This window comes from Salvelinus namaycush, chromosome 15 (genome assembly GCF_016432855.1).
Source record: "Salvelinus namaycush isolate Seneca chromosome 15, SaNama_1.0, whole genome shotgun sequence".
Lineage (NCBI taxonomy): Eukaryota > Metazoa > Chordata > Actinopteri > Salmoniformes > Salmonidae > Salvelinus > Salvelinus namaycush.
The window spans coordinates 37,978,020-38,087,048 of NC_052321.1; the positions used below are offsets into that span (position 1 = coordinate 37,978,020).

The following is a 109,029-nucleotide window of genomic DNA, read 5'->3' on the forward strand; positions in this document are numbered from 1 at the left end:
AGTCTGTGTGTTCCTGCTGGTCGGTTTATTGGCCTGCTGATTGGATCAGTGGATTACCAGAAGATATGAGCTCAATTATCTCCATAGAGGTGTTTCTTACAAACCCCACACATACAGCCCATGTAGCCTACTGCCCCATACCCATGTACTGCTGATGGAATGTGCTGAAATCATCTGTGAGGGTTTGAAATTAGAATTATATAAACTGACATGCCTGACACCTAATCCAGTGGGCAATGCTGGTTGAAATGACATATTTATGAGTTTACCCAGCTGTTCCTCCCTGTAAAAGTCCCTCTATTCCTCTGCCCCCTGAGTCCATTGTCTCTCCATGGTGGTACTAGCAGCATTTAAATGTTGCCTTGGACTGGCTCGTGTTGATCCTGTCCTTTTCGTTGTCTCTGCTGGACAGCCCTCTGTCAATCCGCAGCATGTTCTCCATTAGGAAGGCTCCTGCCTCGTCAACATTGGGATTGTCCTGAAAGTCAGACATAGGGGAACATGGTACAAGGAACACTTTTAAATGTAAGAATGGTGAAATGCAACCTATTTTGGTCAGTCAGAGTCAGTATCAGGCTTGTTGCAGTTTTTCATTCAATCACAACAGAGTCATTCCACCTTAAAAAGCACAAGAAAAAGGATTTCGACACCCACCATCTAATTTGATCTCTGAGAAATTAAGCTAATTGATTGCACCTAAACTGGCCATTTTAAATTATAGGATTCATATAATCTTCAACAAATATAGTACCTAACATCCGATTTGGACCATCATTCTTGCTAACAATGAGTAAGACATGAGGATTCCAATGAAATGATCAAAAGCCACCCACGGACCTCCCACACCCCACGCCAATCCCACCCCAACAACCAGTATACAGTATCAGTTCTCTATGTTTGACAAGTAGTATGGAGCTGCGGCTTGGAGTATTGCTTCTTCAATCTATGTAATGCATTGCCAGTGAATCTGGTGATGTTTTTTCCCCCCTGTTCTGAGAAATTAGCCATTGAAGTCACTTGCATTATAGTGTGAAAGTACAACGTTTTGCCGACTAGATGCTACTGTTCCTGCTACTGCCACCGTTCCTGCTACTGCCACCAAACACTTTTATCCATGTTGCTGGTCTCTTGTGTTTATTAAATGGACAATAACATTTTCTTCGCAACTTTGGGTAGAAAGCCATTAGCGTTTGCACATGATGAAAATAGATTGTATGGTCAACCTCACAAGGAAACGGACCCTCTGTGTGTGGTTAATTCCCTTCAAAAAAGGGGCAAATTAGCTACTGTTAGACCATTTCTGGTGAACAAGCAAAAAATGAGGCTACAGCAGTTCTAATGGTTTCAATGTAATGGTCTCTAATGGTCTTCAATGGTAAAAGTCCCAAACACACACTATATAGTGTTTTGCAATTGTAATGGTATTGGGTTGGGTTTAAGGGTAAATGACACTAATCACACTACAATATAATTGTATTGAAAAACATACAGTATGACTGCCATGGGGCGGCAGGTAGCCTAGCGGTTAAGAGTGTTGGGCCAGTAACCGAAATGGCGCTGGTTCTAGTCCGAGAGCCAGCAAGGTGGGAAAATCTGCTGTTCTGCCCTTGAGCAAGGCAGTTAAACCCCACCAACAACTGCTCTCTGAACGCTGATGACACACCTCTTTGATTCAGAGGGTTTGGGTTAAATGCGGAAGACATATTTTGGTTGAATGCATTCAGTTGTGCAACTGACTAGGTTTCCCTTTCCCAATGGTTCATCATTTTATTATTGTCACAACATTTTAGTCACTAGCCCATATCTCCATAAAAGTTTGGGCTGGTAGGAAAAGTCTTCATATGAGAATTGCAACATACGCATAGCCCTCAGAGAGCTGCCATTTGTTGGACTAATCAAGGAGAGTTGGTTTGAAGCATTAGGTTACTAAGAGAAGGACAAGCTGAATTGCTTTCATGGAGGACTGGCCACACAATTTATTTTTATCATGAGCAAACGCTATTGGGTTTTCTATCCAAAGTTGCAAAGAAAATGTTGTGATTCATTAAATAAAACAGCAAAATTGATAAAAGGGTGTGGCGGCAGCAGCAGAAACAGTGGCATCTAGTGGGCAAAACCTGGTACTTTCACATTCATTTTTAGTAAATAATGCAAGCGACCAATGGCTAATTTCTTTAAACAGAGGGGAAAAGCCATCACCAGATTCACAGGGAATACATAGCAAATGGTGAAGAAGCAATACTCCAAGCCGCAGCTCCATACTACTTGTCAAACATAGAGAACTGATACTGTATACAAGTTGTTGGGGTGGGGTGTTTGATTTGATTGGCGTGGGGTGTGGGGGGGGTCCATGGGTGGCTTTTTACCATTTTATTTTATTCCTCAAGTCTTACTCAATGATAGAAAGAAGTATGGTCCAACTCGGATGTTATGTTAGGTACTATATTTGTTAAATATTATGTGAATCCTATCAATTAAAAGGGCCGATTTGGGTTCAAATTCAATTTAAACAAAATAATGTTTCAGGAATGCAAATCTTATCTGTTTTTGTAACTACAGAAACTATTTCACAACAATCTGAGATGGTGGGTGCCATGGCTTACTGAAATGAAATGACCCAATATCCACTAGTCTTTATGAGTACATTGTTATTGTGTTAAAGTCCAAAAATGTACATCACATGACTTCCTTCTTTGACTGATATCTTTCTGACTTCCTCACCTTTGCTGACGTCTCAAACCAACCCAGGAAGCCTTTCTCTTTTACAGTAGTTGTCCATGAGGGAAGACAGCTCCTTGTTTCCCTCTGTCTGGTCACACTTGTTGGCTAACAGGACAGCAGGGACAGGGCTTCCACAGGCCAGTCTCACTTTGCTATCTAGGTCATGCTTCCACTGTGAGGCAGCCTCTAATGTCTCCATCTTAGTCGTGTCAAAGACCACAAACGCCCCCGTGTCCTCCTTGTAGTATACTCTGGACATAGTGTGTCCCTATGGGTCTTGGCCAAAAGTAGTGCACTATAAAGGGAATAGGGCGCCTGTTGGCACACAACCATAGTTGTCATCTGCTTTGCTTTCTTAAATCCTCCTTAACTTTGATTGGAAAGCTGTTCACTTACATAAATGTTAATCTGGGGCTATGGAAAAAGTACAACTTAAAAAGCTAAATGTTGTCTACTATCCATGGAGATAACATAGTAAGGAAAAAGCTGTAACCCCAAATCAAATAACAAAAGCAGAGAACCACAGAACTGTGATGGTCATCATATTGTCAACCCCACTCCATATTGTCAACCCCACATAGATCATCAAGATCTCATTTCAGTCCACTTTTTTTATGCCCAATTCTACACTTCCCTATATAGGAATATTGAAATGGTTATTGTTAATAGAGTCAACTTTTCTTTAGTTTTGAGTTAGTTGGATAATCGTATTTCTATTTCTAGGCTGTAAAGTTTTGAGTGAGAAAAACATGATTGTGCTAGCTGAAAACATCTGTCCATCCATAGTATATCGGAAGCCTTCTCTTTATTATTTCACGTGTGTGTGTGTGTGTGCCCAACATATTTGGCTTACCTGCAATGTCCCAAAGCTGAAGTCTCACCACTGTTTTATTGTCCCATTCGATTGTTTTCAACGCGAAGTCCACTCCAATCGATGCCGTGTACTCCTCCTTGAACCGCATGTTAACGTACCGCGTGATAAAGCTCGTTTTTCCAAACACCCCTCTCTCCAATTACCAAAACTTCAAACAAGCACTCTGTGCAAACCGATACTGAACCCCCCCGCCATGTTCAAATATCAACAGCAACATCAGGTTTGTTGTAGGCTAGCGATATAGACCAGAGAGTGGTAGCCTACACTTTCATTTTGCCGCAGGTGACCAAGGTATAGACAGCCACCACGAATGAATGACTCAGTACACGTGCAAAAAAAAGTATTTTATTTATTCTAACAAAACATATATCTTCAATGATGTGAACGACAATGACTGTTTGCACTACTGTGTTTGATACATGTTTAAAACAGAAAGCATTATTTGACTCTATGAAGGCATATCTATCAAATAGCCTATTCATGTTCCTAGCCATTGTTTATTACATTATATATAGTGAGATCATAACAATTGGTAAAAGTAAGAATTATACTGTACAAACCAACAGTCACTATAAGCAACACACGTATAAATTGTAAAATAAACGTAGTAATTCCTTTTAGTAAAACTAATCTGAATCGTTACCAAAATAGGATGCATACTACTACATACTGTACATTCACAAAAGTAACAAATTACATTTTTGGCAGTCATATTATAATAGACACTGTTGCAAGTATGGATTTAGAGGAGTGTTTATAAAATATACAGACTTGCAATAGAAATTAGAGACATTTTAAAATGTTTTTTCTGTAAATGGAAGCAATCCGGATACATGGCAGTTGAATCCTTCTGGTTTTCTTTGCTACATTCTTACAGTAGTTAGTTATTTTATCTGTATAATATATTCATTCTGAAGTTATCCGATGAAGAAAGTGACTGTGACAATCTCTGTGCTTTTTTTCTGAATAATACATACTTGTTTTGAGCAAAACAACAAAACACATTCATCTAGAATATTTTGACATTATAAGGTTATAACTGTATTAGAAAACATGGGCCTACACAGTGCATACATTATTTATAGACATGTTTGTGAACTACAGGTTGGATAGTCTATTATGATAAACAATCTACTTTCAAGCGGCGGAAGTTTGCCTTAGAGAAAACAAGCAACTAACACAACCATTATTGTAATACCTGATGATGGTCAAATTGACACTGCATTGTACCCTTAATAACTGCTACTTACATGACTTCAATAAGCTACACGAAGAAGACTACAATAGCTTCAATAAGCTACATGAAGAAGACTATCTTAGCTTTTTGCTTTCCTAATAAGACACTGAGCAAGTTCAAAGCTGTTCATCTCTTGCATAAACATGGAAATACATTTTGCAACAGGTTCAATCTTTTCTTCGTGATATTTATGATACAACAATAAGACCTTTTTAAAAGTGTGTCCTGTGCTTTTTTTTGCTCACTTTCATCCCTGTAAACACACACTTTTGCTCATAGATTTCATGAGTCAACCAATATAGTCCAGTCAATCACTCAATAACGTATTCAAGACATTTTGACCATTTCTTACTGGTCATTAAATGGAACACAAATAATATGCTACAAGTCATCAGCTACAAAATGGCTCTATATTATTCTACCATATCTACAGTACTCGTTCACAGCGTTGAGGAGTTTTGTGTGTAGTCCTTCAGAATGACGGAGGCATAGTTTGGAGGGGTGCACAATATGGACTCGGACACGGGTGAGGCGTTATGAAAGGGGCTCCCCATGCTCGCTGTATCACGAAATGGGGAGGGGGGCATCAGGGCCATAGAATTCTCCATTGCTAATTTGAGCTGAACGAGGTCGTCGTCCTCTTCTTCGTGAATCAGGGCATTGTCATACATGTATCCATGAAGGAGGCCAAACTGCTCGTTCTCCACCTCTACATCCTCCTCAATCTCCTCCTCCATCTCCAGGTGGGAGGTGTGTTCCTCGTCGTCGAGGGAGCCAAGGTTTAGTTGCAGGGGCAAGACTGCATGCTGCTGGATGAGATGAGCCTGGTGGTACACAGGCCTGCCATGACTGCTCCCAGACCTGCCCCCAAAACCCTCACCACCACCAACAGGGCTGGGCGGAATGATCATGTCCATATCATTGAGCTCAGGGATGATGAAATCACTGTTGTACTTGCCCACCACCTCCTGTAGCTGTAGGTGGTCCATGATGACTCTCTGCTGGGGGATCACTCTGCTCTGTGGCAGGTGCAGGGGCATGTGCTCAACGGGAGGGTAATATTCAACCACCTCCTCGTCCACCTCTTTCATCGGCCCACCGGTGGTGGGCATTATCTGCCCATGGGCCATCATGTGGGGACTAAGGGGAGGGTTGTATCTGACTAGGTCGCTCTCGTCCTCCTCAGCTACATTGTACAGAGTCTTGGTGCTGAGGTCAGAGAACTCCATGGCCATGCTGCTGCCTGTGTTATGGTAGGTGTTAGTTAAGGGTCTGATGACGGCCATCTGATTGGAGCATCCTGTTTCCTGTCTCTTCACGTGCACAGACAGTCTGTGCCAATTGTGCTCCCCTTTTGGAGGATGATGTCTTGCACCTGGTTCAGACCATGACACAGACTTTCCATTAGAACTATGAACAGAATAAAGATGGCTGTTAGCTATTTCATAGGGACTAAGAAAGGTGGAGACAACAACTGTGTTTCTGGTTGATGTAATAACATATTTAAAAAGGAAAGTTAAAATCTCTAACAGATCAATTCTATGTTGATGGGGACTTTACAAAATGCATATTTTTGGTTTGAATTACTGAGGATTGTATATTTATTTATATATTCAGATGAACGTATTTCCAATATACTATACATCCTAATTCTGTGGTACAGTGTATCCTGATAGTGATCCTTCAGTACTCATGGGTATGCTGGTTTTAATTATATTCAGCAACAGATCAACGGTGGTTGTTAATTGAACATTGACCTGGATCTGGCATAATATCCTGTAACACTCTCTCTGTGTCCCAAATGGCACCATATTCAATACATAGTGCACTATTTTTGGCCCAGGTCAAAAGTAGAGAACTAGCCTATAAGGTTGCCATTTGGTACGCAGACTCTGCCCTCTGAGCGTGAATTACTGTAAAGCAAAATCAGCATCCCAGTGGTACCTCAGGAGCAGGGCCCGTATTCACAAAGCGTCTCAGAGTAGGAGAGATGATCTAGGATCAGATCCCCCTGTCCATCTTATCTTATTCATTATGCTCTAAAAGGCTAAACTGATTCTATATCAGCAGTCCTACTTTGAGACTCTTTGAATACAGGCCCAGGAATGACTCTTTCCATCAACTCACTTCTCAGAGTTCTTCTTCCGTTTGAACATGTCGAGCAGGCTGTTGCTCCGGCAAGCGATATTGCCGTCGCCGACGTGCATGCGCACTACATCTGAGGTGGTGAACGCGCTGCGCACATTCCGCTCCGGCTTGGCGAGGATGATATAGATCTTTGGCGAGAACATACAGCCCAATGCCACAGTAACACTCAGGCTCACTGAGAACGATGTGGTGATGATCTTATAGTTAGAGCCAAAGTAGATGGGCACAAACGCCAGCCAGATTATACATGTTGTATACATAGTGAAGGCGATGTACTTGGCTTCGTTGAAGTTAGCCGGAACGTTGCGCGTCTTGAAGGCGTAGTAGGTACAGCTCATGATGAGCAGGCCGTTGTAGCCCAGTGGCGCTACCATGCCCACCGTGCTTGTGTTGCAGATCAGGAAGACCTCCCTGATGCTGGGGTAAGACTTGACGGGCATAGGCGGCTCCAGGATGATCAGAGTAACCTCCAGGGTGAGCTGGACACTGACTAGGAGGCCGGCGATCACCAGCTGATTATACAAAATAAGAAGAACACACAGGTTTTATATGCTGCTTTTTTTCAAGGACACAAAGACATACCAAAGACAAAACAATAGGTGCGTCTGAAATGGCATCCTATTCCTTATAGTGCACTACTTTTGACCAGAGCCCTATGCAGGCCCTGGTCAAAAGTAGTGCACTATATAGGGAATTGGGTGCCATTTGGGAGGCATCCAATGTCCAAACCAAACAGATGAAAACAAGAACAAAGAGGAATCTAAATAAGTCTATATAATCACCTGGGCCCAGGCGCTCATAAACCGCGGCTTCCTGGTACAGATCTTCTTCTTGCTGCCAGCCAGGATGCGTGCGATGCGGTTGGTCTTGGTGACTAATGCTGAGTAGCACATGGTGGCTGAGAGGCCCACCAGGAGGCGCTGCAGGTAGCAGGAGGCCACGGTGGGCCGGGCGATCAGGGTGAAGGGGCAGATGTAGCCCAGGAAGATCCCGGCCAGGATGATGTAGCAGAGCTCGCGGCTGGAGGACTTGACCACAGGCGTGTCTCGGTACAGGACGAAGATGAAGGTGACAAAGGAGGTGACCAGGATGCCCAGGCAGGCAAACACCACCTGGACGATGGACTCTGGGTTCCCCCACTCCAGGTACCGCAAGGTGATGGGCTCGCAACCTGGGGAGAAGACACAGATAAAGAGAATAAGCGTGAGACCTTTCTCTGAAGATATTTCATTTGAAACAAAGCACAAAGGCTCTTACTGTATGCAATAGGCTAACTGATTGATGGATTGATTGATTGATTTAACCTAGGTCCCAGACAGTGTATGTCTGACTTGACACTTCTTAATTCCAAATTGACAAAACTACCCAAAATCACATAGGATTAAATAAACTTATAGTGGATAAAAATGTCATTCTGCACAGTTGAATATTATTAATTAAATATGGGTAGCCTATAGCATTTTTCTTTCTCCTAATCAACCATCTGAGAGCCTGTGTAATCGCTGCCTCCAGTTGGAAAACACACCAAGTATTAAAGTAGGTTTTCAGCTCAACTATAAATAAACCCCTTCTCTACTTAGGGAGGGCCAGTGCACAGCACAGCTAGCCATGGGGAGGGAGAGGCAAGCTGTAGTACAAAGCATAGCCATTGGAGGCGAGGGGGAATGACAGGACTGCAGCAGGAGTCAGTAAATCACTGCAGCATAACACTGGTCCAAGCATCCAACATCACCACAGTATCCATCCACTGACCAATATTTCACTGACCAATTTTATATTAAAGGGATACTTCAGGGTTTTGGAAATGACGCCCTTTATCCTTTTCCCCAGAGTCAGATGAACTTGTGGATACCGGTTTTATGTCGCTGTGTCCAGTATGAAGGAAGTTAGAAGTAGTTTCGTAAGGCAATGCTAACTAGCGTTAGCACAATTACTGGAAGTCTATGGGTATCTACTAGCATGCTAGCAGATACCCGATTCCTGTAGTCTACAGGAATCGGGTATCTGCTAGCATGCTAGTAGATACCCATAGACTTCCAGTAATTGTACCCATAGACTTCCAGTCATTGCGCTAATGCTAGATAGGATTGGCTTGCGAAACTACCTCTAACTTCCTTCATACTGGACCCGGAGACATAAAAATGGTATCCACGAGTTCATCTGACTCTGGGGAATTAGATAAAGAGCCTCAATGCCAAAATCATGAAGTATCCCTTTAACGTCAAACAGCAAAAACTAAATAATCACACAAGGTCATTAAGTAGTTTGTGTTATGGTTGTTAAAATAATTGCTATCTAAACAAAATGTTCACTTTCACAAGGTTGATGACAATTATTTTTGGTTAGTATCATTGTTTCATGTCTAATGCTTCTGACGTGAAAGGTAGACATTTAAATTAATTTAAAGGAGAGCATCTTATCTTTGAAGAGCTTGAAAGCCATAAGCAGTAGCAATAAGAAAGGTAGGGCTGTCTGATGCATGTTGAATATGATTAATGGTTCTCTGGTGTCATGGGGTGCACCTTTGAAAATAGGAAAGCGGTATAGGCCAGATGGGTGAAATAGTGCTGTTACCAACAACCATGGATGAATAAACTCTGCTGAGCACAAATTAAGTGTTGTGCTGCGAAGGCTTTGAGGAACTGAACTTCAAAATCAGACTGTAATACCCCTGTGGGAATAGTGCCTCCCCTGTGAATAAGATATCTGCTCTGAGCTCTTATTAAAGGGATATTTAAAGGGATACATCAGGATTTTGTCGATTTCTCCAGAGTGAGATGAACTCGTGTATAGCATTTTTATGTCTCTGCATGCAGTTTGAAGGAAGTTGCTATCTAGTGCTAACGCAATTTCCAGCTAGCGTTAGCACAATGACCAGATACCCATGAACTTCCAGTTAGATGCCCAAAAACTTCCAGTCATTGCACTAATGCTAGTTAGCAATTGCGTAGCAACTTCCTTCAAACTGCACGCAGAGATATAAAAATGTTATCCACAAGTTCATCTGATTCTGGGAAAGCAGATAGAGGGCCTTATTGCCAAAATCCCGAAGTATCCCCCTGAACAGAAAGGTTGAGTGCATCACATGAGCAAGGAAGTAAATGTAAATATTGACTTTAAATTGACAATATACTTTGGGCCTACTGTAATGTCATGTAATAATATACATGGATGTAATAGTATAAGATAACATATGGCTAAAAATCCTCTGATGTATTGTAACCAGGTGTACAGTGCATTCGGAAAGTATTCACACCCCTTTACTTTTTCCACATTTTGTTACGTTACAGCCTTATTCTAAAATGGATTAAACAGTGCCTTAGACCACTGCACCACTCGGGAGGCCCCTCCCATTCTTCTCTGCAGATCCTCTCAAGCTGTGTCAGGTTGGATGGAGAGTGTCGCTGCACAGCTTTTTTCAGGTCTGTCCAGAGATGTTTGATCGGGTTCAAGTCCGTGCTCTGGCTGGGCCACTCAAGGACATTCAGAGACTTGTCCCGAAGCCATTCCTGCATTGTCTTGCCTGTGTGCTTAGAGTCGTTGTCTTGTTGGAAGGTGAACCTTCACCCCAGTCTGAGGTCCTGAGGACTTTGGAGCAGATTTTCATCAAGGATCTCTCGGTACTATGCTCAGTTCATCTTTCCCTCGATCCTGACTAGTCTCCCAGTCCCTGCCGCTGAAAAACATCCCCACAGCATGATGCTGCCACCACCATGCTTCACCGTAGGGATGGTGCCAGCTTTCCTCCAGACATGATGCTTGGCATTCAGGCCAAAGATTTCATTCTTGGTTTCATCAGACCAGAGAATCTTGTTTCTCATGGTCTGAGAGTCCTTTAGGTGCCTTTTGGTAAAGTCCAATTGGACTGTCATTTTACTGAGGAGTGGCTTCCGTCTGGCCACTCCAACATAACGGCCTGATTGGTGGAGTGCTCCAGAGATTGTGTCACACCCTGATCTGTTTCACCTGTCTTGTGATTGTCTCCACCCCCTCCACGTGTCACTTATTATCCCTGGTGTACAGTCGTGGCCAAAAGTTTTGAGAATGACACAAATATTAATTTTCACAAAGTCTGTTGCCTCAGTTTGTATGATGGCAATTTCCATATACTCCAGAATGTTATGAAGAGTGATCGGAGGCAGGGTAGCCTAGTGGTTAGAGCGTTAATAACCGAAAGGTTGTAAGTTCAAATCCCTGAGCTGACAAGGTACAAATCTGTCATTCTGCCCCTGAACAGGCAGTTAAACCCACTGTTCCTAGGCTGTCATTGAAAATAAGAATTTGTTCTTAACTGACTTGCCTAGTTAAATAAATAAAAATTCATTGCAAAGTCCCTCTTTGCCATGCAAATGAACTGAATCCCCCAAAAACATTTCCACTGCTTTTCAGCCCTGCCACAAAATAACCAGCTGACCTCATGTCAGTGATTCTCTCGTTAACACAAGGTGAGTGTTGATGAGGACAAGGCTGGAGATCACTCTGTCATGCTGATTGAGTTCGAATAACAGACTGGAAGCTTCAAAAGGAGGGTGGTGCTTGGAATCATTGATATTCCTCTGTCAAACATGGTTACCTGCAAAGAAACACGTGCCGTCATCATTGCTTAGCACAAAAAGGGTTGCTGCCAGTAAGATTGCACCTAAATCAACCATTTATCGGATCATCAAGAACTTCAAGGAGAGGGGTTCAATTGTTGTGAAGAAGGCTTCAGGGCACCCAAGAAAGTCCAGCAAGCGCCAGGACCGTCTCCTAAAGTTGATTCAGCTGCGGGATTGGGGCACCACCAGCTTGCGCAGGCAGGTGTGAGTGCATCTACACGCACAGTGAGGCGAAGACTTTTGGAGGATGGCCTGGTGTCAAGAAGGGCAGCAAAGAAGCCACTTCTCTCCAGGAAAAACATCAGGGACAGACTGATATTCTGCAAAAGGTACAGGGATAGGACTGCTGAGGACTGAGGTAAAGTCATTTTCTCTGATGAATCCCCTTACCAATTTTTTGGGGCATCCGGAAAAAAGCTTGTCCAGAGAAGACAAGATGAGCGCTACCATCAGTCCTGTGTCATGCCAAAAGTAAAGCATTCTGAGACATTCATGTGTGGGGTTGCTTCTCAGCCAAGGGAGTGGGCTCACTCACAATTTTGCCTAAGAACACAGCCATGAATAAAGAATGGTACCAACACATCCTCCGAGAACAACTTCTCCAATTTGGTGACAAACAATGCCTTTTCCAGCATGATGGAGCACCTTGCCATAAGGCAAAAGCGATAACTAATTGGCTCGGGGAACAAAACATCGATATTTTGGGTCCATGGCCAGGAAACTCCCCAGACCTTAATCCCATTGAGAACTTGTGGTCAATCCTCAAGAGGCGGGTGGACAAACAAAAACCCACAAGTTCTGACAAACTCCAAGCATTGATTATGCAAGAATGGGCTGCCATCAGTCAGGATGTGGCCCAGAAGTTAATTGACAGCATGCCAGGGCGAATTGCAGAGGTCTTGAAAAAGAAGGGTCAACACTGTAAATATTGACTCTTTCCATCAACTTAATGTAATTGTCAATAAAAGCCTTTGACACTTATGAAATGCTTGTAATTATACTTCAGTATTCCATAGTAACATCTGACAAAAATATCTAAAGGCACTGAAGCAGCAAACTTTGTGAAAATTAATATTTGTGTCATTTTCAAAACTTTTGGCCACGACTATATATATCCCTGTGTTTCCTGTCTCTCTGTGCCAGTTCATCTTGCATGTTTTTCAAGTCAACCAGCGGTTTTCCCGTATTCCTGTTTCTATTCTCTTTTGCTAGTCCTCCCGGTTTTTGACCCTTGCCTGTTTTCTGGATTCCGTACCCGCCTGCCTGACCATTCTGCCTGCCCTGACCTCGAGCCTGCCTGCCACTCTGTACCTCCTGGACTCTGAACTGGTTTTGACCTTTTGCCTGTCCATTCTCTTGCCTACCCCTTTTGGATTGTTTAATAAATATCAAGACTCAACCATCTGCCTCCTGTGTCTGCATCTGGGTCTCGCCTTGTGCTCTTATAGATGGTTGTCCTTCTGGAAGGTTCTCCCATCGCCATAGAGGAACTCTGGAGCTCTGTCAGTGACCATCGGGTTCTTGGTCACCTCCCTGACCAAGGCCCTTCTCCCCTGATGGCTCAGTTTGGCCGGGAGGCCACCTCTAAGAAGAGTCTTGGTGGTTCCAAACTTAATCCATTTAAGAATTATGGATGCCACTGTGTTCTTGGGGACCTTTAATGCTGCAGAAATGTTTTGCTACCCTTTCCCAGATGTGTGCCTCGACATACTCCTGTCTCGGAGCTATACGGACAATTCCTTCAACCTCATGGCTTGGTTTTTGCTCTGACATGCACTGTCAAGCATGGGACCTTATATAGACAGGCGTGTGCCTTTCCAAATCATGTCCAATGAATTGAATTTACCACAGGTGGACTCCAATAAAGTTGTAAAAACATCTCAAGGATGATCAATGGAAACAATATGCACCTGAGCTGTAACATAACAAAATGTGGGAAAAGTAAAGGGGTCTGAATACTTTCCGGAATGCACTCTCTTTTATCCTTCATTAGCTTTGTGTATATGTTGATGTAGGCACCTCTACAAAGACACAAAAAGCTAAAAGCAAACACCATACACTCCTAAATAACCCAACAACTCGATGGTACTGTTTTGGACCCATTTATGCACAATTCTGTAGATATGAAAGAGGGAAAGGAAGGGCACCGTACTATACCTTCCAGTTCAGGGTCCGGCCACCAGCCCAGGTCGCAAGCCTTACAAGTGAACTCATCCTGAACAATCTCGTTGTCTTTACAGGCTGTACAGATCCAGCAACAGCTCACCTCTCCCTTCCTGATCACCTGTTTCGATCAAACACATAGACAGGATGAGATTACACTGTTGGAGTCTCTCAACTCACTCAATTTACCCATACAGCCGGTCACAGTTCTCTCCCTAGTCCCTACTTAAGGCCCTTGGCCTTAACCCTTAATTTGCAGATATGCAGCATCTGAATAAGTATAATCAGCGTAGTGGTGGGGTGTCCACCATATTGCTTACACCTTACAGATCTGCAAAATGGAAGGTTTTGCAGATTGCTAAGGTGTAAATTGGGCTAACACGAGTTATGGAAAGGGAAGGAGGATGAGATTGCTTTCGCAATGGCATGCAGATTTATTTTAATTAAAAAATCAAGCACCAGTGGGCGTTCTAGTGTTAATGAAAGTCAATGGATAAATAAATAATATCGTTCAGTAGCATCAGACCAGCTGGACTGTTGACACCTACCTTGATCTCTCCCTTGGAGCAGGGCTCGCTGCAGACGGAGAGGACCATGTCACTGTGGTTCATCTGCATCATGTAGTCATCAATGCTGAGCTGACCCTCGTGCCAAGAACCCACATTGATGTAGTCGAACGCACCAGGCTCCACATACTGTAGGTTCATGATTTCATACCTAAGAGTGGAGGGAAAGTTGCTCTGAAACTTGTATCTGATTCAAGTGTATGGAGACTTGTTTTCATAGTGAAAGAGAAAGCAACAGATTATATTATATTCATCCATGGGCAGGGGACTTTGGTATTCATAGATATTGATATTTGTTATGTTTCAGGAGGATTGGTTATCTTCTGGGCACGTCTTCCTAATCATTTGGAAACAGTATTGTCACTGTCAGGGGATTTTTGTTGAGTACTAAGAGTAGATGCTGTAGTTGTCAGATTCACACCGCAGTCATCTCGCTCAGGAAACCATCATCTTAACCCTTAGTTTAAGAGGAAATTCCCTCTTGGGCTGAGGGTGACACTGGTTTTATGTCTGGTGGCAGGGCTATCTCATCATGAGACCCTGACTCTACATCGCCTGGGCTACACCTACCTGCCAGGTGTGTCCCCATTCTCATCAAACCACACATCTTCTCCAGACACCCCAGTGAAGGAGGTCCTCATGAGGAACTCTAGCAGCTGGCTTCCATCAATGGGGTCCATGGCTTCACATAGTCCCACATGGCCGGGGCAGAGGTGGCTGTGCATGTCATGGAGACCCTGAGCCATGGCGTAGATAGCATTGATGACGAATCCCATCTTACTGTCCTGGACATAGTTGTCCTCTAGACTTTCGTAACCTGCCGAATACAGTTAAAACATGAAAGGAAGATTAGGGATGCATTGTTTCCTCAAAGTAATATATATATTTTTTAAGTACTTCATGTTTCAGTTCTGTAAGCATTATACAAGGATTATACAATGTTATGCAATACAAAGTGAAATAGATAGTCATAGCTGAATATGAAATATATATTTTTTTTATTGTCAAACATCTTTTGCAGCGTAATATAGACTGAAATATTACAAAGGAATGATAGGGTGTCCAAAGACACCTGCTTATTGTTCTTATTGGGTTTTGTGCATCAGAAGGACACACTGTGCTGTTCTGCTCTGTGTCTGGGAGCATCAAAGGGCAGGCATCATTATGTTATGGCGTCAAAGAAATGCTCGTTACCATGGAGTCACCAACCATTTTGTATTCGCAACTCGCAATTCAATTATGTATAAATAATGTGGTAATAGTATCATTAATTGACAGAGGAAGAAAACCTATTATTCTAATTTATTCCTTCCTCCCTCGATCCAGTTGCATCCCTGTTTGCCAGAAATATAGGTCTTGTGATTAAACCGGTTCGACACATTGTGCAGTATGTTAAAAAAAGATAGAGACAGTAGAGTAACACTTTGATGATTTGCCTACAATTTGAAGAGAACAATATAGAACTAGGTCCAGGGACACCCTATCGATTAACAAGCGTGAAGCAAGCTAGAAGCAATATAAGAAGCACATACTGTAGCTGATCTCGGTCTTATACTAATCGCAATATTAAAGGGCAACAATGCCACTTTTCAACCTGATATTCATCATCTCCAGCACCAAACCAGTGTCTACATAATATGTGAATACAGCGAGCTTCTATGATCTGTGGTTAAAAAGATAAGAAGAAAGGCTCCTGAAAAATGCGGATCTGTGACATCACACGGTAGGATTAAAAGTAAGCAAAAGTGTGATTTTCAAAAGCTGCAGCAAGTTTCTAGCCAGAGGGAGGGTGTGTTCTTGCTCCCCACGTCACCGTGAATCTCATAGTTTGTTTTAACTTTTGCTTATGTCACCGTGTAGAACGTTTTAACGTTCTGTTTTTTTTCCGACAAAATGTAGAAATGCGCAGTTTTCACATATGTAGACACTGGTTTGGTGCTGGAGATAATGAATATGAGGTTGAAAAGTGGTGGAGTTGCCCTTTAATAATAGTATCCGGTACAGAAAGAATCAACAATTTGATTCGTATCAATTTGTGAATCAAACGGTTCGGGCACAATGATTGCTCAGTTTTCAGATGTGTTTGTTTGTAGCCAGGCTTGTTTTTTAATGTTTTATGTATCAACTTACTGAATGTTACAAGTACAAACAAACACACCAACAATCGATTGGATAGGGTTGTGGATAGGGGTATGAAGAGTGAGAGTTATACACTGAGTGTACAAAACAAGAAGAACAAGAACACCTTCCTAATATTGAGTTGCACCTGCTTTTGCCCTCAGAGCAGCCTCAATTCGTCGGGGCATGGACTCTACAAGGTGTTGAAAGCGTTCTACAGGGATGCTGGCCCATGTTGACTCCAATGCTTCCCACAGCTCCATCAAGTTGGCTGGATGTTCTTTGGGTGGTGTCCATTCTAACCTCATGGTGTCTTAACGTATTGGGCCAAGGTCCATATAGGAACATGCAGCTTGAGGTTCTACAAGGCAGACCAGCCAGTTCGCATCTCATCTAATGCTTTCAAATGTTATTGGGCTTATGTTTTATACAGGCAATCTCAAAACCAGGAGGATGTGAGAATACACAGCGTGTGAGGGAAACCAGTTGTTGTGCTCTCACTGCAATGCATAAAATCCCCCCAATAGCTTTTATATAGTAGGGGTCAACAGATATACATTGATAGCGTTGAATTTCAGGGTTGATATGCCTCTGGTTTGGTATCTATGCAGCTTAGGAAAAACCATCTTAACCATAAAGGTTAATGACTTCCCATCAAACAAATCACAGAGTTTTCTATTGATGATACACTATATCAGTCGACCTCTATGTATATTGCCAGAGTGATGTGCTTTAAGAGTTCATTCGGAAAAATACACACTCACCATTTTGGAGCTCTATACAAAGAAACGACAGAACAGCAGACTATGACTATCTCTGATTATCACAAATTATCAATATCCTTGTTATAAATAGTGCAGAGCGTAAGAGAAACTTAGTGCTTGATTTATTAATGAGGAGGTGGATATACATTAAAAAATATAAAACTAGTCTTTGAAAAGGAGATGTAAAAGAGAAACGTAAATTCATGCTAAATATTAAAAAAATATATATATATATACACTGTATACTGTTGCATGCATTGTTTTATATTTACCTTTCACTTGAATCAAAATATATTTTTTGAAAACATCAGTAATTTCTATAGAATTCATCACTGGATTTGCTAAACAATGGTAACCAACTTGTAAGTTAAGTTTGAAAACGCACAGTACCAGTCAAAAGTTTGGACACACATACTCATTCAAGGGTTTTTCTTTATTTATACTATTTTCTACATTGTAGAATAATACTGAAGACATCAAAACTATGAAATAACACATATGAAATCATGTAGTAACCAAAAAAGTGTCCCGTCCTCAGGACGGTTGAGCTAACGTAGGCTAATGCGATTAGCATGAGCTTGTAAGCAACAAGAAAATTTCCCAGGACATAGACATATCTGATATTGTCAGAAAGCTTAAATTCTTGTTAATCTAACTTCACTGTCCAACTTACAGTAGCTATTGCAGTGAAAGAATACCATGCTATTGTTTGAGGAGAATGCACAATTTTGAACATGAAAAGTTATTAATAAACAAATTAGGCACATTTGGGCAGTCTTGATACAACATTTTGAACAGAAATGCAATGGTTCATTGGATCAGTCTAAAACTTATCACATACACTGCTGCCATCTAGTGGCCAAAATCTAAATTGCACCTGGGCTGGAATAATACATTATGGCCTTTCTCTTGCATTTCAAAGATGATGGACAAAAAAAATACAAAAGAACGGTTGTTTTTTTCTTTGTATTATCTTTTACCAGATCTATTGTGTTATATTCTCCTACATTCCTTTCACATTTCCACAAACTTCAAAGTGTTTACTTTCAAATGGTACCAAGAATATGCATATCCTTGCTTCAGGGCCTGAGCTACAGGCAGTTAGATTTGGGTATGTCATTTTAGGCAGAAATTGAAAAAAAGGGGTGGATCCTTAAGAGGCTTTAGCAAGGCACACCTGTTAATTGAAATGCATTCCAGTTGACTACCTCATGAAGCTGGTTGAGAGAATGCCAAGAGTGTACAAAGCTGTCATTTAGGCAAAGGGTGGCTACTTTTAAGAATCTCAAATATAAAATACATTTTGGGGCTCCCGAGTGGCGCAGTGGTCTAAGGCACTGCATCTCAGTGTAAGAGGTGTTACTACAGACCCTGGTTCGATCCCAGGCTGTATCATAACACTTTTTTGGTTACGACATGATTCCATATGTGTTATTTCATAGTTTTGATCTTTTCACTATTATTCTACAATGTAGAAAATAGTACAAATAAAGACAAACTTGAATGAGTAGGTGTGTCCAAACTTTTGACTGGTACTGCATATAGTTCAAAAGGAATAGAAAAGTGCAAGGTGGGGAAAAAAACGTTTTGAAGACATGCTTTTTGAGCATTGTTTCAAGTGATCAATATAGCTTTAGCTAACCAATTCATCTGATTATTCACTTTTTTTTTTTTTTCCAATGTGCCTTTTAAATTCAATTTACCTAGATCATCTTTGGTTGGCCAGGAGAATGTTTTAGAAATAAAATAAAACAAAAACAAAACATTATTGTATGGCTAGATGCACAGAAACTATTTATTTGCTCCAGTTTCATGAAACTTCTAGCCATTTGAGACAAACATACCATGTAAACATCTAAAAATCGAATGTAATTATAGTTGAGACACCATAAACTATACCATATGCTAGTTTACATTGTAAGTCAGCAACCCTTCTGAAGAAACCATTATCATTCTCTATCATATATTTTTCTCCCCATATCTACCTGAGCAGTTTTTCCTGTAGTTCATGTTCTCCAGTGGGTGCCCTGGGATGCGGCACTGGAACCTGTGCTGCCAGAACTCAGGGAACCATGGGTTCCTGGTGTTGGTGTTGAGGCGGAGCTTCAGGAAATAGTCATCGAAGGACGTGACCTCCTCCGAATGCAGCTTCACAGTGATACCGCCCACAGCCTCCTGTTCATAACCCTCAACCACCTCATCTCTGTCTGCCCAGCCATCACTGTGGGGAGAGACACAGTAACATTAATGTTAGGACTACTCCTTACCACCCCAAAACGGGTGGTGTTTCAGAGCATTTCAATGGTCCCCTGAAACAGATGTTGAGAAAGTTTTTAGATGACTCTGGTAGGGACTGGGACAAAATGGTTACATGTTCTTTTGTTTGTCTACATCATATAGATGCCAGACAAGTTGGACAGCCTGAGGGAGGAGATGGCAAGACAGCATCTTCAAGAGTCACAACAAAAGCATAAGGTATGGCGCGACAAAAATGCAAGAGAAAGTGAAATGAAGTCCGAGCAGAAGGTGTTACTACTTCTACCTTCTGATTCAAGTAAACTGCTTGCCAAGTGGCAGGGGCCCTGAACAATGGTCAGGAAGACAGAGTCCATGTAACCTGTGAGATTCTCTTTCCAGGAAAGCTTCTTCTCAACCAGAGAATATCAGAAATAAAGTTGATGAATATATTCTCTGTGTTGCGTGTACTCATTTCATAGCTTAGGGAGGAGTAATGTGCGTGTGCTCCATGATACATTAACATCACAGCAACCTCATCATAGCCTCCTGCTCATAACCCTCCACCACCCCATCTCTGTTTGCCCAGACATCACTATAGGGGACATAACATTTCATCAGTAACACAATACATAGAAATACACACCTTGCCACTTGCCAGGAGAGTATGCTAATCATATTATATTTTTGTGTAGCACACAAAATTATACAATTGACTAATGAATGCCCTCCTCCCTCCTCCAGCATGGCAACATCACCAATATCAAGCCATCTGTTTCACAGCACTACACACACACTACGCTCCAAGAACCTGCTGCTCTGACGTCAGCACATTGAAGTCATCATTCAAAGCATGGTATGAACAACAAAAACACTCAACCAGGCCATACCACCTCCATGTAGGATACTGGGTATAATTGTTGCATTGTCTAACCTTTACATAGAAGGAACCCTGTAGCTTATATACCCAAATCAAAGACAATGGCAAATGTAATGTCAGCGTTGAACAAAAAAGACCTCTGCTATTTAGAGAAGGCCTCTTGTTTCTTACAGGAATCACATACACATATATTGGGTTGCAAAACATGTGTGCTCTTGTCACGTTCCTGACCTGTTTTCTGTTGTTTTTGAACTTTGTTTAGTTGGTCAGGACGTGAGCTGGGTGGGTAATCTATGTTATGTGTTTCTATGTTGGGTTAAATGTGTTGCCTGATATGGTTCTCAATTAGGGGCAGGTGTTTGACGTTTCCTCTGATTGAGAACCATATTAAGGTAGGCTGTTCTCACTGTTTGTTTGTGGGTGATTGTTCCTGTGTCTGTGTCTGTTTGCACCACACGGGACTGTTTCGTTTGTTCGTTCGTTTGGCTAGTCTTTCCTGTTCGTGCGTTCTTCGTGTCTATGTAAGTTCTCAAGTTCAGGTCTGTCTACGTCGTTTTGTTGTTTTGTTTCTATTCAAGTGTTCTTCGTATGTTCGTCTTTGCTTTAATAAATATTCATTATGTCTACATACCTCGCTGCGTGTTGGTCCGATCCATGCTCCTCCTCGTCCGAGGAGGAGGAATATGACGAAAGTTACAGCTCTATACTGTACTATAAGTAACGTTGTATTTTACAAACTACCGTACTGTATGTTGGGTAAAAGCATCTGCAACAGTAAGTGGATACATACTGGATGAATGAGGTCCACGCTGCAAATAAGCCTTTCCTCTCATCCTCCACACAGCCCAGGATAGATGGATGGTCATCCCCAGCCTCCTCTATCATAGATGGACCCAACGCAATGGGCTGGCTGTGTTCACTTACTGCACTGCTCTACAAAACAGTCTTTTTTCAGTCGCTAGTCTCCTTGACCCAGAAAGAAACAGCCGCACCAATCCTGTGTCCTATTTATCACCCACGAAGACGTCACAAGCTGCATAACTCAACTGCAGAGAGTTTAAAGCTTTATAGATTTGTGTTTTATCATCGGTGTTTCATACTGTATCCTCACTATCACCATATAACAGTGTTACATCACTTACTTTGTTTGTGTAACGGCGTTCCTCCTCCTCTTCATCCGAAGAGGAGGAGCAGGGATTGAACCAAAATGCAGCTTCTTGAGTTGACATGATTTATTTAAAGAAAAGACGAAAACACGAACTTACTTGATAATAAACGAAATAACAAAACTAATGTAGACAAACCTGAACATACGAACTTACAAAAACACTAAGAACGCACAACAGGAAAAATGACTACATAAAACGATGAATGAACGAAACAGTCCCGTATGGTGCAACAAACACAGACACGGGAGACAACCACCCACAAACAAACAGTGTGAAAACACCTACCTTAATATGACTCTCAATCAGAGGAAATGAAAAACACCTGCCTCTAATTGAGAGCCATATTAGGTCACCCTTTAAACCAACATAGAAACAGAAAACATAGACTGCCCACCCAAACTCACGTCCTGACCAACTAACACATACAAAACTAACAGAAAACAGGTCAGGAACGTGACATAACCCCCCCCTTAAGGTGCGAACTCCGGGCGCACCAGCACAAAGTCTAGGGGAGGGTCAGGGTGGGCATCTGACCACGGTGGTGGCTCAGGCTCTGGGCGAGGTCCCCACCCCACCATAGTCAATCCCAGCTTACGTCTCTCCCTCAGAATGACCACCCTCTTACTCCACCCACCTAATATACCGGGTAACATCAAAATAAGGGACAGCTCCGGGACAAGGTAGCTCAGGACAGATAGGTAGTTCAGGATAGAGAGGTAGCTCAGGATAGAGAGGTAGCTCAGGATAGAGAGGTAGCTCAGGATAGAGGGGCAACTCCGGACTGAAGGGCAGCTCCGGACAGAGAGACAGCTCTGGACTGAGGGGCAGTTCTGGATACATGGCAGCTCTGGACTGAGGGACAGCTCATGGCTGGCTGACGACTCTGGACGCTCATGGCTCGCTGACGGCTCTGGCAGATCCTGTCTGGTTGGCGGCTCTGGCAGATCCAGACTGACGAATGGCTCTAGCGGCTCCTGACTGACTAACGGCTCTGACGGCTCGGGACAGACGGGCGGCTCTAATGGCTCGGGACAGACGGATGGCTCAGACGGCGCTGGGGAGACGGATGGCTCAGATGGCGCTGAGGAGACGGATGGCTCAGATGGCGCTGCGGAGACGGATGGCTCAGACTGATCCTGTCTGGCGGAAGGCTTTGGCTGCTCCTGTCTGGCGGAAGGCTCTAGCGGCTCCTGTCTGGCGGAAGGCTCTAGCGGCTCCAGTCTGGCGGAAGGCTCTGTAGGCTCATGGCAGACGGGCGGCTTTGAAGGCTCAATACAGACGGGCAGTTCATGCGGCGCTTGGCAGACGGACAGTTCAGGCGCCGTTGGGCAGACGGCAGACTCTGGCCGGCTGAGACGCACTGTAGGCCTGGTGCGTGGTGCCGGAACTGGAGGCACCGGACTGGAGACACGCACTTCAAGCCTAGTGCGGGGAGCAGGGACAGGGCACACTGGACTCTCAAAGCGTACTATTTGCCTGGTGCGTGGTACCGGCACTGGTGGCACCGGGCTGAGGGCACGCACATCAGGACGAGTACGGGGAGAAGGAACAGTGTGTACAGGGCTCTGGAGACGCACAGGTGGCTTAGTGCGTGGTGCCGGAACTGGAGGCACTGGGCTGGAGACACGCACCATAGGAAGAGTGCGTGGAGGAGGAACAGGGCTCTGAAAACGCACTGGAAGCCTGGTGCGTGATGTAGGCACTGGTGGTACTGGGCTGGGGCGGGGAGGTAGCGCCGGTAATACCGGACCGTGCAAGCATACTGGCTCCCTTGAGCATTGAGCCTGCCCAACCTTACCTGGTTGAATGCTCCCCGTCGCCCGACCAGTGCGGGGAGGTGGAATAACCCGCACCGGGCTATGTAGGCGAACCGGGGACACCATGCGTAAGGCTGGTGCCATGTAAGCCGGCCCGAGGAGACGCACTGGAGACCAGACGCGTTGAGCCGGCATCATGGCACCTGGCTCAATGCCCAATCTAGCCCTACCAGTGCGGGGAGGTGGAATAACCCGCACCGGGCTATGAACACGTACAGGAGACACCGTGCGCTCTACTGCGTAACACGGTGTCTGCCCGTACTCCCGCTCTCCACGGTTAGCCTGGGAAGTGGGCGCAGGTCTCCTACCTGCCCTCGGCCCACTACCTCTTAGCCCCCCCCCCAATACATTTTTGGGGTCTCTTCTCGGGCTTCCAGCCACGTCTCCTTGCTGCCTCCTCATACCACCGCTCTTGGGCTCTCGCTGCCTCCATCTCCTCACGAGCGCGGCGATATTCCCCAATGTGAGCCCAGTGTCCTTTTCCCTCCAATACTTCCTCCCAAGTCCATGAGTCCTGATTTCTTGGCCGCTGCTCAAACTTGCGCTGCTTGGTTCTGGATTGGTGGGTGGTTCTGTAACGGCGTTCCTCCTCCTCTTCATCCGAAGAGGAGGAGCAGGGATTGAACCAAAATGCAGCTTCTTGAGTTGACATGATTTATTTAAAGAAAAGACGAAAACACGAACTTACTTGATAATAAACAAAATAACAAAACGAATGTAGACAAACCTGAACATACGAACTTACAAAAACACTAAGAACGCACAACAGGAAAAATGACTACATAAAACGATGAACGAACGAAACAGTCCCGTATGGTGCAACAAACACAGACACGGGAGACAACCACCCACAAACAAACAGTGTGAAAACACCTACCTTAATATGACTCTCAATCAGAGGAAATGAAAAACACCTGCCTCTAATTGAGAGCCATATTAGGTCACCCTTTAAACCAACATAGAAACAGAAAACATAGACTGCCCACCCAAACTCACGTCCTGACCAACTAACACATACAAAACTAACAGAAAACAGGTCAGGAACGTGACAGTTTGTATGTACAATATGTTTCTGTCTTTTGATGAGGAATTGTCCAAACTGTTATCCAGGGTTAGCCTGCATGGTCCAACTGTATTGTTATTGTGTGAAAGGAAACAATAAAACCTACAATTGAAAAAAGACCAGGCTAATTCGGGACAGTTGTAGCTGCTGCTGGAGCTTCACTACTCCTGCAGGTCTTCATGCTAGTGTCATGACGTTGGCCTGGGGGTAGGTTTATGACAGTCATAAATACCTCTTTCCCCCTTTTTCTCTCTCCCTACTATAACTGATGTGACATAAGAAAACCCATTGGTTAACATAGAGATTCTGGGAACATCAGAAGTTGGGGGGGGAATGAACTATATTCTGGTAATCCGACCAACTGAACATATGCGGTGGTACTTAAGGTATATTATGTCAGTTCGGTTGCCCTCTGACACATTCTCATCAATGATAGAATGACATAAACTCTACTGTGGAAAGTCTAAACGTCAGAGGTATCGGATTCACATGGAATTGTTGTTTAATTCAAATGTTTGAATATGAAATTATTTGTGAAGAGATTAAATGTAATTTTAGCTTCCAAATGAGAGATTTGGGTTTTCATAAGCTTGGCTTCTGCTCAACCAGGGGCCCGCCCCTGTGAAGAGACATGGGTTATAAACTTTTCAGACACACCCCTCTCCCTCCACTATAAAAGCCATTGACAAAAATATAACTTCCTGTTCCGGGTACATTTAGGATGACGATCCGATGTCAGAATGGTTCAGATAATAACTACAGAACTAAGCCAACATCAGCATGGACTTTGGTTGTAAATGGTATGAACTTTGAACTCGTATTCACTACAGAAGTGATACCTCCTAGCCGTTGAGTTAGCAACAGCTGCTACAAACGTAGGTTAGGAAGACAGTCAGAGTATCCCGTCTACTACACACGACGTTACTCCAACGTATCCAGTGACCACCAGAGACATTCTTCAAAGGACAGAGGACTCGGGTTGGCGATACGGTCTTCCATCTACCACCAACCTACTGAAGCGCAGCTCAGAGTAAATATTTATTGCATTTTCCTTTTTCAAATGGGCGGTAATTTAGAATGCATAAGATACTGTATTTACGATAGCACAGCTCGCCTATGTTCCAGTCTCCCGCTCTTTCACTAAAATCCCGCCCCTTCCCTTTGTGTAACAAGCTGTCATATCTGTTCCGCCCGCTAGTGACGTTTGCCTTTATGACGGCAATTTGTGATCAAGTTATGATTTAATTGTTTATGTGTGATTCTGTGTGATTAGTTAGGTATTTAGTAAATAAATAATTAAACCCAATTTTGTATTGCTGATTCAACTTGTTAGCCAGGATTCTTGCAGATAACCAAGGATTTACCACTTTCAGATGAGACTGAATAAAATGACGATTAATGTGACTGCTATGGATGTAAAATATTACTAAATCTTTAAGAGTTTATTCGGAAGATAACAGCTCTATAAATATTATTTCGTGGTGTCCCTCTCTAGTAAATTATATTTATATGATTAGTTCAATCAGGTAATATTAATTACGGAGAAATTATTTTATAGAATAGCATGTCATAGCAATTAATCTGGCATAGCCAAAGACACGACACTAGCTAGCTCCATCACTGCATAGCTACAGTCTTACTACAGTGAGGGAATGTCTACAATCTGATCTGTGCTTTGATGCTCAGTAGTCCTCACCACTGAGCTCTGTGCTGGAGGTGCTGTCCCATATTACCCTAGTCTCCCACTGAGTCTGTGATCTGACAGGGGGAGAGAGAAGAGCTGTCCCATATTACCCAAGCCTCCCCAGTTTGCCTGGTCTCTGACAGAGGAGAAAGAGAAAGATAGAGAGCGGTAGAAATAGATAGAGAGAGAGCTGTCTAACCATGCATTATTCATGAGAATGAGTGTGATTAAAAGCTTCTTTCTGTTTTCAGAAGGACCTCCAATACTGCTAGAATAATGATTATTATTGTGTTCAAGTATAAACTGAGTAAACCATAGGGGGCCTTGGTATGATATATCAAAGGGAGAAACAGCACCATATTACTTAGGACAACCCTCAATGGTCATGGCAATAATTTCGCTATACTATATGATAATAATGAGGTCAATCACTCCACAAAATGGAGTAAGGTAAGAACAGCAAATTTGCCATTCTATGTTCAGATTAATCTGATCTGGGGCCTAATGAATCATGTGTTTTAAAGTAGGAGTGCTGATCTAGGATCAGGTCCCCCTGTCCATGTCATCTTATTAATTGTGATCTAAACTGATCCTAAATCAACACTCTTACTTTGAGATGCTTGATACATGAGGCACCAGTTTGATATCTCACTTTGACTCATTGCTAAGACTGATTATGAACATATAAAATGATCTAACTTTACCTCCCGATGAGAAGGAACTCCCCTGCCACCCCAAGTCGTCTCATAGCCATGAGCAGTCCACGGACCGTCATGCCCTCGCAGAAGCAGACGACCACCCGGGCCTTGGGCAGGCGTTCTCTCAGCTTCCTCAGCAGCCTGTCAAAGTGCTTCTCCCCAGCGTTGCTGTAGATCTTGTCTGAATGGGCGATACACAGCCCCTCCTGAGAGGCCAGCTCCTTAAAAGCTTCCATGCCACTTTCTCCATAATTACCTGGGAAAATAAACAGTATTAACAAACAAAAAAAACAACACTATATCATGATCTTTAAAGGTAAATATATATTTTAACACAATATTATTTAAAAGGTCAATACAATATTCTACATTCTGAAGAAGTTTAAGACATTTTGAATTATAACTCCACCTGTAAGTATTGCCAACAAGCCAAACACAACAGCACTGCAACCTATAACTAGTGACTGCATTTCAAACTTTCAGTCTGTATGTCATGTCACTGTAACTCATGTCACTTGTATTATTTAATAAAAACACATATCATTCTACTCATCGGTCTGGTAAGTAACGAAGGTGCAACAGAACAGAAATGTAGTTGGGTTTTAATGAGTTCATCAACAACTCTCTGCCTGAGTCCTCTGAGTCCCTTCACTGCTGGTAGATCAAAGGTCGCATCACAAATGGCACCCTATTCCCTTTATAGTGCACTACTTTTGACCAGGACCCATAGGGCTCTGTTCAAAAGTAGTGCACTATACAGGGAGGGAATATGATACCATAGGACGCAACCTGTGACTATGCACAGCAGGCAGGCAGCTATAAACCGTATATCATTCAGATATCTCATCGTCGGGGCATGGAATCTTAATTATTGTATAATAATCTATCCTACTGCCTGGCTCTTATTACTGTACTGCAGAACAGAACTGTAGCTACTAAAGCAGAGAATTGTCTTGTTTTCTCAGTCTCATATGCTGTAGTTGTTCAATACTATAAAGGTGGAAAACATTTAAAAAATATAGATTTCTTATTTATTTCCAGTAGTTTATAACATTGAAGTGAATTAATCGAATGAATCATCTTGACTGAATTACATCATGTTGCAGAGAGTTTGTGGATAAGGACAGCATATATATTTCTATCTAACCTCTTAAATGCAGTCATTAACCAACAGTCGTCTCACCAGGATACTTTCTGACAGCTGGATACCTGGTGGATTACCTGCCATCACCTCCCCAGTAAGATTTAGTAGGACAGACATTTCTGGAAAACTTGGTTCACGAAATCCTCCAAAGATTCAATTCATATAACTCAAGAATTTTGTGGAGTTGAGGTAGTGACTAGTGAGTTGTGGTAGTATGTTGCACACATTCATTTCTAAACAGAGGACAGAAGCAAGTTGTAAGTATGCTATTGCCATGTTAAACCAACAAAACAAAATTATATCTTTGGGAACATCAACACAAATCATTGCAAGGGATGCCGTCATGTAAAAGCTTCTATTGTAGTACCTTTATGTGGGAGATGAAGTACACTCTTAGAAAAAAGGGTCATCAGCTGTCCCCATAGGAGAACCCTTTGACTAACCATTTTGGTTCCAGGTAGAACCCTTTTGGGTTCATCAAAGGGTTCTCGTATGGGGACAGCCGACGAACCCTTTTAGGTTATAGATACCACCTTTTTTTCTAAGACTGTAGTCATGATTGCTATTTGATCTGCTTCAACGATGTAAAACTGGATTATAATGGAAGCTAAAAAATTCTAGCCTCTTGGGTGCTGCCATAGAGTTACATTAGAAGTGTCCATCCAAAAGGCTCAAGGTCATTGGCCACAGATAAAATTACGTCAAATCACATATCTACAGTAGCTTCTACAGTAGCTATGTCAACATCATACTTTCAAAATCTTAGCTAGCAGTCATCATCATGAATCAAGTCGACAATCTACTGGCAAATCCTTTTAATCCTTGACATATGAAGAGAAATAATGAAGAGAAATTATAGATAAAACGTACCGGTGCTCATCGGCCATTGGACATAAACATTACACAACAAGTTGGGAATCGCAAATTCAACAATGAGTGGTTTGGAAGGAATCAGTGTTGCTAACTGCAAGCAAATCAATTATTAGCCTGCTATTCAGTGGAGTACCTGTGTGGTCCCAAGTCTAAGATTAAGGGTCTCTTTTCCTAGTTCATATTTTATAAACATTCAACATTGGCCATGCTGTCAATGAAGCATGATTTGTGCCACATTCAAAACAACTGTTAACTCGGAACTACAAAATCTGACATTAGTGAGTTCAAGACAACTGGGAACTCGGGAAAAACGAGCAACGACTGGGAAAATGTGTTTTGAATTTTCATCCAACTCGGAATTGTAAATTCGGAACTCGGGCCTCTTTCTAGAGCGGTGACCTGAAGAACACTGACGTCACCATGATTCAACCTTTTTTTTTCTTAGAGTTCCCAGTCGTCTTGAAAGCCCCATCAATCCAGAGAATGCCAGACTTTGATGACAAAGTTTGATGACAAAATTTACCCACGAAAGACCAATTGTCAGTAGAAACCACATTTGTTGAAGCAAGTCAGCCATATCGGCTATGTTATTTTAAAAGGCAGTAAATGAGGCTGAATGAACTGTTTCGCTGCCAGACAAGGCTCCGCTGATAGCCAGGTGTAGCAGTGGTAAGGTGTTAGGACTGCTGTTGGAACTCTGCTGTTGGGACAGCTTTATGTAGGCCCTAACAGTTTGTGGGCACCGTTTGTCACCGTTATAGTACACTGAATGTATTGTTTAGTGTTGTGTAGTGGCTTTGCTTGCATGCATCCCACATTATTTATTTTTGTGCCCCACCAAGATCTACATGCTAAAATTGCCACTGAGATAGAATATTCCGTCCTCCCTAACCAACAACTGAATCCAAACATTGCCCTCTCTTCACTGGTCTGACACTTCTCTCCACACCCAAATAAGCCCTTCAAAAGCTTCTGGCTAGACCAGGGTTAATGAACTTTAAAGTGCTTGGAGCAACCATAGAATTTGACCATGAAAAAATGGCTTCTTCCTACAGAGGCTTCAACGTCTATTTCACGTTTGTTCAAATGTAATTTCATTGAAATGACGTGGAAACAATGTTGATTCAACCAGTGTGTGCCCAGAAGGTTGTACCTTTTTCCTGAACTGTAGGCCTAAGTTAGAGGGATGAGGAAGGCCTGAATGAACAAGCACAGGCTATAAGCTTTGGTGGATGATGTTGAACCCCCCCCCCCTCCTTTTTGAGCTAAATCCATTAGGATTATGAATTATGAAAAATCATAATCAATTGTACAATAACACATATCTGACATGAGAGTATCCGCAGTTCTGCCAATTATTTAAATCCCCAACACAACTTAATCAAATTGTGTTTGAGTAGATATTGAAGGCAAAAATACCAACATGCAATTACTTTTGTAAAAAAACAACATACAATAGGTCTATAGACAGTGACTTACCCTCTGTATGGACTGCTGATACATATGTCCAGTTATAACGTTTCACAATGTCCAGGATGGCTCTGGCTTGGAGAGTATCAGAGGGCACAACCCTAAGGAAATACTTGAAGAGCGTTTTGTCACTCAGGTCTATGCTGGTCGCAGAATATGCTATCTGGGGGATATTGAACAGCTGCAGGAGGTTCTGAACTTGAATAGCCACTGAGCTTGACCCAGGTCCGATAACTCCTGCTATGGGTCTCTTGGTGGCGGGTGGCTGACTCGCAGGCATCCCTTCAATGCACCACTGTCTGGAGGTACCATCCTTGTTGTCATCATCCCGGATCGAGATGAGAGAGTCTCTAATGAACTCAATACTCTGCTCCAGAGCCACTGAGGAGTGCCAGCAGGAGTCCCTGATCTCGCACCCCAGAGTGATGTTGGGTAGAAGATCCGGGTCGGAGTTGATTCGGTCCAAGGTGTGGAACATCGCTTCTACTCGTTGGATTCCGTACTGTTCCCGAACCTCACCGCATTTCCTCTCCGCTACCTGCTCTGTTGACGGTTGGTGGTGGACCGAGAACAGGGCACCAATTATAACGTCCCCATCCATTCTGGCCACCAAGCGGGACGAACCAGCTTTAGGAACCACTGACCTCTCAAATATGTTACTGGGGGAGACGAATGCGTCATACAGTAAAATAGGGAAATACAAAAACCTAACGGCATTCAAGAACATCATATTCCACATGGTGTAAACGGTCTTGGTGATAGAATCATGTCCGCTTTGCCATTGGGAAGAGCTGTGGGTCCAAGTTTAATTGAAGATCCATCATCTCCTTACCAGACCTCTTTCACTGGTTTCTTTTCTGCAGATGAGATACAGATATTAATTCAACTTTCCTTTAGAAACAAATGATGATAAACAGCTGTCCGTTGCCAATCTATCTTTGGCAACTCTTTATACCCTTTGAAACGCTACATAACTTCTCAATTAACCAAAGGAAAATATCCCACTGGGCACAGACGTCAATTCAACGTCTATTTCACGTTGGTTCAATGTAATTTAATTGAAATAAAGTGGGAAAATCAGTGTGTGCCCAGTGGGAGAGCTATAAATACAGAAGCGAACTTGACATTCAATCATGAATAATCAAAGTAATAATAGCCTAGCCTACAGTAATTTATAAGTATATAATGACATTGAATGCCTCTGATAACTTGTACAGCAAAAACAGCTCGCCGGAGGCTGATTAAAAGTTGATTGGTTTGATGGTTGGTTTGCATGGCTGGTTTCAGCACCTAGTCATTGGACAGCACTCAGCGCTAATTTGCCTGTTGAGTTTGCAGTAATTTACCCACACTGAGATTGTTTTAGGCTACATACATTTCTGCTAAAAATGCTGCTAAAATTACGCATTGAAATTATGAATCAGATCTCATATAATTTACTACACCTTGAGGCCTATGTACAGTACCAGTCAAAAGTTTGGACACACCTACTCATTCAAGGGTTTTTCTTTACTTTTACTATTTTCTACATTGTAGAATAATAGTGAAGACATCAAAACTATGAAATAACAAGTATGGAATCATGTAGTAACCAAAAAAGTGTTAAACAAATGTTTTACAGATTTTTTTACCTTTATTTCACTAGGCAAGTCAGTTAAGAACAAATTCTTATTTTACAATGATGGCCTACCACGACCAAACCATCCCCTAACCCGGACGACGCTGGGCCAATTGTGCGCCGCCCTTTTGGACTCCCGATCACGCCCGGTTGTGATACAGCCTGGGATCGAACCAGGGTCTGTAGTGACACCTCTAGCACTGAGATGCAGTGCCTTAGACCGCTGCGTCACTCGGGAGCCCCAAAATATATTTTAGATTTTAGATTCTTCAAACTAGGAACCCTTTTGCTTGATGACAGCTCTGCACACTCTTGGCATTCTCTCAACCAGATTCACCTGGAATGCCTTTCCAACAGTCTTGAAGGAGTTCCCACATATGCAGAGCACTTGGTGGCTGCTTTTCTTTCACTCTGTGGTCCAACTCATCCCAAACCATCTCAATTGGGTTGAGTTCGGGTGATTGTGGAGGCCAGGTCATCTGATGCAGCACTCCATCACTCTCCTTCTTGGTCAAATAGCCCTTACACAGCCTGGGTGTGTGTTGTGTCATTGTCGTGTTGAAAAACAAATGATAGTCCCACTAAGCGCAAACCAGATGGGATGGCGTATTGCTGCAGAATGCTGTGGTAGCCATGCTGGTTAAGTGTGCCTTGAATTCTAAATAAATCACTGACAGTGTCACCAGCAGCGTCACCAGCAAAGCACCCCCACACCATCACATCCCTTCCTCCATGTTTCACGGTGGGAACCACACACGCAGAGATCATCCGTTCACCTATTCTACGTCTCACAAAGACACGGCGGTTGGAACCAAAAATCTCAAATTTGGACTCATCAGACCAAAGGACAGATTTCCACTGGTCTAATGTCCATTCCTCGTGTTTCTTGGCACAAGCAAGTCTCTTCTTCTTATTGGTATCCTTTAGTAGTGGTTTCTTTGCAGCAATTCAACCATGAAGGCCTGATTCACACAGTCTCCTCTGAACAGTTAATGTTGAGATGTGTTTACTTCAACTCTGTGAAGCATTTATTTGAGCTGCAATTTCTGAGGCTGGTAACTCTAATTAACTTATCCTCTGCATCAGAGGTTACTCTGGGTCTTCCTTTCCTGTGGCGGTCCTCATGAGAGCCAGTTTCATCATAGCGCTTGATGGTTTTTGCAACTGCACTTGAAGAAACTTTCAAAGTTCTTGAAATTTTCCGCATTGCCTGACCTTCATGTCTTAAAGTAATGATGGACTGTCATTTATATTTGCTTATTTGAGCTGTTGTTGCCATAATATGGACTTGCTCTTTTATAAAATAGGGCTATCTTCTGTATACCCCCCCCCCCCCTACCTTTTCACAACACAACTGATTGGCTCAAATGCATTAAGAAGGAAAGAAATTCCACAAATTCACTTTTAACAAGGCACACCTGTTAATTGAAATGTATTCCAGGTGACTACCTCATGAAACTGGTTGAGAGAATGCCAAGAGTGTGCAAAGCTGTCATCAAGGAAAACGTTGGCTACTTTGAAGAATCTCAAATATAAAATATATTTTCATTTGTTTAACACTTTTTTGGTTACTACATAATTCCATATGTGTTATTTCATAGTTTTGATGTCTTCACTATTATTCTACAATGTAGAAAATAGTCAAAATATAAAATAAAAAAAACTGGAATGAGTAGGTGTGTACAAAGCTTTGACTGGTACTGTATACAACCTATTGAGATTTTCAAAGTCTAACGAACATTCAAATTGACAATCACTTACAAACGGTTTAGGTAAAATAGGCTATTTCACAGTTTTTCATTGATTAAAATGTTTCAGACATTTGTGAATGAAATGCCATTAATATAGGGTGAAGTCCGCATTAGTGGGGCATCAGGTGTAGTGGGACATTTGTGTTTGAGAGTACTGTACTATGGTCATTTTGCAAACCAATCACAACAAATGTTATTTTGGGGTTGCTACTGCATGTGTTCTGTGTTGGTTAGTGTGACATCACATCATTGATGGACATACCCATCATTGATGGTCAGGTTTAGAAGGGGTGACCCGTTGAAATAGATGAAAAACCGCTGTACTATGAAACCTTGCACTAGAATGACAAGGCTGTCATTCTGTCAATTATAATTTAACAATCTAGCATTTTGGTGTTAAAATTAATAGTTATTGATAGCGTTTTGAAATGTAATAAACATTCATGTAACCAGCTTGAATATTTGATTCAATCTGATTTATAGTACTGTCCCATATCTAATGAAGGAAATGACAGACAGGGAACTTTTCAGCTATAAAAATGCACAACATAAACCTTTAATCAATTTAAATATAATTTCCTTCATTAGATATTCTAAAGTACATTGAAATATGTTGTTGTAGTTGTTCATAACGTCTCAAAATCAAGTCTAGACGCTATATAGCACATAAACATCATGGGATGACAGTGAAAGGAATTAAAGGGAAATAACGAGGGTGGTATGGAAAGAAATGAAGAGCAATGACATGTAAGAAATGTAGGCTAGAAAATAACCTCAATTTATGAAAGGGGACAGCATTTAGGGAATAATAGATTCAGGATCAATTAAAAGCTGAACAGCTCCTTTAGATAGATTTTCACCAAGAGCTTGGAATGTCCCCAAATCAATTTCCCAATAGCATTGAGAGGGTCTAATAGAAGATTATTGACAAAATAAAAAGTAAAAAAAACAGAGTGTGTTATCTATATGCCTCTACAAAGTCTTATTGATGGTTTCATAACAAGTGCCAGGTGAAGTGGGACACTAATGTATTTCTAATGAGTAAATAGTGTCCCACTTCAACGACTTAAATGTCCCACTAAAACTAGGAAAAGTAGGGGTCTGATGTTATTTTAGGGGTATTAGCATCCACTGAATAATACATGATCAACTTGCTTCATCATCAAAATGTAAATAAGACCTTAATTAATTGAAATAAACATACATTGAGTAGGGGTAGACTTATTTTGATTGTGTACATAGCCATCTACCAAAAAGTGGCCCACTCATGCATATATCACCCTAACTAAACAAAATGCTACCATCATTGATATTCACATGAAGAGCAGTCTCCTCCATTCATGTTACGTTGCACCTTTTGAAATCCTTAGCATAAAACACCTTAAATATCATAACATTAGAGTGCGGACATACCTGCACCTTCTGCCTCGGGAACATTGCGTACCTCCTCGTCTCCTGAACCTCCCAGTTTGGAGCCCAAGTTAAGCCTTTGCCGCGCCAATACAGGGTTTCTCTTTTTGCCCCCCCCCCCCCCCCCCCCTCTCTCTCGCTCTCTCTCCCTCTTTTTTTTTTAAATGCAGCATGGGTGCCCCCCTTCTATTCCTCTTGATCATTGCATGCATCTTTAAAACCGGGTCACATAAACTGCATTGTATGTCCCCGATAAAAGACAGTATGCAGAGAGAGATAGACATAGCTAAGCTACATTAAACAGTTAATTGCATGTACAAGCTTGCTTTATTTATTTTTCAAAATAAAGGTATGATCATGTCAGTATGAAATTAGGCTATAGGATTCTGCAGCTATTGGCTAATAGTAGTAGGCTAGGCTAGGCTAGTCAGTGGTATAAGCTGACATGTAACATATCTAAATAGACAACAGCATCTATTTGTTTGGCGGCGCATCCAATGGCTGCGCATCCAAGTTAAGCTTCCCCTAAAGTAAATTGAATTGAACTTGCCATAATGATATACTTACTGCTGTCTATACAAAAATAAATTAAATCATTTAAAACACCACACCAGTGTGCATGATTTAGCCACAGAGGATAAATAGCTTCTTTAAAAAATATATATGTTGGTTGATTGCTTTAAATCCCAGCGCAGCGCATAACCTAAACTCAGGAATCGCGCAATTTGGGCAGCGCGTGTAGCAAATATCAAATAGCTGATTGTTCATTTACAGCTGTCAGTGTAAAGCATCTACAACCCTAAACCTAACACAATATTTCAAAATTAAATTGCGGGGAAAAGCACAAACGAGAGGAGACAAAAACAAATCTCTAACCTGTTTGTCTTTAGTTAAACTAACAACATTCCCAACTCCCAAAGGAGCCTATTATATTGGCACTATAGCAGAGAGCGTCGATGAGTGCATATTCACTGTCTTTATCATTGGGTGAGTCCGTGCCACTGGTAGTTTTTTTTAGGACAATCATTTCCTCCTCTTGGCTAGATGGACGTCATGGTCTCCCCTTTTCATGGGCCTCGATTAGATGGTTGCATTCAAGACAATGTCGTTTTTATTGATCTCAGCTTTTGATCTCAGCATTTTTGTGATATTAAAGATTCGGACATGGAGAGTAAAGTGTCGTAGATTTGCATGAAATGTGTTTGTAAAAGGCAAAAATGTTCTCGCATCACACATTTTTTTTGAAAATCGGGGGCTGAGCTCTGGACCTGTGCAAAGAAAGGAGTGGGAAATCAGAACGGACTTTTTCGCGAACAGTTATTTAGCCTATATTATTAGCCTAATGTATGACTATGCAATATACTCATCACATTATAGGAATAGTAGGCTATTTTACATCAGTCTGCACATGCGACGATAGATGCATGCAATGCTTTATCATTAAGGTGAAAAATATAGCTTCCCCAAACGTTAAAGTGACGCGCCCCCTATGGTTTGACAGAATTCTTATAATTTTGTGAGACGTGACTGGGGCAAATTGAAGGCAACTAGAAAGAGAGCGAAAGCCCTATTTTATTTACTCTTTGCAGACAGAAAGCAATGCTGCAACCTAGTGGTTGTGGCCCGACGGTTCTGGTTCAACCTTGTTGTGACGCTACCTCACTTCCGTCCTGTACTATGAAAACATGGCGCACCGCAGCGGCGGAGGAGCTGGCTGTTCAAGAAGACAGTAAAGTCCATTCTTGACTGATTTTGATAAACCAGACCAGTCTATTATTTCGTCTGCAGGGACCAGGAACAGAGACGACGCTTTGTGAGAAATAAAAAGTAAATGTTCAATGTTTGTTAGAGCCAGACAGTAGACAGATTTGCTATCAAAGCCAGACAACAATCACAATGCACCTAGAAGCGGCACTGTGGTGTTGCCTACTCGTTACATTGTAGCAAAATGTTGCAGTATGGGATTTCTACATTGCAGAGGCATTGTTGACACTTAGTAGTTCGATAATCAATCAGTGAGCAGTTGTCATAATGTGAAGACAATTAGCAAGTTTACACCAAGGATTTAGAACGTCAGGATAACGGAATTGCTCAACCACGACGTTTTATGGTAATCTGGAATAGACTTCAATGGTATAAGTAGATCCGACAGGTGTTTGTTTTTTTAACCATGCGTGTCCATAACGTGGGTTTTTGCTTTGATTAACTAACCTCTAATAACTTTCATTTTGTGGTTCTTCATAACTCAGTTCCCTCCAAAAAATTATGCAAACTTTAATCTGGGCATGCTTTACTCATCATAAGCATTACAGCAGTGAGTGACTTTCCTGACATCCTATGCTCTCCTAGGTTGCCATCATGAGCAACAGAAGGAAGCGTGCCCCGCCGGTGAGGGTAGATGAGGAGGCCAAGAAGAAGCTGAACTGGAACATGCATGAGGACCGCAGGATTGAGACTCTACTCCAAGAAGAGGAAGACCAGATTCCAACCAGCTCATTTCTGTCCACCGGCCACCACATCCCAACTGCTTCCCTTCTCTTCACCGGCGACCAGATTTCAACCAGTTCCCTTCTTTCAACCACCCACCACATCCCAACCGGTTCTCTTCTCTTGAGCGTCCAGGAGGACTGTGAGGCAAGCTGCTCCAGCTCAGGAGCTCTGTTGTCAGACCTAGGACTAGGAGATGACCCCCAGCTCCCTGCTTCCTCCTCCACAGACACCTCCTCCTCCACCTTCCTCTCCCTCACTGTGCTTCCTCTTTCTGACCTGGCTCACATCTGGAAGTCTCTGATCGGGGAGTTCAGCCTCCGTCCTCCCCCTCTGTGGGTTAATCCCCCGGGCTGTGACCAGAGGGCCTTCACCCTTCGTAGGACAGGAGATCAGTTGTACCTCAGTTTGACCAGCAGCAGCGAAGAGAGTAGTACTAGTACAGGAGGACTGGAGATGAGGCCTCTGGATAGGACCTGCCCAGTGGAGTGTTTCCTGGCTGGAGGGATAGTATTGGAGGAGCTGGACTGGCTGCAGAAGAGAAGAGCTGTGCAGCTGTGTCATCAGCCAGGAGAGGATGAAATTAAGGTGTGCAGTTTCACTTTATATACTATGTGATCACTTGGAGAGTAGTGTCAATATTACATTTTTTTCAGTTCACAAGCGCTTCAATGAAATGTGTAGTTTATTCAGCATGGTGGCTGATGTAGTCACCCATCGATTGTGTTCGGCCATTACGGTTATGAATATGGAATGAATTATTAAATTGCCTTTTATTTTGCTGTTTACATTTCTGAAGAAGTGCAGTGGTGTTTTTTCTCTTGTGTTTGTTGGCCTTCCCGCGGCAGGTGGGGATATATGTACTGGAATCGGGATTGGGAAAGCCTGAATTCCTCAGCGAGGGAAACGGACGGATTAGAAAGGCAAATCAACTGATACAGAAGTTAATGGAGTTTTACTATGACTTTATCATCCCCGGTGAGTAACTTGTACCTCTTCTTCTTCTTCTTCCTCCTCTCTCTCCTCCTGGGTCGTTCCACCAATCCAATGCCTTTTGAGAAGTGTAACTTGGACCGATATTTTTTTTTATTTCACCTCATTTTAACATTCTGTCATAAATAGCACATGTTAAACTTAACATTTACATTACATTTTACAACATTACAACTTAAAAAAAAAAAAACATGTTTTCCCATCTCGAGGTTAAATTTATTTTAAAAAATGACTATAGTAAATGTCTATTAGGTGCCAAATAAAGTACTGTAACGGGGTTGATCATTTCTTCTTAAATCCACCATAAAACCCCCTGTGAAAGGGGGAATGGAAGCTTGTTGTGTGCGACAGGGAGTGGCAATTGAATGCAAAAAAAACCCACATTTCTAGCCTGTCTATCTATGGTTAACAAGGTTTTTGTCCACCACAAAACACCAGAAAAAAAGAGTAGAACCAGCTCAACTATGATTTGACTATTAAAATATTTAACAAGGAATAGTTTCACCATATTAAAATGAGAGTTCAGTTCACGAAACAGGGTTGACCTTTAAATGAGGGACAGATGTAAATGAATTACTAATCACATTAAATAAATCATCTTCAGAAATTGTCAAGGCAACAAAATAACTAGGGCTTTACAACAATGGTGAAAACTTGGATGCATTTTGAGGTTAAGTGGGTTCAAATCCAGAGAGTGCCACGGAGGGGAGTCATAGAGGGTGCACGGAGAGGCGTGTACAAATGCTGGATTTTGGCGGCAGGTAGCCTAGCGGTTAAGAGCGTTGGGCCAGTAACCGAAAGTTCGAATCCCTGAGCCGACTATGTGAAAAATCTGTCTGTGCCCTTGAGCAAGGCACTTAACCCTAATTGCTCCCGTAAGTCGCTCTGGATGAGAGCGTCTGCTAAATGAATCAATTGTAAAAAATAAAATAACAAAAATGGCACTTTAGCTAGTCTTTATTCAGAATAAAAATCTGATTTATTGAATTCTCCATGTGGTCTATATTAAAGGGCACTTCATTTAATATAACAGGCTTTTAAAATTCAATATTGTTGCACAATTTCTACTTAATCAAATGGAATCAAAACGTACTCATTTCGTGGAACAACCCTCCTTTACTTCTCCTCAATTGACCCATGACACTCTGTGTACCATTTCTCTGGTACCATGTTAGAAGTGGTGTCGACCGAGGAGGAGGAGTGTGACACTGACTTGGAGAGGCAGAACGTGGAGGAGCTGTATGATTACGTCAGACACCTCCACCAGAGAGAGAACCAGGACGTGAGCATAGATGTACAGCACAAGGCTCTTATCCCAGTCCTCAGGCCATACCAGAGTCAGGCTGTTAACTGGATGCTGAGGAGAGAGAAGTACAGGAGCAGTAGCTCTTCTCAAGGTAAACATTCTCCCTGCAGGCAAAACAGGTTGAAATGAATCCATTTTGCCTGCCAGGTTGTACATTATGGAACTAATTCCATTGGAAAGTATTTTTTATTATTTTGATTATCCTGGACAACAGTAACAATATGTAATTTCCCCTTCCCAGAACAATCTCTAAATTTCCTATGGAGGGAGCTTGTCACATTGTGTGGGAAGAAGCTATTCTACAATCCATATACAGGCGGGTATGACCTTATCTACAAATATCTTCATTATCAGACACTGGCAGATAACACAAATCATAAACATAAAGAAATATAATCAATCAGCCTCTGAACTGTGTTTAATACATTGTTATTACATGGATATCACTTTTTATTACAGTTTATGTTGTCAATGTCATGACCCTATCTCCCTGTTGCGGCCTGATAGTTATTACAGTGTTTTCACTGTTTTTAAATACATACCAACATACATGGACCATTTCCTGTCTATTGCTCTAATTCTCCTTCCTCCCTGCAGCCTGATTCGTGAGTTCCCCCTGGCCGGGGTGGAGTGGCCTGGGGGGATCCTGGCTGATGAGATGGGTCTGGGGAAGACTGTGGAGGTCCTGGCTCTTATACTGAACAACAGCAGACAGGGCCTGAAGCAGGAGGCCCTCACCCTGCCTCTGGTGAGAACCATGTTATGATGGAGGGGGTGGCTGCCGTCTTATCGGCTCTTAACCAGCCATGCTATTTTGTTTGTTTTTTCGCGTTGTTCGTAACTTGTTTTGTACATAATGTTGCTGCTACCGTCTCTTATGACCGAAAGGAGCTTCTGGACATCAGAACTGCGATTACTCACCTCAGATTAGACAAAGAGTTTTTCTTCAATGAGTCTGAGGGGAGGGATATACTACAGACACCTGACCAGGCCCAGATCCCCGTCATTCGCTGGAGAAGGAAACTGAGATTTCGCAGAAAAAGACCAGGGTGCCTAGTGAGGATCAGGCGGCGAGTGGCTAATCTGCCTTTGCCTTCCGTCCTGCTAGCTAACGTTCAATCTCTGGGAAATAAATGGGACGAACTGAAAGCACGTATATCCGACCAACGGGACATTAAAAACAGTAATATCTTAAGTTTCACAGAGTCGTGGCAGGACGACAACATTAAGAACATACAGCTGGCGGGTTATACACTATCGGCAGGACAGAACAGCAGCCTCTGGTAAGACACGTATGTAAACAACAGCTGGTGCACAATATCTAAGGAAGTCTTATGGCTTTGTGCTTGAGTAACTCATGATAAGCTGTAGACCACACTATTTACCTAGAGAGTTTTCATCTGTATTTTTCGTAGCTGTCTACATACCACCACAGACCGATGCTGGCACTAAAACCGCACTCAATGAGCTGTATACCGCCATAAGCAAACAAGAAAACGCTCATCCAGAGGCGGCGCTCCTAGTGGCCGGGGACTTTAATGTAGGGAAACTTAAATCAGTTTTACCTAATTTCTATCAGCATGTTAAATGTGCAACCAGAGGGAAAAAAATTCTAGACCACCTTTACTCCAAACACAGAGATGCATACAAAACTTTCCCTCATTTGGCAAATCTGACCATAATGCTATCCTCCTGATTCCTGCTTTCAAGCAAAAATTCAAGCAGGAAGCACCAGTGACTCGGTCTATAAAAATTGGTCAGATGAAGCAGATGCTAAACTACAGGACTGTTTTGCTAGCACAGACTGGAATATGTTCCGGGATTCTTCCGATGGCATTGAGGAGTACACCACATCAGTCACTGGCTTTATCAATAAGTACATCGAGGATGTCGTCCCAACAGTGACTGTATGTACATACCCCAACTAGAAGCCATGGATTACAGGCAACATTCGCACTGGGCTAAAGGGTAGAGCTGCCGCTTTCAAGGAGCGGGACTCTAACCCGGAAGCTTATAAGAAATCCCGCTATGCCCTCCGACGAACCATCAAACAGGCAAAGGGTCAATACAGGAATAAGATCGAATCGTACTACACCGGTTCCGACGCTCGTTGGATGTGGCAGGGCTTGCAACTATTACAGACTACAAAGGGAAGCACAGCCGAGAGCCTACCAGATGAGCTAAATAACTTCTATGCTCGCTTCGAGGCAAGTAACACTGAAGCATGCATGAGAGCATCAGCTGTTCCGGACAACTGTGTGATCACGCTCTCCGCAGCCGATGTAAGAGCTTTAAACAGGTCAACATTCACCTAGCCGCAGGGCCAGACGAATTACCAGGACTTGTACTCAGAGCATGCGCTGACCAACTGGCAAGTGTCTTCACTGACATTTTCAACCTCTCCCTATCTGAGTCTGTAATACCAACATGTTTCAAGCAGACCACCATAGTCCTTGTGCCCAAGAACACTAAGGCAACCTGCCTAAATGATTACCGACCCGTGGCTCTCACGTCTGTAGCCATGAAATGCTTGAAAGGCTGGTCATGGCTCACATCAACACCATTATCCCAGAAACCCTAGACCCACTCCAATTTGCATACTGCACCAACAGATCCACAGACGATGCAATCTCTATTGCACTCCACACTCCCCTTTCACACCTGGACAAAAGGAACACCTATGTGAGAATGACTACAGCTCAGCGTTCAACACCATAGTGCCCTCAAAGCTCAACACTAAGCTAAGGACCCTGGGACTAAACACCTCTCTCTGCAACTGGATCCTGGACTTCCTGACATCCGCCACGCTGATCCTCAACACGGGGGCCCCTCAGGGGTGCGTGCTCAGTCCCTTCCTGTTCTCCCTATTCACTCATGACTGCACAGCCAGGCACGACTCCAACACCATCATTAAAGTTTGCTGATGACACAACAATGGTAGGCCTGATCACCGACAACGATGAGACGGTCTATAGGGAGGCGGTCAGAGACCTGGCTGTGTGGTGCAAGGACAACAAGCTCTCCCTCAACGTGATCAAGACAAAGGAGCTGGTTGTGGACTACAAGAAAAGGAGGACCGAGCACACCCCCATTCTCATCGACGGGGCTGTAGTGGAGCAGGTTGAGAGCTTCAAGTTCCTTGGCGTCCACATCACCAACAAACTAACATGGTCCAAGCACACCAAGACAGTCGTGAAGAGAACACGAAAAAAAACAAGCTTCTTGCCATCCAGGACCTGTATACCAGGCGGTGTCAGAGGAAGGCCCTAAAAATTGTCAAAGACTCCAGCCACCCTAGTCATAGACTGCTCTCTCTGCTACCGCACGGCAAGCGGCACCGGAGCGCCAAGTCTTGGTCCAAGAGGCTTCTAAACATCTTCTACCCCCGAGCCATAAGACTCCGGAAAAGCTAATCAAATGGCTACCCAGACTATTTGCATTACCCCCCCCCCCCCCCCCCCCCCTTCTACGCTGCTGCTACTCTGTTATTATCTATGCATAGTCACTTTAATAACTCTATGTACATATTACCTCTACACCGGTGCCCCCGCACATTGACTCTGTACCGGTACCCCCTGTATATAGCCCCGCTATTGTTATTTACTGCTGCTCTTTAATATTTGTTATTCTGATCTCTTACTTTTTTAGGGGGGGGGGGTTATTTTCTTAAAACTGCATTGTTGGTGAAGGGCTTGTAAGTAAGCATTTCACTGTAAGGTCTCTACTACACCTGTTGTATTCGGCGCATGTGACAAATAAGAGGGCATCAAATGGCACTTTGACTTTCTCTCCTGTTTTGACTTTATTGGCACATCAGAGATGGGGGGGGAAAAATCAAAGATATTCCCATTGATTGATGAACGCATAGGGTTGTCTCTCTTGTGATTTTCAGGGAAAGTCTGTGAATTATTTTGTACCACCTCCGCGACCAGAAGAAGAGGAGATGCATATAATTCACTGCAAGTCAGAGGCTCAACATAAAGTGAAAATATCCTACCCAAGTAAGTCACTGATGATGTTGGCTACATCCTTTCAAATTAGCGTTTTTGATGTGTTTTTTTTTACAACCTGTTGTGTGTTATCTCTGTGCAGCTGTGCGTGTGATGCTGCTCACGGCAATAAAAGAGATGAGGGTTGGTAAAGGAGCGTCGGTCAACGCCATCTTTGCGTACATTCGCACCACATACCGGTACGACCTCTTGAAGAACCGTAACCACATCAAGAGGGCCCTGGGCAAGCTGCTGGACGAGGAACTAGTAGAGAGAGTCAAAGGTCGCGGTCTGGCCGGATCCTTTAAACTGGGGAAGAAGTACAAGGAAACCAAGAAGAAGACCACCACGGCCAAATCTGTACGTATTGGAGTCCTTGCAGAAATACATATAGTCTTCTCAGTTACACTATCTTCCATAAGATACTGAGAATTTGATTATAATTGTGAAATACCCTCACTGTGTAAGCCTCAAATGAGTTTTTCTGTTCTTCTAATGGCATGCACTGCGTTCAGATTACTGCTGTTAAACCCATTGATGGCCTTTGATGGTGTTTGGTTTGGTTTTGCAGCAGAGTCCCTCCGGAGACAGTGGGCCCAGGAGAACTTCACTAAGGCGAGCAGGGAAGAAGGGGAAGACCTCTTATAAAGACCCCGATACCCCAGACCTGTCTCCTTCAGAGGATATTAGCCAGAGCTGCCTGTCCCCTGACTGTCCTGTTTCTGTAGAGGACAGTAAAGATGAACAGCAGGAGGGACGCCTTGAGAAAGAGCGACGCAGCGACACGCTAAGCACCTCACAGGATCTGTCACCTGTTGCGAAGGCAGACCGTCCTGAGGAGGACGACAAAGAGACTCTCCACAACTTCCAGGAACAGGAGATGGAGAGAGTGGATCAAGTGGAAGATGCCCTCGAAGAGAGTAAGCAGCAACCAGGTCCACATGTCACTCCGGAAATGCCGCCGGCCACCCGGGTGTCGTTCACCCCCTTCAACACCCCAGACTATCGCTTTGAGTGTATCTGTGGCGAGCTGGGTCTCATCGACTACAAGGCCCGGGTGCAGTGTCTCAACTGCCAGCTGTGGCAGCATGCAGAGTGTGTGAACTACAAGGAGGAAAGCCTAGACACCACACCGTTCTACTGTCCTCACTGCCTGGTGGCCATGACACCTGTCCCTACAGGAGCTACCCTCATCATCTCCCCTTCGTCCATCTGTCATCAGTGGGTTGAGGAGATCAACAAACACATCAGCTCCTCATCACTACGAGTACTGGTAAGGACTTCTATAAGTCTGCACTAAACGGTTATATTGCAGTTGAACTTTTACAAATAGTTTGGAATCTTAATTGTTAGCTTATATTCGTTTATAAATCTGTAATTAAACAGTTATATAACTTGATGGAAAGTGCTGCCAACACTGCTGTTTGTAGTAGCTGACATTGACCTGAGGTTGGTCCACCCATCCTGCGTTGGTCCATCCTTCCATTCATCCTTCCATCCTCCCTCCATCCCTCCCACCGTCCCCAGGTGTACCAGGGGGTGAAGAAGCATGGTTTCATCCAGCCTCACATGCTGGCTGAGCAGGATGTGGTCATCACCACCTATGACGTGCTGCGCTCGGAGCTCAACTACGTCGACATCCCCCACAGCAACAGTAAGGACGGCCGGCGCTTTCGCAACCAGAAGCGATACATGGCTGTTCCCAGCCCCCTAGTGGCCGTGGAGTGGTGGCGCATCTGTCTGGACGAGGCCCAGATGGTGGAATGCACCACTGCCAAGGTGAGATGCCTGGAAGGAGAATAGTAATTATGGGCGGGGGTTAGCCTCAAGGTTGGAGAGACTGGTCGGAAACTGGAGTGCTCTTCAGATGCCGTAAATGTTATAGCAACAAGCAAGATGGTATTCCTACCATTTTCGTCAATTACCCTTGGGCTTTTAGCATCTATGCTATTGTTTCCATTGTTACAGATTGTTCATTGTTGTTTTTCTTCATCAGGCGGCAGAAATGGCTCTGCGTCTCTCGTCAGTCAACCGCTGGTGTGTCAGTGGAACTCCTGTACAGAGAGGCCTGGAAGGTTAACTCTTAAATTCAAATTTATAATTCATTGATACCTACAGTAGTTTTCAATGCTTCCCCGGTCTTCACATGACTGATCTGTCTCTGTTCTGTCCAGATCCGTCTTGCCTTGTCCTGTTCTTAACCCTAACCTGACAGACTGCTTTGTTCCGAACAGATCTGTATGGTCTGGTTCTGTTCTTGGGGGTCGACCCCTACTGGGTCAAGTACTGGTGGGACCAGCTGCTCTACCGACCCTATCGCCGCGGAAACACAGAGCCACTCTACAACCTGATTGGTCAGCTGCTGTGGCGATCGGCCAAGAAAGATGTCATTGATCAGGTAGGTTGGATAATAACACATTTTGTATGACACAAATGTCTTCGTAACATATCAAGTACCTAGTCAGGTTGTTATTGTGAAATAGAATGTGTTTCTCATAGCTTACCTGGTTTAATGAGGTAAAGTAAGTTTTGCCTTTTTAGATTCACAAGTATGACTTTTCAGATTCTGTTCATCTGTTTTCCAGATTCAGATTCCCCCTCAGACAGAAGAGGTCCACTGGCTGCAGTTCTCTCCAGTGGAGGGTCACTTCTACCACCGGCAGCATGAGGTGTGTTCCCAGGACGCCCTGGTTAAGCTGAGGAAGATCCAGGACTGGAGCCTGAAGCTGGGCAGCCTGGACAGACGCACGGTCAACACCATCCTGTACCCCCTGCTCAGACTCCGTCAAGCCTGCTGCCACCCACAGGCTGTCAGGGGAGAGTTCCTGCCCTTCCAGAAGAGGTAAAGTTTTAAAGATATAAAAAAAAATATCTCATCGAGAAGATGTATAGGTATGATGAGCTTGACAGACGAGCCTGACACTGTTACTGTTCTAGTAGAGAAAAAAAGATTTGCACTTGAAATTGAAGTGTGTTCTAACTAAGTGTTAGTGCAGTTTTTTTTTTTTACCTTACTTTACTGTGTTACAAGGCCCCATTCACTGTGTAAAGCAGGATGGGGCTGGGTGGCCAATAGAAAGGCTATTGTCTGGTCATGCTGTCTTTGGCGACTGAATTGTTCTTTCTGATGTATCAGTTGGTTCACACAGAGCCCAAATTACTAGCTGGTAATTGGATGGCGTCACACATAGAGATAAATAGTATCTATGGCCTCACGTTTGTTTGTTGGTTGATAGCTAAAGCCCTACAGTTTGTCTGGGTCTCTGGAGCGATGCTGTTTTGTTTGGTCCTGTTTGCCAGTTGGTGAGGTCTTACCTACAATGTGTTTCAGTGGCGCTGTTTGGTTTTGTTGGCCAATAAAGGATGCCTAAAGTGGGTTTCAGTCTCTGGTGCTGCGGTTTGGTTTTGTGTAGATTGCAATGACGTTCGTGACTAACGGATCCTGTGACCTAATGCCCCTAAAACAGCACCATGACGATGGAGGAGCTGCTCAAGTCCCTGCAGAAGAAATGTCGAGTGGAATGTGAAGAGGTTCACAGACAATTGGTGTGCGCCCTCAACGGCCTGGCAGGCATCCACATCATCAGAGGTAGACAACAAAACTCCTCCTCGCTACCTCTCCAGTCGTTCTGTCTCCTCATCTCTTTCCCATGGGAAACTGACCTGGGAGACTGTGACATCATTGATCTGTGCTTGTCCCTATAAGAAGGAGCATCCTTTATCTTATTGCTGTGCGTGGTAGTGTAGCATGACTTATGAAAGTGCTGTATAACACAGAGCGGTGTAGCTTTAACGAGGGCTGTTGTTGTCGGCATTGCCACCTGTAGATGAGTTTGGTGAGGCAGTGGAAATGTACAGAGAAGTCCTGAGGTCTTCAGAGGAACACAAAGGACGACTGAAGACGGATTCACTGCAGGTATGCACTACAATCACGCAGCCGACGTCTAAAGGCCCATTCTAGACTATCAAAACCTATTCACCATCACATTTGCTACCTTTCTGCTCATATTAACTCTCTCTTTTGTATGTGGCATCTGCTAGATGCTGATTAGCAACAGAAGGAAACCCTTCTGAAGTCCTGAATGTTTCCATTTCATCTTTTTGTTTCTGTGTTTTTATGAACAGAGGCTTCACGCCACACACAACCTAATGGAGCTGCTCAACGCAAAGCACCCTGGGATACCGCCCACTCTGAGAGACGACCGGCTGAAAGAGGAGGTGAAACACCTGCTGCTGATGGTTGTCATGTGTTTGGTTCCTCCCTGACCCCGATCTCCGCTTTGTGTTCCTATGATGTGGCCAAAGAAATCTAAATGTCTTTCACTTTCCTAGGATTCGGCCTACCTGTGTACTATCATATGTCTTTCCAATTCTACAATTGTGCGCGAATGCTCATATAATATGTATATCTGTCCCTCTGTTCTGTGTGATATCTAAAAAAAAGTCAGAGCAGCTGAGGCAGCACTACATGACCAAACACAACGCCGAGGTGTCTGAGGCCTACCAGAATCTACAGCCTGTATTGCAGAACATCAAGGAGCTCAAACGCAAAGTAAGAGACCCTCTTGTGCACAGTGCCATTTGATTGTTTTGACCAATTTAAGCAGCGTTTGAAGTGGAGGTGGGGGATTTTAACCAGTAGATTTGTAGTGGTTCTGTAGTGGGGAGGGGGTTGAATCTGCTCTTTCCATTTCCAGCTGTGTCGGTCTCCAGAATCAAATCGAATAGCTAGCTAGTGTACGCAAGATTTGGTTCTGGGTTCCAAGATTAAGAGCGCCTTAACCTAAACATTACCCAACTGTTGCATTATCCTATATGCACACGTGTCTGTGTATGTATTCGCCCCCTGTATGACTGTCTCTTCTCATTACTGTTCTCTATGCCAGGTCAATCTACGATCCCCCTGGTGGCTGGATGTGGTACAGCGGGCCATACAGCACAACGTCGATGACGACCTGGTTTCCCGCATCCAGAACGAACTGACCTGCAGCTACAAACAGCAGGCCAACAAGTTCTCCATGGCTGACAAGTATTTGGATTTGAATTTACTATATTTATAGCAATAAATTGATATTTCCTGTGTTAGTTTTGGCATCTACAGTATTTTAGATGTAGTTTTAGTCTTAAAATACCTTTTATTCCCTTCGCTAGTTGTAGTTATTATCAGTCGACTAAAACTGGACAATTTTAGTCTAGTTTTAGTCACAACCGTTTTAGTCACATAATAGTCAGTGCATTTTATTATATTAAATAATGACTATTTAGGCTACCTCTAACTTCTATCATGTGCACATTCAGATAGCCTTGTCCAGCTAGGATGAATGTCCCCTCGTATACCTTGGCTGGCAACATTCGTTATTTACAGTCATTATTTACATACATTTTCTACGGTTTTTCACAAGAGCTTCATAATAAAAGTAGTAATAAACTAAGAAAATCTGTTAATCACAGGCAGCAACCTAACAGGAGTTATTCATTAAGGCCTCTAGGGCTCTCTGTTTGTAAGGCATGGATATCATATATTTTCTCAATCACCGCCTCTCTTAAGTGGCTGTACAACTTCTAAGCCCTGGAGCCTCAGTTCGCAACTCGGCACACGTCTTGTCCGACCGCATTAGTGTCAGGCTACAGGGGACTTCTTGTCACCAATTCTGATGTTGCTCTTATGCTCTGTAATATGAATTTTCATTTTTTTGTTCGATTTTCCAACATGATAATAGCCACATGGGCACTTCAGTAAATAGACGCACATTTCGTTCTCCAGGAAATTCTACCCCTGACTTACGTTTTCTTTCCCGTATGAGGATGAAGGAAGAAATTACCCTTGATCATCGCATTACGGTCACACAATTATGACATGGAAAATTGCCTGAGGGGAGGATAGATCAAACATTCTGAGAGGGTACATATTCATCTGCTCTTACCGGTCTCTCCCTTAGGTTTCTAGCACGTTTAAAAGCGAATCGAGGGATATTCTGAAAAGCCTGGCCCACAGAGGTGTCCGTAGACAGGACATGCCAATGCTTTTATATTTTATTTATTTAATTTATTTGTATTTAACCCCCTTTTTCTCCCCAATTTCGATCTTGTCTCATCGCTGCAACTTCCCAACATGTTCGGGAGGCAAAGGTCGAGTCATGCGTGCTCCGAAACATGACCCGCCAAACCGCGCTTCTTAACACCATCCCGCTTAACACGGAAGCCAGCTGCTCCGATGTGCCGGGGGAAACACTGTTCAACTGATGACCGAAGTCAGCCTGCAGGCGCCCGGCCCGCCACACGGAGTCGCTAGAGCACTATGAGCCAAGTAAAGCCCCCCCTGGCCAAACCCGGACGACGCTGGGCCAATTGTGCGCCGCCCTGTGGGACTCCAAATCATGGACGGTTGTGACACCGCCTGGGATTGAACCCGGGTCTGTTGTGACGCCTCTAAGCCTTAGACCGCTGTGCCACTCGGGAGGCCCATACCAATGTTTTTTAATAGAATATTTAACAGCCTGAGAGATGGAGGAATAAGTAGACACAAATGCAGTAGGTTGATCATTAGAAAGGGCAGGTTTAGGCGTCAGTAAGCTGTCCTGTGTAACATTGAGTACTTAAACAAAATTTTCCAACAACTGCTTATCATAACCCTTAGAGGCAAACCGATCACATAAAGTGGCGGCTTGTTTTTCAAGTTCATCGTCAGTATTACATATTCTTCAGCTGGCTATAAGGTAGACTACATCTAAAAGTAGACAGATGGTAACTTGAATAATGCAGGAAATTGTTTATTTCAGTATTCTGGCGATACACAATGGTCTGAAGTCCATTGTCTTTGTGAATCAGTACATCAAAAAAATAAACAGTTTCTTCACTGGATTCCAGAGTGAATTTCATAGTAGGCAAACTGGAATTCATGTACAGTCTGAACTCATATGTCCCACTCCAAATGAAATATACACATCATCAATATAACGGAACCAATATTTCAAAAGGGGGAAAAACAATTACCATTAAAAACAAAGTCTTCTTCACGCTTCCCTATGAACAAATGTGCGTAATTCGGTATGAGTCGGGACCCCATCGCAGTGCCCTGTGACTGAATGTAGAAATCGTCGTTTTTGAGCCAGTTCACATAAAAAGTCAGTAGGGGGCACCTGTTCGTCTCTCTTGTACATGAAATAACTAATAGTCTTCTGTTTTTTATCCAACCGCCCCAATTTACACACACATCCACACATCCGGCTGGAGAAGAGGGCAGCCTATTAGGGGGTTAAGTTCCTTGCTCAAGGGAACATCGGCGGTAGGTGGCACCTGAGACATTGATGCCAGCAACCCTCTGGTTGCCACCTCACTCCGGACAGATTTCTTCAGTAGTGGGATTCGAACAGGCAACCCTCCGGATGCTGGCCCGCTTCTCTAACCTCGAAGCTACCACCGCCCCTTTTTCTGAGTCAGCGATACCAAGGCATTATTGACTCAGACGTTGTGCATAGAATGTCTGAGTCAGCAATGCCTTGTATAGAGTTCAGTTAAGGAAGTCCGTCGTATCCTTTAAATATGAAGGTAACAGCCGGCTTGATGTGATAATCCTAACATGGAGACGAGGCTTCAGTGGCTGACTGAGTGTCAGCAGCAATGTGACGTCTGGGAACAGGTTCTTGGCGACTCTTGTGAATTTTTTGAATTGTATAAAATTGAGGTCAGAGAACGTGTTACTGTAACATAAAGTTAGACTCATTTTTTGTGGGATTGCTAATCGCATTGTTCAAAATAACTTGGAACTTGGAATTCACCCAAGAACTTGGCGGTAGGATCACAACTCAAGTCTCTGTTGCTTAATTGATTCAGTATTTCTCTTCTATATGATTCCTTTTTTTTTGAAGAACAGTTGCGCCCCCTTTATCTGCAGGTTTGATAACCACACTGTCGTCTTTGGAGAGGGAGCGTAAAAGCTTGCCGCTCACCAAGTGACAGGTTCTAATAAGCAATTCTGAACTTCATCAGGAACAAAAAGAGAGAGGACGCATGCTGGTCAACTAGACGACAAAAAGTATCTACAGAAGCATTCAGAGCAGGGGGTATGAAAGGGCTCTTAAACCGTGTCGTTGTCTTAGGACTGGTGACGAAGGCCCCTGTAGTCAGACACTTTAATGCGGTAAGACATGATGTGTGCCAACTGAGGTTCCAGGGCTTAGAAGTTGTACAGCCACTTAAGAGAATAACTAATAGAGAGAAAGTGCTGTTACAGAGAGGCATATTATATCCATGCCTTACAAACAGAGAGCCCTTAGAAGCCTTAATGAAGAAATCCTGTTAGGTTGCTGCCTGTGAGCAAAGGGCGATTTTTTTTTGTTTGTTTATTATTTTGATTTTGTGAAAACAATAGAACATTTATGTAAATAATAACTGTAAATAATGAATGTGAAAAAGAAGGAAGCTGTACTACAATGTGACGTCATCTACTATATAAATATGGGTGGATGTCTGTCGTTCTCCAAACGCTGACGAAGGCTCCGTTTTGTTTTGACCTGTGCTGCTAAAAAACAACACATGAACATTTCAGTGACTGCAGGTTTTTCCTTTCGTCCAGGGATATAGCCTTTTGATCCCAGCACCCAAAGCTGAGAGAACCATTTTCTCTTTTTAATATTGTAACCAATGTCAGACATAATTAACCATATAGGCTAAAAGGCAGGGGTCGCAACAGTGATTTTTTTTGGGGGGGGGTGATCGTGTCTCAATGTTATCAAGGTATGAAATTATGGTATTTGAAAAGAGCAATCTTTTTGGGGCTTGGTTGTGGTCAATTTCCAGTATACAAATTATTATTATTAATCCCCCCATCTAGTTGCCTATCCCTGCTATAAATCCTCAATCAGACCGCGCAACTCAAAGATGTCAATTCTGCCATGAGAGGATTGCATGAAATAGTCTCAACAGATGAAAAGGAGCTTCATGTCATATTAAATGTCCATTCGTCTCACGTGGAATTGTTATATACTATATATAATTTATTTAAAAATTTATAATTTTTTTTTTTTTTAGGGTATATCGTTATTGTCACAGTTTTAGTCCTTGTTGACAAGTATGTTTTCGTTGTAGTTATTGTTGACGAAATGAACACGGTTGGAATATATGCCACTTAGCAGACACTTACAGCGACTTACAGTACAGCTTTGGTATATGTAGGTGATCCCTGCAGGAATTCAACCCTATGACTCCTGTAGGTTCCGAGATGGGCGTGGCCTGCAGTTCCTGCTCAGCACTCAGATGGAGGATCTGACGAAGTCCCAGAAGTCTGTGCAGGATGCGGTGAAGAGGCTGGAAGGCACACCATCAGAGGCTGTCATAGAGGAGACTGTTCTCTGTCACCTCAGACCTGTCCGCCTGCCACTCAATAAGTAGGCCTCAAATGCAAAAAAAAAAAGTATATATTTTTTTAATAATACATGATAATTTGACTCTTGTATCTTTCCAGCTGTGTGTTTTGCAAAGCAGACGAGCTCTTCACTGATTATGAGTCCAAGCTCTTTTCACACACGTAAGTAAAAGAAACACAGATTTACAATAAATGTACAATAAATGAGCGAATCTGAACCAACCTCGTTGCTCTCCTATATCTCTATATCTCTGATATCTCCCCCTGTCAGGGTAAAGGGTCAGACGGCTATCTTTGAGGAGATGATTGAGGATGAGGAGGGGCTGGTGGACGACCGTCTCCCCACCACCAGTAGAGGGTTGTGGGCTGCCAGCGAGACAGAGCGGGCCCTGAAGGCCATTCTCTCCTTCTCCAAGGCCCGACGCATGGACCACGACCTGGTGGAAGAAGGAAATACCTTCATGGAGCTTTTTGAGAACTGGAAGAAAGAGTACAAGGTATCCTGGCTGACTTACTGTATGTTTGTGTACAGTACATTCGGAAAGTATTCAGACCCCTTGACTTTTTCAAAATATTGTTATGTGACAGCCTTACTCAACAACAATAAAATAATTCAACACTTTCCTCATCTATCTACACACAATACCCCTTAATGACAAAGCGAAAACAGGTTTTTAGAAATGTTTGCAAATATATTACAAATAAAAAAACAGATACATTATTTACATAAGTATTCAGACCCTTTGCTATGAGACTCCACATTAAGTTTCCATTGATCATCCTTGATGTTTCTACAACTTGATTGGAGTCCACCTGTGGTAAAGTCAAAGGAAAGGCACACACCTGTCTATGTAAGGTCCCACAGTTGACAGTGCATGTCAGAGCAAAAACCAAGCCATGAGGTTGAAGGAATTGTCCGTAGAGCTCAGAGACAGGATTGTGTCGATGCACCGATCTGGGGAAGGGTAGCAAAAAATGTCTGCAGCATTCAAGGTCCCCAAGAACACAGTGGCCTCCATCATTCTTAAATGGAAGAAGTTTGGAACCACCAAGACTCTTCCTAGAGCTGGCCACCCGGCCAAACTGAGCAATCGGGGGAGAAGGGCCTTGGTCAGGGAGGTGACCAAGACCCGATGGTCACTCTGACAGAGTTCCTCTGTGGTGATGGGAGAACCTTCCAGAAGGACAACCATCTCTGCAGCACTCCACCAATCAGGCCTTTATGGTAGAGTGGCCAGACGGAAGCCACTCCTCAGTAAAAGGCACATGACAGCCCGCTTGGAGTTTTCCAAAAGGCACCTAAAGGTCTCAGACCATGAGAAACAAGATTCTCTGGTCTGATGAAACCAAGATTGAACTCTTTGGCCTGAATGCCAAGCGTCACGTCTGGAGGAAACCTGACACCATCCCTACGGTGAAGCATGGTGGTGGCAGCATCATGCTGTGGGGATGTTTTTCAGCGTCAGGGACTGGGAGACTAGTCAGGATCGAGGGCGAGGGAAAGATGAACAGAGAAAAGTACAGAGAGATCCTTGATGAAAACCTGCTCCAGACCTCAGACTGGGGTGAAGGTTCACCTTCCAACAGGACAACAAGCCTAAGCACACGGCCAAGACAACGCAGGAGTGGCTTCGGGACAAGTCTCTGAATGTCCGTGAGGGGCCCAGCCAGAGCCCGGACCTGAAAATAGCTGTGCAGGAACGTTCCCCATCCAACCTGACAGAGCTTGAGAGGATCTGCAGAGAAGAATGGGAGAAACTTCTCAAATACAGGCGTGTAGCATCATACCCAAGAAGAATCGAGGCTGTAATTGCTGCCAAAGGTGCTTGAACAAAGTACTGATTAAAGGGTCTGAATACTTATGTAAATGTAATATTTCATTATAAAAAAAAATTATTTGCAAAAAGATTTAAACACCTGTTTTTGCTTTGTCGTTATGGGGTATTTTGTGTAGATTGATGACGGGAAAAAACTATTTCATAAATGTTTTAATAAGGCTGTAACTTAACAAAATGTGGAAGAAGTCAAGGGGTCTGAATAGTTTCTGAATGCACTATAGATTAGGTCTAGATAGTAATTGTGCTATTAAGAACAATTCAAGACTTTACTTCCACAGTTAGTGTCCTATATTTCCAGAAATGCGATTCAGGTTACCACATGACAAGTTAAAAAAAATATATATATACACTGCTCAAAAAAATAAAGGGAACACTAAAATAACACATCCTAGATCTGAATGAATGAACTATTCTTATTAAATACTTTTTTCTTTACATAGTTGAATGTGCTGACAACAAAATCACACCAAAATTATCAATGGAAATCAAATTGATCAACCCATGGAGGTCTGGATTTGGAGTCACACTCAAAATTAAAGTGGAAAACCACACTACAGGCTGATCCAACTTTGATGTAATGTCCTTAAAACAAGTCAAAATGAGGCTCAGTAGTGTGTGTGGCCTCCACGTGCCTGTATGACCTCCCTACAACGCCTGGGCATGCTCCTGATGAGGTGGCGGATGGTCTCCTGAGGGATCTCCTCCCAGACCTGGACTAAAGCATCCGCCAACTCCTGGACAGTCTGTGGTGCAACGTGGCGTTGGTGGATGGAGCGAGACATGATGTGCTCAATTGGATTCAGGTCTGGGGAACGGGCGGGCCAGTCCATAGCATCAATGCTATGGAACTGCTGACACACTCCAGCCACATGAGGTCTAGCATTGTCTTACATTAGGAGGAACCCAGGGCCAACCGCACCAGCATATGGTCTCACAAGGGGTCTGAGGATCTCATCTCGGTACCTAATGGCAGTCAGGCTACCTCTGGCGAGCCCATGGAGGGCTGTGCGGCCCCCCAAAGAAATGCCACCCCACACCATGACTGACCCACCGCCAAACCGGTCATGCTGGAGGATGTTGCAGGCAGCAGAACGTTCTCCACGGCGTCTCCAGACTGTCACGTCTGTCACATGTGCTCAGTGTGAACCTGCTTTCATCTGTGAAGAGCACAGGGCGCCAGTGGCGAATTTGCCAATCTTGGTGTTCTCTGGCAAATGCCAAACGTCCTGCACGGTGTTGGGCTGTAAGCACAACCCCCACCTGTGGACGTCGGGCCCTCATACCACCCTCATGGAGTCTGTTTCTGACCGTTTGAGCAGACACATGCACATTTGTGGCCTGCTGGAGGTCATTTTGCAGGGCTCTGGCAGTGCTCCTCCTGCTCCTTCTTGCACAAAGGCGGAGGTAGCGGTCCTGCTGCTGGGTTGTTGCCCTCCTACGGCCTCCTCCACGTCTCCTGATGTACTGGCCTGTCTCCTGGTAGCGCCTCCATGCTCTGGACACTACGCTGACAGACACAGCAAACCTTCTTGCCACAGCTCGCATTGATGTGCCATCCTGGATGAGCTGCACTACCTGAGCCACTTGTGTGGGTTGTAGACTCCGTCTCATGCTACCACTAGAGTGAAAGCACCGCCAGCATTCAAAAGTGACCAAAACATCAGCCAGGAAGCATAGGAACTGAGAAGTGGTCTGTGGTCACCACCTGCAGAACCACTCCTTTATTGGGGGTGTCTTGCTAATTGCCTATAATTTCCACCTGTTGTCTATTCCATTTGCACAACAGCATGTGAAATTTATTGTCAATCAGTGTTGCTTCCTAAGTGGACAGTTTGATTTCACAGAAGTGTGATTGACTTGGAGTTACATTGTGTTGTTTAAGTGTTCCCTTTATTTTTTTGAGCAGTGTATATTATGAGTCTATTGTATTTCATAAATGCTTAATCTAAATCATATTGCATATCCCCCCCTGTGTTTCTCATCAGGTGTTGCATGAGTACTGGATGGTACTTAGGAACAATGTGTCAGCCATTGATGAGCTGGGAATGGCCACAGAGAGGCTGCGTGTGAGGCTGCCTGATGAACCCAAACCCAAAGTACCAGTACTGCACATCATAGAACCACACGAGGTGAGATAGCTACACCAGGGGACGAGGTGGGGACTGGGGCTGCAGGTTGAAGGACTTGTTGGTTCAACTTCTATTTTACATCCTTTACCTGTTTTGTTTTTTGCTCATATTATGCATGACATAAGATATAATTCAATATTGAAAGACTGATTCAGTGTAATTAAAAAATAAATAAATAATGCAATTTACTCTGTATAAGGACAAAGTTATTTCTGCGCTGCTGTTATTTCAGTGCCTATTTCACTAACTGCCTATTTGTGTTTCTTTCTGGGTGTAGGTGGATCAGAACAGGGGGAAACTGTTAAACGATAGAGCAGTGGCAAAGTCTCAGCTCCAGAAGAAGCTGGGCCAATTCCTTTATCTCTCAAATCTAGAAAAGGTACGCCTGCCATTCGCCTCGGACCATTTTTTGTTTCTGGTCAATACCAGAGTTTCTCTTCCTATGCTTTTAAAATATAATAGCAACGGTTTGTTTTTGTCGATTCGTTTTGTCTTGTCTTCTTTGATTTAGATGTCAAACTCATTTTGCCCCGGGGGGCCGCGTTCATTCTTCAAGAGGTCCAGAGGGCTGCTCTTAAAACGTGTTATATTTCCTTGCCGTCAAAATCTGCAAAAGATAGTCCTCTATCTATCGCTTTTAGAATTTCCGATACTCCCTGACTGTCTAGCTTTAATTTAGGTGGTTATTAGTGAACTGGACACAGTCAAGAAACTGTATAAATGTAGGACCATTATCATTTCTACACAGTTTCGATTTGATTTGAGTCATTTTAAAGTATTGAGTTTCCCCCCCATTTTTTTTGCTGTCTTTTTACTCAAACCACCCGCAGGCTAAATTGGACGACACATTATTCCCTCACGGTCCGGATCCGGGCCACGGGCCATATCTTTGAAGAAGTGTCCTAGATTCTGTAAGGAAACAAAGCTAAAGGGAAATGTTTGTGTCGTTGTGTTGTTTCAGTCCCAGGACAAGGCGACAGGAGGACTAAATCCAGAACCGTGTCCTATCTGTGCCCGTCCTCTGGGTCAGGAGGTGAGACATGTTATAATCTGCCCATTTACAACACGACTCTGATCAATCTGATTCCCCTTTAGACCAGTGTTTTTCTATCTGTGTCTGTGTCCCCCATCTACCTCGTGATTTTACCACTCTTTGAAGTATCAAATGTTCTGAACTGTGATGCTTGGTAAGTATGTGTATGTGGTGTATGTGTAATACATACTCAACCTTTTCATGGTTGATTCCTGCCGTGTGTGTGTCTCTCTCTCTGAATCCCTCTGCTCCAGTGGGCGGTGCTGACCTGTGGTCACTGTTTCTGTAACGAGTGCATCGCCATCATCGTCGAGCAGTACAGCGTGGGGTCGGGCACGCGGCGGAGGGCCATCAAGTGTGCCATCTGCAGACAGACCACGTCCCACGCAGAGATCTCCTATGTCTTCACCACCCAGACAGACAACCAGGGGACAGACATCCCTGTCAAGGTATGCAGACAGACGCACACCTTTGCCGAGCATGTAAACTCAGCAAAAAAAGAAACGTCCCTTTTTCGGGACCCTGTCTTTCGAAGATAATTCGTAAAAATCCAAATAACTTCACAGATCTTCATTGGAAAGGGTTTAAACACTGTTTCCCCATGTTTGTTCAATGAACCATAAACAATTAATGACCATGCATGCACCTGTGGAACGGTCGTTAAGACACTAACAGCTTACAGACGGTAGGCAATTAAGGTCACAGTTATGGAAACTTAGGACACTAAAGAGGCCATTCTACTGACTCTGAAAAACACCAAAAGAAAGATGCCTAGGGTCCCTGCTCATCTGCGTGAATGTGCCTTATGCATGCTGCAAGGAGGCTTGAGGACTGCAGATGTGGCCAGGGCAATAAATTGCAATGCCCGTACTGTGAGACGCCTAAGACAGCGCTACAGGGAGACAGGGCGGACAGCTGATCGTCCTCGCAGTTGCAGACCACGTGTAACAACACCTGCACAGGATGGGTACATCCGAACATCACACCTGAGGGACAGGTACAGGATGGCAACAACCACAGCTCGAGTTACACCAGGAACACACAATCCCTCCATCAGAGCTCAGACTGTCTGCAATAGGCTGAGAGAGGCTGGACTAAGGGCTTGTAAGCCTGTTGTAAGGCAGGTCCTCACCAGACATCACCGGCAAAGACGTCGCCTATGGGCACAAACCCACTGTCGCTGGACCAGACAGGACTGACAAAAAGTGCTCTTCACTGACGAGTCGCGGTTTTGTCTCACCAGGGGTGATGGTCGGATTCGCGTTTATCGTTTACACCGAGGCCTGTACTCTGGAGCGGGATTGATTTGGAGGTGGAGGGTCCGTCATGGTCTGGGGCGGTGTGTCACAGCATCATCGGACTGAGCTCGTTGTCATTGCATGCAATCTCAACGCTGTGTGTTACAGGGAAGACATCCTCCTCCCTCATGTGGTACCCTTCCTGCAGACTCATCCTGACATGACCCTCCAGCATGACAATGCCACCAGTCATACTGCTCGTTCTGTGTGTGATTTCCTGCAAGACAGGAATGTCAGTGTTCTGCCATGGCCAGTGAAGAGCCCGGATCTCAATCCCATTGAGCACGTCTGGGACCTGTTGGATCGGAGGGTGAGGGCTAGGGCCATTCCCCCCAGAACTGTCTGGGAACTTGCAGGTGCCTTGGTGGAAGAGTGGGGTAACATCTCACAGCAAGAACTGGCAAATCTGGTGCAGTCCATGAGGAGGAGATGCACTGCAGTACTTAATGGAGCTGGTGGCCACACCAGATACTGACTAGAGGTCGACCGATTAATCGGAATGGCCGATTAATCGGGGCCGATTTCAAGTTTTCATAACAATCGGAAATCGGTATTTTTGGGCGCCGATTTGCTGATTTTATTTTTATTTATTTAGTTATTATTATTATTATTTTTTTTTTACACTTATTTAATCTTTATTTAACTAGGCAAGTCAGTTAAGAACACATTCTTATTTTCAATGACGGCCTAGGAACGTTCTGCCTCAGAACAACAGATTTTTAACCTTGTCAGCTCGGGGGATCCAATCTTGCAACCTTACAGTTAACTAGTCCAATGCTCTAACACCTGATTACATTGCACTCCACGAGGAGCCTGCCTGTTAGCGAATGCAGTAAGCTAAGGTAAGTTGCTAGCTAGCATTAAACTTATCTTATAAAAAACAATCAATCAATGACTTTCATTGCTCCAATGTGTACTTAACCATAAACATCAATGCCTTTCTTAAAATCAATACACAAGTATATATTTTTAAACCTGCATATTTAGCTAAAAGAAATCCAGGTTAGCAGGCAATATTAACCAGGTGAAATTGTGTCATTTCTCTTGCGTTCATTGCACGCAGAGTCAGGGTATATGCAACAGTTTGGGCCGCCTGGCTCTTTGCGAACTAATTTGCCAGAATGTTACGTAATTATGACAACATTGAAGGTTGTGCAATGTAACAGGAATATTTAGACTCATGGATGCCACCCGTTAGATAAAATACGGAACAGAATAAACGTTTTGTTTTCGAGGTGATAGTTTCCGGATTAGTCAAAGGTATATGGTTTAGAGAGAAATAGTCGACGGGTTATAATTCCTGTAATAACTTGCGGCTGAATTTGAAAGGGGTTCCTTCGTTATTTTACCGTTCATGTCTTCCATAGAGAATGTCTTGATCTACTTCAAATAAGGTCTGTGTTTCGTGCAGGCTTAAACCGCCTCGACGTTTTGATACCCGTGTAAATCTCACTAGGATAAGGTAACGTTTGTCAACATATTTTCATAAATCCACTCTACAATTTTTTTTATCTTCGCTTATATTTAGCCAATATTGATCAGAGTTACCTTGTCCTATGGATATCTACACAGTTATAAATTGGCACGGTGATGTAAGCCTACACGAAACACAGACCTTATTTTAAGTGAATCTAAAAATATCCTATGGAATAAATGAAGGAACCGCTTTTCAGATTTTGCTAGAAGGTGTCATGGGAATTATGACTCGCACTTTGGTTGTCAATTCTTACCATGCCCATTATTAAAATAGGATTTCCTGCATATAGAAATGAAAGTTTTTGTTTTCAACATTCATCACAGGTAACTTAAACTCTATTTTTATTCAAACAGTTGAGAGTATTTGTCTCCTAAGCAGACTCTTCAGTATCATTGTCACTTCAGAGCTGTGTGTGTATTTATGTATTATATTAAGTTAAAATAAAAGTGTTCATTGTTCATTCAGTATTGTTGCAATTGTCATTATTACAAAAATGTGTGTGTATGATATATATATATATATATATATATATAATAAAAACATTTTTATTTTAAAATAAATCGGCCGATTTAATCGGTATCGCCCTTTTTTGTCCTCCAATAATCGGTATCGGCATTGAAAAATCATAATTGGTCGACCTCTAATACTGACTGTTACTTTTGATTTTGACCCCCCCTTGTTCAGGGACACATTATTGCATTTCAGTTAGTCACATGTCTGTGGAACTTATTCAGTTTATGTCTCAGTTGTTGAATCTTGTTATGGTCATAGAAATATTTACACACGTTAAGTTTGCTGAAAATAATCGCAGTTGACAGTAAGAGGACGTTCCATTTTTGCTGAGTTTATGTGGACAATAAGTGAACTTCCCCGTATCTGTGTCTTGTAGGGAAGCCACTCTACCAAGGTGGAGGCGGTGGTCAGGACTCTGAAGAAGATCCAGCTTACTGACCCAGGAGCCAAGTGTCTCGTCTTCTCCACGGTAACGCACGTGTGCTTTGTAAACAAGGTGTACAGAGTAACAGAGTAAACCAACTCATTATCACACTTATTGTGACCGTCGTTTATTGGCCATGCGGTTTAAAACATTACAAGTAGGATGATGTTGTTGATAATGTGTGTGTTCCTCTTCTCCAGTGGCAGTGTGTGTTGGACATCATTGCCAAGGCTCTGTTTGACAACAACATGGAGTTCTCTCAAATCAATGGCATTCACAAATTCCAGGTTTGTGTTGCATGTCACTCCAATCATAGTTTCTGTACAACTTCTCAGTGGCACAATGTTTTTCTCCTAAATGAAGGATATTTGTTTTACTTGTAGAGCGAGAGCTGCCGCTGAGAAGCCCCCCCCCCCCCCCCCCCCGCTGTCGCAGCATCTCTCATTTCCAAATTCAAACCTGTAGATACATTCGCTCCAGTTACGAAGTCCACCCTTCTTGCTTGCTGTCACTGCACGTCTTCATCTCCGTGTCTTTAACCTGTGAATTGATCGTCGGTGTTTCAGGAGAATCTGTGTTCGTTTAAATACGAGGAGAAGATCAACATCCTGCTCCTTCCACTCCACACGGGCTCCAATGGGCTCAACATCATCGAGGCTACGCACGTCCTATTGGTGGAGCCCATCCTCAACCCCGCCCACGAGCTGCAGGCCATTGGCCGGGTGCACCGCATCGGACAGACCAAGTGAGAACACTGGGTTTGCTTTATTACTTTTTACAAGTATCTATAGGCCATTATGTCTTATTATAAGGTTTATAACATGTTATTTCTGTGTCCTCTAGACCCACCTATGTCCATAGATTCCTCATCAAGTCCACTATTGAGGAGAGAATGCAGGCTATGTTGAAGACTGCAGAGAAAAGGTGAGGGCCTATTTTAGCTGGAAACGGCAGATTTTGAATGGAATATCTACATAGGCGTACAGAGGCCCATTATCAGCAAACATCCCTCCTGTGTTCCAATGGCACGTTGTGTTAGCTAATCCAAGTTTATCATTTTAAAAGGCTAATTGATCATTAGAAAACACTTGCAATTATGTTAGCACAGCTGGAAACTGTTGTACTGATTTAAAGAAGCAATAAAACTGGCCTTCTTTAGACTATTTAAAAATATATATATATTTCACCTTTATTTAACCAGGTAGGCTAGTTGAGAACAAGTTCTCATTTGCAACTGCGACCTGGCCAAGATAAAGCATAGCAGTGTGAACAGACAACAACACAGAGTTACACATGGAGTAAACAATAAACAAGCCAATAACACAATAAACAAGTCAATGACACAGTAGAAAAGAGAAAGTCTATATACAGTGTGTGCAAAAGGCATGAGGAGGTAGGCAATAAATAGGCCATAGGAGCGAATAATTACAATTTAGCAGATTAACACTGGAGTGATAAATGAGCAGATGATGATGTACAAGTAGAGACACTGGTGTGCAAAAGAGTGGAAAAGTAAATAAAACAAAAACAGTAAGGGGATGAGGTAGGTAAATTGGGTGGGCTATTTACAGATGGACTATGTACAGCTGCAGCGATCGGTTAGCTGCTCAGATAGTTGATGTTTAAAGTTGGTGAGGGAAATAAAAGTCTCCAACTTCAGCGATTTTTGCAATTCGTTCCAGTCACTGGCAGCAGAGAACTGAAAGGAAAGGCGGCCAAATGAGGTGTTGGCTTTGGGGATGATCAGTGAGATATACCTGCTGGAACGTGTGCTACGGGTGGGTGTTGTTATGGTGACCAGTGAACTGAGATAAGGGCGGAGCTTTACCTAGCATAGACTTATAGATGACCTGGAGCCAGTTGGTCTGGCGACGAATATGTAGCGAGGGCCAGCCGACTAGAGCATACAGGTCGCAGTGGTGGGTGGTAAGGTGATTTGGTAACAAAACGGATGGCACTGTGATAGACTGCATCCAGTTTGCTGAGTAGAGTGTTGGAAGCTATTTTGTAGATGACATCGCTGAAGTCGAGGATCGGTAGGATAGTCAGTTTTACTAGGGTAAGTTTGGCGGAGTGAGTGAAGGAGGCTTTGTTGCGAAATAGAAAGCCGATTCTAGATTTGATTTTGGATTGAAGATGTTTAATATGAGTCTGGAAGGAGAGTTTACAGTCTAGCCAGACACCTAGGTATTTATAGTTGTCCACATATTCTAGGTCGGAACCGTCCAGGGTGGTGATGCTAGTCGGGCGTGCGGGTGCGGGCAGCGAACGGTTGAAAAGCATGCATTTGGTTTTACTAGCGTTTAAGAGCAGTTGGAGGCCCCGGCAGGAGTGTTGTATGGCATTGAAGCTCGTTTGGAGGTTAGTTAGCACAGTGTCCAAGGAAGGGCCAGAAGTATACAGAATGGTGTCGTCTGCGTAGAGGTGGATCAGGGAATCGCCCGCAGCAAGAGCGACATCATTGATATATACAGAGAAAAGAGTCTGCCCGAGAATTGAACCCTGTGGTACCCCCATAGAGACTGCCAGAGGTCCGGACAACTTGCCCTCCGATTTGACACACTGATCTCTGTCTGCAAAGTAGTTGGTGAACCAGGCGAGGCAGTCATTAGAAAAACCAAGGCTATTGAGTCTGCCGATAAGAATACGGTGATTGACAGAGTCGAAACCCTTGGCCAGGTCGATGAAGACGGCTGCACAGTACTGTCTTTTATCGATGGCGGTTATGATATCGTTTAGTACCTTGAGCGTGGCTGAGGTGCACCCGTGACCGGCTCGGAAGCCGGATTGCACAGCGGAGAAGGTACGGTGGGATTCAAAATGGTCAGTGATCTGTTTATTAACTTGGCTTTCAAAGACTTTAGATAGGCAGGGTAGGATGGATATAGGTCTGTAACAGTTTGGGTCTAGGGTGTCACCCCTTTGAAGAGGGGGATGACCGCGGCAGCTTTCCAATCTTTAGGGATCTCGGACGGTGCGAAAGAGAGGTTAAACAGGGTGGTAATTGGAGTTGCAACAATGGCAGCGGATAGTTTTAGAAAGAGAGGGTCCAGATTGTCTAGCCCAGCTGATTTGTACGGGTCCAGGTTTTGCAGCTCTTTCAGAACATCTGCTGTCTGGATTTGGCTGAAGAAGAAGCTGCGGAGGCTTGGGCGAGTAGTTGCGGGGGAGGCGGAGCTGTTGGCCGGGGTTGGAGTAGCCAGGAGGAAGGCATGGCCAGCTGTTGAGAAATGCTTATTGAAATGTTCGATTATCATGGATTTATCAGTTGTGACCGTGTTACCTAGCCTCAGTGCAGTGGGCAGCTGGGAGGAGGTGCTCTTGTTCTCCATGGACTTTACAGTGTCCCAAAACTTTTTGGAGTTAGAGCTACAGGATGCGAATTTCTGCTTGAAAAAGCTAGCCTTTGCTTTCCTGACTGACTGCATGTATTGGTTCCTGACTTCCCTGAACAGTTGCATATCGTGGGGACTATTCGATGCTATTGCAGTCCGCCACAGGATGTTTTTGTGCTGGTCAAGGGCAGTCAGGTCTGGAGTGAACCAAGGGCTATATCTGTTCTTAGTTCTGCATTTTTTGAATGGGGCATGCTTATCTAAGATGGTGAGGAAATTACTTTTAAAGAATGACCAGGCATCCTCGACTGACGGGATGAGGTCGATATCCTTCCAGGATACACGGGCCAGGTCGATTAGAAAGGCCTGCTCGCAGAAGTGTTTTAGGGAGCGTTTGACAGTGATGAGGGGTGGTCGTTTGACCGCGCACCCATAGCGGATACAGGCAATGAGGCAGTGTTCGCTGATCGCTGACACTAGTTGAGTATCTGGAGCATCAGCATTTGTGGGTTCGATTACAGGGTCAAAATGGCCAGAAACAAAATTCTGTCTTCTGGAACTCTATTCCTGTTCTGAGAAATGAAGGCTGTTGCGTGCGAGAAATTGCCAAGAAACTGAAGATCTCGTACAACGCTGTGTACTACTCCCATCACAGAACAGCGCAAACTGGTTCTAACCAGAATAGAAAGAGGAGTGGGAGGCCCCGGTGCACAACTGAGCAAGAGAACAAGTACATTAGAGTGTCTAGTTTGAGAAACAGACGCCTCACAAGTCCTCAACTGGCAGCTTCATTAAATAGTACCCGCAAAACACCAGTCTCAACGTCAGCAGTAAAGAGGCGACTCCGGGATGCTGGCCTTCTAGGCAGAGCTACTCTGTCCAGTGTCTGTGTTCTTTTGCCCATTTTAATCTTTTCTTTTTATTGGCCAGTCTGAGATATGGCGTTTTCTTTGCAACTCTGCCTAGAAGGCCAGCATCCCGGAGTTGCCTCTTCACTGTTGACGTTGAGACAGTTTTCAGCATAATTGCAAAAGAGTTTTCTAATGATCAAATAGCCTTTTAAAATGATAAACTTGGATTAGCTAACACAAACGTGCCGTTGGAACACAAGAGTGATGGTTGCTGATAATGGGCCTCTGTACGCCTATGTAGATATTCCATAAAAAATCTGCCGTTTCCAGCTACAATGGTCATTTACAACATTAACAATGTCTACACTGTATTTCTGATCAATTTTATGTTATTTTAATCGACAAAAAATTTGCTTTTCTTTCAAAAACAAGGACATTTCTAAGTGACCCCAGTCGTGTAGCTAGTTTTGATTTGAAACATTGTTGTTCAGACATCACAGTCACAGTTGCAATGCGACTCCGTTAGTTCTGAACATTGTAAATGTTGTCATACCACCACAGCAGCCACAGTGCGACTGCCATGAAGCACTCGGAGGCTGCAGTCCTGATGGTGGCTGATCTGGCTGATCTCTTCACCGAGGACAACGAGGCCCTGGAGTAAACCATGCCACTACCGCACCTGGCCCTGGAGTGAAGCTGATGCCTGTCCACCAAGCCACTACAATACTAATCCGAACCCCATCAGGGGCTAGAGCCACAGACGAGGCCGTCGTACAGATAAAGCAGGCTCAAAGCTAAGCAGGCTCAAAGATAAGCGCACACTGCATCCAGCACACAGTGTTAATAGTAGACGAACAGTGATATTACACGTAAGACACAATGGAATCGTTGTTTAGCATATTCCACTTTTTACGTAGCTGTTCCAATGGCATCACATAGTTTATAGGGATTAACGAGAAGACATAGAAAAAGGAAGCCTGTAAGTAAAGTACCAAATATCACTTTGTGTCTTTTAAACTATGTGAAGTGGCAGTGTAATGGTCTTGTTAGATCTCTCTGTCTGGTACAGTATATTTAGTTCACTTGTTGCCACAGATTGGAAAACTGTGAGGTTTTTAATGGGTGTATATATATATGTCTCCCTGCAACACACTCCGATTCCACATAATTCGGATGAGTAGCTGCTTTTATGATTCCATTTGATTAGGTTTCACTGAAATATCGTGTTGTTTTACCTCTGTATTCCCCACTACCCACAATGCATCTAACAGTAGGTCGTATATTATGTTAATAGACATCAAACATGCTCCTTCTCCAAATGTTGATATTCTGATGAGGGGAAAACATTCCAGATGATGTAATCACTTTGGTGATTGGTTGAGGTATTCCATCCCTTTTTAAAGAATAAAAGGCTGACAAAGGACAGTTGTTTTGAATCTGTTTTGAATCTGCTTCTTTTGTCTTATAAGGCATGTCAAACTCAGCCAAGGTTGTTAATGTCCATGTTGTAAAAAGTTTGCAGGGAGGAAGGACGCGGTTGTCTTTTACAGCACGAGTGGATTTTGTACGTTTTGCGGGAATCTCTTCCGTTGAGAGGATCAACTGAAGCTGGTTGTCTGGTGGGATAATGACAGACAATCGCAGTCTGACTGTTCAGCTAGTCTTATTTGCAAGAGAGAGAAAAGCACAGGATTCCATGTCTGTAAAACTTTGCCTGTGAAGTCAACTTGTAAAAATTCCAAATGATTTTCATCAAATGTTCCTCACGTTCTAGCTTCTTCCTTTGTGGTGCTCCTTGTCTGTTACAGCCTCACACACTCACTCACACACACACACGCGCGCGCACACACACACACACACAGAATTAGACCATTGGCAGTGTCAGTGAACTGCCCTTGACTCATCAGCAGACCTTCTTTTCCTCTCACGGCTACATCCCAAATGGCACCCTATTCTCTATGGGCCCTGGTCAAAAGTAGTGCACTAAATAGGGAATAGGGTGCCATTTGGGACAAAGCCATTGCCTGGGGTCCACGCAGCAGTAAAGATTTCCCCGTGGCCTTTAAAAAAACGCATGGACAAAAGACAGCAGATAAAAAAGCAGTACCACCCCTGTCATATTGTCTCTGTTGACATGTTAATGAGTTTGCTTGTTGATGTGCGTAGTAAGACGATGTAGTTGCGCAGTGCAATGTTTACGAAGAGGGCATCGCCGGCTACGGCCCAGTAGTATGGCGACGTCCCCAATGGCTCCCGTTTCCCTACATAGTGCACTACTTTTGACCAGAGCCCATAGTAGTGCACTATATAGGGAATAGGGTGCCATTTGGGATGCAAATCTATGTGTGTTACCTTGGACTCCCCTCGGCTCCCCCTATTCATGTGTGGAATCTCATTGTTGGTGGGGACATCATTCAGGCTAGTGTTTTAAGGTCTGGAGAAAGGGAGGGAGGGAGGCTGGTTCTCGGTCCTAGTTCATTAGAGCTGTGTTTGGAGGACTGCACTGAGAGTGGGCACTACGTCTGAACCTGACAGCTACACTTTGGTGAATAGGTTAGAAGATTCACAGATCTGTGGGAAAGGGCCAAGAAGACAGTAGTCTGAGGTTTGGAGTATCTGACCGTAGAGAAGCCAGAGAGAGCACGAGTCCCTTTGAAGATGACACCTGCCAGTTTGGTGTTAGCCTGGCTCCTGCTCGCTGTGAGGACAGTCACCTCTGCTGTGTATCTGGAGCCTGAGGAGGAGGGTGAGTTCAGTTCAACTACTTCATCAGCAGGGTTGCAAAAATCCCTCAAATCCACTGGGGTTTTTCTTCTCAGAAACCCCAGTTGCAAGATTTCTGTAATAAGCAGGGAATAAGTTGATAGTAACCTCCAAGCTGGAATTTCTTCAACCAGGATTTTTGAAAAACCAGGGAATTTTGGGAAATATTTTAGGAGTTTTGCAACCCTATTCGTAGGCAAATCTCAAGTTTACATCTAGAATCCTTAATTGAAACAACAAAGCGACACCCCGCCTCTGTTTTGGTAAAAAGCTGAGGGATGGGCCTGGAGAAATGTACCCACTCTCAAATTCATAGATGGAGATATGGATGCAAGAACTGATCATTCATGCTATCAAAATTATAGTTTTAAACACGTTTTGAGGCGACGCAGTGTTTTATTCACATTTACATTGTTTACAAACATTGGTGTTAAACAAGCTTATATGTTGGGTTCTGATGCAGTATGACAATCGAACTTAGGTCCATTAGGCATTTATAAGTTATATTCTTCAAGAATCAATGGGTATATATCATTCATTTATAAGTCCATAACTTGATGTAATGTGTTTTTTTGGGGGGGGGGGGTCTGTTTCTTGATGTGGTCTTAATGTTGATTGGTCTTGTTAAACAATAAAGCACCTGTTGAAATCTAGAGACCACATATATTAGAGGAGGAGCCCGGAATCATGTTTTGACTGGGGAAACGGTTTGGGGTCTGGGATGGAACATATCGGAGAATGGAATCTGTAGTTGTAATTTTTTCTGTGACCATACTGATGCCACAACTGCCCTACATAATAACTGGGATAAATATATTTTATAAATAACTGTATACTTGCAAAAATGGAATAACAATGCATTACATTTAAAAATCGTAACGTATTTCATATGATCTGATATCATGTCAGGGTCAGGGGGACAGGGTTTGTTAAGCGTTGTCCCGCTGACCCCTTCTTCTCTTCTAGAGCTCAATGAAACTGTCCTCTGCACCAATGACCAGATGGAGGTGGTCATTCCCAGTGCCTTCTTCCTCAATAAATTGCCACCCATTTATGTAAGTTCACTGTCAACCAGAATTAGTATTTCTTGATATTACAGCTTACCTACCATTAACTCACTGTGAAGTTTGAAATAATAAATCACTGCCTGTGTGCTGTGCTGTGTCGTTGTGTTCCCTAGTCATTTCAACAACAAGAACCAAATCGACGTTTTAATATTAAGGCTGTCAGGTGGGTCAACCGTAGCTCTCTAGTGAAGTCCCTCTCTTTCTTAGGTCTGGGATTTGCACCTAAATGACCCAGAGTGCCGTGGTGTTGAGATTGAAGATGACTATGTCTTCAGCATCAAGACTAATCTCTCTGACTGTGGGACGATCATGGTGAGACTTTGAGCTTTTCCACCCCTAGAAAGGCCCTTTCATATTAGAGGGAGTTTCATTGCCATTCTCTGATGATTGCTTTGGGAGATTTAAGATTTACTTGTCTACACCAACTATGAAGGATTTAAATCCGTAAAGTAAACAAAGTAGTAACCTTTATCGTTCAGAGCAACCCTGACAAAGAAGAAAAACATAAGCACCAGTAACATGGAGACAAACTACAGTTTGGATCTCTTTTACCAGCCACATAAAATCCCCATCACAGTAAATTATCTAATTTTACGATGCACCTCTGTTATACTGAGCTCTGGCCTGACGTCTGGTGTAGTATTGTAGAACTTCCCTGCACTGGTTTGTGCCAGAAAAATGACTTTTTATGTCTCTGTGTCCAGTATGGAGGAAGTTAGAGGTAGTTTCGCAAGCCAATGCTAACTAGCGGTAGCGCAATGACTGGAAGTCTATGTGTATCTGCTAGCATGCTAGTATATACCTATAGACTTCCAGTCACTGCGCTACAATCCCGAAGTATCCCTTTAATTGGGTGAGCTAAATAGGAGTTTGGATACAAGCAATGCTCAAAATAACTAGCATGAATCACACCTCTTTTCCTTTATAAGTTATGTACATGGACCTCTGCTATCAGTTTCCTGCAATGAAATGATCCCATAATCTGTAAAAAGCGTGAGGGAGAGACCCAGACAGAGAGAAAGAGAGATGGGAGGGATAAGTAGCCTATATTTAAAAGAAAATGGGAGTGTTGTTCCTTTGCCCTTCTAAGAGCCACTGACTTTATTCAAAACAGCGAGGAGTGGGTGGGAGCTCTAAATTATCAGGATTGACATGGAAATGAGCGTGTTTTCAGGCCTGCTGAATAGCCAGGCTATAATTCACTGGCCCACTTTGTAGTCATCCCTTTTATACTACCTGCCAGCCGCGTCTCATACAGTGGTGGCAGGAGCACAGCTCCGAGGACAATTTTAACTTTGGCGTGGTATAAATCTGTACTCTAGACCATGAGTGTCATTGAAACACTTGCTTAGAATGCACAGAGGCATTTCTTGTAAAGCAAGCAAAAGGTTAACACAGCTTTGTGGGTGTGTGTGTGTGGGGGGGGTCTCTCCCCCTTTCTCTACCCTCTGAGGTTTTACAAGGCTTTTGCTTCAGCATACCAGCCCTAGTGAAAGTAGTAAGCCCGCTTTGCATCTGGGATTAGACACTGTTGGGAAAAGAAGGGAATGCCACAGTTAGCAAACACTCCTCCTTTCACCTTGAGAGGTAGAAGTAGACCCTCTTAAACCTCTTGAACCCCACAGACAGGACCGGAGAGAATAGCAAGTGGGAATGTAATGACTCTCCAAAATAAATTGGACTTGAAGATTTTGTCTCCCATTGCCATAATCATTGTGGTCTCTCTGTCAAATTGCATGAGTTTGTTAATTAACCATTCATAAGAACCCAAAGTCAGTGAACAGAGCATTATTCCTAGAGAATAATGAAGACGTTAGTGCACTATATAGGGAATAGGCTGCTATTTAAGACGCAGCCTCTGTGGGTCAGACAGTAGGCCCTGTGTATTTACCCTGGGGTAATAAAACAGTACTGGACAGTAGGGGCAAGGGGCAATTCATCCTTCTCAATGGCCATGTGACCTGTCCTCCAGTTGCTCTCAACAGGGATCCGGACACAACCCGGTCACAACCTTTTCATCCAACCCCTCTTTATGGTTTCTGCCTACGTCAGTAGTCTTCTACTAAACATTTGAATTGTATTACTCACACATTCTATAGTGACAGAAAATTACAGTGCTGCTGCCTACTGTACGTAGGTGCTCTGGTTGGGGAAAGAGTCATCTTGGAACCCAGAACCAAATCTTGCATGGGCTGGCCAGCTACTCAATGTGATATTTATGTTAACAGTATGTCACAGGAAATTAAGGAAAGAGTTTGCTGAAGAGGGGTAACTTTTGGTGAATGTAGCAGGGTTTGTGACGTGTAGCGTGTGCTAGCTCACTCTTTCATGGTTATCAATCTGCAGTTACAGTGCATTTGGAAAGTATTCAGACTCCTTTACTTTTTCCACATTTTGTTACATTATAGCCTTATTCTAAAATGTATAAAAAATGTAAAACATCTCATCATTCTACACACAATACCCAATAAAGACAAAGCAAAAACAGGTTTTTAGAAATGTTTGCAAATTTAATACAAATAAAAAACTGAAAAATCACATTTACAGTGGCTTGCGAAAGTATTCACACCCCTTGGCATTTTTCCTATTTTGTTGCCTTACAACCTGGAATTAAAATAGAATTTTGGGGTGTTTGTATCATTTGATTTTTGCCTACCACTTTGAAGATTCAAAATATTTTTTATTGTGAAACAAACAACAAATAAGACAAAAAAAACTGAAATTGAGCAAGCGTAACTATTTCACCACCCCAAAGTCAATACTTTGTAGAGCCACCTTTTGCAGCAATTACAGCTGCAAGTCTCTTGGGGTATGTCTCTATAAGCTTTGCACATCTAGCCACTGGTTTTTTTTCCCATTCTTCAAGGCAAAACTGCTCCAGCCCCTTCAAGTTGGATGGGTTCCGCTGGTATACAGCAATCTTTAAGTCATACCATAGATTCTCAATTGGATTGAAGTCTGGGCTTTGACTAGGCCATTCCAAGACATTTAAATGTTTCCCCTTAAACCACTCGAGTGTTGCTTTAGCAGTATGCTTGGGGTCATTGTCCTGCTGGAAGGTGAACCTCTGTCCCAGTCTCAAATCCCTGGAAGACTGAAACAGGTTTCCCTCAAGAATTTCCCTGTATTTAGTGCCATCCATCATTCCTTCAATTCTGACCAGTTTCCTAGTCCCTGCCGATGAAAAACATACCCACAGCATGATGCTGCCACCACCATGCTTCACTGTGGGGATGGTTTTCTCTGGGTGATGAGAGGTGTTGGGTTTGCACCAGACTTAGCATTTCCCATGATGGCCAAAAAGCTCAATTTTAATCTCATCTGACCAGAGTACCTTCTTCCATATGTTTGGGGAGTCTCCCACATGCCTTTTGGCAAACACCAAACGTGTTTGCTTATTTTTTTCTTTAAGCAATGGCTTTTTTTCTGGCCACTCTTCCATAAAGCCCAGTTCTGTGGTGTGTATGGCTTCAAGTGGTCCTATGGACAGATAATCCAATCTCCGCTGTGGAGCTTTGCAGCTCCTTCAGGGTTATCTTTGGCCTCTTTGTTGCCTCTCTGATTAATGCCCTCCTTGCGTGGTCTGTGAATTTTGGTGGGCGGCCTTCTCTTGGCAGGTTTTTTGGGGTGCCATATTCTTTCCAATTTTTAATAATGGATTGAATGGTGCTCCATGGGATGTTCAAAGTTTCTGATCTTTTTTTTTTTATAACCCAACCCTGATCTGTACTTCACAACTTTGTCCCTGACTTGTTTGGAGAGCTCCTTGGTCTTCATGGTGGCGCTTGCTTGGTGGTGCCCCTTGCTTAGTGGTGTTGCAGAATCTGGGGCCCTTCAGAACAGGTGTATATACAGTTGAAGTCGGAAGTTTACATACACTTAGGTTGGAGTCATTAAAACTCATTTTTCAACCACTCCACAAATTTCTTGTTAACAAATTATAGTTTTGGCAAGTCGGTGAGGACATCTACTTAGTGCATGACACAAGTAATTTTTCCAACAATTGTTTACAGACAGATTTTTTTTTTAAATTGTAGACCTCCACAAGTCTGGTTCATCCTTGGGAGCAATTTCTGAATGCCTTAAAGTACCACGTTCATCTGTACAAACAATAGTACGCAAGTATAAACACCATGGGACCATGCAGCCATCATACCTCTCAGGAAGGAGACGCGTTCTGTCTCTTAGAGATGAAGGTACTTTGGTGTGAAAAGTGCAAATCAATCCCAGAACAACAGCAAAGGACCTTGTGAAGATGTTGGAGGAAACAGGTACACAAGTATCTATATCCACAGTAAAATGAGTCCTATATCGACATAACCTGAAAGGCCGTTCAACAAGGAAGAAGCCACTGCTCCAAAACCGCCATAAAAAAGCCAGACTACGGTTTGCAACTGCACATGGGGACAAAGATCGTACTTTTTGGAGAAATGTCCTCTGATGAAACAAAAATAGAACCATCGTTATGTTTGGAGGAAAAAGGGGGAGGCTTGCAAGCTGAAGAACACCATGCCAACCATGAAGCACGGGGGTGGCAGCATCATGTTGTGGGGGTGCTTTGCTGCAGGAGGGTATGGTGCACTTCACAAAATAGATGGCATCATGAGGATGGAAAATTATGTGGATATATTGAAGCGACATCTCAAGACATCAGTCAGGAAGTTAAAGCTTGGTCGCAAATGGGTCTTCCAAATGGACAATGACCCCAAGCATACTTCCAAAGTTGTGGCAAAATGGCTTAAGGATAACAAAGTCAAGGTATTGGAGTGGCCATCACAAAGCCCTGACCTCAATTCCTATAGAAAATTAGTGGGCAGAACTGAAAAAGTGTGTGCGAGCAAGGAATCCTACAAACCTGACTCAGTTACACCAGCTCTGTCAGGAGGAATGGGCCAAAATTCACCCAACTTATTGTGGGAAGCTTGTGGAAGGCTACCTGAAACGTTTGACCCAAGTTAAACAATTTCAAGGCAATGCTACCAAATACTAATTGAGTGTATGTAAACTTCTGACCCTCTGGGAATGTGATGAAAGAAATAAAAGCTGAAATAAATCATTCTCTCAACTATTATTCTGACATTTCACATTCTTAAAACAAAGTGGTGATCCTAACTGACCCTAAAACAGGGAATAGTACTCGGATTAAATGTCAGGAATTGTGAAAAACTGAGATTAAATGTATTTGGCCAAAATGTATGTAAACTTCCAACTTCAACTGTGTGCTGAGATCATGTGACACTTAGATTGCACACAGGTGGACTTTAACTAATTATTTGACTTCTGAAGGTAATTGGTTGCACCAGATCTTATTTAGGGGCTTCATAGCAACAGGGGTGAATACATATTTACGCACCACTTTTCCTTTTTTTATTTAATCACTTCACCAATTTGGACAATTTTGTGCATGTCCATTACATGTAATCCAAATAAAAATCCATTTAAATTACAGGTTGTAATTCAACAAAATAGGAAAAACGCCAAGGGGATGAGTACTTTTGAAAGGAACTGTACATAAATATTCAGACCCTTTACTCAGTACTTTGTTGAAGCACCTTTGGCAGTGATTACAGCCTTGAGTCTTCTTGGGTATGATGCTACAAGCTTGGCACACCTGTATTTGGGGAGTTTCTCCCATTCTTCTCTACAGATACTCTCAAGCTCTCTCAGGTTGGATGGGGAGTGTCGTTGCACTGCTATTTTCAGGTCTCTCCAGAGATGTTCGATCAGGTTTAAGCCCGGACTCTGGCTGGGCCACTCAAGGACATTCAGAGACTTGTCCTGAAGCCACTCCTGCGTTGTCTTGGCTGTGTGCTTAGGGGCGTTGTCCTGTTGGAAGGTGAACCTTCACCCCAATCTGAGATTCTGAGCGCTCTGGAATAGGTTTTGGAGCAGGTTCATCAAGGAGCTCTCTGTACTTTGCTCCATTCATCTTTCCCTCGATTCTGATTAGTCTCCCAGTCCCTGATTCTGAAAAACATCCCCACAGCATGATGCTGCCACCACCGTGCTTCACCGTAGGAATGGTGCCAGGTTTCCTCCAGAAGTGATGCTGTCAACTGTGGAACCTTATATAGAGAGGTGTGTGCCTTTCCAAATCATGTCCAATCAATTGAATTTACCACAAGTGGACTCCAATGAAGTTGTAGAAACATCAAGGATTCATCAATGGAAACAGGATGCAGCTGAGCTCAATTTATTTTTGTATTTTTTTATATGTGCAAAAAGTTCTAAAAACCTGTTTTCACTTTGTCATTATAGATTATTGTGTGTAGTTTGATGAGGAAAAACATTTGATCCATTTTAGAATAAGGCTGTAACGTAACGTGGGAAGAGTCAAGGGGTCTGAATACTTTCCGAATGCACTTTACTTCCTAAGTGACTCATTGACTTGCTTCCAAAGTTGCACCATCCACAATAACGATTCATACTTCTCTTTCTAGGCATCGGATGACACACATATTATGTTCATTAACACCATACGCAACAACGATTCGGATGTCATCACAAGGAACTACATAAACATCACGTTTGTCTGCCGCTACCCAATAAACTACATGGTCCAGCAACCTAATGGGGAAAACATGATCAGGGTGGATGTCAAGTAAGATGTCTACTTATGGCCTTCAAAAAGGGTTATGGATTTTCGTTACGAGTTCATTAATACATGGTTTAAACTTTCATTAACATTATTCACAGAGTCTTAATTGGCCAAAGAAGCTGATCTAGAAGCATTTCGCTACACCCGCACACATCTGCTAAATATGTGTATTTGACCATTAAAATTTGATTTGATGTAGAAGAGGTCGCACTGCAAGCACTGCATCTGTACAATCTCTACTATTCTCTCCAGGATGATCACTCTGAACACAGAAGATGGGAACTTCTCTGTGTCCATGTTGCTATATAAAGACAAGGACTTTGAGGACAAGTGGACCACTGTGCCCTCACTGACACTGGATGACAACATCTACGTTAAAGTTTTCATGGTAAAGGTCATCATATGATTTCATTCTGTTTGAAATCTGTTGTATTTTTTTCCAACCTGGACTCAGGGGTAGACGTGACATAGTAAATGTAAATCCAGGACACCAAAATAGTTGCACCAACATGTTGCATTTTGCATGGTATGTATTCATTTGTGGATGTTTGTCATCCATTTCTTATGATATGTTGCAAATTACAATTCGTACAACGTTACGAATTTGCAAAACATGATGTTACGAATTACAATATGTTGTGGCTAACGTTAGCAAGGTGGTAACCTTCTGTCTTATGTAACCATACCTAACATATCATACTAATTTGAGTGTCCCGGATTTACATTTACTATGTAACTTCTAGTCTGAGACCATGCTGATTTGTTTTCTTATTGTCATTGCAAACACACTTGACACCATCATAGTCTTCTAGGAATGGTGTTGTTGCAATATGAAATCAGAGCTGATCATGACCAGCAGATATTTAGTTAGGCTAGTTAACTGAAGTACCAGCCAATGTGCTGTAACTTACTGTGCAGCTTTTGAATGTTAGAATAGGCCCAATTGAACTGTATGCTTACCGTGGTTGAGACGTTTCTCCCTCTTGATAGATAAAGTTGAGCACCTTTAGTGAGTGTTGCGCTGAAGACCAGTCTTTGGCCCTGGCAATAGACGTACGGTACATGTCAAGTATATTGGCCCTGATCCAATGTGATTGTCTGTTGCTCCATCTTTGGCTTCCAAGAAACCCTAGTTCCCACTGTTGTTTACTCTCTCTTTATCTGTACATCTGCTGACTTGGTCAAAATATTTACTGAGTGCAGTGTAGGCCGGAGACACCTCTCTCTATCTGTGCGTAGGGGGGGTGTCAATTAGTCACTGACTACAGTACCGGTTTGTCTCTCTCTCTCTCTTAGATACCGGCTCATCTTTTGCTGCGTGTGGAGAGATGCTGGGCTACCCCAACCAACGACCCGTACAGCAACATCCAGTACACCTTCATTAAGGACAGGTATTTTAAAAGAAAAGTGGAACATTATATCACTGTGTATTATAAGCCCTGTCACCACATATTGCTCTTCATTCTGTTTATTAGAATTCAAAAATGTGTTCTGGAGGCATACCTTTTTCCACATTTTGTTACGTTACAGCCTTATTCTAAAATGGATTAAATGAAATGTTTTCCTCATCAGTCTACACAGAATACCCCATAATGACAAAGCAAAAACAGGTTTTTAGAAAAAACAGATACCTTTTTTTACATAAGTATTCAGACCCTTTGCTATGTGACTCGAAATAGAGCTCAGGTGCAACCTGTTTCCATTGATCATCCTTGAGATGTGATCAAACTTGATTGGAGTCCACCTGTGGTAAATTCAATTGATTGGACATGATTTGAAAAGGCACACACCAGTCTATATAAGGTCCCACAGTTGACAGTGCATGTCAGAGCAAAAACCAAGCCATGAGGTTGAATTATCCGTAGAGCTCTGAGACAGGAATGTGTCCAGGCACAGATCTGGGGAAGGGCACCAAAACATGTCTGCAGCATTGAAGGTCCCCAGAACACAGTGGCTTCCATCCTTCTTAAATGGAAGAAGTTTGGAGCCTGGCCAAACTGAGCAACCGGGGAGAAGGGCCTTGGTCATGTAGGTGACCAAGAACCCAATGGTCACTCTGACAGAGCTTCAGAGTTCCTCTGTGGAGATGGGAGAACCTTCCAGAAGGACAACCATCTCTGCAGCACTCCACCAATCAGGCCTTTATGGTAGAGTGGCCAGACGGAAGTACAATCTTGGTTTCATCAGACCATAAGAAACAACATTCTCTGGTCTGATGAAACCAAGATTGTACTCTTTGGCTTGAAAGCCAAGCATTACGTCTGGTGGAAACCTGCACCATCCCTACGGTGAAGCACAGTGGTGGCAGCATCATGCTGTGGGGATGTTTTTCAGCGTCAGGGACTGGGAGACTAGTCGGGGTCGAGGAAAAGATGAACGGAGCAAAGTACAGAGAGCTCCTTGATGAAAACCTGCTCCAGAGCGCTCAGGACCTCAGACTGGGGTGAAGGTTCACCTTCCAACAGGACAACGATCCTAAGTACACAGCCAAGACAACGTAGGAGTGGCTTCGGGACAAGTCTGAATGTCCTTGAGTGGCCCAGCCAGAGCCCGGACTTGAACCCAATCGAACATCTCTGGAGAGATCTGAAAATAGCTGTGCAGCGACACTCCCCATCCAACCTGGCAGAACTTGAGAGGATCTGCAGAGAAGAATGGGAGAAACTCCCCAAATACAGGTGCTCCAAGATTGTAGCATCATACCCAAGAAGACTCGAGGCTGTAATCGCTGCCAAAGGTGCTTCAACAAAGTACTGAGTAAAGGGTCTGAATGCTTATGCAAATGTGATATTTAATACCCACATTTTTTCCTCATTTTAGAATAAGGCTGTAATGTAACAAAATGTGGAAAAAGTCTAGGGGTCTGAATACTTTCCGAACGGCCTGTATATTGTTGTAGTGTCACACTTTCAACCACACTTGACACCAGCACATAATCCTCTGGGAATGGCGTTGTTGAAATATGAAAGAAGAGCTGCTGAAATGCTTAGACTTAAGAGTTGGGGGTAACACAACAACTTCAGACCCGTCACGTGATCCAGGACCCAGATCAACAACTGTGCATGTCCTTGACAACCAGGACATATGTTGTACTGTTAGCAACAGCACAGCAATGACTTGCACAATGACTTCTGTTTACTACATCTGAGAAGAAAACACTTTAGAGGATCTGCCTTGTCTTTTTCCCAGAATCCTAATACTTCCCCATTATGGAAGATGGATATGTCACAGTCACAAAGTGCTCTGCTCTTACATGGCATATGTTTAATGTAAACAAGCGACTGTAGATTCTTTCTCGGGGTTTTGTTTCAGATGTTAGTATACCATACCAGGAATGATTGTAATGGATTTGTTTAAGCAACACATTCTAAAATGTATGATATCTTATTCAACGGTTGCACATGCTGCCTCTGATACTGATGCGATCCACTGCCTGCTCTCTCTCTCGCTCTCTCTCTCTCTGGCTTTCTCTCTCTCTCTCTCTCTCTCTCTCTCTCTCTCTCTCTCTCTCTCTCTCTCGTGTGTGTGTTTCAGCTGCCCCGTGTTGTCAAACGAACAGACGTTGACAGTGCTGAAGAATGGACAGGGGCCAGAGGCTATGTTCAGGATACAAATGTTCAAGTTCGTGGGCAGCTCTTACAAAGATGTGTTTCTCCACTGCAATGTTCAGATCTGTCACAACACACCTGGGGTCTGTCAGCCTGTGAGTGATCCCTCCCCCTTTCTTCATTCTGATGATGGTCATTGGCTTGTTCAAACCCTAGTATATAGCAAGGGCCTACTGCTGTCACAAATAAAGACAATGAAAACACTTTTTTTTTCACAGTCCTATTATTTCAACTGGTATAAATTAAAGAAATGTGATCATTTTGGAAAATGTAAAAGGAAAAGTAAGTAGGATAATAATGCTGTGATAATACTTTAACTAAGCTATACAAATGCTTGTTGTACCTTAACATTTCACCCTTCATGTAACAGAACTGTTCTGTTGAGGATAGCTCCAGGCGGATGAGAAGAGATGTTGCCATGTCCCATACAGTATCTTATGGACCAATCAGGCGACGTCTGCCTGAGAGTGACCAACCCAGCCTGAGTAAGTCTCACAATAAAGGCCCTTTATTTATTAGCACCAACATACTGTACTGGGTTGTGTTCAGCAGAGACAAAAGTTTTGTATTAGAGTGAAACAGGGAGGTGCTAACCTGAGCTTGTCCAATAAGAACAGAGCCAAATTCAGTAGCCAAATATTGTTGAACATTGTAGATAGAAATGCCATGATAGAGCCAAGATGATTCCTTATTCTACATGGCAGAGACAGACCTGGATTGAAATGCATGTGTACAGTTGAAATCGGAAGTTTACATACACTTAGGTTGGAGTCATTAAAACTAGTTTTTCAACCACTCCACAAATATCTTGTTAACAAACTATAGTTTTGGCAAGTATAAACACCATGGGACCACGCAGCCGTCATACCGCTCAGGAAGGAGCGTCTCCTAGAGATGAACGTACTTTGGTGCGAAAAGTGCAAATCAATCGCAGAACAACAGCAAAGGACCTTGTGAAGATGCTGGAAGAAACAAGTACAAAAGTATCTATATCCACAGTAAAACGAGTACTATATCGACATAACCTGAAAGGCCGCTCAACAAGGAAGAAGCCACTGCTCCAAAGCAACATCTCAAGACATCAGTCAGGAAGTTTGGGTCTTCCAAATGGGCAATGACCCCAAGCATACTTCCAAAGTTGTGTCAAAAGGGCTTAAGGACAACAAAGTCAAGGTATTGGAGTGGCCATCACAAAGCCCTGACCTCAATCCTATAGAAAATTTGTGGACAGAACTGAAAAAGCGTGTGCGAGCAAGGAGGTCTACAAACCTGACTCAGTTACATCAACTGTCAGGAGGAATGGGCCAAAATTCACCCAACTTATTGTGGGAAGCTTGTGGAAGGCTACCTGAAACGTTTGACCCAAATTAAACAATTTCAAGGCAATGCTACCAAATACTAATTGAGTGTATGTAAACTTCTGACCCACTGGGAATGTGATGAAAGAAATAAAAGCTGAAATAAATAATTATCTACTATTATTCTGACATTTAACATTATTAAAATAAAGTGGTGATCCTAACTGACCAAGGGGAGTTTACTAGGATTAACTGTCAGGAATTGTGAAACTGAGTTTAAATGTATTTGGCTAAGGTGTACGTAAACTTCCGACTTCAACTGTATTTCTATCTGAACGTTCCAAAATATTGAACGCACCCCAGCTTATTTATGTTTTCCATTTCAAAATATTTTCCTACTTCTGTGTTTTGCTAACGTTGTGCCCTAACTGAACACATCCCTGCATCTCTGACTTGTCGATCTCTTGCCCTGCAGACTCTGGAGGTGTGCTTTCGGTGGAGACGTTTGTCCTGGGAGGACTGCTGGTGGTCCTACTGCTGATCACTGGAGTGTTCGGGAGGCTGTGGCTGAGAACCAGACACTCTTACCCAGCACAGGAGGCTGCTCAGCTCACTCTGTCCAATATACACCACATCTCAGAGGTAGCCTCCTAAGATAGCCGAGCAGACCAATAGTCCAAGCTATGAGAACAGATGTCAAACGGTGCATTCATACATAGATCTACAAAGGCAGACACACAAATGCAAGCATGCACAGGCAAGCATGCAGTGGTGTAGTGGAGGGTGTATGCAAGTATATGCCGTATACACACTTATTTTTCAGTGGGCATTGCGTATACTCACTTCTTAATACCCACAATGTGTATTGAAGTAGTGTAGTGGAGGTATACGCTGTATCAATTAATAAGGCTGATGGAACAGATCAGAATGTTTAGCTTAAAATGTTGATAAACTATTATTTCTTCATATTTTAGGCGCAGCAATGTGTTCAAGGCTGTAGGATATACACTAATGTTCCAAAATGGAATTTGCGGGAAAACTTTGTTCTAAAATACACACTGGGTTTCATGGACAGAGATGGAAATATCAGGTAGACATTTTTAAAGAGGCAAGATCTAAAGGTGCAACAACTATCATGGGTTGATAATATGACTAGGATAATGCCTTTGGCTGCTAGACAATGAAAGAAAGTTGAAAGAAAACCAATAGAACAGGAGAATGCATATGAGGAAGTCTTTATAAAATAATTGCCTCCACATTTCTATGATTTCAAACAATTAAGGAACAGTAAAAATAGAGCGACGCTAATGATAGGCCTAGACATCTTCTGGTAGATGAAAAGTCTTTCCCAAAAACCTTCCCAATTAAATGTTAACTAGCTACAAAGTAGCCAATGCCTACCTGGCAGAATGATATCATGATTATTTGCATTAATCCAGTGGCCATTTGTTTTGCAACTCCATCTCATACAGAAACACAGCAAACAAAGCAGCAGTGCTAGGTGCCTGTTCACTTGAATTAAAGGATAACTACACTCAAAAATACAAATGTCTTAGATTTTTCCCAAACCTCAAAAAGGGGTCTCTGGATGTGGTTTAAGCATTGTTATGGACTTAGAACATCCAATTGTGTTTTTTTATTTCGAAAGACTTACTTTGAGAGCAAAAACCTTCTATTAGCCTACTTGCACAGTACAGATTGGGTTGGCCTGATTGTTAAAGACCAATATGGGATTTATCATATTAGTCCATTCAGTGTATGTCACAATTTCTCATAGAATTTTTCACACAGGGCGCCTTTCCTTCACCTTGTGGCCTTTTGGTAAATTTCTGGCAAACTTTGAGTATACCTACTTCTCCAGTCACCACTACACTCACTTCATGCATGCACATGCACCCCCACAAATTAAAATGTTGCATAAGGAAAGAGGAAACCATGAATTTACTGTACTTTTGGGTGTATATAAAATATCAGTGTAGAAATCAGGGATTTTGAAGATGTGGTATAAAACTGAAAACATCTCAGTCTGTAACATATGGGTTTTCAGTGTTTTTTGTAAATAAAAAAATAAAGGTATTTCGAAGAGCTGTTGTCTTTAATTAAACTATTTCTGACATTTTCAATGTCTAAAACAACATATTTATTTGAGATGTAGCTCGCTAAGTATTCTTGGGGTATTCCCCATCTATTTCAGGCGCACATCTCTAGCCAAACTTCGCTGTGGTCCGGGTCCGCTGAATGATGACGCAATCAACTTGCGCCACTTGTAGATATTAGCAGCTAGTCACAGATGAGCGTGCTAGGATTTTACAGCAGAAGTCACAATAGTGACTCGAGGCGGAAGAGACGACGTGAATATTTGTAGCTGACTAGCTAGCTACTACAACATTACTTACTGAACTTTTATGTTAATTGTGTGTGGCTAGTGTTACTGCCGAATATAAGGACAAGACTCGGAAATCAACGATTTGCTGTATCGTTATTTAATACGGGTAAGCCAAGTTGTATTGTGACATGTTTTTTTAGTTAAATAGCTAGCTACCAAGCTAACTTTAGCTAGCTCAGTGGCTGGCTAAAATGGGACATTTGGAGAGCCGCCGGATCCAACCTCCATCTCATTTTCACCCGTTAATCAATATGGGTTTTGTTAGCCGCTAGCTAGCACAGCTAAAGTTGGTTGGTGTTGCTAGCAACCTAACGTTATAGAGTTAAAAAAAAAAATACCACTTTAAATAGGCCGGACATTACACTCGCCAGTGGCAAAAATAACTAGTTAGCTGGCTCTTTAACTGTGTTTAATATTGTGTTCATCTAAATAGCCAGTTAGCGTGTTACTTCTTGGTGTTACTTGTGTTAGTTAGCTAGTTACAAGTCATTTGTTTTTGTTTATCTTGCGCAATCTGACATGAGGCCTGTGAAGCCAGACAACTCAGGCATGCCCAGTCAAGACCGGCAGTGTAACGTTTCCCCTTACATACACTGTCATGGTTGGCTGACAGTTGTTTAGACAGGTCACCAGGTTTTGTTGTCATCAAGCTTTGAGCAGGCCAGTAAGGCCACTGAACCGTCTGTATCATAAAATATTATGGATATACTAACAAGATACACGGAGTGTACAAAACCTTAAGGATACCTGCTCTTTCCAATACAAACTGACCAGGTGAAAGTTATGATCCTTTGATGTCACTTATTAAATCCACTTCAATCAGTATAGATGAAGGGGAAGAGACAGGTTAAATAAGGCTTTTTAAGCCTTGAGACATGGATTGTGTATGTGTGCCATTCAGAAAGTGAATGGGCAAGACCAAAGATTCAGGTGTCTTTGAACAGGGTATGATAGTAGGTGCCAGGCGCACAAGTTTGTGTCAAGAACTACAATGCTGCTGGGTTTTTGTCAACAGTTTCCTGTGTGTATCAAGAACGGCCCACCACCCATTTTTACATTTTAGTAATTTAGCAGAAGCTCTTATCTAGAACAACTTACAGTAGTGAGTTCATACATTTTCATACTTTTTTCATACTGGTCCCCCGTGGGAATCGAACCCACAACCCTGGTGTTGCAAGTGCCATGCTCTACCAAGACCTGCAACGCTGCTGGGGTTTTCATGCTCAACAGTTTCCTGTGTATATCAAGAATGGTCCACCACCCAAAGGACATCCAGACAACTTGACAACTGTGGGAAGCATTTGCGTCAACATGGGCCAGCATCCATGTGGAACACTTTCGACACGTTATGGAGTCCATGCCACGACAAATTGAGGCTGTTCTGAGGGCAAAAGGGGCGGAGGTACAACTCAATATTAGGAAGGTGTTCTTATTGTTTTGTACACTCCGTGTAAATGTCTCTCCGCCCTAACAATAGGGGTCATTGTCCATAAAGCGGCACGGTGGGCTTTCTAGCTCCCGCCCATCCTTTCTTCGAATTGGTGGATACATCTCATTATTGTAATCCTTTTTAAAATATTTGATGAGGGTTGGGGACATCAACTGCCTGTATTCAATGGAGAGAGACGCTATGCTACTAGTCTCATTTCATGAAAATGCATAGCTATCTCCAGAGAGCTCTGATATAAAGTGTTTTTTCTCTGTTGCCGCGATGTTACTTGTCCTACTTATATCAGTACACTCGTAACGACTTAAGGATTACTAAACTTCTATTTGGTCAAATAAAGCTCACGTAGCAAATAAGCTGTTAACCTCCATACAAAAACTCCTTGCTTGGTGGGCAAAACAACATGAAACAACAACACCTGCTGGAGGGAGACAGATTTTCCACAGAGTTGGGCTTCTCTCTTCCTCCCTGGCTTCATACAGCCTCAGCCAGGGGTTAAAGGTCATGGTCCTTTAGGCTAGATTCTAGAACTGGTGTGTTGTGACCATGTACTGTAACCCAAGAAGAGTGTTGTGAAATGTCATGTGGCAGCTTAAAGATTTAGTAAACAGAAAGACTGAGATGGGAGCAGGTGCTAAGTTATAGAATGTGATGCTGGTCTTTTAAAGGCACGGGACTCCATTGCCACATGTTTGGTAGGTAGAGAGCTGGCCCTAGAACTATGTCAGTGGGATAATTTAACAAGACAGGATGTTTCTAGGAACTGGGACATGGCCTGGTTGCTTTTTCTATTCATTAACTGACTGTGGTTCAACTTGAATTTGTTCACATCTAATTAGACCTAAATCTTTACTAAAAAAGGTATGATTTTAAAACTTTTTTTCTCTCATTATTTCAGGGCAGACCACTTCACTCATTCCTCATTTTAAATCAAGAATATCAACACCACAAAGATGGAGGCGCTCCATGCCCACTGCATGAAGTGTGTAAACCGGAGGTGTATGATCCGCCCAGAGACTGGTGTGTCCTGTGATCTCATTGGCTGCCCTCTCGTCTGTGGAGCCGTCTTCCACTCCTGCAAAGTGGAGGAGCATCATTTACTATGCCCGTTTGAAAGAGTGCCTTGCCTCAACACTGGTTTCGGGTGCCCTTTCACTATTGCTCGGCTCAAAATGGCTGAACACCTAGAGACGTGCCCGGCCAGTGTGGTGTGTTGCACCATGGAGTGGAACCGTTGGCCTGTGAGCTATTCAGACAGGAAGTCCTATGAGTACCTGAGCAATGTTGAAGTGGTGGAGCAGCTAGACATGGCCCTGGCTCTCCAAGATCAGAGGATGCTACTGGAGTCCCTCAGAGTCACCACCAACACGTCAAATAACGGATATAATAAACCAGCTGTGGAAACAAATGAGAAGATGGCTGATGTCGTGTCAAGTGTACCAGAGACTGCAGTTAGTAATGGAATGGTTGAAATGGATGAGGCTGCTGCTTTGACTAATGGAGTGATTGAAATGGATGATGAGTCCTATATTTCGGTACACAAAAAGAACTTAGCAGCAACCTTGGAAGTTCTCAGAAGTGCAAAGGACGTCAACTTGATCAATGGAATTATAAATGGGGAAAAAACAGAGCGAAATGGGGTTCTCCATAATGGAGAGAACAGTGATGATGACTTGAAGAATGTAGAGATGAAGGAGAGTGACACACAGTTGGACTGTGAGCTCGGAGCAGTGGGCGGAGTGTCCGTGGACTGTGGAGTCGGAACCGACAGACAGGGAGATGAGAGCTACTGGATAGAGCTCAATGAACGAATCAAGTCTTCAGAGGAGGTGGAGAAGGACGGCATGGTGGGTCTAGCAGAGGTGGGTCCTCCTCCTCTCAGTAACGGCTTCCACCATACAGGAGACGACCACAATCACTTGAGACGACGTGAGCGGATGGATCTGAGCAGATCTCCACCCAGACGCTCAGAAGTCAACAGGTCTTCAGACTTCAGGCCGGTGCTGCCTTATCTCTCCATGCCTAACATAGTAGCACCACGGGAGCCCTCTGGGCCCCACCCTCCACCACTACCCATCCACCTGCCTCTTCCCATGCCTCTCCCTAATCTGGAACCCTACAACGTGCTCCAGCACCTGCCCTTAGAGATCGAAGACAGGTGGCTGGAGAGGAAACTACAGAACCTCCAGGTGCTCCGAGGGATGAGTGTGTTTACGTTTAACGGGCGCAGGGCTATGATGTCTGATCCCTATTTGTTCAGAGCTAAAATGGAGGACAAGTCAGTGGACACCTCAGACCTGGAGGTAACTGACGATCCATTGGGGCTCCATGGGATCGACCTGATCACGGCAGCGCTGCTCTTCTGTCTGGGGGACTCCCCCGGGGGTCGCAGCATCTCAGACAGCAGGTTTGTAGACGGTTATCGCGTCGACTTTGGTACCCAGACATTCTCCTTCCCCTCGGCAATACTGGCCACTAACACCATGGTGGGGGACATCGCCTCAGCGTCGGCCTGTGATCACGCCAGCCCGCAGCTCTCCAACCCCAGCCCCTTCCACACCCTCAGACTGGACCTGGTGCTGGAGTGTGTGGCCCGCTACCAGACCAAGCAGCGCACCATGTTCACCTTTGTGTGTGGACAGCTGTTCCGCAGAGATGAGTTCTCCTCGCATTTCAAAAACGTTCATGGGGACATCCACGCCGGGCTGAACGGCTGGCTGGAGCACCGCTGTCCCCTGGCCTACTACGGCTGCACCTACTCCCAGAGACGCTTCTGTCCCTCCGTGCAGGGCTCCAGGATCATCCACGATAGACACCTGGGCTCGTTCGGGGTGCAGCCGGGTATGCCTCCCCGGTTCGGAGATAAAACTCTCCCCAGGAATGCCTGTCGGTTCGGCTCCACCTGCGACCACCTGAGCTCCCTGCCCTTCGAGGTGCAACAGTATGTGGCTAGTTTCCTGGATGGCTTCAGCCTGTGCCAGCTGTCCAGGGTCTCCCGGACCATGAGGGATGTGTGTGGCAGCTTACTCAAGTCCAGAGGCATGGTGGTGCTTCTCTGGGAGAACACACGACGGGCAGATGGGTCTTCCTCGTGGCAGATCCAAAACAAGGTTAGTCGCTCAATGCATTTTAAACATGTGCATTAACATCTGTATTGAATTTTACTTTCTTGCATTTCCCCATAAATCTATGATCAATGGGAAATTTCAGATTTGTACGACAGTTTGAGACGCGCATGGGGATCTCAAGTTAGAATTCACTCCTATTTCCTGACCACTGAATGCATGCTGTCCTGTATTAACACAGTAATCAATTAGATTAAAGGCTTTGCGTTGCAAGCAGGCATACCATGTTACACATATAAACGTCTTCATTACAACTAATGAATTTCAATTACTCTCTTTTGTGAACCAGGTGTGGCGATTCAGTACGGCTTTCGGTACGGTGAACGAGTGGAAGTTTGCCAACATCGCCAATATGGCCGAACATCTGAAGAAGTGCAAGTTTAACACCATCACCCGTCGGGACGAGGCAATCCCTCTGCCCTGCATGTGCTTCACCAGAGAGCTCACCAAAGAGGGACGCTCACTGCGCTCAGTCCTCAAGCCAGTATTATGAGTTGCCCTATAACAGGGTTGGAGTCCATGGGTATGTCTGAATTGGCAGTCTATTCCCTATATAGTGCACTACTTTTGACCAGGGGCCATAGATATAGAGCGGCAGGTAGCCTAGCGGTTAAGAGCATTGAGCCAGTAATTGAAAGGTCGCTGGTTTGACTAGGTGGAAAATCTGCCTATGTGCCCTTGAGCAAGGCACATAATTGCTCCTGTAAGTCGCTCTGGACAAGATCGTCTGCTAAATTACTATTAAATTGAAATGTAGGAATTAGGCTGCCTTTTTGGACTATGCCCATTTTCATTTCAGTCCATTCAGGAAGTTTTTACTGAATTGAAATGGACTCCAACCCTGCTCCATAATAAGCACATACAAAATGCTGCTTTTTACCAGTCTTGACAGAAAGAACCTGAATCGTTTTCAATGCCACTTTGTAATTTCATATTGTTGCCAATGTACTGAAGAGATTAACTTTTACATACTCTTGTCAATGTGTAAATAAAACAAATGTTACTTTATTTTTATATGAATAACTAGCAAAGTCAGTACTGTGCCACGTTGACAACGAAAGAAAGTGGAGCCTTATGATAAACACTTGCTTTCTGGTCAGAGGGTTCTGACAAAGATCTTTAATAAAGAGATTTTTCATTGACTCCCAGCTAGAGCGATTTACAACATGTTATTGTCGTGCACGGTTTTACATATTTAGGGTCATCATTGGTTTGAGTTAGCGGATAATGTCATTACCTTATCTGAATTTTAAGATTCAGAGGAAACTTAGAATGTCCACACTACAGGCCATTATCAGAGTGGAACATTTTACTATGTAGCTATTTAACTCTGCAACCAGTATCAGACCGGACAACAATGTTGGCTGGTTAAATGAAGGGTGATTTGGTTGTCTTATCTACTTTCCTAATTTGAGAAATGGTACTTCTGTGTGAACCATTTGTGTGAATACTAGTTATTGATCTGTTTGAGTCCAGTGAATCCTGCAGGTCAGGGAACGTGGGCATACCGTAGCTTCTGGGGATGAGAGTTGATCAGGTTTGAAACTGATCGTGTCAACTAATAATCAATCATGGTCCTGTCTATAAGTTGTCATTTTAGTGTTCATCTTTATATTTTCCTCTTGGCACTACGTAGACACTGCTCAGAAGTTGCCTGCTGTGTCTCAGGGTTTGTAAAACATGCCTACCTCCAAAATAAGACCCTATTCCCCTAGATAGTGCGCTACTTTTGACAAGGGCCCATTTTAGGGCTCTGGTCAAAAGTAGTGCACTATAAAGGGAATGGGGTGCCATTTGGGATGTAGACAAGACGCTGTATCAATAAGTGCTGACCATTACTTGTACTGTATTGCCTACTTCACACTACAGGTTCCACCCAAACTGTACTGTACAGCTCTGCTTGGTTTTTGGTTCGGCTCTATAGTGTGAATCGGGCTCATGTGTAAAAGATACACCAATCTACCAGTCCTCACATGGAACAGTCACTTTAAAGTCATGGTTATAGAGTGGGGTTAGTCAGGACTGATATACCGTTCAGTATTATTGTGTTTTATGGCAGTGTTGGTACTGACACATTAAATTCCATGTCCTCAATAGATCTAATTATCAATAACCTACCTATCGTTTGACTTTTTTTTTCTCTGATTTGAGTATTAGTTGAAAATCTGTTTGGATTTGGAAGTGTGTAGAACAAGATTTAATTATTCGGTCAGCTTGTGCTGTAGAAATGAAGGCTGGGATTCAATCCGATCGTGAGTTGTAGACAATGCAGCTTTTAAAGGCTATGTAAAGGCTGCAAAAATTGGTTCAATTAAATGGTACATTGTCGACAAAGCATAATCGGATTGGAGTCCAGCCTTAATTCATGGGTCTAAGATTCTGTTGTAGAAATTGAGGGCCAGACTTGGATCTTAAGGGCATAGTTTGCATCCTGTTAAAAAGTAAAAGACAATTTCTTTATTTGACCTCAAGTTCTTCTCTGAATCCCTGTACAGTTTATTCTACAGTTGTATTCCATTTTGTGGGGGAAAGACCGGTGCAAATTTTGCATGGTTGAAAACATGATTAGCACCCCAGATGGATAGTTTGAAACATTTTTGTGTGTTAACTTCCAAAATATGCATCAAACGAGTGTGTTTTGTGATATTTTATTTGTATTGTCAGAACTCTTTTTGTATTCTTCCACGCAACACTTTTTTAATTTCCTTCTATTATCTGGTGTAGTTTCTAATGTGATGAACATGCCACAAATATTAGACTGTTCAGAGGATGCTATGATTTAACCTATTGATCATCCCCACATTATAGCCTGGTCCCAGATAAGTTTGTGCTTTTTAGCCAAGTCAGATGGTTAAATTCCAATGACTGTAGGCGTTGGCAAAACAGCATAAACAGGTCTGAGACCAGGCTGACCATGTTTCTGCTCAAGTCACACAAAAAATCCCCCTGCATGTGAGTGAAGAGATTAACAGTCATTCTTAACCTGATTTATCCATAAAATGTAAGGTTGTTTCCTCTACAATAACCTTTTTAAAGGTGTGTGTGTGTGTGTGTATTAAGCCTGGATACACTGGGCCTATGTAGTTCTGTCTCAACTCTTTTATATTTGGTTTGTCTTACTACATTTGTATGGTAGCATCTGCAACAATGAGATCACACCAAGTTATAGCTTTAAACAAGGTGTCTTACCACTGTTTTACAATGTTTTTGTTGTTTTAGCGGCCCAGGTGTATAAAGGTCCTTCACATACTGTGTATCATCTAGATCATTTTCATCAATAAACGTTTGTTTTCATTACTTGCGACAACATGGTTGACATTTTTCTACAAGAACAGCTTCATTTTTACTGATGGTCGAGTCTCAGCTGCTGAAGGTGTGTGAGGAGACTGGTGGAGGTTGGGCCTCCATCGGTGAGGTTTGGTAGCAGGGCCTCCGTGGTGAGGATACGCAGGCGAGACGGGTCCTGACAAAACACACAACACATACGATACATTTCTATTGGGGAAACGAAGCAACACAGAAGTTCACTGGTTACTAGGCTGTAATATGCCAAGAAGAGAGGTCCAAAACCCACTGTTTTGGGTCTCTCCAGCTGGGTGGTAGAATCCCTCTTGCTATCGTCCTGCTGTGGGCCAGCGTGTTCTGGATTTCTGATGCTGGATCTGTTGTGAGGGAAAGTGTAACAGGATGTCTGGCGTCGCCCTGTGAGAGAGCACAGGCTGAATCAATGGCTAGCTGCAGCATAGTGAGTTATTCATTAAACAGTGTGTTATGTTTTATACCCTACACCTGCAAGTTACTGGGCACATACACTACTCTAGAACTGCGTAGCGTAGTGGTTCTCAATCCTGGTCCTCTGGACCCAAAGGGGTGCATTTTTGTTTTTGCACTTGCACCACACACCTGATTCAAATCATCAAAGCCTGATGACGAGTTGATGATTAGAATCAGGTGTGTAGTGCTAGGGCAAAAACAAAAATGTGCACCCCTTTGGGTCCCCAGAACCAGGATTGAGAACCATTGCCATAGTAAGTTACTGCTATATGGAAAGGGAGTGAGTGGAACACACTGAAGCTTAGCCATTACCTGCTGTGGAGGTACACCTGGAGAGAGCCGTCTCAACGTCCTCCACCTGGCTCTGCAGCTTGTCCACCCGCTGGAAAGCCTCCTGTTTGAGGCTGCGTTCCTGATGAAGCTGGCCCTTCACCTAAAGCCACAGTGGGTGCCTGGGTTAATGTCCATTACCATTACACCAATGATCTAAACTTGCTATGTCTGTAATTTACGGTAAATGTGCTCCCTTCATCAGGGAATATACACATTTAGATAAATTATTCCCAGGGCCAGGGATTTTTTATGACCAGGAAAGGCCGGGCCCTAGTTTATACCTACGGGACACATACAATGTAAATGTTTAAAAGTCTGGGAACTTAAGTTATTATCCATCTCTGTTTTATGGTCCTTCAAGCCGGATGATGTCTGTTTTAGTAATACTAAAACAGATCATTTTATATTATCACACAAACAAATGTGTTTGTACTGCAGGGATGAGAACGAGTGTCACCTGTCTGATGTCTTTGGCACTGCGTTGTCTCAGTAGCTGTCTGTCTCTGCTGCTCCTGTCCAGCTGAGTCCTGAGGTCTTGGAGCTGTCTGTCTCTGTCCCCCACGCCCTCTCTCAGCTGCTCCAGGCTCTGCAGGTGGTAGCTGTCCAGCTCCTGTCTGCTCTGGACCTCCTGAGCAGAGTGATGCCTCACCTCATGGAGCTCTGTGCTCTGTGGGCATAAAAATCTCTCTACTGTCAGACCAGACAGGCAAATATCTTTAGATCTGGTTATTAAATCAGCTATGACAGAAAATATCACACTATTTACAATTATATAAAATGAGAAGAAAATGTCAAGATTAATTCCACTTGTTATCTGTAATGTTGTAAAAAGAAATGCATGTGAATGATTCAGGGTGAGGATATAGCTAGCTACCTGTTTGGTGAGCAGTCTCTTGGTGCGGTTGTACTCCGTCTGACACTGTGTCATGGCCCGCTGAGTGACTTCCAGTTCCTGCTTCAGTACGATCACTTCCTCCTCTGACATCATCTTCATTCTCAGTGCCTCCCTCTGACAGGACATCTCCCTCTAGACACAACACAAGTCACAGTCGCACAAAACGTCAGCAAAAAACATGAAAAGCCACAGCCATTCCGGTGCAATCCATATGAGTCTGTACATTTGTATTTATATTACAATCATTGAGCAGAGGCTCTTATGCACAGGTTAACATCTGTGCATTCAACTTAAGTAGGTCAAATAATAAAACAACCTGCATGTCACAGTCATTGCAAGTCAATACACTTGTGTGATTTCGGGGACACTCCTTTCCAATCCTCCTAACCGTACCTGCTGGCTGTGGAGCAATCTACGGTGCAACTTGCCCTGTCCAACCACCTGTCTCCAGTGGCCCAGTGCCTTCAACTTAGACAGCAGGCCAGTCAGCAGACTGTTCTCCATGCTCAGGTCATGGAGCTCCTGCTTCTGAAGGAGGAGAAGAAGAAGAAAGATTAAGGAAGAGAATAGCTGTTAGTCCTGAATGCAATAATTATGTAAACAGCTGAGTCACAATTCAGTCACTTGCTTCGAAAACAACTTTGGGCCCAATCGTCTCACCTCCGACTGTGTCGTAAGAAGAGCTTCATTGCCTTTAGTGGAGCCAAATTTCTTTAGCTTGATGATGTTATCCACTCCCTCTCTCCTCACTTTGCTCACCAGCTGAGTAACATCCTGGTCCATTCGCACGTGGTACTCATCAAGCCTGGCCTGTGATCCATCCAAGTAAACAATAAAGTAAAAAGACGAGAGGGTGTGCATTATGGTGCTTTTAGCATGTCAGTGATGTGGTCAAAAGTACGATGCGACCAAACACAAAGTATTTTCCAAATTAACCAGTGTCGTTATTGTGGATCAAAGTTAGTCAGGATCATTATGAGGTGATACTAAGACACTATAAGTTGCTCATACATGCTTATGTCAAGTCTTATAATGCATTCTAACAACATCATAATGCATTATTCCTTCAGGCTTTAGATAGTTACCGTTATGATAAGAAATATAGGTTTTAAAAGCGTTTCGTACCTTCAGTTGAATGCAGGTGGAGAAAAGTTGTCGGACCAGGGAGTCATAGCGTTGTCTGTATTTTAGGCTGATCTGCTGCTCCAGACCTCTCTGCTCCTCCTCCAATTGGGTGACCCGGGTACGCAGGGCTGTGGTCTGCAACATCATCCCACGACAGAGCCCACTGACCTCGCTGTAAGGGTTGATGGTCTGGGACTGGGACGCCTCAAGGTTCTTCACATCCTGCGGGACAAATATTGTACAGAGAGAAGTCAAGAAGCAAGAACTTAAAGATACGTTTGTGTGCTGTTTAGCAAATGAACGGTATAAAGCCCCAGGAATCAAACGGTTTGGAACCCTGCTCACCTGATAACTAACCTTGCCTGACACCGGAAGACTAGGGTTATCTCCCAGAGGTTCTAATCCCAGTCGTTCACACATATACTGTATTACCAATTAAAAAAGGCATTGCATATCTTGACGCGCATCTTATACGCTGAACTGCTGAAGTACAGTAGAGTAGGATACCTGTTCTCTGCGGTAGAGCAGCTGGCTCTCCTGCCGTAAGATCTGTTCATAGAACTGGGAGTAGAGGAGGAAGCTGCTGCGCTCTCTCTCCATCACAGAACGGCCCAGAGTGGACAGACACCGCTGGAGGTGGGCCGTGGGGAAGGTCAGCTGGCAGGAGATGTATAACATATATATTGTCATTAAACTGTTCTCACGTTCTCGGTGCTTGAAACCTATGAACCTGCGACTGCTATTTTTTTATTACTGAGAAAAAGGACCAGACTGCTACCAACTGTTGTAGGGCTATTGTCATGCCTGTCCATCCATTCTGTGTTGGGTTTCTCACCTGTCCCTCCTCCGTCTGCTCAGCACACTCCATTAGCTGCTGGGTGAAGCTCTCCACTAACTGAGGTCTCTCTGGGGACAGACTGTGCTTCATGGGGCCTTGCTTCCACAACTCTGGAGAACAGTCGTAACAGTGATAAGACAACCATTACAGCTAGAATCTTTAGACTCACACTCGTAGCTGTTTAACCTGGTCATGATGTAACAGTAAAATGTAGAAATGTAAACATATTCAAAATGTTTTAAAAGAACAACAACAGAAATCCAGATGCAACATTGGTTACTGTCTTCGTGAGACATCCTGAGAGGTGAGTGGTGTACCTGTGGGGAGGCCTGTGTCTTGGCGTGCCCGCTCGGAAATCACCAGGGTCAGCTCTCTTGTGATCCTCCTCTGTACCGCTCGGATCATATCACACTCTGTACTCTCCAGCAGCCTGAGCAACTGAGACACCATGCACAGACTCAAAGAGATGTTCCTCGTCATCTTGTTTACCATATTACAGATATAACCTATTTCTCAGTCCGTAGAAACTGATTGAGCCACCATGCATAGAGTCAACAGAGAAACCAATGTTCATGTTAATCCTCATCTTCATTACACAATTTATAACCTATTCCTCAGTCTGTAGCACTACTCGACTAGTCTGGGTTCCAACCTTTAAAAAAGGTTTTATTTAACGTTTATTTAACTAGGGGAGTTAATTAAGAACAAATAATTATTTACAATGACGACCTACCAAGAGGCAAAACGCCTCCTGTGGGGAAAGGGGCTGGGATTCCAAGTAAAAATGTAGGACAAAACACACATCATGACAAGAGAGACACACCACAACACTACATAAAGACAGACCTAAGACAACAACACAACACGGCAGCAAAACAACACGACAACAGAACATGGTAGCAACACAACATGACAACAACATAACATGGTAGCAACACAACATGGCAGTAGCATAACATGGTAGCAGCACAAACATGGTACAAACTTGGTTAGGCACAGACAACGGCGCGAACGGCAAAAAGGTAGAATCAACCTGAATCACGGCTTTATTTCGTGAAGTGAAACGATAGTGAAACGTAGCGTGGATTTAGTTTGGATCCCAGACTACTACGGTATAGGGATTGTTCCACGAATACGGTGCCTTTTATGTCCATCAGACATTATGTGTGTACATTTTGATAAAACACTCAAGTTAACAGTTGGATCACGTACACCGAGTGTACAAAACATTAGGAATACCTGCTCTTTCTATGACAGACTGACCAGGTGAATTAAGGTGAAAGCTATGATCCCTTATTGATGTCACTTGTTAAATCCACTTCAATCAGTGTAGATGAAGGGGAGGAGACAGGTTAAATAATTCTTTTTAAGCCTTGAGACTATTGAGACATGGATTGTGTATGTGTGCCATTCAGAAAGTGAATGAGCAAGACAAAAGATTTAAGTGCCTTTGAACGGGGTATGATAATAGGTGCCAGGCGTACCAGTTTTTTGTCAAGAACTGCAACGCTGCTGGGTTTTTCACACTCAACAGTTTCCCGTGTGTATCAAGAATGGTCCACCACCCCGACATTTTAGTCATTTAGCAAACGCTCTTATCCAGTGCGACTTACAGTAGTGAGTTCATACATTTTCATACTTTTTTTATACTGGTCCCCCATGGGAATCAAACCCACAACCCTGGCGTTGCAAGCACCATGCTCTACCAACTGAGCCACACGGGACCACCCAAAGGACATCCAGCCAACTTGACATAACTGTGGAAAGCATTGGAGTCAACATGGGCCAGCCTCGATATGGAACACTTTCGACACCTTGTAGAGTCCATGCCCTGACAAATTGAGGCTGTTCTGAGGGTAAAATAGGGGGCCGCAACTCAATATTAGGAAGGTGTTCTTAATGTTTTGTACACTCAGTGTACATCTACGCTCTACCTAAACTAAATCAAATCAAATTGTATTGGTCACATACACATGATTAGCAGATGTTATTGCGAGTGTAGCAAAATGCTTGTGCTTCTAGTTCCGACTAAACCGTGTTAAAAGATTCCAATAGAGGCCAGGTGTGTGAGTGAGCTATCATGGTGTGCTGCAGTAGTACAGTACTTGGAATGTCTTGATGTGAACCTCGGAAGCTCCTGCAGGAGGCAGTAGAGGCTGGCTGTCAGACAGCAGAGCCTCAAAGTCCTTCTCTTTACCCATCTGTTGAGCCAGGGCTCTCATACTTGGGTACTGGATGTCTGCTCTGAAATGTAGAAGCATGAGACCCACTGAGCTACATATTAACGATGAGACCACATCATCTCACAGTCAGGATTAAAATGACTTGATTTTGATCAACAATGAACAATCAATTCTATATGAAAGTTTGTTAATGTCGATGTTGTTTATCCATCACTATTCACAAACCCTGATATCATCCCCCCCCCCCATGTATTCAAATCACATTTTATTGGTCACATATTTAGCAGATGTTATTGCGGGTGTAGCGAAATGCTTGTGTTCCTAGCTCCAACAGTGCAGTAGTATCTAACAATTCACAACAATACACATACATATAAAAGTAAAAGAATGGAATTAAGAAATATATAAGAAATATGTATTGCATGGTATGTCAGAATATTACATAAAGTAAAAACTTTTTCATGGGCAATACTAACTAACCTGTAGAGTCTTGAGAAGTGCCTGTGGATCTTCATGGTATTGATCTGTTCCACCCCTAGCTGTCGCCTTCCCCAGCTCTCCTTAAACACCTCCAGCTGTTTGGTTAGGAGCAGGAACCCCTTCAACACAGACAGCACCTGGAGAGGGTCCTGGAGGGGACCAGAGGAGATCCCCTTCTCTTCTTCATCAACACTGTCATCCATACTGCTACCATCCTCCTAGTATTAAGACACAATACTGTCAGCCAGTGCAAAAAACCTGTTCACGGCGTTGCTTACAAGGTGCTTTTTCTGGCGGTAAACACATGTTACATACATGTTTAGGCCTACATGTGTTTTGAATGCAATTATGTACCTAGTAACCCATATATTTTAACACACCCCAAAGAAAAGATCTTCTAACACGTATGTAAATATACTTCCTCGGGCTTTCCACGTGAGTCCCCCGCCTTGTTGTCATGGAGACGTAGCGGTGCTGCCCCCCTCCCTCCGCTGTTCAAGACATCCTCCATTAGTAGAGACACGCCCAGGATCGCTCCATTGGCCTCCATCCTGCTGCGGTCACCCAGCCCACTCAGACACAGCTGGATTACAAGCAGCATAAGACCATTAACACCCACAATATAGTCATTTAGCATCGTAGATACTCTTATCCAGAGCAGCATACAATGCATTCAACCAAAATAGATAAAACAATCACTATCATGATCATTTCTAGTTGCCTCTATTTGCTAAATCACTTGCTAGAAAGAACAGAAAAACAAGAAATATCATAAAGGAGAGTAGAGCTCTACCTGCATGCAGTACTCAATGGGTGGGATGCCCCAAATGTCTACAGAGTGCAATCCATGACACACCAGAAAACTTCTCCATGGGTACATCCTTTGAGCCTAGAGAGCACAAATACATGATGACCTCACAATTGTCTAAGAGTACAACCCTGCCCGAGGAGTGGGTAACCATCAAAAGTAGCATTAACTATACTGTGTTTCCCATTTACTCTGGATAGTAACACAAACACTGTCTGGGCTTTAGAAATGTAAACTTTATTACAAACCCGGGGGCTGTGAGGCTCCATTGGCTCTGGTAAAGACAGTAGAGAACTGTGATTGGTTCTGACGCTGTCACTCAGCGCAGGGAGGGCGTGTCCCATGTTGTCACTCACGCTCTGATAGGCTACGATGTTACCAGAGGAGAGAAACGCCTCTCTGAGAGAGAGAGAGAGCGAGAGAGAGAGCATATCAAATACTTTGTGTTTTCACTTTTGGTTTCCATTGGTCCCATTGAACCGATTAAGCTAAATCAAGCTCAAGCGTTTGAAAGTTGTTGACACAATGTATTTGACCATGGTCTGGTTCTTATGCTAGGAACCCTCATACTCCATTACACTTACGTATCTAAACCTACTCACTGATGGCATATATCAACCTCTTCTACCTTTCTCCACTCACCTGATGAGGTGCCTCACAGCGGTGTCGTACTGCAAGAAGAGCACGTGTCTCCGTAGTTGCAGCAGGCGACCCACAGCCTCAGGGCTACCAGGGTCACAAAGAGAGTCAACCTGTTTCTGGATCTCCCACAGCTCCGCACCTTAACGATAATAACATGGTCGTTTAGCAGATGCTTTCATCCAATGGGACCCACAGAACTGTCAACGTTGACAGTGACACGGATAGTATATGTGTTCCACGCGGAAATCAAACTCACAATCCTGCACCATGATTTAACCCACTGAGCCATTGGAACCATAGGTCTCTTTATAACCAATGCATACCGATGCCTTCAGTGCCGCCCCAGTCAGCTGTAAGCTCTCCCCCTCCTGCTCCTCCTCCTCTCTTGGAGCTGAAGACTCCTGGGTTCCCCAGTCGGGCGAAACTGACCAGGTAATAGATGATGTCATGCAGGGCAGACACTATCTCCAGACTATGGTGAAGAGCCCGGCTACATGCCTGTAATGCAACAAAAGTAAACAAATTCAAGGTAAAGATCAACGTGCTCTATGCAGAGATCACCAACTAGATTCAGCCAAAGGCTGATTTTTATTTTTTTATGGCTGGTCGGGGGGCCGGAACATAGTTCGAAATAAATTTGTAGACTGCAAATTGACCGCAATAAGCCCAAACAGATGTTGCTTACGTTTGTATACGATCACGTGTCTCTCTATTATGAGTGGGAGTACTTGGGAACAGATTTCCTAAATTACCTTTACAGCCTTTTATGTCCAACAATAAAAATGTTTAAAAAAATATTAACAAATCCTCCGAAAACTTATGCAGCCAAATAAAACCGCCAGTTAGGAAACCCTGCTCTAGAGTCTTAGAAACATTCCAAGGCCATGGTTTTGTTTTTTACTGATATCACAAGATCTAATTTCAATCCACTACTCCATGCATGTGTCTGTCTGTGTCCATCTGTAGGTTAACATAATGTAAAGCAGGTTAGAACCTCTCACCGAGTCCTCCAGGGTTCTGAACATGAGGAGAACCTCAGTGTAGTGGGGGAGGAACCACAGGTTGAGGAACATTCTGCCGTCAGCTGACAGCAAGCGCCTGGGACGCCGCTGGAACTTCCTGTCCAACCAAGTGGAACAAAAATAATCTCTGACCTCCAACCGCAGAGACACTCCTAAAATATTCTCTCTGTCAGCATATGCAAGGTTTTCTGAAGTAAGTATTCTTATAATTTCATGCTATAAAACGCTCTCTCACACTGGTTTTACCTGGGGTCAGGGTGAACACCTAGTCCTGAGTCCATATCACTTTTCAACTCATGGTCCTGGCCAATCAGGAAGTGGGACTGGCGGATGTCTGGCAGCTCGTCCAATAAGGTGGTCAGGCTGTGGTACAGGCCTATAATCTGCCCTCTCACACAACACTGGGACATACGCAAACTGAATCTAGGAAAACGTTGACAGACACAGAACACGTGTTACAGGTACACCTGGAGGAAAGTTAGACTTCAGGTAAATAAGTCCCCAAAATGTGATGAAACAATCAGGTCTCCTGTGAATAAACACTTCCAAATGAGTCATGCTAGGAAGCTTCACTTTAGCATGTCTGAACATGGCAATCATGATTGTCAACTTCTACTAAAGATGTACTGTACTTTCGACAGAACTCAATAATCAGCCTCCTCTTGATTTTTGCTACTTCATCCTGCGGTGAAAGAGAAGGTCATGAAGGTAAACAATCAAACAGTCATATCTGAGATCCAACATAGCCCCTGCCACCTCTGACCTCTATGACATTTCACTTACAGGGTTCATCATCACAACACCCATGATCTGTCTCCTCTTTATGAAAGAGTTCAACATCTCATCTCGTGGACCCACTTTCTCCAGCTGGATGGAGACAAACGCCTCAGTCAGCCTTGAACAAACACAACAGTCAAATCACATAACATAATAATTATAATTAATAACTGTAATAATATTGATAATTACAAAGCATGGCCATCATTGACCCTCCAACTCACCTCTCCCTGGTTCCTGCACCAGTTATCTTTGGTTCACTTGTATCTTTACGAACTTTGGGACTCTGCTTAGCTAAGGAGTTTGCATCGCCACTAGAACAAAGAACCTCCTAAATCAAAGAGAGAGAAAGAGAAGTAATTTGATCCCAGCAAACCGGCCACTGGATTAAAGTATATGTGTAGTGATGTAAGGTACCTCTGGAGAGCCTGTGAAAGTCTCTGACCAATAACATAGACATGCCTGCTTCACTGCACCAATCAGAGCGTTCTTCTGAGTCACCTGACAGGCCAGGGTTACCTGCAGGTTCTCTATGGCTGACCTATTCATGAGCTGGAGAGATGTAGAGAGAAGACATGGACTGAGGTGACACCTATAAGATCAAGTGCGAATCATAATGGGTAACAGCTATAATATCTCTTCATAAAGGGTAGGATTATGTCTTGACATTGATTTACACAAAAGCTGTACCCTCTTATCTCAATTCTGAATCAGGCCCAAAGTCTCAGTTGACCTTACATGCACTACTGCCTCTTCAGAGTAGAAGCTGAATTTTCCAATCTGGTTCTCATCAAGCTCCTGGATGCTCAGTGGAAACTTAGACGGAGTGTACCTACAGGAGTCGGGAATAACAAACATAAGAATATAGCTGCGAGCAGCAATAAATGGGGTTCACAGGATGACAGAAAGGACACATGATCAGGATAACAAAGCAAGCACTCTATCATGTAGGAACTCATGAGTCTAAATACAACATCTGGAGTGAATTTTAATACCTCAGCCATCCTTTGACCAATCCCTTAGCTTTTCTCAAACTAAGTTAAGACATGTACCATTGGCCTACAATCAGCATTTGGTCTACGGTTCATGAGAAGAAGAGTTTTTGCATATTTTTTGCATATTTTAGCAAATTAGCATATATATATATTTTTTTTTTATAGCATATAGTGTGGTATAGTGTGGTCATTTGAATGCATCAACGTTATTTTCTCTCTTTAGGGGTTATTATTGTGATGAGTCCAAAGACCAAATGTGGAGTGAATATGACTTTTAGTCCACGAGAAGAAGATTTTTTATGATTATTTTAAGCGTTACATAGTCAAAAAAGTGAATTGTTAATAGTTCCCTTATTTTTCAAGGTCTACCTGTAGATATCATACAATTTACTAAGAAAGAAAAAGAAGTTAGCTGCACATCTATCTATGTTAGCAGAGTAAACAGGGTAAAGAGGGTACCTGTCCATCCAGCTGTCGTCCTGCAGTAGTGCCGTAACAAACAGAGGTCTATGCGCTGCCTTGTCTCTCTGGACAGCAAACTCAAACTGCTCCGGGCGCACATACAGGTGGAACTCATCAAAGCCCAGCTCCAGAGCTTGTGTTTTGTATAACCTAGGAGAGCCAGACCATAACAGAGCCAGACCACATTTCTTTGGTTGTTAGTTCTCAAAGATGGTATCATTTAATATATGCACTACCGTTCAAAAGTTTGGGTTCACTTAGAAATGCCCTTGTTTTTGAAAGAAAAGCATTTTTTTGTCCATTAAAATAACATCAAATTGATCAGAAATACAGTGTAGACATTGTTCATGTTGTAAATGACTATTGTAGCTGGAAACAGGGGATTTTTTTATGGAATATCTACATAGGCGTACAGAGGCCCATTATCAGCAACCATCACTCTTGTGTTCCAATGGCACGTTGTGTTAGCTAATCCAAGTTTATAATTTTAAAAGGCTAATTGATCATTAGAAAACCCTTTTGCAATTATGTTAGCGCAGCTGAAAACTGTTGTTCTGATTAAAGAAGCAATAAAACTGGCCTTCTTTAGAATAGTTGAGAATCTGGAGCATCAGCATTTGTGGGTTCGATTACAGGCTCAAAATGGCCAGAAACAAAGAACTTTCTTTTGAAACTCGTCAGTCTATTCCTGTTCTGAGAAATTTCATGCGAGAAATTGCCAAGAAACTGAAGATCTCGTACAACGCTGTGTACAGTACTACTCCCTTCACAGAACAGCGCAAACTGTTTCTAACCAGAATAGAAAGAGGAGTGGGAGGCCCCGGTGCACAACTGAGCAAGAGGACAAGTACATTAGAGTGTCTAGTTTGAGAAACAGATGCCTCACAAGTCCTCAACTGGCAGCTTCATTAAATAGTACCAGCAAAACACCAGTCTCAACGTCAACAGTGAAGAGGCGACTCGAGGATGCTGGCCTTCTAGGCAGAGTTGCAAAGAAAAAGCCATATCTCAGACTGGCCAATAAAAATAAAAGATTAAGATCACAGACACTGGGCAGAGGAAGATTGGAAAAAAGTGTTATGGACAGACGGATCTAAGTTTGAGGTGTTCGGATCACAAAGAAAATGAAAAGATGCTGGAGAAGTGCTTGACACCATCTGTCAAGCATGGTGGAGGCAGTGTGATGGTCTGGGGGTGCTTTTGCAACGCCATACCATACCCTGTGGACGGCGCTTAATTGGAGCCAATTTCCTCCTACAACAAGACAATGGCCCAAAGCACAGCTCCAGACTATGCAAGAACTATTTAGGGAAGAAGCAGTCAGCTGGTATTCTGTCTATAATGGAGTGGCCAGCACAGTCACTGGATCTCAACCCTATTGAGCTGTAGTGGGAGCAGCTTCACTGTATGGTACGTAAGAAGTGCCCATCAAGCCAATCCAACTTGTGGGAGGTGCTTCAGGAAGCATGGGGTGAAATCTCTTCAGATTACCTCAACAAATTGACAACTAGAATGCCAAAGGTCTGTAAGGCTGTAATTGCTGCAAATGGAGGATTCTTTGACGAAAGCAAAGTTTGAAGGACACAATTATTATTTCAATTAAAAATCATTATTTATAACCTTGTCAATGTCTTGACTATATTTCCTATTCATTTTGCAACTCATTTCATGTATGTTTTCATGGAAAACAAGGACATTTCTAAGTGACCCCAAACTTTTGAACGGTAGTGTATATATATTTTTCAATATCTTTCTGGCTGTCACGATCGTCTATGGGTGAGAGAGAGGACCAAGGCGCAGCGTGTGCAAAATACATTCTCCTTTTATTTAGAGAAGGGAAAAACACGCAACGAACACTATAACAAAACGAAACAAAACAACAAACGATCGTGAAGCTATAAACGTAAGTGCACACACAAGCTACAAACGTACAACATAGACAATTACCCACCAAAACCCAAATGCCTATGGCTGCCTTAAATATGGCTCTCAATCAGAGACAATAAACCACAGCTGCCTCTAATTGAGAACCAATCTAGGCAGCCATAGACATACAAACACCTAGACAAGACACTGACCCATTAAACGTACAAACCCCTAGACAAACCAAAACACATACATTCCCCATGTCACACCTTGACCTAACTAAAATAATGAAAACAAAGATAACTAAGGCCAGGGTGTGACACTGGCCTTGAAGCCGATACGTAAAGCTTATTAAAGAGCAGTGATACTAGCAAGAGCAGTGCGCGTGTTTCTTATTTTCTCTCATCTTTTTCAACTGTTACCATGCACCTGCAAAAAAAGATAGCTCAGATTTGCGAGTGCCTTTTGAATTTTGGTCATTTAGGTTGACACGGAAACTGTTTTTCCATCCAGAAAATCACCACTTAGACGGCTCGCCTAAGAATTTTCACTACAGGAAAAAAAAACTTTAATTAGCTCTAATGACTGTAATTTCCTCCATATTAAAGGGATAGTTTGAGATTTTGGCAATGAAGCCCTTTATCTACTTCCCCAAAGTCGGATGAACAAGAATAGCTAGCATGCTAACTGTTCCTGTAGACTTCCAGTCATTGCGCTAAAGCTAGTAAGCATTGGCTCATGAAACTACCTCTAACTTCCTTCATACTGGACGCAGAGACATAAAAATGGTATCCACGGTGGTATTCTGCTGCAGCTAGCAATATTCATAAAATAATAATAATAAAATAAAAAATTCAAAAAAATATATAAAAATCGCAGACCCCCTGCAGTACATACCCCTGAAATAAGTAACTAACTACAATCAATATAGGAAGAATCAACTCAACTGTGCCAGATGTGCAGTCTCTGCTGCTGACTCCATAAGGCGATGGCGGATGGTGACTAACTCCAGCAGCTTGGAGAAGGTTTCCACAGCAAAGAGCTGTTTCTCCTTCCCCTGCTTCATGTCCTGCTCCTCAGCCGACCTGATCAGAGAGACCCCCACCGCTCGGACCAGGGAGGGGTCCTCCATGAAAACATCTGAAAACAACTGGAGCGAGAGAAAAAAATGATTGCTGATTGGTGCTGCGATCTGTTTGCAATCATTGCACATAGTTCACAAGAAGTCTGGAAGTTGTGGAGAGTGGGTAGGGGGTGTTGTGTTTGTATAATACTATTGTGCTGTGTTTCAGATATTGTTCAATGAAAAACATTGGACACAAAACAACATCGACCACCTTAAATGTCAGGTAACATCTGGTACCCACTGTTCATGTAATCTTATTCATTATGATTATGAGGATTAAAACGGGTCCTAGATCAGATAAACGTTGAATATGTGGCAGAAAGAAGGGAACTTTGTGGAAACGAACTCAGTCCAGCACAGGACTGGGTCACTTTCAGTTTCATTTCCTGTACACTCTGAGGTCTTCATGGTTAGTCCTGCCTCCTTATCACACAACACCCTCATAAACACTGTGAGATGGATAAAACAGCTGTCATACAGATACTCGACTCACATCCTTTTGAGTTTGAGAGCTATAGTAGGCCCCGGGAGGATCCAGGGAGTGCCAGTGCTGCAGAGCCCGCTGTAGGAGTCTCTGTTCCAGGGTGACTCTCTCCGTCACCCCCCTGGCACGGTGGAGCTGGCAGAGCTCAGTGTGAGCCTGGGTCAGGGCCTGGTACATTTCAGAGGCCAGGCTTAGGGAGTGGTGCACCTCCAGAAGGAACACATTCATCAGGGCAGGACTGGTAGCAAGAGAACAGACAGGCAGGGGTGTGCGCACACATTTTTACATTAGCTATTCATTTATACTGTTTAACATGTTAGTCTGTTTTGAGGTGATATCACATTACACTGTAATCAGTCTATAATTCATGGGTAGAACTAGGACTTGCCTGCCACCACCGAGGGACACCAGATGTTTGGCCACATAGTTAGGAGGAAGACCATAGTCACAAGGAGTAGCTCCCTGTCCCTGACCTCCTCTCCACACCCGATGGAGGTATTGCCGCTGACGATCTATCTAATAGTCAACATAACACAGTTAGAGAGACCTTTAGAACGCATGGCATGGAAAAGTGAATATACTGTATATTCGACTTCAAAACCTATTGCCTTTATTATCTTTGCTAACGGGCTATCCCAGCCAATAGTTTATTCATGGTCCTTCAAGGCAGATACACCTGTTATGATTTAACTATCCACACTGGCATCAATAGCTCTCTAGGGTGTGCCACAATTTTTCAGAAGCAATTACTTGGTTATCCAGCACGGCTCTGATGAGTTGCTGGTGTGTCTGCATACAGACCATCTCTGCCCGGTAGGCCTGAACAAAGTACTCTGCTCCCATGTCCAGGTGTAGCCGAGGCCTTCTGTGCATGATGTCTGTGATGACCTGAGCCAAGGAGAACCTCTCTTCTGGTCCTGTCACATGCTGGTAGGCCTCAATATAGCAGTTCAACAGCTGGAAATTAACAGAGGGGGGGGCATGGTTCAAGTAATGACACGCAATATACTGGACTTAAAATAAACTGATTATCGCCTGGGTCGTGTTCGTTAGGCATCAATGAGAAGAAAACAGACTGAAACAGGGAGGGACTAAATGTCCAATGAGAAATGTGAATTTTTGTTTTCCGTTTCAGAACATTTTAAGATGTTTTCTGTTTCGTGCCCTAATGAACACGGCCCTGTTCAGCATATTTACTAACCTGCACTTTGCTCTCCAAAAAAGCAGCTTCGCATGTCCACAGGTCTAGGAGAACTGCAACTCTATCCACATCTGTCTGAGCCCAGGAAGAGTGGAGGTCTGTCGTTGCAGAGCTATGTGACCTCTCAGACTGACCCTTGACCCTGCCTCCCTCAGACTGACCCTTGACCTTCCAACTACTCCTCTGGATGTAGTGTGAGCCCAGAAGAGTCAGTGTGTCTTCCAGCTCCTCCAGGTCCTTCAGAGCCACGTCGTACACCACGTAGAGCCCTCGCTGGTCCTGGGTGTGGACGTATCGCTCCTCAGTGGTGTAGAAATCATGAAGATTCTCCACCTCTGGGTACTCCATGAACTCGGAACAGTGAACCTGTAGTCACAGTAACACCGATATCAATTCCCTAATGAACCTTTGACATAGCAGACGCACTCGCTCGATCACTCACTTACTCACTCACTCATGCACACACACAAACACACACGTGCACACGCACACACACACATTCACAAACACATTCATACTACACAGACGGGCGGCAGGTTAAGAGCGTTGGGCCAGTAACCGAAAGGTTTCTGTTTCGAATCCCCAAGCTGACTAGGTAAAAAATCTGTCTATGTACCCTTGAGCAAGGCACTTAACCCTAATTGCTCCTGTAAGTCGCTCTGGATGAGAGCGTCTGCTAAATGACTAATATTTACATCACAACTTCTGCTACCAGACTCTTATTATGATTGGACAATTGAACACGTCCCCCCCCAAAACACGTGTAAATATTGGACGACACTTAGAAAAAAGGGTTCCAAAAGGGTTCTTCGGCTGTCCCCATAGATCTGTTTTTGGTTCCAGGTAAAACCCTTTTGGGTTCCAGGTTGAACTCCTTCGGGTTCAATGTAGAACCCTCTGTGTAAAGGAAACTTTACATGGAACTCAAAAGGGTTCTACCTGAAACCAAAAAGGGTTATTCAAAGGGTTCTCCGATGGGGACAGTCAAAGAACCCTTTTATGTTCTAGATAGCACCTTTTGTTCTAAGAGTGTATAATGTGTGTTTTCCAGTATAATACTTATGCTAAAATGTTTATTCTATTCTACTGAGCCATTTACTTTGTGTTCTTATTCTTATGTGTGGTGGAAATTCTACCTTTAACTAATAACGAGGAGAGGCAAAATCAATAATCAATCAAGGTATTACTTTTATTAAAAACGTATTATAATAAGGAGGCTGGTCGTCCCATCCCCGCAGGTGAGATGGAGTGAAAGGCCAAAAACAGACAGAGTACAGGAGCATTATATAGTCAAGCTACCCCATGCAAGCATCTGCAAAACATGCGACCCTATGTATGTGTATGAGTCTGTCGCAAGTGAGTGAGGACAACAGGGGCCAGAATGACAGGAACCAGGCATACTTCCTCTAACCGTAGCTCCACAGTTCCCAGAAGTTTAACAGGGTTTAACAGAAGATTTCCCTCAAATAGGTTTGATTATCTTTTATTGCATTGTCAAGAAGGAACCTGCAAGTAAGCATTTCGTTGGACGGTGTACATCATGTGTATCCCATACATAAGACTAATAAAACTTCAAACTTGATAGTTCACAAGAAGTCTGGAAGTTGTGGAGAGTGGGTAGGGGGTGTTGTGTTTGTATAATACTATTGTGCGGTGTTTCAGATATTGTTCAATGAAAAACATTGGAC

General features: G+C 43.3%; 5 protein-coding genes across 5 annotated transcripts; 2 read left to right on the forward strand and 3 right to left on the reverse strand.

The window, feature by feature from the left end:
- Window positions 1-340: 340 nt before the first annotated feature.
- On the reverse strand, window positions 341-5,191 carry rab32b (RAB32b, member RAS oncogene family). The gene is given in 6 exon segments (XM_039009139.1): window positions 341-478; window positions 2,722-2,763; window positions 2,765-2,989; window positions 3,603-3,716; window positions 3,718-3,773; window positions 5,185-5,191. Coding segments are annotated over 6 exon segments (582 nt in total).
- An 81-nt stretch (window positions 5,192-5,272) lies between these two features.
- LOC120059949 (metabotropic glutamate receptor 1-like) lies at window positions 5,273-30,961 on the reverse strand. Its single transcript, XM_039009023.1, has 9 exons — window positions 30,232-30,961; window positions 26,742-26,991; window positions 19,175-19,410; window positions 14,878-15,124; window positions 14,290-14,458; window positions 13,736-13,862; window positions 7,763-8,151; window positions 6,960-7,492; window positions 5,273-6,242 (listed from the first exon to the last, which is right to left on the reverse strand). Exons 1-9 carry the CDS (start codon window positions 30,959-30,961, stop codon window positions 5,273-5,275), a joined length of 3,651 nt encoding a protein of 1,216 aa, XP_038864951.1.
- A 5,725-nt stretch (window positions 30,962-36,686) lies between these two features.
- Window positions 36,687-67,461, forward strand: shprh (SNF2 histone linker PHD RING helicase). Its single transcript, XM_039009866.1, has 30 exons — window positions 36,687-36,828; window positions 37,351-38,076; window positions 38,337-38,466; window positions 39,657-39,878; window positions 40,029-40,107; window positions 40,385-40,535; window positions 43,680-43,788; window positions 43,880-44,136; window positions 44,348-45,049; window positions 45,304-45,555; window positions 45,773-45,851; window positions 46,011-46,174; window positions 46,362-46,618; window positions 47,244-47,365; window positions 47,604-47,692; window positions 47,902-47,994; window positions 48,221-48,328; window positions 48,663-48,805; window positions 52,989-53,162; window positions 53,240-53,302; window positions 53,412-53,637; window positions 56,964-57,107; window positions 57,385-57,486; window positions 58,069-58,140; window positions 58,395-58,589; window positions 61,805-61,897; window positions 62,053-62,139; window positions 62,419-62,597; window positions 62,696-62,776; window positions 66,600-67,461. Exons 2-30 carry the CDS (start codon window positions 37,360-37,362, stop codon window positions 66,697-66,699), a joined length of 5,190 nt encoding a protein of 1,729 aa, XP_038865794.1. The 5' UTR covers window positions 36,687-36,828; window positions 37,351-37,359; the 3' UTR covers window positions 66,700-67,461.
- Window positions 67,462-83,673: 16,212 nt separating this feature from the next.
- Window positions 83,674-88,972, forward strand: LOC120060505 (F-box only protein 30-like). Its single transcript, XM_039009867.1, has 3 exons — window positions 83,674-83,864; window positions 86,104-88,315; window positions 88,620-88,972. The coding sequence occupies exons 2-3, from the start codon at window positions 86,159-86,161 to the stop codon at window positions 88,821-88,823; spliced, it is 2,361 nt and encodes a 786-aa protein (XP_038865795.1). The 5' UTR covers window positions 83,674-83,864; window positions 86,104-86,158; the 3' UTR covers window positions 88,824-88,972.
- Window positions 88,973-89,359: 387 nt separating this feature from the next.
- Window positions 89,360-98,846, reverse strand: si:ch73-242m19.1 (coiled-coil domain-containing protein 162). Its single transcript, XM_039009868.1, has 14 exons — window positions 98,752-98,846; window positions 97,959-98,541; window positions 97,401-97,539; window positions 95,613-95,733; window positions 95,293-95,405; window positions 94,965-95,114; window positions 94,458-94,679; window positions 93,993-94,142; window positions 93,726-93,860; window positions 93,312-93,464; window positions 92,895-93,104; window positions 92,417-92,537; window positions 91,905-92,032; window positions 89,360-91,793 (listed from the first exon to the last, which is right to left on the reverse strand). The coding sequence occupies exons 2-14, from the start codon at window positions 98,159-98,161 to the stop codon at window positions 91,674-91,676; spliced, it is 1,965 nt and encodes a 654-aa protein (XP_038865796.1). The 5' UTR covers window positions 98,162-98,541; window positions 98,752-98,846; the 3' UTR covers window positions 89,360-91,673.
- Between the last annotated feature and the right edge of the window lie 10,183 nt (window positions 98,847-109,029).

Excerpts from the sequence above, each read along its gene's own strand:
- shprh (XM_039009866.1), top strand. The coding sequence starts at position 37,360 with ATGAGCAACAGAAGGAAGCGTGCCCCGCCGGTGAGGGTAGATGAGGAG. Across the intron at positions 38,467-39,656 it reads CTATGACTTTATCATCCCCG|AAGTGGTGTCGACCGAGGAG; the intron begins GTGAGTAACTTG and ends GTACCATGTTAG. Across the intron at positions 44,137-44,347 it reads AGACCACCACGGCCAAATCT|CAGAGTCCCTCCGGAGACAG; the intron begins GTACGTATTGGA and ends TTGGTTTTGCAG.
- LOC120060505 (XM_039009867.1), top strand. The coding sequence starts at position 86,159 with ATGGAGGCGCTCCATGCCCACTGCATGAAGTGTGTAAACCGGAGGTGT. Across the intron at positions 88,316-88,619 it reads CGTGGCAGATCCAAAACAAG|GTGTGGCGATTCAGTACGGC; the intron begins GTTAGTCGCTCA and ends TTTGTGAACCAG.
- si:ch73-242m19.1 (XM_039009868.1), bottom strand. The coding sequence starts at position 98,161 with ATGGATGACAGTGTTGATGAAGAAGAGAAGGGGATCTCCTCTGGTCCC. Across the intron at positions 93,861-93,992 it reads TTCTTACGACACAGTCGGAG|AAGCAGGAGCTCCATGACCT; the intron begins GTGAGACGATTG and ends CTCCTCCTTCAG. Across the intron at positions 92,538-92,894 it reads GTGCCAAAGACATCAGACAG|GTGAAGGGCCAGCTTCATCA; the intron begins GTGACACTCGTT and ends CTGTGGCTTTAG.
- LOC120059949 (XM_039009023.1), bottom strand. The coding sequence starts at position 30,961 with ATGTGGAATATGATGTTCTTGAATGCCGTTAGGTTTTTGTATTTCCCT. Across the intron at positions 13,863-14,289 it reads GCTCCAAGGGAGAGATCAAG|GTGATCAGGAAGGGAGAGGT; the intron begins GTAGGTGTCAAC and ends TGATCGAAACAG. Across the intron at positions 7,493-7,762 it reads TTATGAGCGCCTGGGCCCAG|CTGGTGATCGCCGGCCTCCT; the intron begins GTGATTATATAG and ends TTGTATAATCAG.